Raw genomic sequence first — 121896 nt, 5'->3', positions numbered from 1 at the left:
GCGCCATTCTAGGTGCAGCAGGGTTATAGTGCTAAAGGGATCAGGCATAAATCCCTGTCGGTATGGAACTTACATTCTAGTGAGGAGAGATAATAGGCATATAATAAGAATTAAAAAGTACATTTTATAATATGATAGAAGGTGATAATTCTGTCCCCCAAAACAAAGAATTGGGATAGAGAGTGCATTTTCAATTTTAAATAGGGTGGTCAGGTTAGTTCTGAGGGAGATGATGCCACTTGTGAAGTGTCTTGAAGGAAGTGAGGGAACAAACCGTGGAGATTCTATTTTGGGGGTGGGTAGTTCCAGGCAGAGAGGAAAGCAAGCACAAACGCCCTTCCTGGCATAGTCTAGGAACACTGAGGAGGCCAGCGTGGCAGTAGCTAAGTGAATGAAGTGGAGAGAAGAAAGAGATGAAGTCCGAAGGGTGCAGTGTCCTTCTGGGCCATTAGATAGACTTAGGCTTTAGGTCTGACTGAGATAAGCAGCCTTTGCAGGGTTTTCAGCAGAGGACTGAGAGGAATTGCCTTCATGTTGGAAAAGGGTGAGTCTGGCTGCTCTGGTGAGCATAGCCTGCATAGGGGCAAAGGCAGAAACAGTAAGAGATGATGGGAGGCTACACCTGGGTGGTGATAAAAGTGAGATGGTGAGAAATAATTGAATTTCAAATTTACTTTGAAGGCACAGCCCGAAAGAATTTCCTGGTGGATTGGATTTTAAATGGAAAATTCTCAGGGATGACATCAGGGTTTTAGGCCTGAGGTGGAAGAATTCAGTTGAAATGGGGAGGAGCAGGGGGAAGAATTTCAGTTCTGTGTTGGACATGCTAGGTGTGAGATGCCTGGTAGACATCCAAGTTGTCTCTAGACGCCTGGAGTTCAGGGGAGAGGGCCTGGCTGCAGGTAGAATTTGAGTCATGAATCCCTAGACTGTGTACTTAGTGCTGTGAGACAGGATGAGCTCACCAAGGTAGTGAGTGTAGATAGAGAAGACAGATGGTCTACAGTCTGAACTCCGGGTACTTCAGTGCTGAGAGGCTGGTAGAGGAGAAGGAACCAGCAAAGGAAATTGAGATGGAGCAACCAGTGGAGTAGAGAGAAAACCTTGTAAGTGTGCCTACGGGGAGTCAAGTGTTTTTGGAGGAGAAATTGCTGATAGTTCAGGTAAGATGAGGACCGAGAGCTTTTCATTTAGCAGTTTAATCTGGACAAGAACATTTCCATGGGCATGGTAGAGGCTGGGGACCGACTGGAGTAGATTTAAGCGTAGACGGAGACAGCTTTTCTTAACAACTCTTCAAAGGAGTTTCGCTGTAGATAAGCAGTAAAAAGGGCCAGTAGTTGCAGGGAAAAGTGGAGTCAAGGTATATATAATGTTTTAAGATGAAAGAAATAACATGTTTGTAAGCTGATGGAAATGATCCAATAAAGAGGGGGAAACATGATGTGAAAGAGAGGAGATTTGATTGGGATATTTAACGTTGATAGGTGTGTGTTTCTGTAGGGTAAGGACCAGGAGGGGGAAAAAACAAAATTACGCTTTAAAACTCCATGTATTCCAAAGGTGAGGCTCTCCCTGAAATTAGCAGTTAGAGTTTTAGTTGCACATATGAGAAGTTTATTAAAGAACTCATTTATTGAGTGACTGCTGAGCCGCTCAAGGTACCAGGTACTTTGCATATATGATCCCCAAGCTTAAGTAACTTTCAACATCACTATCATAACTACATTACCGATGAAGTAATGCCGGGAGCTAAAATAACTTGCCCAAATCCACACTGCTCATACCTTATAGTTTGCACTTCATTGTGCCCTTTCTTGGGGTTGAGAGTTACTGAAGGGCCAATGTCCTTCAACTTGTCACCTCTGAGAGGTGAGACTGGCAAAGGGGTTCAATTTCCCCTTGCGGAATTCAACTGGGGGCCGCCCTGGGTGCGTTTGATTGCCTTTCACCCAAGCACCGGCTGGAGGACGTTCACAGGTGCATCGTTTTCATTGATTACGGCAACTCAGAAAAATAAATTGGAGATTATAGAAACTTTCAAGAGAAATGACTAAAAGGGAATCAGTATTTAAACGCATTAAAAACCTTCTTGACTCCAGCCCTTCGTTGAGGGCGTTCCTCGCCAATGATTTTGCAAAACTGCTTTTCTGACACATCGGGTAAACCTGCCCGCGGGGGATCTGTCAGGGGAGGAGTGGTCACCTGGAGTTTCCCACTAGAAACTTTACCGTCGGGTGAGAACATCATCTCATCACCCGAGGACGTGTGCCCTCTCGCCCTTCTTACAGCTCATTTAAAAAAGAAAAGAAAAAGAAACTCTGCCTCAAAAGTCAGCTGCGCTGCTGTGAACCGGCCTGGCGTCGGCTGATGGGGAGAACTACCAGACGCCCCCCGCAACAGTAACCCCCCCCAACTACAAACTGCCGGAGGATGAGTAACCGACTAGATACTCCTCGGTCTCCGCCGCGGTGGTGACCACAGCCGGGCTGGGGGCGCCCGACCGAGCGGCGCGGAGCCCACCACTGCGGCCCGAGGGGGGCCTCGCGGCGGGACGCGGCGCTCAGAGCGCGTCTTCCCTTCGTCCCCGCGGGGACCCGGCCGCCCCTGCGCCGCAGGTGAGGAGGGGTCGGCAGTCGGTCGCGAGGAGGAGACCGCGTCGGTTCCGCGCGCCCCGGCGGCTCCCTGGGGACGCTGCCTCCCCCGCCGCGGAGTTGGTTGCCGCCGGTTGCTCGGCCGAGGGTTGGTTGCCCAGTGGAGGCAGTGGCGGTCCCGGCCGAGTAGGGGCGCGCATACGGCGCGCGGCGAGTCCGGAGGGGCCGGCGGGCGTTCGACCGTGGCTGGAGCAGCGGCGGGACTAGAGCCCCGGGTTAAAGGGAGGGAGAACCGGCGGGGGTAAGGACCCGGCGAGAGGACGACCCGACCCGCAAAGAGCGGCTGCTGGGAGGAAAGATGAGACGGTGAGTGGGTACCGGGGGCGCAGGGTTTCTCTGCTTCTCTCGCAGGCAATCGGGACAAAAGCCCGGGGTCGCCGGGCCCCGGACTGCACAGATTTGGGGGTCTCCGAGCCCTGTTGTGCGTGATTCTGGCCGGCGGGCTGGACCTCCGATTGAGGGATCCTGTGGAGGGAGTGTCGGGATAGGGGAGACGGTCACCGCACTATTGTAGGGAACAGGCGGGATTTGGGAGTACCCGGGGGGATCATTTGCCGAGATCCCAGATTATCCAAGAAAGGAAGGACTCGGATCCCCAAGACCAAGCTGCATTGTCAGATTGGGCGGAAAAGCGAGGAGATCTGCGGCTGGATGGAGTCGGGTGCGGGATTCAGAGAGGACCCCTTTCCGCCCTCACCCCCCAAAATCCGGCCGCCTGCGCCAAGTCCTGGACGAGACAAACCCTTCTGGTTCCACTTTCCTTCAAGAGCGGGACAGCAGGGTTCGAATAGCCGAGACCCCCGGATCCAATTTTGGCCTTGGATCCCCCCAAAAGTTCATGGCATGGCCATCTCCCCATCCTTAGAAATAGCCACTGGAAGCCTCGGGAGCGTTTTAAAAACCCCTCTGTTCGCCGGCGTCCCGCACTAACGAGGCACGGTTGAACTGTTTGCTAGTACATTGTATATTAGCCCAAGCAATCATCACTTATTAAAGCCCTGAGGACTCGGTTGACTCCCGCCACGGCCAGGAAATTAAAAGGTTGACAGGCTGTCCCTCCCAGGGTTGGGGTTTCCTGTTTGAAAGAGCTTCGGAAATCAAACCTGCTCTGAGAGTTTACTCATCTACCTTTAATATGTAAAATAGGTAACGGCGCTTGTAGCTTTTTATGTCGGTAGACTTGCCCCGAGCTGAAAGTCTTTGGGGCTGGCCCTGCCCTCTTCCCTAGAAGTCTTTCTGCAGCTCTGAAGTAGCTCCCAGGAGTTCTAGAATGCACGACTGGGCAGAGCCAGGCGCTGCTGAGAGTGGAACTAGGGGAAGAAACATAAAATTGTAGAATCCTGTTAGTATAATTATTTGTCAGCCACATTTCCTTTCATTATATGGCTGTGTAGGTTACAGGTTTATTTTTTTAAGGTTTATGTTTTAAAGTTTCCTAGTTTGGCTTAATGTGGGCATTTGAGTTATAATGGCTCTGGGATTCTAACATTTATCTGCGTTCAGATGGGAGAGGTCTAAATGAGGTTCACAACTTCAGAGGGTTAAACTTTTGCCCTGAGAGCCCTTGAATTCTTAGTTCCTGGTAGGATAGCAACAGTCATTGGATTTAAGATAAATAAACCTTTAGAGTTGCCCACTATTTTAACAGAATGGCTATATCCCTGGTACCATTGCCCTCAATTGTGTAAATATTTGTTTGAATAAAGAGCTTAAGTTCTTTGGAAAGTAACAGTTGTGTCTATTCATGATTCCCTTTTCATATCCCCAGCTTGGTTATTTAAAAATTTTTTTTTGGTCTTATACATTTAGAGTGGAACTTTTAAACATTATATATACTTAAGAAACTCTGTAAAGTCTCCGAAAGGTTTATGTAACTGGCATTTCCTTTAATAGCCAGGGGGAATTGAGTTTTTGTTCTTGGTTGACTAGCACAGCCTTCACCTCTTGAGACCCGGAGGTTTGCAAATCCCAGCCTCTCTCACAAATGGAAAAATAAGATGTTTGGTTAAGAGTAGTCATCATTTCAGTCAATTTGCAGGCTTCGGTCTGTTTCATGCAGCTGGCAGTTGCTGTCCTTTTGGGGCTGAGGACCCACTGTAGGGGATGTCTCCTGGATCCTTTTTGCAGTGGGGGAGGAAAATAAGCTTAGGAAATTAGGATAGGGGCTTGCTGATGTCTATCTTACAGAATCCTGAGTGAAGCTGGAGCTTTTTAGCAACCTTTCCAGAAACTTTTTACTTTATTGGCCTTGCATGGGAGAGGGAAGAAAATGCCAAAGTGATTAAACAAACTGCTGGATTTCACTATTTTCTTCAAAGCCCTGCTTTGAAGTCTGGAAGGAAGGATTGGTTCTGGAGTGCACTGGAGAAGTTACTGTGGAAAACGTGATTCTTTTAAAAATACTTTTCAATAGCAGTTGAAGTTATGACTGTTAATTTTCAATCCTTAGAAGGGAGGCGGTGCTATGGATGACTTATAAAGACAGTGTGTTTTGCACATCTTCCAAGTAGACTACATGTGCTTTATAAATCTGACTGTGCAGATGTTAAGGTCTGGCAGTACTTTATTAACTGGGTAGATGTCACCCAGTTTCAAACAAAAACAAGTTCTAAATGATCTGCTGTATCTTAAAGCTCTATACACTGAAACAATGGTTCTTTAAGGCAGGGGAGGGGATATTGGCAACGTCTGGAGACATTTTGGTTGTCACAACGTCAGAGAAGGGGGTGCTCCTGGCATCTAGTGGGTAGAGAGAAGGGATGCCCTTAAATATCCTACAATGCACAGGGCATACAAAGACTTATCCAGCCCCAGACCCACTCAAGGGAGCATATGTTAACAAGATTAGGGGTCTTAATCTAATTTAGATCCTCAAGAAACTTTTCTACTGTGTTCTGGCTCAGCACAAAGAGAGCATGTCACAGAAGCCTTTTTGTCTGTGGCAGATTCTTTTGCACTTGTTGTTAAGTCTTAATATACTACAGAGGCGAAGGAACTTGCTGTGTTCATTGACTACTTTGAGTTGGCTTGTAATCACAGAAGTTTGGAGTGTTAGAGAAAAAGAGCCTCAAAGAACACTGAGTTCAACCCTTTCATTTTATTGATGTTAAAGCCAAGACACCCAGAGTTCAGTGGAGACTTGTAAGTCTCAAGTGTTCTGGTGACAGACACAGTTCTAGATACAATTCGAGATTAGTGAATTTAGAAATTGTTATTCAGGCAAACGTAATTTTAAAAAAGAAAGGGAAAAAAAAAGGACCTACCCCTTTGTGGAGAGAGTTTAGAGGTACCATCCCTAGCAGGATCTAAATGAACTCAGATGGGGGAGGGGTGGCATTAGCCCTGGTGACTGTGGAACACATGCTGGGTGCCTCAGCCACAAGAAGGGGATAATTCCATTGTGTGACCTGTGACTTCTCTTCTGATGCCTGCACCATCCTTCCCATGGCAAAGTGGGCAACAGATGGTTCCACAGGCAGAGCAGATGCTCCTTTTGAATCCAGGTACAAAACAGAACATTTGAGATTTTCTGTCCCTCCCTGCCTTATGGGTTGAGTAGAGTGCGTGAATGGATAGGGTTGCTTTGGACAGAAGGGAGAATGAGAGTCCTGCTGTGTGTAAAAGAGAAAAAGACACGGGGCATGTAGGGAAACAAGCAGGCTCTAGGGCAATTGTGGGGGAAATTCATCAGTTGACGGGTGGATAGCTAAATAAGTTCAGTTGAATAGAACTTTAGATTCAAAGTCTGAATTCAAGCTTGGCTGTTCTTTGGTGAGTAGGGCAAAATAATTCATGGGGTAAGAGGAATCTCAGAAATCCTCTTATGCTCCTTTGCCTCCAGCTTGCTTCCTTCCTTCTCTCTTCTTCCTTTCTCACAAACACTCTATCTCTTTTGAAGAGGAATATTGGCAAGGCCTGAGTCTGGCTAGGTAGGGACAGAACCTGCAAATCACATCTCCTTACTTGTTACAGAAGTTGCATGTTTTCTTACATCCCAGTCTCTACTGTTCCATCTGTTTTCCTAATAGGGAAGAAAATAATAGTATTATAAAATTATTGTTAATATCCTGGGAGAGCTTTATAAGCATGGTATCTGTAAAGGGCTCTGTTTATGGAAAGGAATTATCTCAATGAGTTTTGTTTTTCTTTTTTTAATTTTTATTGATAGAACAACGTACAAGCACATACATTCCTAACATGCAAACGTTTCATACGTGGTGTACAATCAGTGGCTCACAATATCATCACATAGTTGTATATTCATCACCATGATCATTTTTTTAGAACATTTGCATCCCTCTAGAAAAAGAAATAAAAAGAAAAAAAGAAAAACTCGTACATACCATAGCCCTTCCCCCCCCTCATTGACCACTAGTATTTCCATCTATACAATATATATTTTTTAAATTTTAACATGTTTCCCCTATTATTTACTTATTTTTAATCCGTATGTTTTACTCATCTATGCATATCATAGATAAAAGGAGCATCAGACATAAGGTTTTCATAATCACACAGTCACATTGTGAAAGCTGTATCATTATACAATCATCTTTAAGAAACATGGCTACTGGAATACATCTAAAGTTTCAGGCACATCCCTCTAGCCTTTATAGATTTAGATCCCCTTAATCTAAAAAGGGGATATCTATATAATATGTAAGAATAACCTTCGGGTTAACCTCTTGACTCTGAAATCTCTCAGCCACTGACACTTTATTTTGTCTCATTCCTCTCTTCCTCAATGAGTTTTTAATTTTTTTTTTTTTGTATACCATGTGGTGGGATCACATTTCATTCTTTTTCCATGTGAGTATCCCATTATTGCAGCATCATTTGCTGAATGTTTGTTTGTTTTTGGAAAGTGCATGGGCCAGGAATCATACCTGGGTCTCCCTCATGGCAGGAGAGAATTCTGCCACTGAACTTCAATGAGTTTTTGGTTATCAGAAAAGTTGTGCACACGTGGCCTGATCATTTATAAACACATGCATTCTCACATTTACGTCACAACAATTAGCCATTAGGCTCGTGATTATGGATTCTGGTTTTTCTGTGCCAAGTAGTCTTGCCATGGTAGTTATTTTATCTAATCCTCAAAGCTGGGAGGTTCTGCCAATTTAGAAGAATTTCAGCACGCCTTTCCTGGGAGAGGTCAGACCTCCGAATATTGTAGGTTCTTATCATTTTGTCAACTAGCCAATGGGTGCACCTCAACACCAAGTACATAGTAGTATATTTAGAATTGGCTCAAAAATGATGATTCTTTTAATGATTCTGCACCTGTATGTATGTCCTGCAATCAAGGACCATAGCAGCCTCTTCATTAAGACCTTTCTTCCCTCCATTCTTTTTTCCAAATACTGAGAAGACGTGAATTACTACTTTTAAATAACCATTGACTGGAAAAATTCATTGGGATTTGATTGATGTGACTGTTGTCTTTTGAAAGTGAATAAAACCGAAATAGATAGCTCAGATTTCCAGCCCCTTCAGAAATTTAGGAAAGCAGAATTTGTGTCCATGCCACCCAGGAAATTAACTTTCTAGGGGCTGATTTGCACACAAGCTATTTTCAGGATATTTAAGGATATTTCTTAGACATTAATGAAGAAAAGCTTGGTACTTCTCTCTTTGCTTTGAAGGTGAGACTGTTATCTATAACAGCCCGTGGTCAATAAGAGAAACCCATGTATAAAAACATTTTATTGAGATTCAGGGAAACCAGGGGTACAGAAGCTTGCTGTACAACAAAACAGATAAATAAGAGAGTAACAAGCCAAGTTATATGGAGAGGTTTTTGCAAGAGATAATTGTTTATTTAGAGCATATAGGCTTATTTTATTAGATAAACTCTTTTCCCTTACTTTACAAAACGAAAAAGTTTGCGTGTGGCAATATTTAATATTGTTACCTTAAGCAGGATCAGATTTTTCAAAGACCTGCTGCTAAGTCTAAAGTTCAGCGGAAACTCATGTTGACCATCTTAGAATGTTTTGATTGCATGATGCACATGACTTATCCAGATGGCAGTTTGCTAATGGAAGTAGCAGATGGTATAACCAAAAAGCCAAAAATTACTAGAATTCTCTAAGATTTGTCTCTCAACCTATATACTTTTGCTAAAACAAGGGCAGGTAAGAGCAAAGGAAAACAAGCTCCTGCATTCTTTTCACCAGTTCAGACCCAGCCTGAAGAGTGTTTCATAGCCAAGTGATAAGTGGAGGAGACTGGAAAATGATGTCTGGTGCCATGCTGTTTACATCATTGCAGAAGTAGGTTTTCAAAAACAGCCCAAGGTTTATTAAGGGGGTTGCAAGCCATGGGAATGCAGAACAAAATAGTTCTTATATATCATGCTAAATCAAATCCCTGAATATATATTGTATTACCATAACTCTTACTGGTCCTTTTTCCCATTATGTTATGCTGAAACAATTTACTATGCCTTTGGAATGTCATAGGCAGCAGTGCTGGTGAAATCTTTTCCCAATTAGGTAGCTACCACCTTATCACTAAAACATATTTCTGTTCTGTGGTCATTTCCATTTCCTGCATTATATAACTGGCACTCATGTGTTTTTCAACTAGTATCTTTGGGCGTCTAGAATGTTGGCACAGAAAGAACATCTAGTTCACCCTCACCATTTTAAATATGGGAAAAACTCTGCTAAAACAAGGTGTAGACATGCGAAATGGCTTGCTCCAGATTTTACTTCTGTTAGCTGGCAGAACCAGGGCTGGGACTGGTCTGCTGACTCATGTTCCTGGCAGCCTGACCAGTGTTCTTTGTACTAGGTTGGCTATTACAATTAAAATAACATCCTAAAGTAACTGTTTCCTTTATTAATCCTGTGAACCACAGTTATTTTTAAAAAAGCAAAACAGAATCAATTAAAATTAAATTCTGTTTACTCAGTTGTTAATGATCTCTGCTGTTTTGAATCTTTTCCCTTCTCATTCCTAGCAATAAATGGTCAAAAGGTTCATAGCAGGAACAAGAAAAGTTAAGTTTTATACACGCATTCTGCATAATCAACCATTCAATATTGAAGAAATGACTTCATTATTGTTTTGTTTTGGTACTTTATAGTATTTTTAAAACCCATCTACCCAGTTTTTGACTTAAAGGGATAAACATTGAAACCATAGAAGACATGGCTGACTTATTTTTGTTCCATCTCTCCTAATTCTACTTAAGCCCTGACTATCCCCAGTTCATAAACACTGGATAAGGGAGTGGGGAAACGAACAAGAGTTGGGTCTGGGGACTGTTGTTACTTTGGAAAAATCAAATATTCCTCTTAAGAGAGTATATTTTTATGAGCATAGAATGAGGGACAGGATAGTGGAAAGATCAGAGAATTTTGCTCCAATGGACTTTTTACAGCTTCCAGTTCAAGCCCATAGCTGTGGTTTCAGGGTCAAGAGCATTTTCACTCCATGTGATCTCCGGAGTCAACATTTTCTTAGCTTGAAATTAGCACTGAACTTAAAGGATCAGAAGAAAGATGGTTCTTCCTGGAGTGCCGCTCTACTTCAGGAAGGGAATCTAAAGTCAGGCTGCATACAGACGTTGAAGGACTTCAAGTTAGTTTTCTATTCTTCACTCTCTACTTCTCAGGCTTTGTCTTCACTGTGTGATCACGTAAGAGAGAACACTTCCAGGCTTACAGGGGACTTGTTCAGAATCTAAGTCCACAGGTGAAGTAGACCAATGTTTAGGCATAAGAAATACCTGGAAATATTTATTTTTTGGAGGGGATGGCATTAAAAATCCTTATTTTGAGTTAAAACTGTTGTAAGATTCTATAAAGAACCCTGTAAATATGGGTCTGTAATTTTTCACCAAAAGAACTTGTCCCACTTTCAGAAAAGCAGTCGCAAAGAATGTCAGTCTCTAGCATAAGTATATAAGGGAATAACCTGTGTGTGTATGTGTGTGTGCATGTGTGTTTTATAACTTTTGGACACTAAAATTACTTAGGAAATGGAAGATTTGGCAGTTTGTGTGAATACTGTTGCATTTCAACTTTCGGGAGAAATGGCTTTTATTTGGGCACATATAGTGGTGAAATTTAGATATCCCACCTAACATTATCTTGCAAATATTCTAAATATAATGGTCTGACTACTTGTAATCTTGACAGTTCATCTGCTTTCAAAGTTCTCCTCGGTACTTAAAAAATGTTTGCTTTTAGGGACTTTATTCAGTATGACCAAGGGTTAGTATTTCTTATTTAGATAGAAGCCATTGATATGACTTCATTCTTTTTTGAAAAATGAACTACTATAATTTTTTTAATATAGTCCCCATTTTTATTGTACATACAGAAACGCACCACATATTTTAAAAATGGGATGTACAATATCTAGTTTAATCAGCTGGTTTGTAAGTAAACATATTGTAAACATTTTCTCTTGTCGTCTACGAGAGTTAAAATAATTGCATAACCTGAAGAAAACAGTTTATTGACCAATCTTACTGGAGGAAATTTAGATATAATTTTTTCTCAAGGAGACTTTCTCCTTGTTGCAATGCCTTGGGAAAAGGGGGCATTCTTGTCTTATGTAACTTTCCAGAGTTGATAGAAAATTGCTCTTCAATTTAGCTTTCTAACTCGCTTCTCTACATCAATCTAAACAGCAAATAATTTCTTTTCCACTCTCTCTCCATTTGCTTCCTCTTTTCTTCCCTGGCTCTCTGGTACAAAGGCATCCTTCCATTTCTTTTAAAGATACTGTTTTAAAGTTTAATCGACTCTACTCAAAACTTTATCTTCTGTTCCACATTAGGATTAGACTTTAATAACCTGGAGACAGAACTGAATTGTTTGAAAGAAAATATTAACTCCTTATCATTAGTTAGCACTAATGATTTGAGAAACACAAGACAAAGGCACAATATAAATATGACCGACTGTTTTTTAAAAGTCTTTTGTGTGTAGGGGTTTGGGGAGAGGGCTGGGGTGGAATTAGGAAAGTAGCTGGTACTTTAAGGAAATATTATAGACTACTATGGAAATATACTCACTATTTCAAGGTAACTAACAAATGATCATCTTTCAGTTATGATATTAGAGTGGCAACTTCAGAGGCTGCCATGAAATTTTCACAGCATCTAATCTTGTTCCAGAGAAAGGTAAACATTGATTAATAATAACTTTGGGTAGAAAGGTAGAAGCCAGCCATCAAAAGAGTGGTTCATGCAGATGGCGCCAATTTGGAAGTCTTGGAAGTCATCAGGGGCTCATCCATCACATGGTCATCACAACCAGGTAGAAACATTTGGGAGAAGCAGTGAAGCCAGCCTTCTCAGCATTTGCACAGGAAACACTGGGGAGCCAGGTGCCATGGTGCATAGAGTCACAGTTCTCGTCTGGCTTCCCTGGGATGGCACCAACTGGAAATACTGATGACAAGTTTCAGGCTTCTCCTGGGACTGAGTGTCGCCACCTCTTAAGTCCAGGTCTCTCTGTAACGGATGTGCAAGTTCACCATGGCCCAGCGCTGGAAGGAAAACACTCCATCTTCCTGCCGTCCACAGCTCTCAATTTAAGGGGAAAAATGATAGCATGGCTTTAACTGACCCGGGCATTGCCAAAACACCCAAAGAAAAACACTACTTTCCCAAAGCGAAATGGGAATTTAAAGAGAGAAATATCCCGAAGAAGAAATGCGCTTTCTCCAGAAGGAATTAGAAGCCGGAATCAGGATGGCCAAGAGGCCAGGGCTTGAAACACTCTTGGGCTGTAATGAATGTTTTGAATGAATGAATGAATGAACTACTATAATTTGTAAGTCATGATTTGACTTTTATACATATTATTTTGCAAAGATCACAGCATACATCCTTTAATTTTTAAATATTTTTATTATGGAAATTTAAAGACACACACCAAAGTTCACAGAATATATAATGAAGTCCAACGTACCCATCATCCATCTTCAGAAATTATCTGTAGACACTAAAGTTGCTGCATCGGTAGCCGTTTCTTCCCCCTTGAAATACGAATTGTTATATAGCAAATGCCAGTATAGTATAGCATTTTTATGCATACATACTTTTAAATGTACCTCTAGGACACTAGGAATTTTTGATAAAAATATAACCATAATATTTTTTTTTTTTTTTTTTTTTTTTTAAAGGAAGGAAAGACAGAGAAGGAAGGAAGGATAGAAGGAGGGAAGGGAGGAAGAAAGGGAAACATCTTTAAACATTTTCTTGTTTTATTATATTTTGTTTGTTTGTTTGTTTTTTACATGGGCTGGGGCTGGGAATCGAACCGGGGTCCTCCGGCATGGCAGGCAAGCACTCTTGCCCGCTGAGCCACCGCGGCCCGCCCTAACCATAATATTTTAAATATATAATTAAATATCACTAAAACTATAACACAAAAGTAGCAATAATTATAATATCCTCTCTTTTTCAGGTAGTATTCAAATTCTCTGATTAACTCATGTTTTTTTAATAGTGGATTATTCAAAGCAGGATCCAAATAAGGTCTACACATTGCATTTAATTGGTATGTCTCCTGAATCTTTTCATCTAAAACAGCTCTTTCTTCCTCTTGTTTTTTCTTTTCCTAGTATTTTCTGGTTGAAAAAAAACCTGGTGATTTTTTTTCTGTAGACTTTCCCATTTCCTAGATTTAGATGATTGCACCTCTGGTGTTGTTTAACTTGTTCCTCTGTCGCTTGTATTTTCTATAATCCAGGACAGCATACATTTTTAGACTTTTTAAAATTTATATGTATTATATATTCAAATACCATGTAATCATCCAAAGCATACAATCAGTGGTTCACAATATCATCATATAACTGTGCATTTATCATCACGATCAAGTTTTTTCTTTTCTGTGAAAAATAGCATGTATCCAAAACAATAAATTTAAAGCACAACACAGCAATTAGTTATAGAAGAGATTTCAGAGTTTGGTATGAGTTACGATTCCACAGTTTTAGGTTTTTACTACTAACTGCTCCAAGGCACTGGAGACTAAAAGAAATATCAATATAATGATTCAATAATCATTCTTGTTTGCTAAACCCTGTTTTCTCTGTGTAACCTCCACCATCACCTTTGATCTTTCTCCCACTCTTTAGGGGTATTTGGGCTATGCTCATTCTGGCTTTTTCATGTTGGAAGGGGCTGTCAATAATATGGGACAGGGGAATGGAACTAGTTGATGTTCTGGAGAGGCTGGCCCCTCTGCATTTCAGGACTTATCTGGTCCAGGAACGTACCTGGAGGTTATAGGTTTCCGGAAAGTTACCCTAGTGCATAAAACCTTTGTAGAATCTTGTATAATGCCCCAGATATTCTTTAGGGTTGCAGGAATGATTGTGGTTGGGGTTTGGCAAGATATAGGTAGCAATGTCTAAGTGAGGCTGCGTAAGAGTGACCTCCAAAGTAGCTTTTCAACTCTATTTGAACTCTCTCAGTCACTGATACCTTGTTTATTACACTTCTTCCACCCCACCCCCCACCCCCACCCTGCCGTTTTGGTCAGAATGGCATTGTTGACCCCATGGTGTCAAGGCCGGGTTCATCCCTGAGAGTCATCTCCCATGCTGCCAGGGAGACTTTCACCCCTGGACGTCAGGGAGACAGCATACTTTTAATTTGAGAACTTTTTTTTGACGAATCACTATGTTGATCTTAATTTATAATATATGTAAATGTTTACTGAACTATTATTGTCTGTTCTTTAAATACTGAGAAAACTGCTTTAATCATAGTATAAACACAAATGTGAATCCAGTTGATAAAAGCCACGTCTTAATTATTTAGATAAAAGGTAGGACTTTTGCAAGTGGGGAGGAAATTTAATCACCCAAATATTCTTGAAGTTGCTTCTGTTTTCTATCTTCCCTCCCTTGTCTTACTCACTGGCTGAAGAGTTATCACAGCAGATAAATTCCTTGAGTAGTCTAAAGAATATTTAAAAGATCCCACAGTCTTACTCAATAGACAAGGACAAAATTCTTGTAAAAATCCCTATAACTGATGTTTTACTCTTTTCATTGAGTCCTCCTAAGTTTCTTAAGACTTCCTAAAATAAAACAATCTAGAATTCGTTAATGGTAACCTCTAATCACAAGAAATAGAACTTCTCCTTTAAATTATGGCGATTGCTGTTAGTTACTATTACTTTTAGGACCCTTCAACTATTATCTGGACTCCCTTTTTGGTAGCGCTTAGACTGGCAGACTGACTAAGGATATCAGAAGAGAACGGTAGGTAGCCTGGGGGTTGGACTCCTTTATTGTGATGGGGGAAGCTGAAACTCCTTGTGCTTTCTGTTCTCACTTCTTCCACCTTCATTAAGGATTCTCATTCTCCCAATCAGCCTCTACTCCCTTAAGGGGTCCCTTCTCCTCCCAGTAGCATCATCTGAAAATGTTGTTCTTTCCTTAATGGTCTACCTGACCTCTTCTTCTCATAGTCTTCAGAATGTAATAGAGTGAAGTCAAAAGAGAAAACAAAAGAAAACCAAGAAAAAAAGACACTGTCAGTCTCTTGAGACAGCACATCAACCTTCCAGTCTCCAGTGGCCTTGACCTGGTGAATACTGAGGATCCTGCAGTTTTGTTTGGGTTCTGAAGAAACTCCTCTGCTGTCACAAAGAGCCTACATGTGTTTTAGGCAGGTGTGGGCATGTGGACAGCATATGTCTGTCTGTCTGAGTGTGTGTGTGAATCTAAACACATTAGGACTTACCGCTCCTGTTGTAATAGGTTCAGTCTGCAAGAATAAACCAGACCTCCCTATTCAGCCTTTAACATATATTTCTTCCTGTGCAACTGCTTCTTTTGGATCCTTTTGAGAGATGAAAACATCTTCTTGGGACATTATCAACCCACCTACAAATTATGTGGATAATAATTATTTTGTTCAATTGTACAGATCTTTGAATGACAAGGAACTTAGGTACAAAGGAAAAGGAGTTGGAATGCATCTGCTGCTCTGTTTATTTGTAACAAGAACAATATTAGTACTATGTCTACTGACAAATGGAGTAGTTTTTTTTTTTTTTTTCTTCTCAGAACTGGGGTATGATATCTTGAGTGTGGAGGAAGAGTTTAAAGGAGCAGAGTTTAGGGAGCCAGGGTGAATGAGAGGGAGAAGAGGAAGTTCTGTGAGGATGGACACTGGGACAGTGGGAAGTCCAGGTTTAGGGAAGTTTGCAGAAGCTGTGGGTGGGAGGTAATACCTGAAGGAGAGAGGATCCAGGGATATTTGCAGGGAGCACATTATTTGCAGATAGATGTGGTGATATGTGGAGATGTAAGGGTTGTTTACAAGGACGGAGGAGGAAGAGGAGGATTTAGGGATGAAAGGAAATATTTGTGATGTAGGTGGGTATGTTTCCAGAAGGGGAGTTGAGGGGACTGGGGATGAATTGAAATGGGGAAAAGTAGGCTACTTTTAGATTTCTGAAATGATTACATCACTAGAGAAGGAAGTGGTTGTTCCTGAAGTTTCTAATTAGCTCCCTCCTAATCATATTTTAGTGTTGGGATTAGTGAAATAAAGGGAGTTTTTTGTGTTCATTGTTCTTCAGAGTAAAGCTTGAAATTTGAGATTGAAGTAGATTTCTCATTTTTTCCTTTTCAGTCCTCTAAAAGCTCCCCCTTTCAGCCCCCTCCTCCTGCTTTGGGTCACACAGATAGACGTCACAGAATCCATGTTAAGAATGGCACTGCTTCTGAGAGTCTGCTCCGGGCTAGTATCTGAATTTAATTATATGCCATCAGTACATCCTTTATTCATCATATTTCTGTGTTGTCAATAACAGTGCTGAAAGAGACCAGCCTGCGGGCCACCAGTGGTCTGGGAGAGCTTTGAACCAGGCATCAACCACTGTGTGCCACAGAACATGTGCCAAAGGTTTGCAACTCCACTCTAAGTGACCAAAAATAGACTCAAATTTTATGATTAAAGTAGAAATTTGACCTCTACCTTTCTGACTTCTTTTGAGAATATTTTTCCTAAATTTGTCTCTATAATGTACATCCCTTCCCCCTTTTCCAACAACAGGAAAATAATTTCCACCTTTCTATCACTTGCTTTTGTAGTTGCCCTTTGATTAAGTCCTGTGATATTTGGTGATCCAGACAGTGTCTGCCCATGGCAAAGTAAAATGACAAACAGGTCATGTGTTGTATAATTTAGGAATTCACCAAGCACACTTGGTATAAATTACCTGGAGAGAATTTAAGTCTCTCTTATCTGAAAAAACACAACAAAACAAAGATAACACTTCATTAAATTTTGTTTTTTTAAGTTTACTCTCTAGGTGTGTTTTCATTATCTTAAACCCAAGATCACCACAGCTCTGCTGGTCACAGTCAGGAAAATTGACTGTTGATGATTTATAGTTGAAATGGGATCAGTTTCACTCTGTTGTTATTTGGCATAAATGGAGCTGAAGAATTATGTTTTTAAACAAATGTCAGAATTATGTCAAAGAGAAAAGACTACCAAGCACCTTTCAAAAATGACCCTTGGGATTGGTCTCCTAAGTAATTTTCTTTTTTCATGAGGGGAAAAGTTCTGTGACTTTCTGTGGCATCTTTTACAGATTTCTTCAGTGCTTCTGGCATTTTCTCATTGACAATGAGACGATGTACATTTCAGGTGATAAAATAACAAGAGCATTGGCGAGATTAAATTTACGGATTGGAAAATAAACCCAAATGTTTCAACACACATGAACATCTTTCCTGTTTAGACTTCCCAGTGTTGGCTTTTCTCTCAGATGGGCACCAGATGTGTTTTTCCCTTCTCCTAGCCCATTTTGTGGGTAGGCGTGCAATGCATCTATCCATTAAGGCTCCGGGGACTATTTTGCTTCCACAATAGCATAATGCAGTGATGGTATAATTTCATTGAGACCTCTTTTTTGTTTACAAAAAATGTGCAGGAAACCCAAAATAAACACACTAGTGCCGATCAAGAAGACAGGCTGTAAATCCTGGAGTCTCCGCCTCCTCTTTTACACATGTTAACATGGGCCATTCTCCACTTCTCTCTGTCTTGTTTAGTACCTTTGTCAAACCTCTTACAGTGTTTCCTTCCAACTCCTACCATCCTCGCTTTTTCTCTGAACTCAGCTGTGGTCTCTCAATGCTCTGATCACATCACTCCCTCCCCATTACCTGGGGAATTAAACCCAAACTTTCCCACTGTGCTGTACCTTCTGCTGCTGCACTCCTTTCCCCCACCCCAATCCTCACTCAGATGACATTACTGGTTACTAGTCTACGTTTCTCTTTGTTTTTCCAATTTTTTGGCCTGCATGCATATGATTTCACCCAAAATTAAAAGAGTATTCTGGACGTGGGGAAGGGGAAAGATATCAACCATTATTAACACCTGTAGGGTCAGAAAAGACCATCTATATGGCTAAATTCTCTACATTTTGAGTTGCACTTGATTTGTGGAATTAAAAGATATAAAATTGAGCCAGGAATACATATGCATTCAGCTATGACAGGTAAACTATACTATAGGAAAAGGATATGAATTCCATATTTGTAAATTATGATAAGTTTTTAAACATACAACCTTTTGTGCATGCTTAACAAACTTGGTAAGGCTGAACTGAAAAGCTAGGGTATCAGATAGGAATATCTCTTTGTATTTTCTCCAGAATGTCCTTCAGTCTTAATCATTGGTAACTTTCCTCTACAAATAAGTATATGGTGGGGAAATGGTACATGGCAGTTTCTCGGGTGTATTATTTCCAAATTGTCCTGCTTATCTTTTTCTGCAGAGACTGTAAAGTTGGTACCTTTAAACCAATACTACTTTGGGATATTTTGGTATTGCATTTTGCTTGGCCCACCAAACTTCTTCCGTAACTACTTTTTTTAAATTTTTATGTGTGTGGGTAGAGGGAGACAAAGTGATGGCATCCAGTAGAGGAGATAGCAGGAAACCACAGTAGTCGTACTAGTAGCGTAGGAGTAGTAATAGTAGCAGTAAATAATAGTGGTAGTTGCAGTAGTGATAATGGTAGCAGTAGTGATTGTAGTTGGTGGTAGTAATCATAGGAGCAACAGTAGCAGTACTAGTAATAATGATCTCTAGTTTGGTTAGCCCAAATAAAGAGCGAGCAGAGCTTGGCAGTGTTTCATTCATGTGATGAAGTGGCATTTGCAACTACAAACAAATTCAAATATATTAAAATGATATCGATGTTAGCATTTAAAATGACAGCAATATCTTACATTTCTGAGTCCAGAATCAAAACTTTTAAGTATTGTTTTGGCATGAAATGTTCAACCCTTTGATTCAGTGCTTTTGTAGTAAATATTTAAAATGCAGAATTTGATTTTAACTGTTAGCTTTGACTTCTTTTTAATAACATCTGCTCTGGCTTGCTTTCCAGATTGTTGTCTCTGCACATTGTGAGAATACCTTTTCCCACTAATTTAGTTCTGTTACCCATTTTTTTATGGGTAAACATAAAAAATGTTTAGACTTCCCTACTAAATGGCATTGATTCTTTTCTTGTCCAATATACCATCTCACTTAAGGATTTTTGTTTTGTGTCCTCACCTAAAATATTGTAATACTTGGAGGATTGCTATCCAATTTAAACTACATTTTGAATAGACACACAGCTTGGACCCAGGAGGTTGTATCTTGGACCCAGGGTAGAGATAGAAAGGGATTTAGATAACTATGAGAGAAAAACACCTGATTACTAAATACAGCTCATCCTAGGAGAGTTGCATCCTTGAACTTTTAAGGACAGTGATATAGAAATAACTATAACCTTTTCCTATAATTAAAAAAAATCCTGTCAGAGACAGGATGTTTGCTGGATTACACCAGTGGCCTGACCTCAATTAGGCTTGGAATTTTATTTATATTCTCAGAATGACAAAATTTCAGGTGTGAAAGTAACTTTAAGCTACTATTGGTTAATACCCAACAGATGTCTGTTCCTTCTCTGGGATTTAGCTTCATTGTCACGTCTTTCTATCAAAACCTTCCCAGACTGCTGTCCCCACTGAGTCAGATGTCCCTCCCCATGCTCCTTCACTAGTTTCTCATTCCATCTTCTATTTAAGGCAAATATCACTCTGTATAGCAATCATTTGCCCATCTTTCCCTTTAGGCTCTGAGCTATGCTAAGACAGGAAGGGAAGTTTTTTGCCATATGCCTCCCACTGCTTAGCTCCAAGCCCAGCTCATGATGAGCGTCTTCATAGTAATGGACAACACAAAATCTCAGTGACTTGTGACAGTCTTGGGTTGGCAAGGAAACTGTTTCTGTTTGTCCTCCTTCTGGGATGTAAGCTATTAGGGATGCATGCTAGTCGGGGAAGGCAAGTGGTGAGTTGTACTCTGGTTCTTGAATCTTCAGCTTGAAATTGAATCACTTTCTCTCATATTTCATTGATCTAAACAAGGGATGTAGCCACACCTAACATCATGGGGCAAGGAAAAACAATTCCACTATGTGCCTGAAAGGAGTAGAACTGGAATTATTAATGAGCAGCACCAGCGCCTGGTAAATAAATGTCTGATATGTGGTAGGCATTTGATACATATTTAGTGAATGAAGTACCTAAAGTTACATAAAATGGTGTTTATAGTTTTTCCTATACAATAAACAGAACCACTTCAAATAAGGAAATATCCTCGTAGCTATGGTTTAAAAAGGAGCATCCTAATATTATAATCTCAGGTAGGTTCAGCAAATATCTGGACTCTTTTGGAACCACTTTGTTTGCTTTATTCATATTAGGGAAGATGTTATGTTTGATTTTGTGGATATTAAGATACGTAAGTATGAAATGGGCAAGTTTGCATAATTAATATTTCTGCCAAGTCATTTATAAGAATTGGAAAAAATGTAACCGTGTTTGAATATTTACATATTAAGTTAGTCTGATCTAGGAGTTCTTTAAAATAACCTATTTTGGAAGGGTTAAGATCTGGCTTGAAAACTGGATAAGATTTAAAGAAAAACGAGAGTCTAGTCTATATAAAAATATGTTGCTGTAGTTTTTAGACATTGGCTTTCATCCTGATTGTCAAAACAATCCAAATGAATTATATAAAATGTGGAAATAAAGAATGGTATGAAGAGAGGTGAATTTAAAAGCACTAGTGTTTTCACCATCCAGATAAAGCAACTGCTAAGTTTCTGATACAATCTCCATCTCTTGCTTTCATTGTTGTAGAATAGTTGTACAATAGAAGCAAGAGAAGATAATGGCTTGTACTAGGAAAGTAGCCATGGAAATGGTAAGAAATGATCAGATTTAAAATAGGTTTTAAGGATAACATTGATGCAACTTACTGTTGATGGATAAAATGAGGAAGGAGGTGCAGTTTGACAGAGGAGAGCAACCATGACAGCCAGGGTTTTTTCTTCGGCACTGTGTATGGCCCGTGTATATAAAAAATGCATTTGTATGTACATTTCTAAAAATGTACTAAGCATTATATGAATGTACATTTTCTATACTATATACCTCCAAACGTGATTTTAAATAGTTATATAATATTGCCTCAAATAGATGAACAATTAGGGTGTTTTCCCCCCATAATAATAACACAGTAATATCCTCAGGATCCACCTATTTCCTTGATTAAAAAATATTTAACTTGAGGAAACTGACCAAGGCATGCTTGTGACCTAATTATGCTGAAATTTCAATGTGATAGATAATCGGAGATGAATTTGGAAATGGAAGTGACCATGTTGGGGTCATCTTGGTTTTGGAAGTCCAAGTAGACATGCCAAGGAATGTCAACACAGGCTCATCCTGCTTTCCATACCAGAATTGGTAGTGGTAGACAGATGCTGAGGGGGTCATTTTTCTTAGGGGTAGAGAGGGCATGTCTCTAAGGAATGAAAGAGTTGGCAAGACCCATATGGCAGGACTCACTTCCAGCTGAACTCCAAATCTGATGGAGAAACTCAGGCTTTTTGTGAAGCACGTTTAAAATAATAATTATGACTTTAGCCATTAGGGCAGGCATTGGGTTAGAGGTGTCTCAGATCTCTTGTAACACATTATCACAAACTAGACATCTTAAAACAACAGGAATTTGTTGTCTCACAATTCTGGAAGCTAGAAGTCAACAGGGTCATGCTTCTCTGAAGTCATAGGGCTCTATTCTAGTTTGCTAGCTACCTTAATGCAATATACCAGAAATGGAATGGCTTTTAAGAAGGAGAATTTAATAAGTTGCTAGTTTACAGTTCTAAGGCTGAGAAAATGTTCCAATTAAAACATGTCTATAGAAATGTCCAATTTAAGGCATCCAGGGAAAGATACCTTGGTTCAAGAAGGCCAGTAATGTTCAACGTTTCTCTCTCAGCTGGAAGGGCACATGGCGAACATGGCATCATCTGCTAGCTTCCTCTACAGCTCCCTGGGAGGCATTTCCCTTCTTCATCTCCAAAACTCGCTGGCTGGTGGACTCTCTGCTTTGTGGTGCTGTGGTATTCTCTGCTCTCTCAGAACCTCCAGCTTTCTCCAAAATGTTTCTTGTTTTATAGGATTACAGTAATCAATACCCACCCTAATGGGCAGAGACATGTCTCCACCTAATCAAGCTTAACAACCACTCTTGATTGAATCACATCTCCAGGGAAATGATCTAATTACAGATGAATAGGGATTGGAAGAAATGGCTGGATTTATAAAATGGGAATAGGATTAAAATATGGCTTTTCTAATGTTCATACATCCTTTCAAACTAGCACAGGCTCTGATGCTGGCTAGCCAGCAATCCATGGTATTCTTTGGCTGTGGCATAACTCAATCTCTGCCTCTGCCACATATTGTCTTCTTAGTCACTCTGTGTGCAGATTTCCTTTTATGAGGACACCAGCCGTATTGAATTAGGGCCCACCCTAATCCATTTTGACCTCACCTTTGCTAATAACATCTTTGGAAATCCTTTTTCCAAATAAGGTTACATTCATGAAACCAGCGGCTATGATTTGAACATATCTTTTTGGGGGGACTCAATGCAATTCATGACAGTACTGGGGGGACTCAATGCAATCCATAACAGTCGAGAAACCAAGGCAGAGCTTGTTGGGAGAGGCTGCATCTGTATGCATTGATGAGTTGTCAGTCCATCGCCAGGATTTATTTCTTGGCCCTTCCTAGGGGATAGGAAGCAGCTCCTATTATTAAGCTGCCTGAATTTGCTCAGAAAGTCTGCCAGCCTGAGCAAGCAGGATGAAGGGTCTCAATCTGTAGCTGGAAGGAAGTATGGAAGACTGTGAATAAATTTTTTTTTTGGCAAGGTGGAGGTAATTAAAGTGTTTATTGTGGTACATGCAACATATATATAGCACAGAATTTTCCATCTAACCACTTTCAAGGATACAATTTTGCAGTGTTAATTTCATTCCCAATGTTGTGCTACCTTCAACACCATCCATTACAAAAATCACAACTTAATGTGATTGAACTTTTAAAACTTGAGTTCATTGAGTGTCTAATCCATAGTAACCCATGGAAATCAGAAGGGGGCAGAGTCTTAATTATGATAAAAATTCCTTAAACTTATGGTTTAGTTACAGAGACAACCATATTTTATGAAATTAGTTACTAACCATAAGTGATAATGTTTGTATATAGACCAGAGGTATAAAAACTTATGTCTGTGGTCCCTTGGCCTTAGAGGACAGTCTTAGAGGTGCTGAGTTCAGTGAGAATGTTTACATTGTGTTTTCACTTTGATAATCATGTTAAGAAATTTTTTTTACCAGTTAGAAAGATAAGCCTTCTCATCGCAGTGATAATTTGTTGTTAAAGGATGTTTTCATACACTTAAGCTTAAATTAATGCTGTTCAAACTAAGATCCTAAGATACATTCTTATGTGTGCATCATTTTTTTTTTTTTCGTTTTAAATTCAAATAGTGGAAGATTGTGTTGTGTTCTGAGCCTTGAAGAATGGTTTGGCTAGGTACAAAAGAAAAGGAGAAAGGTATTTCTGCTCGTGGAGATTTGGTGTCAAGCAAGATCGAGCATGGTAGATTTTAGGAAGCAGTGAATTTCAGCTTTTAAATAACTCTACCTGACCATGTGGCAGCAATTTGGAGAATACCCTTTCTTGCCATTATTACCTTCTTCTTTCTGGTGAATACATGAGCTTTCTTAAGTCTTTCTTTTGAAAAGGTAACTTCCGTAGTTCTCCTTTTAAAGAACCATCTTGTAACCCTCATGTCATTGATCAATGTCTCATAGAAACTTTTTTTTCTCTGCCTGAATGTGAACTTTGTTTCCTTGGGTCTTCATTTCTGAGCAACTAATGATTCTAGCAGAGGCATCTAAAGGAAGGTTCATTGCATCATCCCTTTGGGTGTTTGCTAGGTACTCAGGAAGCAGGTTGTCTGCCAAAGAGTAGAACACTAAAGGGTAGTTATCTTTTCTTAATGTACTAGTCTAATCCTGCACCTGTACTTGGTTAGGATTTGTTTCCCTGAAATATTGTTGATGACGTCTTGATTTATTTTCCTTTGTACAAAAAATGTTCAAGATCAGCACTTTTTTTTGCATGGGCAGGCACCGGGAATTAAACCCGGGTCTCCAGCCTGGCAGGCGAGAAGTTCTCCTGCTGAGCCACTGTGGCCCGCCCCAGATCAGCACTTTTTTATTCTTTAATTTGCAGTGCAGTTTTACTGCTGACAAGTGGTTGCTTTATAAAAATCTTTTTTGTTGAGTAAAAGTTTTTCTGTTTTTCTTTTACAGATTTCAACAAGATTATGGCAGAGCCCAGCCACAAGCAGAAGCAGTTAGATTTACAAAATGGTAGCCTAGAGGAAGGCTTTGTGGTAAATTCCCTTGAGAACGACCCCCAAGACATGATGGAGAGTGTAAGCCAGAAGAAATATTCTTCTAGTCTGAGATTTAAAGCCAATGGAGACTATTCTGGTTCCTATTTAACCCTCTCACAACCAGTGCCTGCTAAGAGGAGCCCTTCTCCTTTGGGAACCAGTGTCAGAAGTAGTCCCTGCTTGGGTAAAGTCCAGGGAAACAAGCAGCTCTCTTGTGATGGAACTGAAAAAAATATTTCCATGAAACCTCCCACTCCTTTACTCAGCGCTTCGCCCTCTGTTGGTGGATATCCACTTGGGAGAGCGGACTTTGAACATTATACTGGCAGGGACAGTGAAAGGTCCTTGAGGCTCTCAGAGAAGCCTCCCTACTCCAAATACAGCTCAAGGAATAAATCCCATGACAATGTTTACTTTCTTGGAGGGGTGGAAGGCCGAAAGGCCTCTGGCTCCCTCTTGGCCATGTGGAACGGGAGCTCCCTGAGTGATGCCGTCCCCTCTCCCATCAGCAGCTCAGGAGCAGCAAGCATGCCTTCAAGCCCAAAGCAAGCCAGGAAAATGAACATTCAGGACAACCTGACCCTTCAGCCCAAATTAGCCAGACACAAGGAGCTGACGCCTGAGAACACCAGTTTCAGAACCAGGAAGTATTCGGGCAGCAGTAGCCTGAGTCACATGGGGACCTATAGCCGATCACTTCCCAGGCTGTACAAAGCCACTGAGAACCAGCTGATGCCTCTCAGTTTGCCTCCAAGAAACTCTCTGGGCAATACAAGACGAACGAAACCGGGGGAAAAGGATCTACCTCATAGCATGATAGACAATGACAATTATCTTAATTTCTCTTCTTTGAGCTCTGGGGCTTTACTCTATAAAACCTCTGCATCTGAGGGCAGTCCGTATGTGAGTTCCACCCTCAGCGTCCCTGCCAGTCCTCGAGTGGCTCGGAAGATGCTTCTGGCCTCCACGTTCTCCTGTGCCTCTGATGACTTTGACAGGGTGCCATACTCAGGGACAAGCCCAAATCATTCCTTTCTTCCTGGTGACCCGGACAGAGTATTTGCAGGCAGGAGGAACTTCTCTTGTGGATCTGTAGAGTTTGATGATTCTGATCTGGAAAGCCTCAGACAGTCGTCAGGAACTCCCCAGCCTATTCTTCGGGAGCGAAAAAGCAGCATTAGCTCCATTTCTGGACGCGATGACCTGATGGATTATCACCGGCGACAGAGAGAGGAAAGACTCAGGGAGCAGGAGATGGAGCGTTTGGTAATCTTCTTCAGCTAACATGACCTCATTGTTTCGTTGAACAGCTTCTACAGGGCAGTCTAGGAGACATGCTCCAGGAATAAATGTGGCGGGTGTAGAATTTCCTTGCGTGCCAACCACTTCTGTCCTTAGTCTCTTCCTAGATTGCCTCCTGCTCTCCTCCTTCTTCCCACATCAATACTGTTAGTCACACATGGGTTTTTGGAAGGCCTACGTGTGTCCAGTGTGTCAGATTTAGTCATTCTACAGACTTCTTACAAGTATAGATTCTTGAGAAACCTAACAAAGGTAGTTGTGAATTTTACTGAATTTCTATACGTCTTACAAGCTTTTCTTTTAAGACTGTTAGGAAACACTGATGTGTATTATTTATAGGATCAGAGTGCATGTATGTGGCTATGATATATGTGGTCAGTGAAATCATGACTCATCAGCAATTAGGCAGTGAATTTTTCTGTCTAGCACATTGTCTGGAAAGTTGGAGAGTTACCTCAGTGCTACTCAACGTTCCCTCTACCCTGTTCGCACCCACATACCTTGCTCCTCTCAGCTGTGTTTCTTAGTGTACGTAGTGACTCCCAATTATGCTACTCACAAAATTTATTGGATTGTCTTTTTCTGCTTAGATTAATTTATGCTTATTGTGAGAGCATCCCTTGAGTGGAAGCATCCCTTGAGAGTCCCACACATGAGAATAAATCATTGTATTTTTCCATCAGAGGAGATTTGATTACTTGAATAATATAGGATGGTGGATGCCTGAGTACAATGAATACTTGCAGTTTGGCTACCTAATAATCAAAGCGTCAAGAGAATATTTTATAATGAATAAGAAATCTTAAATCATTCAGAAATGAGGAACTTTTTTAGTTCTTTTAAATATTCAAGGATATATCCTGGTTAAAACAAAGAAAAAACTTACTCATACTGAATCTCTGCTCTCTGGACAGATTACAAAGCAGAAGAAACTTTTACTATCTTTTGTAAACATAGAATGATTTCTGCTAGATCAATCTGTCATTCAATAGAGAGAGAACTTCATAGTTTTTCATTAATAGGTCATTTGTCATGTACCATTTAAAAAATATATTTTATGAATAAACCCAACAAATTTGTATAAACTTGCCAAATTTTTAAGAATTTATTATTAATTAATAGGCTATAGATAGTATAAACCAAAGCAAATGAAATTCCCTTTCTGCACATCTACAATTTCCTTCAACTTTCATTGTTCAATGTCCTTTCACATTCTGAAACAGACGCCTTAAGACAAAGTACTTAACTTAAGCTGACACATCATAGATCATAATTACTGTTGATATAAAAAAGTTTGTCACAATTGTTGTTCAATTATTCTCAATCTTAAACATTAAATGAAAGTAATCTTATCTTATCAACAAACTAATGCAAGAGATTTAAGAAGTTCAGATAAACTGGTCTCTTCATGATAAAAGAAATGCAGATCTTATTTAAGAAGGCATATAGCTGTTTTCGAAACCGAATTATTAAATACGTGATTTATATGAGGAATCACTTTGTGATTTTGGTGAAAAAGGGCTTTTTCTCAAGAGATAAGCACATTTAAAATATTAGAATTTCACTTTATTTTCTTGGAATTCTGAGAATGTTGGATTTGAGTTCATATTAGCTTCTATAAACCAATCAGAACAGAGCTGCTTTATTTGGATTTCCTCTTCAGTGATTTTATTCTCAGGTACAGAGACACATCACAGAAAGAGTTTGCAGCAAAAGTTTTACAATTTCATTTACAGGTCAAAAGTAAATACTGGAGCAAAAAAAATCTCATTTTTCCAGAGTTCAAAAGACTGGTCACCTTTCCATTTGGGCACAAAATATTTTCTTGGTTTTAGCCCTCAAAAGGCAAGCAGACAAACAACAAATAAAAGAAGCAACAGATAAAGCTGCTGTCATCTCTCAGCTGACTAAGACCAGATCCCAAATCTACCCGACATAGATGGCCAAATGGTCAGACCGTAAAACCAGATTTTCAATCACTGCTGCCACCAATGGGGAATAACTACCAGTTATGTGTAAACCAAAACCTATGTCAAGCTTAGCAAGGAATCAGAAACAGAAACAAAAACACAGTGTCAGGGACACTAAAACTGCAGCGAAATAGGGAGTCAGCGAAGGTAAAGTTCTACTGCCATTTAGAATTTACTCTGAAAGCCAAGATAAGATGTGCGTTGGCTTCCAGTCTGTAACCCATGATTCCTGGGCAATGCAGTTTAACTGGCTTTGCAAACCAGTTGTCCACTTACACATTTCAGTGGAAGTTCCACACTGTCAAAGCATAAATTTCAAAAAGTAAGCAAAACTCTTATACAAATATGGAATAAATAGATGCCAAAGATTTATTGAACTTGTTAATGAGGTAATCAAGCAGAATAAAGCTGGTTCATAAGCATAATTCTGTAGTATTATACATAGCTATGATTACACCAGTGTTTCATCTTTTTTTTTTACTTGTTCAATCTTTATTTGAAAACTCAAGATAGTTATGTTGAGTATTAAAGATTGAACCATAATTATGAACCTCCCAGGACCTATTAAATGAGGTATTATAATCCACTTTGCGTCTATGTGAAATGAACTCCAGCTGCTGTGCTATTTGTTTTTTTTTTTCTTACTTCTGTTTTGCTCTCAACTGCCAATTCTTGCTTTTGTCATGATGCCAGCCATATTGTATTTTTTTTTTTATGATTTTTGAATCCAGATGTCAAGCCTTGTGTAAAAATGTTCTAAACCAAGTGGCAGCTACAGGGGAGGCCCATGTGAAAGAAGTGTTGCACTTCAGTTCACAGACCTTGTGGCATCCATTTGTGCAGGTCAGGGGTCATTTTAACTCCCTAATTCTGAGCTTTGCTCCAAGTAGGGAATGTTAAAGGATTAGGGCTCTCTCGAGGTCTGGGATGTGAACCATTTGCAAATAAGATGTTCTAGAAGGTAAAGAAATCATTGTAAAGTAGACAGGATAATCTTTATTCATCTCATTTGACACTTGCCTCCCTCCTAGTAATGCAGATGTATCTTGGCCATCTAGTGCATCTTTTGGTCCAGAACAGCTACAGTTATTTTAAAACAAGAGAGTGATTTGGAAAATTTAAAGCAAACTCCGATGCTGTTAAGAGCATTCTTTTGTCTACCTTACTGAAAAACATCTATGTACTATTGCAGGGCACCACTGGGTTTACACAGATTGCTTGTGATCCAGTGTTTTCTTTCTGGCCATAACAGTTATCTGCGGTGCCTGGGTAAACAGCATTGTCACCACTGATAACTGCGGGGCTGTGCTTGATGCTCGTTTCTTAAATGTGTTGTAACGTGATGCCAGCTCTTGGGAGGCGCCATGGTTTTCTGAATTTTTCTTTTATAGCATACTCTACCATTATGCATTCCCTAAAGATAAGGCTGGCTTTCTTTCTGGGCACATATTAATACTTTCCATAGCAGTTATTGTTTGGTTAGGTGAAATGTCTGAGTCAGCAACTCCCTGCTGTTCAGAAGGTTTTTTGCTTTTATTGCTCCTCTGAAAGTCCTTTACAATTAAAGAATTTTAAGATGCAAGAGCTTGGATCTAGGTCTGTCCTGCTTGCCAAGTGTATCCAGTTCCTAACCAGATGACTGGAATATAGGAACATGATTTTGGAAAGAGTAAATGAATGTTTTTGATATCCATTCATGACATTCATTCTGGCTTGCTTTATTCTGTGGTTTCAGGCTGCACCCCTAGTTCTCAGACATCTCAAGTTTAAGTTTTGCCTCTAGTTCTATCACCTGGAACTATACAAAATGATTAGAATATCTCAGCATAAATGCGTTATTTTGTTTTCAGGGAGAGGGAAATGCCCCTCCATTTTTTTTCAATTCAAAATGGTGACTATGAATTATTTTTCTTTACTTGGAAAAGTTTGTAGCACCCTTTGTAAGAACTGGTGCTTTTCAGGCTCATTGTGGGTCCCACAGTCTCTAAAGCAAAGAGATCTATTATTTCTATAATTAAGTGGAAGAATAATTGAGTATACTTGTTTAAGGAGTTGATACTTCATAAAGGAAATTGATAAGATATTGTTTTCCAATGTCCTAAAGGTGGCAAGAAGCTGTTTTTAAAAACTGGGGCATGAACAGTTGGTATTATTCGTTTAGTTATTAAAAGAAAATGTTTGGAACCAAAGACTAGCAAGCATTATCAGATGAAAGTCACTTCAGCTGGAGAAGTATTTTCCTTCTCTACCTGCTTCTTGCTGCCACCATTTCCTAGTGACTCCCAACCCCAAAAAACAGCACAGGTATCAGACTTTTTTGGCTGTGCTGAGCCTTACTGTTACTGTTGTTTTATGGTTGCGAGCAAATTGGATAATGTTAAGAGAATGTCTGTTGTTGTTTAGCCATCATATTAGTCAATTTTTCTGAAGAAAGACGTCTTTGAAATGTACAGACAAGTGTTAAGTATTGAAAACTTTTGTTTTCTAGTCCGACTTGAAAGGAATCTCCTTCGTTATGTGGCTTTCCTCGTACCAATCCTGACTATACCTTTAATTTAAAAAAGAAAATAGCTGCACTAATGGGAAGTGAGCCAGTTGAATTATAAGTTGGGGTAAGAGGTTGGGTTTATTCACAGAATCAAAACCTGGTGGTTCAGAATTTTAAAAGGGATATTTGGAAATGATGTTATCTCTTCCTATATTCTGAGTTAGACTGGCCATTGTTACATTAACTGATTTAATCTTCAGATTGTACCCAAGCTTTACACTGATTTGTTTCTGAGGAGCCTTGCTTTTCTTAGCTCTAGTGTTGAAAATAATTCTCTGCCTTCTCTCACTTCATTGCCTTGCTATTAGATGGTTTATAGAATCTAGCTCCAAAATATAATGCAAGCCACAAATGTGAGCCACACAGATAATTTTAAATTTTCTGATACTCATGTTTAAAAAAAGGTGAAGTTAATTACATTAGTATATTGGCCAGCACAGGATTAGATTGACACTGTTATCTACTGCCTAAATAAATGATCAATTCTCTAAGTAAGCAGCCTTCCTCAGTTTCTAATAAAAGAAGAGTAGATCTAACTAGTGGGTAATATAAAGAAGAATGTCATCCAAGGTCAGATCACCTTGACTCATTAGAGAACAAAGCAAGAATTTTTTCTCTTTCTTAACCTGCAAATTGCTGGCATTTATGTAGATGTTTTGTAAATATTGAAGGGGTTCGTTGTTAGCAAATCAGGATTGCTCCCTGTCCCCAGCTGAAAGTAAAAACTGTTGTCACCTTTTTTCTTTCCATCAATTGGAGAAATAGATGAACAGAAGGGGAATGGCATTTAGCAATAATCTAATTTTTGATCTAATAATCCAACACAGAGCCTGTCTCAATACAATCCTATATTGCAACTACGGCAGCTGCTATGCATAGTCCTCTCTACTTGAGAGCAACCGCAGGTTCTTGCGATAGTGGCAGTACAAGCTATTGCCTCTTGATGGTGCCCCACATTTAAAAATCCTACTCAGAATTTGAGGGGAGTGTGGTCTGAAGATTCTCCAGCCAAATGCTGAAAGGTAGAAGGTAATACATTTCATGCAGAGCCCAGTATGCCACCATGTCAGGCATGGAAGTCTTATTCTTTTTTTGAATGATGAAATCAGTACATGGACATGTGTTATTAAGAAATGAGGCTTATAAATAAAATTCATAGAAATTATATACAAACTAGATGAAATTGAGATCATAGTTTATCAGTACTAAAGTAGATGGAATCAGGGCAACAAGGAGACTATTGAGTTTTGATAGTAAATGTGGTTCCCAGTATTTATCTTCACATTCCTTGGTATTGCTAAACTAAATGCACACTGTTTGCAGACTATTTATTGAGCTATGTTTATTTCTCATCAAATAATAGGCTTAGCAACTGTGCTGCCTATGTTTTTTTTTTTTTTTAGCAACAATAACAATAACTTTATATATGCACCAAACAGTATTATCTCTGGGATGACTTTCATTCTCTAGGTTTATTTGTCTGTTTTCATTACTATAGCATACATTTTCTGTTGTATGCAGAAAAATGATTCAGAATTTAAAAAGAAAAAAGAGACTCTTTATGACAATTAATGACACTGTTGCCCACAAGTACAATTTTCCCGATGTATGAAAGTAGGCCACTAAGACACACTCAATATGAGGTTTCCATACTGAGTATATATGGAAAGAAGGAAAATTTGAGTCATTTTGACACTTTTAGTTAGTTGAAAGATCATCTCATGAAATATTTTCTGATATTTACAAATCTTTTAATAAAATGATGTGCAACTTTTAAGTGAATTATACATTCTTTTTGGCATTAATAATACTATCAGTGATTTAATAAGAGAAAATTACATAACAGAACCTTATTAAAACCTAATTTGATAAATTCTGCAAAAAAATGTGGATGTTGCTAAAAAACTTAATGGAGAATTATGATTTCACTTGTACTGGCTAGTTTTTATCCTATGAATTTTTCTTTCCCAATTCTAGAAAAGCTGATGGGAATATTAGCTATGGTGAATATATATTTTTTAAGTTTGAGATTGATATTTTAGAAGATAAATCCAAAACAGTGTTACAACTGAAACACATTTGTAGTAACAAATTGTACTTTCAATGGGAGAATTCTGATGCAGACTTCTAGTGTGCAGGTTAAAACATATTAGATGGCTTTTTTTGAATTAAATTTTTAATTTTGAGATTATATGTGCTATAAAAAAATAATAGAGATCCCTTGTACTCTTTACCCAGTTTCCTCTGGTGATGACATCTTACAAAACTAATACAATATCACAACCAGGATATTGAGATTGATACAGTTAAGAAACAGAACAGTTATATCACTACAAGGATCCCTCATGCAGTCCCTTTATAGCCATACCCACTGCCCCCCTGTCCCAACCCTTTCCCCACCCCATGGAAACTATTAATCCCTTTCTCTAATTTTGTCATTTCCTGAAGGTTATATAAATGGGATTATACAATATGTACCCTGTTGAAATTGGCTTTTGCATTCAGTTTAATTCTCTGGAGATTCACTGAGGTTGTTGCATGTATCAATAGTTCCTTTTTATTGCATCTGCGGTCTGGATGTACCGTGGTTTGTTTAACCATTCGCTGTTGAAGGATGCCTGGATACTTTCCAGTGTTGGCCTATTAGAGTTAAAGCTGCTGTGGACATTCACATACAGATTTTTCTGTAACTGGAAGTTTTCATTTCTCTGGGATAAATGAAATAAATTCCCAGAGTGCAGTTGCTGGGTGGTATATAGTCGCTTTTCAGTTTTTTGCCAAACTGGTTTCCACAGTGGCTATACATTTTCCCTTCCCACCAGCAATGTATGAGTGATTCAGTTTTGCTGTATCCTCCCCAGCATTTGGTATTGTCATTTTTTTTTCTTGGCCTTTCTGGTACATGTGTAGCAATATCTTATTATGGTTTTAATTCACATTTCCCATATACTAATGATGTTGAACATCTTTTCATGTGTTTATTTACCATCTGTATATCCTTTTCACTGAAATGTTGTTCACATATTTTGCCCATTTTCTAATTTTTTAAAACTTTTCATTGGTTTTAAGAATTCTTTATGTATTGCATATGTACATATTAGATGTGTGTGTGTGTGTAAGTATATATATATTAGTCTTTTGTCAGATCTGTGGCTTTCTCCCAGTCTGCAGTTTGCTTTTTCATCCTATTCACAAGGTCTTTTGCAAAGGAAAAGTTTTCATTTTTAGTGAAGTCCAATTTATCATTTTTTTCTGTTGTAGATTATGCTTTTGGTGTCAAGGGTAAGAACTCCTGGCCCTGTCCTGATCCTGAAGATTTTCGGTTGTTTTTTTTCCTAAAGTTTTATGTTTTACATTTAAGTCTGTGGCTCATTTTACATTTTATGTTAATTTTTGTATAGGACATGAGAGTTAGATCAATATTCTTTTTTTTTTTTTGGCTTATGAATATTCAGTTGCTCTAGCACCATTTGTAGAAAAGACTGCCCTTCTTCCATTGAATTGCTTTTGTAGTTTTTTTCAAAAATCATTTGGGCATATTTGTGTAGCTGTGTGTCAGGATTCTCTATTCTATGGTGTTTTGCCAATACCCTACCATCCTCATTATTTTAAATATATACCTAAGTCTTGAAACTAGGTAGATTGATTCCCCCTACTTTGTTCCTTTTCAAAATTGTTTTAGCTATTTTAGTTTCTCTGCCTTCCCATATAAATTTTAGAATTTTCTTCTTTATATCTTCTGTAATTGTTTTAGTTTGTAAAATTGGCTGGAATGCAATATACCTAAAACAGAATGGCTTTATAAAGGGAAACTTGTTAAGTTGCAAGTTTACAGCTCTAAGGCCATGAAAATGTCCAAATTAAGGCAAAAAGGCCATAAAAATGTCCAAACTAAGGCACCCAGAGAAAGATACCTTGGTTCAAGGAGGCTGATAATGTTTGGGGTTTCTCTCTTAACTGGAAAGCCATGTGGCAACATCTGCTAGCTTTCTCTCAATGGCTTCCCCAGGGTTCTGTCCATTCTGTGACTCTTGGTTCTGGTGGCTCTGTAGCTTTTTCCAAAATGGTTCCCTTTTAAAGGACTCCAGTAAGCAACCCCACCTTGAATGGATGGAAACACATGTCCATGGAAACCGTCTAATCAAAAGTTACCACCCACAATTGGGTGGGTCACATCTCCATGGAAACAATCAGAAAGATCCCACCCAGAAATATTGGATGAGGATTAAAGGACATGGCTTTTCTGGGGTACATATAACTTCAAACCAGCACAGGGATTTTAATAGAATTATGTTAAATCTGTATATCAGTTCATGGAGAAATGACATATTTTATTAAGTCTTTCAGTCCATGAATATGGCATGGTCCTCCATTTATTTTGATCTTCTTTGATTTTTTTAATTGGCATTGTGTAGTTTTTAGCATACAAGTCCTGTACATGTTTTGTTAGATTTACACCTGGTTATTTCATTTTTTGAGCAATTTTAAGTAGTGTTGTATTAAGTTTGGTGTCCGTGTGTTCATCGCTAAATATGGAAATACAATTGATTTTTGTGTTTGTGTTGCATCCTGTCCCCACTTGGTTATTACCCAGTGGGGATGAAATTCCCACTCACAAATCAGTCTTCTCTGACACCTCGAGAGGGCCATGAGGAGAGTTGGGGTTTTTTTGTTATAGACTGGTGAGGGTAGAAGTCTAGGCTCCCCAGTGAGCCTTTGTTGTTGAGAATGTGGACGGTTCCACTGTTTATTCCATGGTGTTTGCCTGCAATAGAGCAGTTAGTGTCAAAAATTTATCTTTCTAGGCTGCCACTTTCCTGGCTCTTTAGTAAAGGGGGCAGGATTTGGGGGGGACTTTTTGTCAGTGCCCATTGGCATTTCAGGTTTATCAGAATAGCTCCAAGTCTGGGCTATACCAGGCCAGAAGAAATACCAGGGAGCTTACTACGACTTGTTCCTGGGAACCTTCAGTCCCTGTCTAATCTGCTTTCCTCTCTCTATGTTTCAGAATCTTCATAAGTTTGTTTTCTATGTAGTGTTCAGGGTTTTTAATTATACTCAGTGGGGGGGAATAGGAAAAAGTATATCTACTTCATCTTGCTAAGGTGGAAGTCAGTGAGAATAATTTTTAAGTTAGAACAGTCAAGAGCTTTGGTCTCTTGAAGTCTAATTGACTTTCAGGGGAGTGGGGGGAGGAAATAATTCTGTTGGACATGAAAATGTCCAGTTGAAGAAGTTTGATTTGGAAAAAAAAATTGATGTTTCACACTCAAAATTGCTAAGTCTATATACCTGACTCTGAGATTGTAACAACTTTTTTATTTTTAAAGACAAGACAGAATTTTGACATAACATATCTATTATATAGTATATTAAATGCTCTCCCATACATTCCCTTATTGAATTCTTCCAAGATCCCTGAGCTGGATGCTAATCTTATCATCGTGTTTTACAGACTAGGCAATATGGGCTTGAAAGGTTGAATTTGGAAAACAATTACCTGTTATAGATCTGCTACCTTGCAGAACATCCAATCTAAATCTCTGTTCTTTCTACTTAATCAAAGGAGACAGAGGTTCTGCTCTTAAAGACCAAGCATCTGTGGGAGGGGGGAGTCAATTTACTTCACAAATTGTTAAAACATAAGATTACAAGAGAGGCACTGAGCTTCCTTTTGAAGAGTCCTGGTATCTTTGTTTGAAAGCCTATTTCCAGTCACTTTACTCCTATTTTTCCTGGAAAGGTGTGAGGTGTTTTTTCTCAATGGGGGTCCAATCTGCATGAAGTCTGGTATACACTGCAAGAGGCCCAGAATGAGTGAGAGTGAAATGTCAAATATCGGCAGCTGCTTTGACATGGGGGTGGTGGTGGCTGAGCTGGGAAAGAGAGCAGGGAAGAAGGGTGGATCTACTGGGTGATGGAATAAAGATCATTTATTATTTATTTTTGTGGGGGGTGGGGGGTGGATGAGGACTGTTGAGTATCTTTTAAGACTGAAGGAAAAAGAGTGGACAGGGCGGCAGTAAGGGTGTGGAAGAAGGGATCATTGTTAGAACAAAGCTACAAGGCCCGTGGGAGGATATCCGGGTATAGTGTTGCGAGCCAGAGGACTTCCCCTTGAGAAGACTGAAGAGCTCTCCATAGATAACTGAGCTAAAGCTTAATTCTATTTATTGTGTCTCAGGTACCATTCTAAGTGCTTGAATATATTAACTTATTTAAGCCTCACAACAATCCTGTGAAGTGGCCACCATAGTATTGCCTCATTTACATATACAGTAACTGAGACACAGAGAAGCAAAGAGACTTTCAAGGCTACACAGGTAGTGAACACACCCCGCTGCAAGCCAAGCAGTGTGACTCCTGAGCTCATGCTCCACGTCACTAGGATACATTGAAAAAGGAGGCCTGGACAGATAAAGAAGGGAAGTTTGAGGACTTAAGCAGGGTGGCCTTGATCTTAGGCAGTATATTTTAGTGCATCCTAAAGATCAATGAGTGTTTTATGTTGCTGGTTAATTGCATATGTTTATGCTCCCCTAAGTATTCTCCCAGTAATCCTCCATTAATCATGGAGGGAGAATAGGTGTATTATAACACAAAGTCTCAACAGTCATCTGCATTTAAAAATGTTCATTGATCAATTAGTAGCTGTCAGCTTATTAACTTCTCTCCAAAAAACTTACATTTGCCCCCACAACAAATATATTACTCTTTCTTTAGTCAGTCCTGCCTCTTTCCAGTTCAGCCCCACCAGTAGGGGCACATATGCATATGCTGTTGAAACTAAGGGTGGCAGAATAAAAAGAAAATAAATAGATGCTCATAAAAGATTTTTAGATCTTTATGTTAACTTCACTAACATAAGCCTGAAGGTAGATTCCCCAGCTCGTCCATAAAAAAGAGTATTCTTAGAGATCAATTTGACTTTCATGAAAAGAATTTGTAAAACCAAACAATAACAACAAAACCCCTAAATAATACTAAGGCCGTATTTGGGTGAGCTTCCATTAATAGGATCCCCGAGTCCCTCATCTCCAAGTTTGGAGTCAGTCACCTGTCTGGACTTTAGAAGGGCTTCTGAGGGAAAAAAGAAAAAGCACTCTCTCAGAGATTTCAAACAGCATAGGCCTATTTCTCCCTGACACAGTCTGGCTGGCGTAGGCTGAAGGAGGCCTCTGTTCCACATTTCCTTGCTCAAGGATCTAGGCTGATGCAGCCAGCACCATCTGGAGCGTCACTGCCATGCCAAGCTGGGTGTGTGATAAGTCATATGCTGGCCGGTCATGCAGAAGGGACAGTCAGGGCTTCTCGCATTCCGTTGGCCAGCGCAAACCTGGTGGCCATTTCTAATCTGCGGATGGGCAGAAAAGTGTCGTCTTACCCTGTGCCCAGAAAGAGGAGAAGAGCCAATCTTAATAGCCCAGTTACTACCCCAAAGGGGTTATCTGTAAAAACAAATAGACCAACTATGGGCTATCATTAATCATTCAATTATAACTATGGGCTGTCATCAGTTGTAGCAAATGTACCACACTGATGCAAGGTGTTAATCATTGCATGGAACATGGAATTCTGTATTTTTTACATGACTATAAACCAACTAATTAAAAAAAAAACACTCATAAAAGATTTTTAGACACTTCTATTTTTGTTTCTGATACTCCTGCCTGAGACATCAGAATCTGTTCACAAACTCTTGGAAATTCTGCTTTTCTTCTCTCAGCTCCACCCCATCTCGGTCGGCCATCTACTTTTAGACCAAGGCCCTTGATGGTCACTAATGCACCTTAGGACTTTATTCCAAAAGTTTATCTGAGCTGTTAGGATCCCTTGAGCCCTGCTATAGAGGGGAAGAAGGCTGGCCCATTTCTATGCAGAGACCTCATCCCACTCGCCCCATCTCTCTGGCTGCATAATAGTTGTTGATCTGTGAGCATGCCTTGGTATTCTATAATCTATGCTTTTGCTTTGGTTATTCCTTTACAGAAAGGTCCTTTCTCACAAATTTGATGTTTGTTCTTGAGGATTCAATTGAATTTTGTTTTTTTTGTGTGTGTATAATTTTAATATATTGCTTCACCATATGTGAACCCACAGGTTTTCCACAAGCCTCTATTACCATTTTTTCTGTAATTGATGATGTATTTGTACCTCCTATAAAAGATTTGAGGATATTAGGCTATCTTTTTTTACCATCTGTATATCCTTTAGCATTTAGCAACTTAGTAGATCTTTGTTGAGCTGAAGGTTACAGAGACATTGAATCCCCCACGTAAACAGAAGAGAGTAGTAGAGTCATGCTTTTCAGTTACAACATGTTCTCTTAAAAAAAACTTTTACCTAAAGCATTTCTAGCCGTTAAAGGTTTTTTTATTTTATGTAATGAATGACCCTGCATATTCATTTATAACAAAAGGATTTTAACAAAGAAACCCCTGTATTTAAGTATCAGCAATCGGCTTTCTGTATAATTTTTTTTATTGGTGCAGTTATATGTATACCTCTGTGGCCTAGCCTGGCTGACACTGGGTTATTAGAGGAACATGTAGATTTTGGAGAAAAATGGGGTCCCTCTCTGAGGGCTGTGAAGCTGCAAAAATACATTTGTCTTAAAATGCAAGAAAGTGCTGAGGTCAGAAACATATACCTAGCCTACAACTTTTTTTTCTTTAAGCCGCTGAGGGAAAAAACTGCACACCATTCTCTTTAGGTATATTTTAAGATCTTGTGTTCCCTTCAAAGCTTCTTTTGATATATGTAGGGTATGGGGATGGAGGAAAGGGGAAAATGGGGAATATGAAAATATATTCAAAGTCATTTGATTCAAAGTAATCTACTTTACAAACCCTCAGCACCAATATTTTGGACCACTTTGAATGGTTGCTTTGAACTAGTGGCTTTTCAACAGAGTGAACAGTAGATTGCTGGTTTGTAAAGATGTGAAAGATTTGGAGATCCCAAAGAGAACTTTCAAAGAGGGCAGCCAACTCACTCAGTAGATTGCCAGGCAAAGCTTCAAAGGAAATTGAGTTTTGGGTAGGGGGCTGTATACCATTTGCCTGAGCCCATCCTCGTTTTGCTTGGTATTCCAGCATAATTATTAATGGTGTCCTCTGACTTCAAGAGTCTCCGTCTGGAATGGTCACTTTGGTTTTAGGTTAATGAGGGTGATGAAATGGGAAGGAACAAGCCTCCAGAATGAATAGGATTGGAGAGGAAATTATCATACGAGCGTAGTTTCCGTTCAGGGTTTTCCTTAAAAGGCTGCTTCTAGTGCTTTCTGAAATGCCTTGCAGACTTTCTTCTGACGTGCTTTTCATCATCCGTTTATTTTTCTTTGATGCAGTTATAGGACCAGTGTGTCTTAGCAACAGCCTGGATTTCTTTTAGATTTGTGGGCAGTGGTGTTGCATGTGTGTGGTGATCCAGGAATGGATGGATTGGCTGTGAATGAGGTGATAAGAGTAGAGAGAAACACATACCAGTAGAACCAACTTCCTGTGCACAAGCCTTTGAATACTGCGTTGCACTGTCTGAAATAGCATTCATTTTAAGCTGGGATCATTTATTCCCTGTGGAATTAAGCAACAGTACTGGCAGCAACAGAAACTATTTCAGGAAGGAGACGTGGGAGGAATTTTGCTATGTATTCCGGGCTGTGCAGAAATTGCCTTTCATGCTGGTGAAGGCTGCAATGTTTGTTAGAGCCCTCTTACATGGAAATCGACAACTTTTAGATAATCTTGAATGTAATTAATTTCAAGGCAACTGTGTGCACACCGTAATCTGTAAACATTAGTAAAGATTGAGTTTAGATGCTTCAATTTAACCCAAATTGCAGAAAAGGAATTTTTCTTTAGAGATTAGCCGGGAATAGAAATGCTGATGAGAAGGTAAAATATAACACCTTGTTCCGGTCCGTCTCTCACATATGACCCTGCAGATGGTCTTTCTCATATGCCGTTGTAGGGTTTTCTAGATTGTTGGGAAGTTTAAAATAAGTCAATTAATGCCATGCCGCTTTCCCCATCCCACCCCATAAAGCTGAGGTGGGTAGGGCTTGGCAGCCTGTGGCAGCCCTGGAGATAAATAAGCCCCGCGGTCCTGGCTGGACGGGTGTAGAAGATCCTGGAATGAGGTTGTGCAGCTATGAGTGCCTGCCCTGGGAAGAGGCCATGCGGACGGAACTGCAGCTGGAGCCCCGAAGTTCAGGCAGTGAAAGGGAGGTGGGGGCTTATAGGAACCAGCTTCAAAGTCCTTTTGAGCATATAATGCATTCTGGGGGATGGGGGAGTTGGTACTTACAACGGCAGATACGTCAAATGCACCTGAGAATGACATCTATCTTGTCATTTAATTGATTTATTTAAGAGAAACCAGGGAGATATTTTGGTCTGTTCCTATTTCACTTTTCTATTTGCTACTAATTCAACCAATAAAGAACTAACTGCTCTCTGCATTTTGTCTCTATAAATTAGCTGCGGGTAGAAATTGAAAGCTCAGCCCAGGCTGCTTAACTATTTTTTTTTTCTATTTTATTACTAATAAGCAGTTTGAAAAGTGTTTTTCTCTGGGGTGCTTTTGAATACTGTTCTTGATATGATAGATGTAATCAAAACATGTTTTTCCTTTGCCACTGGAGTTAATGTGGAGGGTGAAGTGAAGGGGTTGAGGGGCTCCTCCCCCAAACAATACCCTCTAGGCTTCATAAATTCTTCTAGAGTTTGATAAATTCTATCCCTCTGTTGTACGCAGAACACAATACATTTACTTCTAGTTAAAAATCATAAATATCTACCTGTTTTGTGTGAGAAGGCCACTGAAATGTCGGTTACACATCAAGGCCCTAATATATATATATATATATATTTTAAGTGAACTCTCATTTTATTTTCTAGCCAAATGAATTAGCAAAGGTTTAATGATCTCAGTTTGAGCTACACTGTTGACTTTCTATTTGGACAAGCTGTGAAATGCTCTTCATTTCAGGACAACATTCCTACTTTTTTCTAACTTTACTTCATCATGTGACAAATTATTGGAAGAGTGGAAGAGACCTTTACAGGGTGACCAAGCATAAAAGTGTTTTGAAATTTTTGAAGTTTTGCAAGAAAAAAAAAATGGAGGCACAGATGTACCTTTTAAATCAAAGTATTCTTTAAATGGTATTTTATATTTCTAACAATAAAATAATATTTCTATAGGAAATTAGAGAATTAATTTTTTAAGCACAAGTGTTAAGTCTAGAATAATGAAAGAGCTAGACATTGTTGACAGTTTATAGAGAGACGCTGGATAGAGAATTGAGATAAGAAAAAAATCAAAATAAATTTTGAAGTTTCTGGAGAATTGATACGCAAGGGAAGGCTGAGTACTGATAGGTGCTCGGTCAGTACTGGAATATACAAATAAAGGGGACAGCCAAAATTGAGTTGTGGAGAAGTCAGCATGGTTAGCTTGCTTGGGATTCATCTGGATCCTTAAATGCATCCATAAAAGATGATGGAAAATCATTACCAGCTGAGCATCTGTGGGTTTGTGTGTGCAATAAAATTGCCAATGGGCCCAGCCTCTTCAGTCTTTCTATTTGGAATTGTCACACACTCGCTGACCTTCCCCTCCTCCCTGTGTTCTAGGAGAGACAGCGTCTGGAAACCATCCTCAGTCTTTGTGCTGAATACACAAAGCCCGACAGTCGCTTATCCACTGGCACCACGGTGGCAGATGTGCAGAAAATCAATAAGGAGCTTGAGAAGCTGCAGCTCTCTGATGAGGAGTCTGTGTTTGAAGAAGTCCCAGTGAGCCCTGAAACAAGATACAGGTGCCACCAGAAAGGCTCTCTCCACGATGCGGACACACCAGGCTTCGGAGGCCTCAGTCAGAGCAGCGCCAGCTTCCTTTCCCCAAGGAGCATCAGAAACGATGAACTGTTCAGTGACCTCACCGCGGCTCCCCCACTACCTTCCTCTGCCTTTTTGAAAACTTCCAGCGAGTCCACTTATCTAAGTATGGCACCAAAGGTAATGCTGGCAGATTTATCTTTGATAAAATGAATTTGTCACTTTAGTTTTCTAAATTGTTTTCAGTGGAGCTTCGATTTAGAAGCTCATTAGCAGAACAAGGTACAGGGAATTAGGGTGTTCACCATAATATAACAACTTTTCACTATAAAAAACATAGCAGTACAAAAGGGTAGAAAGAGGGAAAAAAAGTAAGGTTTCTCTCCTTACTGCTCTCTCTTCTAGTTCTACACCTGAGAGATGAGCCCAGTTAACAGTGCTTCGTGTAGCTTTCTAATGTTTTCTGTGCATAAAGGACCATTTATTACAAGCTTAGGCATACATATACGCACCCACCCATGGTGTTCAGTGCTATTTTTGTCCCTTGCTAAATGTCTTAGGCAATTTTGCATATTAGCACACACAGTTCTACCTCATTGTTTTGTTTGTTTTGCATTTTATTGTTATTATTTTTTATTCGAGAAGTTGTAGGTTTATAAAAATATCATGCATAAAGCCTAGTTCCCGTATACCACCCTATTATTAACACCTTGCATTAGTGTAATATGTTTGTTACAATTCATAAGAGCATATTTTTATAATTGTGTTAATAACTATAGCCCATTCTTTACAATAAGTTCACTGTGTTGTGCATTCCTATGGTTTTGCTTTTTAATTATTTTAAGGTTTTTTTCAATTGTGAAATGTAACATATGTACAAAAAAGCAATAAATTTCCACGTACATTTTAACAAGTAGTTATAGAGCAAATTTTAAAGTTTGGTTTGGGCTACAGTTCCATGATTTTTCATTTTTCCTCTAGCTGGTCCAAGACACTGGAGACCAAAAGAAATATCAATATGATTCAGCAGTCATTTGTTAAATCCTATCTTCTCTGTACCTCATTTTTTTTTTGTATACTGTATGGTGGGGGTCACATTACATTCTTTTTCCATGTGACTATCCTGTTATTGTAGCACCATTTGTTGAATTTTTTGGAGAGGGTGGGGAACGGGAAGGCATATGGGCTGGGAATCGAACCCAGGACTCCTGCATGGCAGGCTAGGCAGGAAGTCTACCACTGAACTTCCTTTACATCCCCTCTACCTCATTGTTTTTAAAAGCTGAAGGCTGACTAGTATTCTGTTGTTTGGAAGTACCAATTAGGGTGTTTCCAGCTTTTAGCTAATTAAATTTATGCAGCAAATATTCTGGTATATATATATATATTTGCACAATTGTGCAAATCTTTTCGCAGGATCATTTACTAAATGTGAAATGGCTAGGTCAAATGGTGTGTATATGATTAATTTTAATAAAATTTTCCAAATTACACTCTCAAAATAGCATATATTTCCAGGGAACACTTTTACTAATGGTTTATGACGGTCCCATGTTTCCCGTACCCATGCCAACACTGGGAATTGCCGAATTTGATAGATGTTTTAAATTTTCTTTTCTTTAATTATGCACACATTTGGACATCTTCTCATGTTTTTAATAATTTGTATTTTTGACCTATTTGTTTTTATTATTCACCCATTTAAAATTTTTTTTTGTCTTATTTTAACTCAGCAGTAAAAGTTATGGTAAGGAAACTAGTATTTTATCACAAGTAAATTTTGCTTTGACATTATGATTTTTTTATTTTGGACACACAGGAGTATATATATTGTTGTATTATTATTTTGTCTTCTGGTTGTATATTATGATTATAACAGAAATTCCAAATTTGAGGATTTCTTTAAAGCGGGTCAAAGAAAATCTTTTCATACTATATCTTTCATGGGTTAAGATTTTTTTCTATGAAAATTGAAAACATATATTATTGCTCTACCTGTTTTTAAAAAGGACTTGAGGGAGCTTGGAATAAAAGATATACATTTTATAAGAACAAAATTAGAACACCAAAAAACATAGTAAATAGGAGGGAAAAAAGCAGGTATCATAATTATAGAGACTATTTAAGTAACTCTGATCATTATATTCAACTCTGAAATCTTGGCAATCATGGCCAAAGGACCAAAAAATAGAAACAGTCATTAATTTTTTGTTGAAAGAGGACACAACTGGTTCTTTAAGAGAAAGATGTTATGATACTAAATTCTGAAAGTAATTTATATCCTGGAACATTATTCAGAGTTTGGGAGTTTTGTTTATATGTTTGTTTAGCTATAGCCAGACTTTTACTGAATGCTCCTAGTCCAAAGTCCTTTTCTACCTGTTGAGTTATTCCATGGTATACGTCAAGGATGCAGGATTGTTAAATCCACATTCAACATCAATCCCCTCCTTTTTTTTTTTTTTTGCATGGGTAGGCACTGGGAATTGAACTCGAGTCTCCAGCATGGCAGGCAAGGATTCTGCCACTGAGCCAGGGTTGCACCGCCCAATCCTTTCCTTCTTTTAATGACCGTATTTACCTTACTAATTCTCAGTGGAAAGTAATTCTGAACAGAACATCTCTCTGTGGCCAGAAAGTTGCTTCTGTTAGAAATTAGGACCTGGGGAAAAAAAATCAAAATTGTTGGTATTCTTTCACTTCCTTTTCATCTTACATCTTTTTATTTTTCTCCTCCATGGAGATATATCAGCTTTTTGTGAAAACAGTGAGCTGTCGGCTTTAAGGACTGACTTTTGGGAGATAGGTTTCTTCCTGGAGAAGCTTGTGACAAGGAAGCTGTTGATGTGTAAATGAGCTGATCTTGGCAAATGGTTTTAGTTTCTCAAATATGAGTAAATAAGGCCTGTGAAGCTTAGAATAGCATCCATTGTTACAAGAGATGTAAAACTGTGGGTTCTTTTGAGAGCAAACATCAAGGTCCCCTCAGGTTACCTTATACCAGCCTTGACAGAGGGGAAGTGAGAGGAGGATGTTGGGTTCCAAGGAGTGAGTGTTTCATTTATTAATTTTTCAAAGATGGACTTTAGATACATAATACCCCATGTCAGGAGATAGAAGGCTCAAAAGAAAGAAAAGAAAAAAGCAGTCCTGGCCATTTGTTTTGGCTGCTCTTCTACTTGGAGTAATTCTGAGCACTGAATTATTTGCGTAACAAATTACAACGTTTATAACTAATCAAGTAGAGATAAATGGGGAAAGAAGAACATGGCAAAAAAAAAACACTCTAAGTTGACTTAAACAAATATTGTGACGCTATTTAGAAAATCTGGGATTTACTAGTCTAGAACTTGTTTTATCTAACCTTTAAAGAGGTAGATGCCCTTGGAAATTTACTAATTTTCATTACTCTTTGTGAACCTGGCCTCCTTCACGTTAGGTAAAACCTGACTTTAGGGTTCATCACCCTTCCCTTTTTGTGCAATCATTCTATCTACAATGGAAAGCCCCCACACCTATTCCTCCTTGCAAGAAGTCTCTAAGAAGAGATCTGCCAAAAAGGGACAGAAGAAGCGATCTGAAAAAAGGTGGAAAATGTCTGGTTCCCGCCCTCTCTTCCCTTTCTTTGTTTGGATCAGGTTACTTTAAAGATGACAATCTTCGGAATGCACAGACCTATGTAATCTGCTTATTCAAGCATGTTGCTATGACAGTGGAATCTTCTCATTACTATAAGAAAACCCCAGATAAATTAAAACAAAGGGCATATGTTTAAAATTTCAGCTTTCTCTGTCATCCAAACACTAAGGCTATTCAGCGGAGTCACACCCCAAGCTCTCTCTATTTGTTTTCTCCACTAGGTTAATACATGAAATTATAGTATCCATACTCCATCCTATCACAAACTATTCAGAGCTTAGCCTGCCTCTGGAAGATTCTTCCTTTTATAAACAACTAGGTGGCATTGATTGCTATGAACATCCTCTCAGGTTGTCTTTTATTAAGTGTACCTATTGTGATAAATTTTCTGAAGACTTCGGTTACACAGATACATATACTTTCCACTATTACCTGTCTTCATCCCCCATTTGCTTATAAAGTTATTGTTTTACAGATTGTACAGTGGTTTGTTTGTTGGTTTGTTGGTTTTGTAAGACTTTGCTTCCACTAGTGAGAGATATATTTTTAAACCACATTGGAAGTTGAAACCTAATATACAATGTCACCATTGACCCAACAGGATATTGGCCTTCATGAGTCTTTCCTGCTAGGATTATTCATCACTGATTTTGGAATGCCATTCACAGTTACAGGCATTCCACAAGGCCTAAAAGAGGCACCTAAGAATTAGGACAATGAGATACATTGTCTGTGAGGGAAAGGTCAACATTTGTTTCATTAGTCGATAAGATATTGGATTTAAGATGACAATGAAAAAGCTTAATGTCAGAGTTTGGAGGGCCTGCATACCTTTGTATTAGCCAACTTTAGATGCTGACTTCTGAGTCATCTAAGGGCAGCACAGTAGCATAAAATAAAAAATGCAACATGGCAGGTATCTTAAAATTAAAATGATCAGGATTGTTAAATAAAGGCAATGAATTTAATGAGGTGTGCTAATGGTTTCTGTAGTTAACTTGAATATTCTTTTCAGTGACTAGTAAGTAATCTTCAATAAGTAATTGGGCTACCATTTCGATTTCCACTTGTGAACTTGTAATAATTATTGACCACTCCAAATTATCTCTTTATCAAACAGTGATAAAAATAAATAAGCACTATGGCAATTCTGGCATCCCTTGAGTTTAAACCACCTGACTTTCAGAAAGACTGGCTTCTGCCAGGACATCCCCAAGATAACCAAATTTATATTCTTGAAAGAAGGAGATCATTTCTGAATCACTATATTCTCTTTTAAAACACTAGCCAGTTAAATTTTGCCTGTAAGTATGAACTACAATACTTCTTTCTTCCCTGGGCATTTCTCATAAATCTGTTCAGGGTTGTAAGTATGCCCTATGTCACTTAATTCCTTTCTCGTCTTTCCTGCTCTCGCAAAGGGACTAGTTTTTCCATGAAATAATTTTATGAATAGTGGCCAGTGTCCTGTTTCAGATTGCAAAAGCCCACATGGACTCATGAGTGATTTAAGCACTATATAAGAAGAAGGTCCTATAGAACAAAGACAGTAGTGTGTTAACACAAAAAGTAAAATATGCATCCACTTAAATGTGCAATTTTAAAATCACTTAGAGGATCACTGAAGTAATAAAGCCTGTGTTATTGTGGTTATTAACTTTGTGGATCATTTCAATGAGATGGGGGCCAAGTATGAAGTGCCTTAGCCCTAACATCTTTTGTTGGGAAGGAAATACATATGCGTGCCTGCTGATCTGCAGATAAACCTAATTTAGGGATCCAGTAGTATGGCTGAGATTCAAGACGCCCTTGTAGTGGGTATATTCTCTTGGAGAAGAGAGAGAATATGGAGATTGTAATGAAGGTAGCATTGTGTCCAAGCGGTCCTGAAGAAGATGTGAACCTAGATGTGAAGACTATCTAGGTTCTAATTTTTTTCTGTGCCCAACTTTTTCTATCGTCTTGGAAAAGTCATTTCAATCTTTATTGACTGCACTTTCCTTATCTCTATAACTTCCTCATCCTTTCAGCTTTAAACTAATAGGAATTTGTGAATTTAAGTTGGTTTGTGTGAACTAGCTTAAGAACCTAACTGCTGAGGGTGGCATTGTCCCCTTGACAAAATGCATTCAGAGTTCCAACTGAGTAATGCCAGGGATGCTTTTTGAATCCAGATGGGCTCTGAGGCTGGGGAATACTAGACCCGGCTAGTTTATAAGTTGGGAAATTCTGGAATTGAATTATTAATGACTGTTTTCTATGTTGATTAATCACAGACCCCAGAGAGCATAAGTGAAGAACAAAGGACTCAGGAGTTGGTCACAATGGAAGAAACCCGAATAGTAATTCTGAATAACCTTGAAGAACTTGAACAAAAAATTAAAGATATAAATGACCAGATGGATGAATCTTCCAGAGAGGTGAAAACCATGATTTCACTTTTACCCTTTTCCCTTTTCTTTCTTTCCTTTAGTTTAAAGGGCACAGGTTTTGCAAGGCTGTATATACAGCTGTCAGCATGAACAAACATTTGTTTGATGGGTATCATGAATAGTGTACACATGCCTTTTTTTAAAAAAAAATAGATGAGATAAACATATTAAGTTGTTTTAATGTAACTTGTTGTAATGTATGTTATATATAACTTTGTTTTAACTAGTATACACTTTCTGATTTGCCCAACAAGATCTGTCAGCTGAGATATGCTGTACTTAGGTTTCCAAGTTCAAATCCAACAAACATTTTCTGAGCATGCCTACTGTAAGTTAGGCACTGGACTGGCACTGCGAGGGGATTCACACATGAATCAAGTATAAATCCAGTGTCTTAGTTTGCCAGGGCTGCTGTAACAAAGTGCTACAGATGAGCCAGCCTCAGCGATAGGAATTTATTGTCTCACCTTAGTTTTGGAGGCGAGAAGTCCAAAATCAGGGTTGGCAGGACCATGCTTTCTCTTAAGTCGTAATGTTCTAAGGGTGGCCTGCCGGTAATCCATGACTCATTACATAACTCTGGCTGTTTCTCTCTCTCCCTCTCCCTGTGTCCTACTGTGCCAACATTTCCTCTGCTTGTCAGGACTCCAGTCATATTGGACTAAGGCCTCCCTGATTCAGTTTGGCCTCACATTAACTAATAACATCTTCAAAGATCCTGTTCGCAAGTGGGTTCACATCCACAGGACTGGGGTTAAGACTTGGACGTGATTGCGGGGGACATCTTGACATTTGGAAACTTATTCTATAATAACTGTATAAACTATATATAATTATAATAGGAGAAGGACAGTGGTGATTTTTATATTACCTCCATGGAGTAGGAGGAGCCAATAATTCTGCCTAGAGGGCTCTGAGTGTCTGTATTCACAGATGATCTAGATGGCCCCATCAGTGGTGAGAGGATTGCTTGCCTGCCATCCTACACACAGACCCTGAAGCCCCTCCTGCCTGCATTGCTAGGAATGCAGTGCTTACGTGCTGGGCTGCGTATAACTTTCACTTCCCTCACTCTCGGGACCAACAGACATGGCAGTTCCAAGATAGTTCATGCTAATAAGAGAAATATCATTGAGCAGTAAGTGGAAAAGGGGTTATAGTAGAAAAATGAAGTGATATGATAACTAGTGTTCTTAACAAATATATTCCGGGCTCTGCAGCTCTCTTATGTAGAATTCCTGAGCCTCACGTGGCTCCCTGGAATATTCTCTAGGCCTGCGATCTGGCCAAACCCTAGTACTTTCTGAAATTTGGAGCTGTTACAAATGTATCTCTAAAGAAGATAGGTGAGAATTTCTCTGAATGGGGAAATACTTCTGAGCTTTGTTTTCTGACTGTAGCTGGATATGGAATGTGCCCTCTTGGATGGAGAACAGAAATCTGAAACAACTGAACTTATGAAGGAGAAGGAGATTTTGGATCAACTAAACCGAAAAATAGCAGAACTGGAAAAGAACATTGTTGGTGAAAAGACCAAGGTAAAAGAAAATCATGTTTCAGTACAATTTTTATGGGCAAAGTGATGGTGCCATTTGATTGAATTTAAATATTGAATGTAATTACCAAGATTTTACATTTATATGCCATGTTCCTTGAGATAGTCATACTAACGAAAACTCATAAATATCAGATAATTTATCACAAGCAAAGGACTCTCAGATACTCAGCTGCTGAGACTGAGAGACAAGAGGTTGCTTAATATGTGAACTGATATTCATGGCAGCTTCTCGTACTTGAGATGAGTGAATTGCTTTTTACATTTAGCCTTTCTGCTCTTTTAATTCCACTGTGTTTTTAAATCACTTTTTAGTATACTGAATGTATACTAAATCATCTTTGCTTCTGGTGCCTTGTGGGGTGGCTTAAGCATATTCAGATATGATTGACTCATTCTTGTCATATTTCTATTTGTTAAAAAAGATGAATGGGGACCATTCATCTCACCTGTCTTTTCTCGTCATGTCTTTGCTGTGAGTGCACTGCTCTGAAAACGCATTGAAGTTTTCTGGGGGTCCCCACACACTGTCAAGTGAAAACTGCCTGTGAAACAAAGGTGACCCTTGTCTTGGAAAAGGTCTTGCTTACACATTTCAGGCCACAACCTGAATGTTAGCTGATGTCTGTTAGGGAAAGTATAAAAGTTACTTGTAGTCCTTAGAGTTCAGGGTGATAGTTGGGTTGTTTTTTTTTTTTTTTTTTTGGTCTGTTTATTTAGTTCTTTTTCTCCGGGATATACTATGCATTACTCCCTCTACCATTCTAAGTTAGTATAGTTGAAATAAACCTAAAACAAAATTCTAGTTTGGGAAAGAAAAAGCAAATGAGCTTTAACATATGATTCCCTGCTCATCATGTTCTCCACTAAGCTGAAAAAAGGGAAAAAAATAATAATTTCAAGTAAGTACTAGTGGTAATATGTGTGAAGAATTTCTGCTAAATGGGGCTTCCTTTTTAGGCTCTTCTTTGTTTGATACTTACAAATAAAAGCATTTGGTGTTGGTGCCAAAGAATGAGCTCTCAATGAGGTCAGAAATGGAAGTCAGGTTAAAAGCTTCACAGCAGTTTCTTGGTTGCTTGCTTGTCAAACTTAAGCTGCCCAGCCTTTTCGTATTAAATTTTACGTGTGTTAATTCTACCTCCAGACTTTGAAAGAGTGAAGAATCCTTTTGCACAGTAGGTGAAGTTTTCCTTAAAAGTTAAAAACCAAGCCAAAGAATTTACTTGTCTCATTTTGCAGTAGAGATGGATTTAGTTAACAGCTTATGTTTTCAAAGATTTGCATCAATGCAGCATGAAGTTTTTGTGGACGTTATCAAGTGTCTTATTTTGGTACTTATTAAGATTTTACTCTTTATATCATACTGCAAAACCCGTGGGACATTGGAATGGGATATCATATTCACTGTGAACCCTTTGCCTTCTTATTCCATGGTTTTCATGGATTCATCCATTATTCGAGTAACCTACCTATTCCAGAGCCTACAAACTCTACTTGTCTATTATTGACATTGTATTCTACCCCAAAACGTAGCAAACTGAATCAATGCTAAGTCTCACTTCCCAGGGAAAGTTGTGTTAGAGGTAGAGTTGAAACTCTAGGAACTTAGAAAGGAGCAGAGAGGCTACCTCCTTGTGTTGTTTTGGTGACTTTGGTGACAGAGATTGTGTTTAGCAGAAGGGCCTACAGAGGGCTTGAGTATAGGACCAGCTCTGCAGCTGCTCGGGGATTAGTTGGTATTGGAAGGTGGAATTATTGTCTGTCATCAAATGGTGTGAAAAATGGCAGAAACTGGTTTGGGTGAGGGACTCCAGGGGAGAATAAGGGAAGTGGAAAAGACTGGGGCTAGATATTATTGCCACATATTTTTGCCAACCAAACTCAAACAGAGACTCAGTGCTGCTTGGTGGCATTCCTGCTTTTCTTGAATATTATTCCACCATTTTATGCCACAACGATTTCATACTTTCACTCTATTCAAACCTCTGGCCCACTTTCCTCCTACTAGCTCTGAGATGACCTCACTACTTACTTCACTTAGAAATTAAAAGCACCAATTCTTCTCACAATGACTAAGGAATATTCTCTCTTCTCATCAAAGACAAGTCCCTTTGTGTATTCTCTGGGTGTCCTCTCAGTCTGCCTTTGCAGGGTCTTCAGTCCTTCCTTACTCCTACCCTCTGTCCCCAACTCCACTCATTCTACTTTACTTTTCCTTTCAGCATGCTAATATTATTATTAAAATAATTTATTATTTAAAATAAATACATAAATAGGCTGCCATCCAGCCACCATCATAGCCAAATGTTTCGAACACTGTTCTGAGTGCATTGTGTCAGTATTTCTCATTGCCAAATGAACCACCTCTCCTGTGCCAGGTGACTCAAGTTCCCACTGCTCCATCACATTTGCTCTTGTTAGGACTCTTGTCAAGACCCCCATGTTGCCTAACCCACTGGGGCTCTTCAGTCCTTAGCAGCCTTCAGTGTAGGGGGCGACTTTTATTCTTAGCATGTGCCCTGCCCCTTTTACCTCTGGGTACCACACTGTTCTGGTTTTCCTTTTCTCTCTTACTCATCTCTCAGATTGTCCCATCTCAGTTCCCATTGCTTATTCCTCTGCCTCTGTTGAACTAGTTATTGGAATATTTTTCTCTGATCTGTGCCCTCTTCTTTTTTTTTTAATTAATTTTTAAATTTTTTTAAAAAATGTAACAACAAACAAAAACAAACATTCTTAACTTATGATCATTCCATTCTACATATATAATCAGTAATTCACAATATCATCACACAGTTGCATATTCATCATCATGATCATTTCTTAGAACATTTGCATCAATTCAGAAAAAGAAATAAAAAGAAAACAGAAATAAATTCATACATACCATACCCCTTACCCCTCCCTTTCATTGATCCCTAGCATTTCAATCTAAATTTATTTTAACATTTGTTCCCCCTATTATTTATTTTTATTCTGTATGCTTTACTCATCTGTTGATAAGGTAGATAAAAGGAGCATCAGACACAAGGTTTTCACATTCACACAGTCACATTGTGAAAGCTATATCATTATACAACCATCTTCAAGAAACATGGCGACTGGAACACAAGTACCCTCTTCTTTTGTATCACATTGTTTTTTGGCCAAGGGTTCAAATTTTATATATATATATATATATATATATATATACTGGTGACTCTAAATTATGTCTCTAGTTCAGAACTCTTTTCTGAACTTCTGACTCATATCCTGTAGCCACTTGACATCTCTGCTCAGATATGTCACAGGTATTTCCAACTGAGCACGCCCATTACAGAACTCTGGTTTTATCCTTCCCCTTCCCACCCTCCCTCCCTGCCAAACCTCTTCTTCCACCTGTTTTCCCTATCCAGGAAACAGCTTCTCTATCCATTTACATGTTCAAACGAGAAATCTGGAAGTGAATCTTGGTGCTTCTTTCTCTACTACCCCACATCCAATCATTACCAAAACACTTCTCAATTTTGCACCTCTCTCTCTGCATCTCCACCGACAGCATTTTCTTCTCAACTAGCATCGTCTTTGATTTAGCCCCCTTTCTACTTGCTTCCCCTTCAACCCATTCTCTTCACAGGAAGCCAGGATGATTTCTTAAAAATATAAATATAAATGAGATCATGCCACCCTGGTTTCTGTTCCCCTGTACTTTAAATACAGTCTAAATTCCTTAATGCTTTTGTCACCTGCTACCTCTCCAACCTTTCTGTCACCACTCTCCCCTTCTTCACAGCACTCTCATGCTGGTTTCCTTCTGTTATTTTAAAGGCCCACCCTCTCTTCCCACTCAAGGTTCTTTGCAGATACTGTTGTCCCTGCCTGGATTTCCCTTCCCCTATCCTATGCCTAGTTTATTCTGTGTTTCAGGCTGAGATTTGGTGATGGTTCCTCCAAAAAACCATCTCAGAGCTTTCTAGTTTAGGTTTTGTTTTCCCTGTTATTCTTTTCACACTCTTCTCTGTCAAATTTTGTAACTTTGTTTGGGGTGCTTATTAGATAATTTATCTCCCTCTCTAGACTGTAAATGTACCAGGGCACTATTAGCCACTATCAATGCAGTCCAAAGTTGGAGGGAGAGTACTGCCTAGTGTGCTTTGGAAATATGGTCCTTGGGTCTCCTGTTTACAGCTAGTCCAGGCTGAGCTTCAGCAGAAACACTGAGCCAGACACCTGCCAAAGAGCTACGTGTGGCCAAGTTTCAGCAGCTGTGATGGTCTGCCCAAGTGCACATGCCAGCGTGCCTTTGACCACACTGCCAGTCAAGCCAGAGTGTAAGACAGAAGGAGGAAGTGGCCTTTGCCCTTTTGGATTGCATTTCCTTTTCAATACACCTGTTGCTGTTGTCACATGTGGAATGAGAAAACCTATCCCTGTTGGGAAAACTCAGATGTCAACGGCATATCCTGTAAGCCTGGCTCTGACTCTTTGGAGCCATGGGAAAAAAAGTTTAACACCATCTCAGAGTTCTAATTTGGTATGAAATTGTTAATGTTGTTTCTTTAGCTCCTCAGACCAGTCTTTGGTATTATTTATGATAACTAATTTGGGAACTATTGTACTATTTACATATTTAATGTAAATTAACCTATATATTTATTATGGATGATTACTATTATATGTTATCGTATAAAATATAAGCTACAGACATCATATATACAACATAAAATATAGACACTGTAGTCTATTATATATTTATTGAACTTTTTTTTATTGTGAAAAATAACATGTACAAAAAAGCAGTAAGTTTCAAAGCACGCCACAGCAATTATAGAACAGATTTCAGATTTTTATATGGGTTACAGTTCCACAATTTTAGGTTTTTCTTTCTGGCTGCTCCAAGACACTGTAGACTAAAAGAAATATCAATATAATGATTCAGGAGTCATACTCATTTGTTAAATCCCATCTTCTCTTTTATAATTCCACCTTCTCCTTTGATCTTTTTTTAAATTATTTTTTATGGATTCAGATTCACGTACCATGTAGTCATCCAAAGGGTACAGTCAGTGGTTCACAGTATTGTCATCTGGCTGTGCAGTCACCATCACAATTGACTCTTTTCTTTTTTGGTGAAACATAACATATATACAAAAAAAAAAACAATGAATTTCAAAGCACATTGCAACAATTAGTTGTAGAACAGATTTCAGAGTTAGTTATAGGTTACAGTTCCATCAGTTTAGGTTTTTACTTCTAGCTGCTCTAAGGTACTAGAGACTAAAAGAAGTATCAGTATAATGATTCGGCAGTCATACTCATTTGTTAAACCTTAACTTCTCTGTATAACGCCACCATTTATTGAACATTTTTGCAGTCTTTACCTGGGCTGACCTTTCACTGCCCTCAGGGGGACCACTGTCAGAAACATCACTGAGCCAGTTTCCATGTGACTCTGGAAATGTCACTGTCTGTTGTGTTCTCACTCCGTAGCTGTATGACAGAGTCACCATGGACATGCATAGACCCTTCACAAATGGGCGTATCTAAATTGAGTATAAACCCAGAGGGGATGTTTATTTAGTAGTGCAGTAAGTAAAGAGGCCCACTAAATTTCTTGGGATGAATGAAAAGAAAGAGGATTGTTTCCTCTGTCCTAGTAACTTGTTTTTGTTTAATGGGCTTGGTGATTGAGAGTGGGAAGCTGCTGGGACCACAGATCTCAGTGTGAGCAAAGGCCTGTTATAGAACTGGCTTCTCTGTCCCTCCTCCAAACCCCAACCCCACTCGTATGCCAAAGGCCAGTTTCAGGCTACTGCTGAGAAGAGGTATGTATGGGCGTGTATATTTGCTGGAGTAGGTTTTCTTTCTGTCTTCAACTTTCTCTGACTACGTTAACATTTTAGAAAAAATGGTCAGTTTCCTCTATTTTTGGATTATCTGTGTGTCATCTAGCATATAAAATCAAAAGTTAGTTGTAATGGAATGCAGTTGAATGGTTAAGGAAAAGCTCTGCTTGGTGATGAGGTTTTCTGTTTCCCAGGTGGTAATCATAAACTAAAATCACCCTTTTGTCTGCGTATAGATATTTTGTGTTTTCACACATAAATTGTGATGGCTTGTAGACATCCTGGAATGCCTATTTTTATAGCTAAATAATGTTTAAAGGGGAGAACTGAAACTTAAAGCACCCAGTGCCATACGATATATGTCTGGGTAAAATCTTAAAGTGCTTGACTTTGTGATTTTTCTACAATAATCATAAATCATTGTATATTCAATGGTTAAAATTTCCCCCCATTGTAACTTGCCAAATTACCTGCTACTTCCTCCATATCCTTCCTTCTGTTGAGAGCCAGGGGGAGACCCAGAGTTTGAGCCCGAGTTCCTCAGCAAGGTGCTAATGCCTCTGAGTGCAGAGCATTTGCCAAGCCGCAGTCAGGGTTCAGACGGGACCCAGACCTTCCCGTGCATCTCTCTTACATTTCAAAGTTAGCTTTCTGCCTAAAGGAAGTGGAAATTTATCATGGGGTTTGGGGATTAAATCAACAGGGTTCCCGAAATAGGGTTATTTTTTCTGATGGTTATTTGATTGCATAAAAACTTAAGTCTTCAGATTTTCTAATTTTTTTCTACACTAAACACCCTTCAGTTGTATGATTAAAATGTCAATGCCAAAGGAAAAAATCCTAAGAAAGGAAAATAAGGATATGCCTCTGTAGAGGCAGGCAGAGAATGGGCTCTTCACCATCACAATTTGCTGACACAGGTCCATGATATTTCCTTTTCAATTCAAAAGTCTGAAATGGACTGGGGGGAAAATCTCCTTTTGTAAGATTGGCACCAAAATGTAGTTCATGGCCAACCCTGACTTGAACTGATATTTATACTTAGTGTGAATATTTATAAGTTCAGCTGCAGAAATATTAATGTTGCAGAAATAGTAATTCAAGGCTGCTGCCCCAGACCTCACTGGATGTGTATAATGTATGATACATGTACTGTATTACCTCTATACAATTCAGAATATTCTGAAATCTGAAACACATCTGGTGTTAAGAATTTCTTATAAGGAATTGTGGACTTAAAATGTAGCCTCATCTGTGAACCCTTGCGGATGCCGGCCTCCCTATGAACTAACTTAGGGTTCAGGAACTGGAAGCAAAGGGATTCTCAGGGTGCATGGGGAGCACTTTGGATGGGCCTCTCATTAAAATGATGGTTTAGAAACTCTGAATTTTAGCCCCTCACTGCAACAATTCCACTTCTCCAGTGTTTTATGGAACATGGCCTAAGTGCCTAGTATATACTAGGTTCTGTGCTTAACAGTTTGGAAATTACGAAGATGGGCCTCAAATTGTAAGAAAAGCTTTATCAAGTTAATAGGGTGGCCAAATTTACCAATAAAAATATAGGATGCTAAGTTAAATTTGAATTTCAGATAAACAATAATTAATGTTTTCAGTATAATTATGTCTTGTAATATTTGAGACATATAGTAAAAATTGTTCATTGTTGACCCAAAATTCAGGTTTAACTGGGCATCCTGTATTTTTCTGGAAATCTTATAAGCTAATAAACTAAGTATCTTTTTAGGGTGATCTTGAGTATTCGCTTATTAATAGCATTGCATACTTAAATATACTAAAATAAGTTTTCATTAGTACTCAGGAATTTTCTGTGGAGTATAATATTCAGAAGACTTCAGGTTGGAAAGAACAGAGCAGTGAGAATGAAGTGAGATTCTTGGAATTCAAATAAAGCCAGCAAATAAAATTTTACTTCCTTCCTTCAAGAATACAGCTTAGAAGAGAGAAAACATGTTGCCATCTTCTCACCACAAGATTTGGCAAAATAAATGGTCCTATGATAAGCCTTGGATTTTTTAGACTGTTTTAGATCATTGGTGACATTTTTGTACCCATTCAAATTATTTACTGTAAACCTACAACCATTCCTGACCATTTGGATAATGAGAAAAGATTCATTTTTTTTATCTGAACTTTGAAATGCATTTTTTTCCTATGAATGCATATTGGATATTGGAATCTGTCACTGTACATTTTTTGCTTGATTTACTTGAGGCTTTTAGTTTGAATGTTAAAATTTTACAATTGGGCTATTCCTTGAAAGAGGGGCATTTTCAACCATGCCTAGGGTCAGGCATTTTGAGAACAACTTTTGGTGGTTCCTGTATTAATGTCCTACATCTTCATTAGAAAAAATCAAATTGTAGTTATTTGCCTTTGCCTTATAACAGAATGCTGGGTGGCTAATCAGTGGTTCTCCACTCTGGTTGCCTATTGGGATCACCTGGAGAGGTGTTTTTAAACTATCAATCCCTAGGCCTTAGGCTCTTGGACTTGTGACTAATTGGGGCCTGGGAAAATGTATTTAAAAGCTCCTCCAGGTTATTCTAATATGCAGTCCGGGTTAAGGTCTACAGAATTAATAGAACTGTGCTTTGTGAGGGCAGCCACCAAGTTTGCCCTTTTCCCGTCCCTACCTCTACTGAGCAGTGAGGACGTAGGGCACCTCGCATGTCCTGATAAATATTGACTGAGTGAGCTGAGTGAATGAACAACTCTTGAGAAGCGAAGATAGGCCCACTTTCATTTGCTGATTTCTACTTTAATTTGCTGATGAATCATTTCTCTTTGGCAGTCTCAAAATACACAAAACAGACAAACTCTGGCAATGAATTTGTAACCCAACTGAATTTGCTAGTACATCAAGAGAAGTCAGGTCAGTCAGTAAGAGAATAGTGCTAATGGAAGCAGCTCTGTTTCTAAGGAAGTCACATTTTGTTCTTTGTTTTATAACGTCTCCTGTACACCCTGGATTTTCCTGGAAGCTTCCAATTTGTTGTACTCTTATATTTTTGACAAATTGAAATTTATTAAAATGCATTTTAATCTATTCATTTCCTGAAGTTAGATTTACAAATCTTAAAAAAATAATAATCCCTGTCGCAGTTTGCAGTTTGGGAAATATCCCTGTGCCTATAGTAGTTGGAGTAGGTGAGTTTACCAGTTTAAATCTGGAGGGAGAGAACAGCACCAGGTTTTAATATTTTCCATGTAAAAAGCTAGGATCCCTAGCTTTGGGACTTGAACTCTCAAGTGCCCTCAAGCTTCTCCATCTATTTTATCTTCTCTGAAGAGGTGACACTTCCAACTTAACTACTTGTCTAGAGCTTACTTCCCTTTGAAAACTTCCTGGGCAGTAAGTAGAAGAGATGAATATTGATTTCTTTCTGGCTCACAGTTGGTCTCCTGGCTTCTTGGAGGGCTGATAGCGCCTCTGTAGTCCTCTGATTTATGACCCAACCCAGCTGCCATAGTCCTCCCTTCCTTTGCCCTAGAGCTGGCCCCACTCAGCTTCTGCTCTGAGACCCAAGCACGATCACCGTGTGATAAACCACAAAGAAGCTGCAGAAGGTTCTGATGGTGCCTGCTGGTATAATTCTTCTAGCTGCCCCCTTTTATGTAATTGTGAAACGCTTTGAGCACCTCAGAAGGAAGGCGCTATGTAAATATAAGGTATTTTTGCCCATTGCCTTTCCGTATTATTAAAGACTCTGTCAATGTTTTTTGTCAAGTATAACTTTAAAGTTTAGAGCTTCGCACATGTGTATTTAATTGGAATGAATAGCCTTTGTTTTATTTTTTTAACTTTCTGTTTTGAACTAGAATTGCTGCAAAGTCTGGTGATACAGTATCTAGAAATGCAACTCTTTTTAGATAAAATTCTTTTGCTATATAACTTGGACTTCTTTCATCCACAGAAAAAGTAAATACATTTCCATAGCCAAGACAATAGGCATTTTGTGTCACTGGTTTTATTAAGGAGAAAAAAGTTACTTGTTTTGAAACTGAAGACTAAATCTAACTTGTATTAGTATATTCAGTTTTTATCTGGGTTAACACTTATAGAATCATTTTAGATTCGTCTATGAAGTAGGAATGCTGTTTTTGTCTTCTTTCGCTCTCTGAAAGCAGAATTTATTGAAGTAAACCCCCTACATTTAATACCCATTTTGTCTTTATTCAACCAGAAAACCAAATTATAAAAATTTCACCACCCTTTGCTTGTAAAGAAATGAGGTAGAAGCAATCAGGATAGCATAGAAAGTAAAAGAAATCTGTTTAAGTTTTAATCCTGAGCTAAAGATGTTACATGTGTGTGAGAGAAGCAGAGAAGGCTCATAGTATTGAGATGAATATAGGAAAAGTATAGATTTAAATTATAGAAGTAAGTGAGGTTTCTTCAGCCTCTAGCAAGACATATTCCTCTCTGAAAATGTCAAGGTAGTTTGGGTTCTAATGGGATTTTAAGATTTGAATCTGTAGGGTTGCTCTGGAACCAGAAAAAGAAATTGACTGGCAGGTTGTTTATGTGAATAATTTTATTCTGTTGTCAACTTGATGACTTTTAGATGTAATCATTTTGAGAAAAAAATGCATTTGTAAATCTACCTAAACTTTTCTAAAATGCCCTTGAAATTTTTAAATTTCAACCAAAAATGGACACCCAAATGACCTTATATAGATAATGATTCAGATAATTTTGGATTTAAACCATAACATCTTTTGTAAAAATCTAAACATATATATTTACACAGGAAACCATGGCTGTTTGGGTAACGAAATTATAGTAAGTATGATTTTATAGGACTATTTCAGTGCTTAATCCTTGAACAAAAAAAAATCTTTCTGTGATATGCTTCATAGCCAGTTTTGTTTCTATCAGTTCCTCATAGTGTGAACAGAAGGAAAATAATATGATGATCATTTTACCTACTGAGGATCAACTCGTGATAGTGGCTCAAAGGGCTTAGTTGAAGTTGAGGTTGTACACAAGAAGAGAACCAGGTCCACATTTGCTTTCAGGATCCAGAGTATTACGAAGGGAGCCTAAGTCGGGCAGTCTGAATCTAAACCAATCGAAGTTTTATTTCTCAGTTTAAAAGGTGGCATTGCAAGACTGTGCAATCACTGCATTAAATATTTGCCTGTTATATCCTGGAGAACGTCCAGGATCACTTTGGATGTGTGATATGGGAGGAACCTAGTATTATTGTGTAGCTTCTCTTCTATTCTTTGATTTCTGGGTGTTCTCCTTTCCTTTTTTTTTTTTTTTAGGTATTTTTGTTTGTTCGTTTGTTTATTTTTACATGGGCAGGCACTGGGAATCAAACCCGGGTCTCTCGCATGGCAGGCAAGAACTCTGCCACTGAGCCACTATTGCTTTCCCTCTCATTTCCTTTTTTTCCACAGTTCACATTTTGATTTTTTTTTTAATGTCAGTCTTGTGACAAGTTTGTCTGTCCACAGTAAATGTCACACTTTTGCTAGATCTGAGCTGCCTAATTCACCTTCCTCTCACTTCTTTGTTAGTCTTTCAGAGCACTCTCCAACAATACCACTTTAATAACGTCTTTATAGCTGTCTCAGCCCCTGAATTAGATGATCTGACTGGAATCAGATTTTCTTATTGCGTAAGCTTTGAAGTTTGCCACACTTGTGCATTTAGAATTCCTCTAACCTGAGAACAAAATTCAGTGATTTCTGAGACATTCTTAACAAATGCCTTGAGGAAATTGGACTGTGGCAGTACTTGGAGTAAATGCCCCCTTTCCTTTTCTGGTTCTCTGACAAGTGACTATTTGCAAAGCCGTCTTACCAATTTTGGTTGCCATTTCTTTTGTTCTTTGTTGACTGACCAACATCCTACATGGCTTCCCTTGCTTTTGTAACACGCCGGCAGGAAGGAGGGAAGGAAGGAAGGGGGGATCATTGCCAAGTGAGACCACTTGTCTATATATCTGCTTATACCCTTTTATTCTAGCCACTAACAAGATATGTCTCTACATTCATAGAGTATCTACAGTTTGTTTGTTGCATTACCCCTGGAAAATGTTCACTAACGCCTGCTTGAGGTGTAAAGGTAATCTCTATTCTTCTATTTTCTGATTTCTGAACTTCAGGAGAAGGTAAAGCTTGATGCTGAAAGGGAAAAACTAGAGAGGCTCCAGGAGCTTTACTCGGAGCAGAAGACCCAGCTGGACAATTGTCCTGAGTCCATGAGGGAACAATTACAACAACAACTCAAGAGGGTCAGTAGCAAACAGGAATGCACCAATTTTTTTGTTTTTTTTTTGGTTTTTTTCCAATTACGTTCCACTTATCTATGCTTTACTACTTCACATAGCATAAATTTGCATAAGTTTTGGTCATTAGATACTTTTTAAATAGAAATATGCATGCTGACTGTGTATACTGTTCTATGCTAATCAGTTAAAAAAATTCCTTGTTAGAGTCCTTTATCTTATTTGTAATGCAGAAACATTTTCTGGAGTCATTCTTTGTAACGAAGGAGAGCTATTCTTAACTTGTAAGGACACTGAGATTGTACATTTAAATCAACTGATATTTTTCCTTGTATTCTCCCACATTGTGAGTACTATTTGTCCTTGAATGATTTGTTTTGTTTTGTTTTTGTTTTGGCTAGATTTTGTATTGTCCAAAAATTATCCCATTCTCTGATTTGCTTCCTGCCCTGGGCCCATCCATTCCGTGTGGTTTTTCTTGTGCTTTTTCTTTCTGTTTTGTAGTGACATTGAACTTCATTAGCCTGACCGCAACAGTCAAACACTGGAACACAAATGTAGGGCATTGTTAGTGCCCTCAAAACCTTCTCATACTAGCTTCATTATTTTTAAAAACTGAATGCAGCATAGATCTTCTGGTTTAACTTTATCAGATAGTTTGACGAGTCCATAACATCGGCAGTGTTCAACATACCTGTGCTTGTTATTCTTTGGAAATGAAGCTTCCTCAGCCATTTAGTACTTTATGGCTTCTTGTTGGACTGCTAAAGGAGTCGTGTAATAGTAATTTGTCCTAAGTGACTCATAGTTGGTGATGCCATGTGAGTAAAAAGAGGGCTAGTTTCATTTATGTTGTTATATCTGTACCTTCTTGGGAATGGGCTGAAATTGAAAAATCAGTTATGATGGGACATGTTTAAAATGCTTAATATGACCTTTAACACACACACACACAAATGATACCTCTGAGAACATCACTAGGTAATGAAAAATTACTGTTAAAACTGGCAGTGTATTGCAGAAATTGAAAGCATCTTAATAAAAGTATCAAATGCAAACATGTAAAACTGCAGCATAACTAACAGTTATTTCTTACTATGTTGAATTTAGAGAAAGCTTCAAAAATGTTTTTCCTTCCACTATTTTATTGTATAAAGCTGAACCAGCTGTAAGAATGCTTTCCCTGAAGACAGTAGTTCTCAGAAAATCTTGTGAAGAAAACTGACTGGAAAAAGAACAGTATTTGTAAAATTACTTCATTTTGTTATTTGCTTTTGTTTATGCCTGTTCACCAAAGAGATTGAGAAATGGATTTTTATATTTGTATATTGTTTTTCAACTCTCTTTACTGTTAAAGATTTTTACACAGACATCACAATTCTTTATTTAGAGTCAGCAGCATGGTTATGTATTTTGTTTTTCCCTTTCTCTAACTTTCTAGCTATTGTTTGTATTCTTTATAAATATAAAATGTGGTCTATTAATAATATGCACACAGGTTGATATAAATGATTACTGTTTGTTTAAATCTAGATTCTATAGGAAAACTCATAACTTTTTATATGTTCTAAGGATTTTGACCATAAAAGAGGAAAGGAAATGATGCAGTCAGTCTATTCCATTAATTTAAGCCAAAGACTGCTTCCCCTTTCTCTTGAAGTAGAGTGTGAAATTCTTATCATAAAATCCCTTTCCTAAGTCGAGATAACTCACTTGTGGTAGCTTCTGTTCCCCTGATATTAATAGGTCTACTGATTCTATTCTCTTGGAATGAGGACCACAGCAACTCTTCACCAATCCCCTTGGCATAATCAGTAAAGTGTTCTCTTATTTCATGATAAATCCATTCATACCTAGAACTTCCTTTGTTATTACAAGCTCATTTCACTTCAGACTTCAAACACTTCAGAATACCCCTTCATTATAATGCTTTCCCCAAGGCATTTAAACTTTTAAACTAGATTCAATTAAGCTGACTTTACTACAGCTAACTTTATTAGGTGGCAATTCACACAAAATAAAAAATAAATGACTAGAAAGAAAATCATTTTCTCAAACTGTGTTGTCATCTCCAGTGCTTAAGCTGCAATTCTAAAATGATTTTGTGCATCAAATATTATAAATTTATGCCTGGACTTCTTACCCCTAAATCATTGCTTTAGAGTCAGAATATAGTTGCCATCTGATGTTGATTTAAAGGTCTTTAGTTGATATGTGCCCACCAATAATGAGGGGAAGTTAAAAGAATCTCTCATTTGCTAGGATGCGGTCCACTATTAAGCAGAGGAGAAACCTAGCTGGGAAAGTATTCCATTTTTGATGGAATGGAATCAAATAAACCACTCAGCTGAGTGGTTTATTTTGGTCTTTAGATTAAAAAAAAATTCTACCAAGTGATAGGAACCGTTTTTCTATCCATTGCTTTTTAATTAGTTTGTAATTTAATCTTGGACAAGTCATTTGACCTCTGTGGGCTCGTGTCTTCATGTTTAAAATGAGGAGGTTTATTAGGTGATTTTCACTGTATTTTCCAAGTTCCAAAAGGATGCAGTTAAAGTGTTTGACTATAGAGGATAGGACAGAAAGGTAAGCAAACCCTAAGCCTGATTTAAGTTTGCTTTCAGAGTTGGCATTGAACTGTCACAAGATTATTATTGCATCCCTTCTGGTCAACAAATCTATTCTCCTTCTGTGTCCCAGGAAGGCAAAGAAAACATAAAAGATCTTTATGTAAGCATCTGCCATATAAATTCTCAGGAAAAGTTATTGCATGGATAAAAGGAATTGTGTTGAAATTTAATTTATTGCAGCTGTTCTATTTCCTTTCATGTTCTTTTAGTGAAGAAGTTCAGTTAAAATTTTCATTCAACTAGGCAGGCAGTTGGCTTTGAACTTCCGGTTTATATTATTTCATGCTCAAACTCTAAACTACTCCTGCCTCCAGATCCCATCCCAGGAATTCTCATTCTTATCTAAAATCCTTCATAAAGTTTCTTCCCTCCTCCCAAATAGTTTGTCTTTCAGAGTGTAGGTTTACATACATGTGTTCCAATGGTTTGGCTAGATCCTTACACCAGCAAAATTTGAGTGCTTAATTTAGCTTTAATTTTCAGCTTTCCTGCTTAGTGTGCTATTATTTTCATGCAGTGGTTTAAATATTTCCTACAAATAAATAGTGACTCTGTGACCTTCATACAGGGTTAGAATAGCACATGTTGCATATTAACCAGATGTGGAGTAAGCAGCTGGCTATCATGGTGTATGTGCTGTGAGCCATATGCCCACTTTGATTGAAAAGCAAAAAAAAAAAAAAAAAAAAAAAAAATAGGCTTATTAAGTTGTTGTTTCTTTCAATCTTGGTAAGCTTTAGCCACAAACCAAACCAACTGAAATGCCTTAAAATTTGCATATGTATGATGCCTGTATGAGTAAACATATCAGTTGACATTTTATTTCGAGACTGCAGATATTTTGCTTTGAGATCTACCCATAATACCTGAGTTATGTGTTAATTATTTAGTGACTAGATTGGGTCCAAATCTTTTAGACATTATAAACTTGAAATGTCTGATGAACTTGAAATATCAGTCAATAAATTGAAGCCGAGAACACATTCCATGTGGCCAATTAAAATGTAATAAGTGTTAAGAAATGCTGAATATGTTTTTCAAATTGTGCTTTTCCTGCTCTTAAGCTTTGAGAAGTCATGGTCTGCGTTGACATTCTGGTTGCTATAGTGTTGGTTGTAATTACGTGGTATCCAATAGCCCTTCTGTGAGTCATCCCCAGAATGATATATGTTCCAGAAGAAAGAAATATATTCCAATTGATTTAGAGGTTTAGCTTTCCACTTACATAAAAAACAGAGGGAGGGTGGAGTTAAATTGTGATGTATAAGTTAATTTATATGACAGTTATTTATGCAACTTTTAAAATATTTTAATTGAAAAAAGTAATTTCCTAGCCATTATGGAGATCTAGTACCCACATAACTCAGTTGCCTCTTCCTTTGGCTGTAGACTATTTATAAATTATATATATATATATATTTAAAAACCTCTGTGCATGCCACATTGACAGTTTTGTGAAAGGCTTCAAAAATAAGGGAGTGTTTTTAAAAAAGTGATTGGAGAATACTTTATGCAACATGAACTAATCACTGCACAGATAAAGATCCATGAGTGCAATGATTCCTTTGTTTAAGCATGTTGTAGGCTAGAGAATGCCTATTCTAGACCATCTGATTTTTAGCATTTCAAATCTTCCATAAATATCCTCAAGATAATTCACAGAGTAGTGATACTTAACCTTTTGAATCACCTTGAGATTGATGAAAGCTGAGGTTCTACTGTTTTCAATAAAATACAGAAAGACAAAAATTTGTAAAAAAATTTTAAGGGATCATAAAAGCCCCATTTAAGAATCCCAATCTTCAAATGTTTTTGATTCCTTATCCCTTCAATACAATTATTTGAGTTTTTTCTCTCTAGATAGATAGATAGATATAAACATGTACATATGCTACGTTACCTATATGTACATTAGAAAACATTTACTGAGAAACTGAAAAAGAAAAGGAAAAAGAAGATAGCCTTAATAGTTTCTCCTCACATCCCAGTAGGTTGTGCTGTGTGCCGTTTAGGATTCCTATAGCCCTTCTAGCGACTTCTGGTCTTTATGTATGCCAACCTTTGAATTTCGAATTTAATTTCTGTACTAACATCTCATTTCATTTTTACAAAAATGTAGAAAATAGTCTTCTCAAGAGTCTAAGTCACACATTTGGTCTAAAAATAACGTTTAGGACATTTATTGAATTCTTTTTATATTTCATGATCCATTTTAAAGCTACATAATAAATTTAAAGCAAGAATTTCTGTATTCACAGAGCAGTATAAAACTGATGGTGAAATAAATGCACACAACCTTCCCCCACCCAAGTCTACTCTTGTCAGACACTGCTTTGGGGTTTAGCTTTAAAACCGAGAAGGTCATCAGATCCCAACCCTGGTCAGTGCTATGAATTGGAGAGCTATTTTGGGGGTGTCTGCTGTTAATAGTCTTTTTTTCACATTGAGAAGGCTGCTGCCATTCTGGTGTGTCTTGTTTTCTTTCATTCTCTTTTCCTTAAAGGATGCAGACCTGTTAGATGTTGAGAGTAAACACTTTGAAGACCTGGAATTCCAGCAGCTCGAGCATGAGAGCCGTCTAGATGAGGAAAAAGAGAACCTGACACAACAGCTGCTGCGTGAAGTGGCTGAGTATCAACGGAACATTGTTACTAGAAAGGTAATTTTGTCAGGTGTCATTAAATTAAAAAAAAAATATATATATATATATACCCCTCATTATATGACAATAACGATCATTAATATGGTTTTGGCACTGTCTATATAACTTTGTATCTAAATATCTTTGTGTTTAACACATACCGCATTTGGCAGATTATGGAGCCTACCATATATATTGCCACAGTGTTCCAAACTATATAAATTGATGACAGTCATAGTAACCAAATGTCAAATAGAGATGCATTTAGGGATACTATAATGTTTTTCTTAATGTGAAAACCAAGACAAAGAAAATCAGAAATTGCTACATTTGCTTTACATTCCTTTTGCAATCATAGTGACTAGATTCAGATGAATTCTTTGAACAGTCTGTTTTGGAATTTCCTCTGTTTCCATTGCCCAGAGGTTATCAAAACTGGCTGATAGCTTATTACCATTAGAAATAGCTCAATGGAATACTGTGTAGACTATTGACTCCATTCAATCCCTAGGGTCCAGATGCACAGCCCGTAATTCAGCATTTGCTCCAGAATTTAGAATCACACCCCAGGGTTCTGTCCTAAACTATTAAAATTGAGGAGAGGAAAGAAGGAGAAAGCGACTTTCTAAACTTAGTTTAAATAAGAAATTCCATTGTTGTTGTTTTTCCATGAGGCTTCTCCAAATATGATGTCAGATTCATTCATAATATAAAATAAGATTTTCTGTTGACTTCCGGGTTCGTCAAAATAAGTTTTAGAATACTTGTACATACATGATTGGCCTTAAGTAAAGGAAAGTCTTGAGCTTGGCAGGTCAAAGAAAATGCCTCATGGTTTCTGGATAATAATCAGTGCTTACCCTCAGCTAAAATATAGTCACTGTTGTCCCAGTTGTAAATGCTTTTTCTCTCTTCCAGGGTAGACTGGCAAACTTTTGATTATCTAATGCATATCCACCTATAATTTCTTTTCCTCCAGGAAAAAATTTCTGCATTGAAAAAGCAAGCCAGTCATATTGTCCAGCAGGCTCAAAGGGAACAAGATCATTTTGTGAAAGAAAAGAATAATTTAATAATGATGCTGCAAAGAGTAAGTATTTCTCTCTTGGCACTGGTTGCAATAAAATGTAAATTCCAGTTAGGGGGAAGTTGTCCCCTTCAAATTAAATGCCTTTGTAATAGTGAATGCCTTTACAAGAAAGACTTACACATACATTTTTAATTTAATCATTCCTATTAATAAGCTAATGCTCTCTGAATGATTAACTGTAATTTAGAAAGGTAGGGTTTTTTTTGGTAATTATCTGATATTTGCATTTTAATTTTCTTACATATAAGAAGCACCCAAAATCTTGGCAACTGAACCAGAATGCAAGCATTACAAATAATTAAATGAATCAGCACAATTTTATTGATGCTGTGTGGGCAATATCAGTGATAAATAAGACAACTTTCTTTTTTTTTTTTTAACATGGGCAGGCTCTGGGAAGCAAACCCGGGTCTCTGGCATGGCAGGCAAAAACTTTGCCACTGAGCCACTGTTACTTGCCCTAAGGCAACTTTTTATAAGCACGTCTATTAAGACCTTAAATTAGTCAAACTTAAGAAAGCATGCAAGAAAAATACAGCTTAGGAGGTGGATCCTGTTTGCAAATCAGAACGCTATAGAAATGAACAAATTCTGCTTTCCAGAAGCTCTGTTATATCTAGATATCAGAGGGCAAATAAAAGCATACTTAAAGATGGTATTGGCAACAGTTCTTTTAAAAAAAGACAAAAATGGCATGACTCCACAGCACCAAACTCAAACTAGCAGTGATTTATAATATCAGGCTGAAAATTTTTCATAGAGCTGAATAACAGTTGAGTAACAGCTGAACTGAAACTATTTAAGCATTTAGAAAACAGCATGACTCCCTCTGTCATGCATTAGAGTTGATTCTCTCAAATACCATTTTAGTCTCAGTTAACTGTTAGATGGTTGGATGACAATTTAATGCTTTCACGAGGCCCTGGAGAACAGTGTTCACCATTGGAGGAGTATGTAGAACAGGAGTTCTCAACTGGGAGCAGTTTTGCCCCCGCAGGGAATATTGTGCAATGTCTAGAGACATTTGTGGTGGGGTGGGGTGCTACTAGCATCTAGTGGGTAGACACCAGGGATGCTGTTAAGCATCCTGCAAGGCACAGGACAGCTCCCACAATAAACTACTCTTCAACCTAAACTGTTAATATGTTGAGGATGATAATCCCTGCTCAGGAGGTAGCCAAACAGTCTTTTAGTTGCATGAACCTGAAAGATCCCATAACCCACCTGTGCCTCACTTTCCTCACTTCTCAAATAAGGGGAAACCATAGAACTTAACTCCAAGGGCTGTTGATAGGTTTGGGTGAGGTATTAATAAAAATAATAATCACTACTATCCGGTGAGCTTTCGCTATGCAGAAAACACTGTGCTGAGAGGTTTTTTTTTTAAATTCTATTTCTAAAAATGTTTTTATATTTACATTTTATATAAATGGAATCATACAATATATAGTACTTTGTGTCTGGTTTCTTTTACTTAGCATGAAGTTTTCTTTTTTTAATTATTGTAATTTTTTTTAAATAAGGTAGACTGTGGGTTTATAGAAAAGTCATGTAAAAAATTCATCATTGTCATATACTTGTCCTATTGTTGACATTTTTGCTATGATTGATGAAAGAATATGAAAATATTTTTGTTAACTATAGTCCATAGTTTACATTAGGTGTATTTTCCCCAATATTACCCTATTATTTACACCTTGTAATAGTGTCATATATTTGTTTTCATTCATGAAGGAATATTTTTATATTTCTACTACTAACCATAGTCCATCATTTACAACAGGTTATACATTTTATCTTCTGACTTTCCTTCTAATAACATATGTGACCCAAAACTCCCCCTTTTAACCACATTCACAATGTAATTCAGCACTGTTAATTATAATCAAATAATGAGCTACCATCACCACTATCAATTTCCAGACATTTACAATCAACCTAAATAGAAATCCTACACAAATTAAGCATCAAGACCCCATTCTTTACCCCCGTCCTATGCCCTTGTAACCTGTATTCTAAATTCTAACTCTCTGAGTTTGTATATTTTAATTAGTTCATATTACTGAGATCAGACAGAATTTGTCCTTTTGTATCTGACTTATTTCACTCAATGTAATATCCACAGGGTTCACCATGTAGTCACATGCGTCAAGACTTCATTCCTTCTTCCGGCTGAATAATATTCCACCATAGGTATATACCACATTTTGCTTATCCATTCATCTGTTGGTGGACACTTGGGTTGTTTCCATCTTTTGGAAATTGTGAATAATGCCACTATGAACATGTGTGTCCAAATGTACTTTCAGTTCTTCTGAGTGATATAACTTGCAGTGGGATTTCTGGACCATATGGCAATTCTAAGCTTCCTGAGGAATTGCCAAACTATGTTCCATAGCGCCGTTTTACATTCCCACCAGCAGTGAATGAATGTTCCTATTTCTCCACATCCTCTCCAACACTTGTTTTCTGTTTTTTTTTAATGGTGGATGTTCTCATAGGTAAGAAATGATATCTCATTGTGGTTTTTATTTGCGTTTCCCTAATAGCTGGGGATGTTAAGTATCTTTTCATATGCTTTTAGTCCTTTGTATTTCCTCTTTGGAAAAATGTTTATTCAGTAGGATTTCTTTATGTATTCTTTGGATATTAAACCCTTATCAGAAATGTGGTTTCCAAATATTTTATCCATTGAGGAGGCTGTCTTTTCTCTTTTTTTTTTTTTGACAAAGTCCTTTGAAGATCAAAAACTTTTAATTTTGAGGAGGATCTATTTATTATTTATTTATCTATCTATTTTTTCCTTTTGTTGCTTGGACTTTGGGTATATAGTTTATGAAGCTATTGCCTACTACAGGATCTTGTAGAAGCTTCCCTTTTCTTCTTGGAGTTTTATGGTCCTGGTGCCTAAATTTAGGATTTTGATCCATTTTGAGTTCGTTTTTGTATAAGGTGTGAAATTGGAGTCCAATTTCATTATTTTGCATACAAATATCCATTTTTCTTATTTGTGACAGAGACTGTTCGCTCCCAGTTGAGTAGACTTGGCAGCTCTATCAAGAAGTAGCCATAGAAGTGAGGGTCTATTTCTGTCTGAACTCCCAATTCAATTCCATTGGTCAGTATGTCTTTTGTTATGATAGTACCATGCTTTTTTGACCACTGAAGTTCTCCGATACTTTCAAGTTAAGAAGTGTGATTCTTCCAACTTCTTTCTTCTTTTCAAGATGTTTTGGCCATCTGGGGCCCCTTACCCTTCAAATAAATTTGATAATTGGCTGTTCCCTTTCTGAAAAATAGGCTGTTGGAATTTTTATTGGAATTACATTCAATCTGTAAATCAATTTGGGTAGAATTGACATCTTAATGATGTTTAGTCTTCCAGTCTATGAACATGGAATGCCCTTCCACTTATTTAGGTCTTCTTTGATGTCCTTTAGCAATACTATCTAGTTTTCTGTGTGCAAATACTTTAGATTCTTGGTTAAATTTATTCCTAGATATTTGATTTTTTGAAGTTGCTGTCATAAATGATATTTTTTCTTGATTTCCCCCTCAGATTGCTCTTTACTAATATATAGAAACACTACTGATTTTTTTGGGTGTCAATCATGTATCCTGCCACTTTGTTGAACTCATTTATTAGCTCTAGTAGCTTTGATGTAGATTTTTTTGGACTTTCTAGGTATAGGCTACATCATCTGAAAATAGTGAATGTTTTACTTCTTCCTTTACAAGTTGGATGCCTTTTATTTCTTTTTCTCGCCTAATTGCTCTAGCTAGAACAATGTTGAGTAAAAGTGGTGACAGCAGACACCCTTGTCTTTTTCCAGAACTTTAGAGTAAAAGCTTTCTGTCTTATACCATGAAGTACAGTGTTAGCTGTGAGTTTTTCATATATGCCCTTTATCATGTTACAGAACTTTTCTTTTATTTTTGTCTTTTTTTTTTTTTTTAACATGGGCAGGTACTGGGAATCAAACCCGGATCCTCGGGCATGGCAGGCAAGCATTCTTACCTGCTGAGCCACCATGGCCCACCCTATTTTTGTCTGTTTAAGTGTTTTTAGCAAGAAAGGAAATGGATAGAGGTGATGGTAGAACATTATTGTGAGAATAGTTGATGGTCCTGAAATGTGTGAGAGCATCTTTCCAACAAATTGTGCTGAGTCAATAAGGTAATTATAGACAAAAATGAACATCAACAGCATCCTCACACCATACATAAAAATTAATTCAAGATGGGTTACAGACTGAAACATAAAAATTAAAAGAATAAGGCATCCAAAAATAAGAACTCAGGTCCACTTTCATGGTCTTGAGGTAAGCAGACATTCCTTAAAGAAGGAATGACAAAAGAACTTGAATCCAAAAATATATTGAAAACTCCTACAATTCAATGATTATAAAAACCCGAGAAAGAAAAAAAAAATAGACGAAAGACTTGAATAGACACTTTACAACAGAAAATACATGAATGGCAAATAAGTAACATGAAAAAATATTCAACATCATTAGTCATCAGGGAATTACAAATTAAAACAATAATGTGACTCTACTTCTTACCAACTAAAATGACTAAAATTAAAAAGTGAAAATTCCATATGCAACTAGGTGATGATATTGTGAATTACTGATTATATATATTGATGTTTTATTTGGTTTATTTTTTTAATAAATAAATAAATAAATAAAAGTGAAAATTCCAAATGTTGACAAGGTTATGAAGCAACTGGAACTTTCATGTATTACTGATGTGAGTGTAAAATGGTACAACCAGTCCAGGGAAGTGTTTAGCAGTTTGTTTACTTTATAACATCAAACATACACTCATCCTATGACTAACAGTCCTCCTCCTGGATATTGGCAGGATAGAAATGAAAACATGTCTTCACAAAAATCATGTACAAGACTTTAAAACAGCTTTATTCACAATAACCAAAAAAAATTCTAAAAACAACTTAAATATCAAACAACAGGAGCATGGATAAAGAAATTGCATGGTGTGTTTATATAATACAATACAACTCAGCAATCAAAAGGAACTAACTATTCATATATGAAACATCATGGATGTGTTTCAGAAATACCATGTGGAGTGAAAGAAGGCAGGCAAAAGAGAGTACATGTTGTGTGATTCCATATATATAAAATTCAAAACCAGTTAAAACTAGTATAAGCCCATAGAAATTAGAAGAGTACTTACCCGTGAGGGTGGAACTTAACTAGAAGGACTCATGAGAAAACTTTCTGGGGTGATAGAACCGCTCTTTATCGGTTCATAGTTGAGGAGTTGTTCCATCTAAGTCATCAAATTGTATACATAAGAACTGTGCATTTCACTGTAGGTAAAAATCATACCACAGTGAGTAAAAATGTGACCCATACATATTTTTCATGAAGGTCAGTTAACACTGGGATAATTCAAGATGGGTTATAGACCTAAACATAAAAGCTAATTGTATAACTTTCTGGAAGGAAGTATGTCACTGGAGTGTGATATTTTGTCACCAGAAGGCCCATATTATGTGCTACTTAGGAGAGGTTTAAGAAAACAAATGCTTAAGAAAGTGTGCCAAGGATAAGGGCTGAGAGGAACTTTGAGGGCTCCTCCTTCCTTTCTTGACACAATCAGAGCAACAGCCCACCTGCCAACCCCCCCCCCCATTTTAACATACTGTTGCTTTATACAATTTCTCTCGAATAAAGGGTTATATAGCTAAATGTGTTCAAAAACAATTCACACATCATATCAGCTAAGATACAATTTGAAGTCTGAAATTTGTGTGTGTACATGAAATAGAAATGGGGAAGGACATGGGATTCTTCTGACAGTTGTCTCTCTTGCAGAATTCCTGGGCCCTAAACTGAGTCCAGGGTTGACTCTAAGCTTAATAGATTTTGTGTTCCTTCAGGAAAAGGAGAATCTTTGTAATTTGGAAAAGAAATATTCCAACCTTTCTGGGGAAAAAGGGTTTCCTGTCAGCCCTAATATTCTAAAAGAGGTAAGCTATGATTTTTACATGTCCACTCATATCTCTTAGAAATCATGAGATTTACTTCAATTTGATGTAATTACCTGAATAGTAAAAAAAAAATTAACATAAATGATTTATGAAAGCACTTAGTACTTTTATGGTTTGCCTGCTCTTCAAAATTTGTGCTTTGTAGATTTCAAGGATTACCTTTGCATCTAATGCAGATGCATATTTTGTATTGTCTGCTTTGTCTGGCAGTGACATTGGGAGTCTCAAAAAAAATTTATGCTCTAGACCAAGATCAGTCTTCAATTCATCTCTTTCCCTCCTCCAGTCTCCTTTTTTACTTCCTCCCCTCTCTTACTTTGCATCTATTTCTTCTGAGTCTTATAGAACATAAAGAGACAGCAAACATTTCAGAAAATAGTCTGGTTACTTTCTTTTCGATGTTGTTTTCTGAAATTTGTTTTCTAAACTGGAAATTCCTATTTATATTAAGGTATATAGATTCGTTATGCCGGAAACATCTATCTTTCCCCAATCCTTATCACCATTTTTTCCTGTATATTTTGTTATAGAGTTGCACTTGGTAAGCTGATTTGGAAAATTATAACCCTAAGAGAGAAAATAGTTTTCTACTTATTTTTTTCTACAAAGCTAAGAAAAAAAGCTTGCCTCTGCATTAAAATTTGCCTAGTAACAATAACAAAAAAAAAATCACCACTTTTATTTGTAAGTTACTTTTCAAAAGATCACAAAATTAGAAATTCCTACATAGAAAACATTTTTATGTAATTATATGAAATAAAATGCTCACGACAATAATAAATGACTGTATATGTCAGAAGCATTTTGTGAAATATTTCTATGAAAGCTTTATTAGACCGTTCAGTTTCATAGTTTCTCTCCGTAGTTCAGAAATCCATGCTAAAAAAAACTTTTTCCATACTCCTTTGTGGAAATATCTACCATTTCCATTTTAGAAGAGAATTTAAATGAGTTGATTTGGGCGGGCCATGGTGGCTCAGTGGGCAGAGATCTCGCCTGCCATGTTGGAGACCCGGGTTTGATTCCTACTGTCTGCCCATAAAAAAATAAAAAAATGATTAATAAATAAATAAATGAGTTGATTAGTATTACTTTAAAAAAAACTCATTAAAACAAGAAAAAAATCTTAAAGTTAATGTAAAATGTAAGCTCAGGAAAATTTTCCTGGCTGATTTACTGAAATATGTCTTTTTCCTCCTAAATAGGCTGATAGTAACTTTAAATCATTTATGTGATTTTAAAAGAAGGTAAATATTTTATAATTTGTATAATAGATTCACACATTTAGTTATTATATAAAATACATAAAAGCCATTCCACAGGCCAAAGCAATAATTTCCAGAGAAAATGTCTATCTATATACTACTAATATTTATTATTAAATTATGTGGTTTTCCACTGCAGTAAAATTGAAAGAGATGCTTTAAAAAAAAAACTTCATTTTTTAGAGCAGTTATAGGTTCACAGAAATATTATGCAGAAAGTTGTCATACACATTCTCTCCTCCCCCAACACGCACACATGCATTTTTCCCTATTAACAGTTTGCAGGTGTGTTACCACTGTTACAATTGATGAATCAATATTAATTAGAATTATATTATTAACTGAAATCCGCAGTATGTATTAGAGTTCCCTGTCTTTGCTGTATGGTTCTTTGGTTTGTTTGGTCTTTAATTTTTACTATGGTAACATGTACAACATAAGATTCCCATTTTAACCACTTTCAAATACACAATTCAGCAGTATTAATTACATTTACACTATTGTGCTACCATTAGCATCATCCATCACCCAGCTCTTCCAAACCCTTTTTAGATTTGCTTTATAAGAATTTTATTTAAAAGAACATCTTTAACCTCACTGGTCAGTTTCATTGGAAAATTTATTTTACTGTTGAAGTTGGGAGTTTGAGATCACTTTACTGGAAAAAATATATATTTAGAAGTTTAATTAACTTCTTCCATCTCTTATACACTCTTCTCAGGGGTAGAAAAAATAAATAACTTATTAAAGTAATAAAATATTTAATTTTCTACCCTGGACCCTATACGAAATAAAACTTCTCACATTTCTTTTCACCCTGTTCATGTTCTTACCTAGCTAGGTAAGGAAGAGTGGAAGTTACTCGCAAATTAGGAGCATGAAATGACTCAAGGTTAAGGTCATGCTAATGTGGCCCTGCTTTCAGCAGCGACATTGCAGGACAGAGAGGAAAGTGTCTGGTATCAAGTAATACTTCTCTCTTTGCAGTTTAATTACTGATGGGAAACATTTTTTTAAAATCTATTTTTAAAAACTAGGGAATCCAAATTCAGATTCATGTATCTAAACTCCTATGTCTATCTAAAATCTTTTTTTTTTTTAGCTGAGTTCTTTCTTATGTAGGTAGAATTTGCCTTGGATTCGGCTGTAGGAAAGCTAAATGGTACCTTGGGAAGGAGCCCTGGTGGGAGCAGGCGTCAGAAAATGAGATTGGATTAGATGGTCATTTATCCTGCACATAAGCGCCCATTAGGTGACAGGCTTGCATGTAGCACTGGAGAGATATAGGTGAGCAAGTAAAATTGGGACGATAGATGCAAAGTACCTCAGTTATAGAAATATTATGAAGGAGAAATGTTTGGATGAAGGTTTTTCAGAAGCAGGGAACTGACAGGTTCAGTGAACAAAGGACAGTTGTGGATGAAACGTGAATATCAGACAGTGACATACGTGTGCGTCAGTGAGGTGAGCAGCGGCCAGGTCTGATGATTCATGTTAAAGAATCAAGTTATTATTTTTTTTAATGTGCAATGGGCAGCCGTTAGGTGGTTTTAAGCAGGGAAGTGACATTATTTGATGTGCATTTTTTAAGATCACTTTCACTGCTGTATAACTCCTGGATTATAAAGGAGTAGGAAGGTACAGGGGTATCAGTGTGAAGGTTATGGCACTAGTATAGGTTGGGGATGCTGGTGGCTTGGATTGGAGCAGTGGAAGAAATATGGAGAGAATTGGTTGGATTAGGGCTCTATCTGGGGGTAGAGTTGACAGGTCTTGTTGACAGATTGAATATGTGGAGAATGTAAAGGGAGGAATCAGAAAACAAAGTAATTATTCCAGTTTGAGTCTCTTTTACTAAGATAGGGAAGACGGGGCAAAGAATAGGTTTAAGGAGGAAGATTTGGTGTTTGACTCTGGGCATCCATGAATGTTTTCATCTCCTAGTAGAAGAAAATCTTTCCTATTGTATTAATGTTCCCCATGATCTTTTTCTCTGTAAACTTCCTGGTGTCAAAAACACATTTGCCAAAAGTTCAGAGTTCTCACACACTCTCCCCCCCCATAGTTTTCCCTATTAGCATTTTGCATGTGTGGAACCTCTGTGACAATTGATGAAACAATACTGCTGCAGTAAACAAAAATGAAAAAAGACACATCTGATTTTTTTTTCAATTATTCTTTTGTCTCCAACTCTAATTTGTTGGGTAGCTTTGTGTTCACATTCCTGTACCAAGCAGACTTGTCTCACAAGATGTTTTATTCTCCCTTTTTCCTTCCTTCCTTTCTCCTTCCTTCCTTCCTTCTTCCCTCTTTCCCTTCATCCTACCTTCCCCCTTTCCCTCCCTTCCTTCTTTTCTTCATCCCTTCTTACCTTTTCCCTCCCTCCCTCCTTACCTACCTACTTACTTGTCTCTCTCTTTCTCTCCCCTCTCTCTCTTTTTTATTCTTTAAGGAGTGATGAATTTATGACCTGTTTTAAAACCTCCTATTTTGACGAATGGCACACATTTTTGAAACAATTGATTAGATTGTATGGTTAATGACTCACAAAAGGAATACTTTATTTTACTGAAATGTTTTCCAATCGACAGAGCAAAAGAATAACACAAAATCATTTCTTTTAATTCTAATTCATTAGCATAGATAAAATGAAATTTGATAACCAGGTTGATTACTTCCTTTGTTTAGTTTAATCTTATAAAGCTTTAAATAATGCCTTATTGCCTCTTTCCTAAGTACAAGACTATATTCAGGAGCATTTTGATACTTTGAGTTCATAACAATCAGCTCTAGCTTTCTCTACCTTGTCATAAATGTAAGTTCTCAGTAAAATTTTGATTTCCAGCTGGGGATCTTTACTTCATGAGCATAATGATATCTTGCCTTTCCTGGAGCCATTTTTAAAAAATTGATGGGCTGATAGAAAAACCCAAGTGTCAAACTTAACTCAATTTCATTTTAAAAGGAGAGATACTATTTTATACCTTTTATTCTTTTTTTTTGTACAGTTTTATTGGTGTGATAAAAATTGTGATCTGTCTATAAAATTACTTTGCATATAAAAATCTGCAAGTGCCTTTTCTACAAATATAAATTCAGGAATTTTTATTGTGCTAGATTTTGATTCATGGATGTTTTCTCTAAGCTAAAACCAGTACTGAATTATTGAATTTACAAGTTACTGGAAATTCTATCTTCCAGAGGTAGAGATGAGGTTTAGAAAATCTGCCTTCAACTGAAACACCCTAGAGTTTCTACCCCACCTTAGATGTGCATAAACATTTGTCTTTCACTTGATTGAGAGGACAGTGTCCTTTTTATTCTCATTTGGTTAAGATGGTCCCAAACTAGACTCCATTACAAATAAATTATTGTTTGATAAATGCTGTGTTAGTGCAAAAGCCAGGGGCCCTCAGTCCACCTTTACTCGTAAACTAATTTGTCAAGAAACAGAAGATTAGAGGATAATCACAGAACGAAGATTTGTAGAAAAGGCTCTTGAATTAGAGATTGAGTGATTGTGCTGTCAATCTTATATCTCGGATTGTTTCGTGTCTGATCATTTTAAATACATGTGCAATAACAGCCTCTTTCAGCCAACAGATGAATGTTGATACCTTTGGGGTATTTTAAAATCGAAGATTTGAGTTGTTTATTAATTAGTCACCTTGATTTCACTAGAAAATTATTTTTAATGTTTGGGATGCCACTTTTCAAGATTAAACGCTGCAAATCCATTTTATTCCCTCAATGAAACATTGGATAGTACCACAGATGTATGGCTTTGCCGATCTAAACTAACTCCATTGAACTGAGAACATTAATACTCTCTTGCATGCCTCAGCTTTTGCTTTCCTTGTGTTTAACTTCTGAATTCCTCCTTTTAGGGCTATATCAGTGTAAGTGAAATTAATGAGCCATGTGGGCAATCCACGACTCTATCCCCTTCCACTCAGTTCCCTGCTGATGCTGGCGCTGTTGTCACTGAGCCTGCCACAGCTGTGCTGGTGAGCCAGCCACAAAGCAAAGAGGTGTGTTGGCATGCCATTCATTCGTTCACTGCTTTCCTCGGGTCAAAGGTTAACCCACGGGTCACTGAAAATGAGGGTGTGTATGACAAATATAAGTCTCATTTGACCAGAGGGCCAGGGTGACACAGAGCTCGTAAAACATAGCAATTTGGGGTACTACTCTACAGTTAAAATTCTAGAAACCAGGAATATATGGTGCAGAGTGGAAATGAATTCAAATACTATGAGAAGTAAGTTCAAAGAGATAAACTTTATTTGAGTCTTCTAATTTGACTCCGTTTTCTTAGAATATCAAAAAGCCTTATAAAACTTGATTCAAATCAGCTTTCCAGTTTGATTGTTTCTATTTTGCTTTACGGTGTGGATTTTCAAAATGCCATGCTTTTAAAAAACATCCTGGAGAGGAGCAAATAATAGTAAATTAAAATACCTTCTAATAATCCAGGTTGCTTACAGTGTGGGATTTTTAACAAGAGACTGAGTTGAAAGATACTGGCCATCCTTTGTGACTTCTTGATAAAAATATAACGAAACAGAGCAGTCAGATTACCAACTTCATTTCTTTGTAAGTCTTATTCTTTTATTTCCTATGGACACATATGCACTTTTTCTTTCTCCTATAAAGCAAACATCACCTGTGTGTTCTGGATTTATGTTTCCTTCCACCTTTTCTTCTCATCCTATCATTGAACCTCCATCTGTCCCGTGGCCCGAAGTCATGGCTACGTCTGTTGACCCTTTTCCTTTAAATGATATACCTCCTCCTCTACCAGCAAAGAAACACAGAAGGCAGCAGCAGCCTGAGCAACAGGTAATCAGGAACCAGTGTTTCAAGTTTGGTAATTTTACCTTGACCAAGTTACTTTTGTGCAGTCTTTTCCTCAGGTATTTTTATAAAGTCATATTTCATACTCCATTACTGTACGCTTTTTTTTCTTCAAGGGCATTTAGTATATTCTAAGGATGTTGGAATTTTAATAAAATGTTTCAAATTTAATATTCCTTGCTGTTTGCTTTTCTTTTTTTTTTTTCTTAAAGGACATTTAATATGTTATAAGGATGTTAGAATTTTAATAAAATGTTGAGACCTTGTTTGTCCTCTGCCAGCTGTTTTTGTTTTGTTTTTGTTATATTGTATATATAATTTCTCTGAGCAAGCCAGTTAGTTGTTATCATCCCAGTCTTACAGGTAAGAATAATGAGGCATAGAGTCAGTCAAGTTATTTGTTCAAGGTCACAACACTGAAAAGTGACCAGACCTCTGCCAGCTTTTGATATGTTTGAATAAGTTTCACATTATTATTTTTTCTGTTTGTTTTCAACCAAAATGCTGTAATTTATCCCAGGTATTTTTGAAATAAGAATCTCTGTAAGATTTATGGTATAAGAGGTTACTGTGTCAACACAAAATATTTTTACTCTCTTCTGTTGAAACAATAGTAATCAAATTGCTATAAAATTGCTGCTATGTGTAAAATTTTGCTAAATGTTTTACAGATATCTCATTTTATCCTTTTAACAAGACTGCAAAATAAGAATGATCTTCACGCTGAAATTTAGGGAGTTGGGGGGGTGCAGTACAGTTTAGTAGTTTCTGCAAGGTCACAGTATAGGTAGTGCATATGGCCCATAGGACAATAATTTTAATATACTTTTAAATAAATAATTTATTCTGAATGTTTACTTCATTCAGTACATATTAATTCTTGACCATATATATATATATTTTTAAATCTGTTTAAAGACCCTTCCAACAATAATCACATTTGACTGTGATCCCATAAGATGCTAAGAGGCATTGTCACAAGACCCCTAATTTAGGTGAACCCTGCTTTCCTATGCCCAGCCCTTGTCTGTCTTGAAGTTACCTTTATTATCTCTTATCTTTTGCTGAAGGACTAGATCTACCCACTACTTTCAGGCCACAGCTACCTGAACTGACATTAAAGGGGATTGGTTTAAAGGAGTGTCAAATAAGTGATGTGTACAAAGGAGCAACAGGGAGAATGGAAGAACTAACTGTCTTCAATTTTAATGTTATGTTTATAACAACTTCATTCAGGTTAAAAGACATCTCTAGTAATAAAACAATCACAGTTTTCAAGCCTATGTTTTCTGCCAAACATTAGTTACACTATGTTTACAATGGGGCTTCTTTCCTATTGTGTTAAGCCACCATTATGGAAAACTGGAAGATTTTTAATTTCAGAATTTGTGAAATTCGATCACAGTGGGAACAAAATTGAAGTGTTCAGATGCCACTTTTCTTACTAAACTGACCACTAATCATCCAAACAGCAAAGAAGTATTGTAGTGTGGACAACCTGGGTTTGAATTCCAGCTCTGTCACCTTTTAGCTGCATGACGTTGGCCAAGTTATTTAAACTCTCTGTACCCAGACTCTTCCTCTGCAAAACTGGGATAATGATAATACCTGTTTCACAGGAGTATTATAAGAATTAAATGAGGTAATCTATATAAAGCAATTAATATCACACAACACATAGTAAGCTCCCAATAAATATTAGCTGATATGAAGAGATAACCATAAAGTTATAATGCAGTTCTCTTTCATGATCAGCAAAGTTTGAAGATTATTCATAAGTTTGGGTACAATGAATTTTCATGTATTTTGCAAGCTTCAACTTAGTGTAAAAATGACCAAATCTGAAAAGTCTTTAATTAGAAAAACACCTTACTATTGAAGACCTTTTTGGGGATGAAGAAAAATTTGGATAATTTCAAATTGGCAAAAATCTTGTTTTGGGAATCTGAAAAAAGTATGAAGTAGTCCACTGGAAGATTTTTTTTTAAATGTCAGAGATTACTATCAGGGCTTCTTGGCTAAGATCTTCTTAAATAAAATAGTAGTAGCCTAGAAGGATTCCTTATATGGAAACTTTATCTGAATATGAAGTGTGTTTATGCAACTGAATTTTTATTACAACTTTAAAACAACTTCCCTGTTTGTTCGTTCTATCTCTTCAACTTCTTCTTTCTTGTTCTCCTCACACTGGGATCTGTGCAGACAGACAAAGGGAGAAACTACTTACTTGCTTTATCCACTGGCCATCCCACCATCCACATGGCAACCATAAAATAATTTGTAAGTCGTCCTGAGGCCCCAGTGCAGCAGGTGCTTTGAAAGTGAAAGGTGGATTAAAAAAACAAGTAAACAAAGAAAACAGTGATAATTCTTTCAGTTTCTACATAGCTTATCAGATGGTAGCCCAAGTCTGTTAGTGGACACAGTATGCATTTAATTAAAAAAAAATCTGTTTTAATTCCAAAACCTCTTTGTAAATGCATATAATTTGTAATTTGTTCAGTGATCTGTTTCAATCAGTCAAGTTTGCTGTTTTGCTTTACATTTGCATTTAAAGCACTTTAGAAGTCTGGAAGAAAGGAAAAAACAGCATAAAGAAGGCCTCTATCTGAGTGACACTTTGCCTCGAAAGAAAACCACACCTTCCATATCCCCACATTTCAGCAGTGCTACTATGGGGAGAAGCACCGCCCCAAAGGTAGGATTTGCAGAGAGACTTGGGCATCACATTCAGTGAGTCTTCCTGTCTGATGTGCAGAGGCCCTTAGGATGGGAAATGATAAAATAACAACAGCAGCAACAACAAGCCATTTAATTTGCTGGTTGGGAAGAAGTCACAACTAAATTCCATTTTCTGCCCTCTTCAGAGGACATTTGGAGTTTACACCAGGGCCAGAGAACCCAGTTCAGGGTTTTTCCTACTATAGCACAGGCGGTGGATGGCATTCACACACATGGCAGTGTCCCATGGCTGCATCCCAGCTCAGGAAAGAAGATAGGATATAAACTTTGAGTTCCAGGAATAACGGTAGTAAATATTTATTGATTCATTTCTATGTATCTATGTACATTTCTGCGTATCCCTTAATGTGGATTATCTCATTTTGAAACCCAACAACACTATGCAATATAGATACAAATTATTATCCCCATTGTTGTACATACGGATAAAATGAGGTGTAAAGAAGCTCAACAGCTAGTCCCAGTGCCCTCAGCTGGGAAGTAGTGGAGCTGGAATCTGAACTCACACAGTCTATGCAGGAGCCTTCATTAAAGTTCTGCTGACATGCCCAAAGGGTCATTGCAGGAGATGGAGAGGGGAGTGGGAGGGAGGGTTCCAGGTAGGACAGACTTTTGGGCCCTTTACCAGCCTGTGGCCAGAGTAACTTTGTTTTCATCTATTTTGCCAAACAAAGGATGTTGATATTTTAAAAGACTGCTAAAACCAACAGGGCAGTTAGGTTTCCCCAATTTTCACCTAATAGATCGCCAGGGGTAAATGGAAATTGGTGCATTTGTAACAAGTACATCTCTTTCCTGCGCCTTTGCATGATGTGCATGCATTCTTGTCCCGCATCCGCCCCTCTGCTCCTTACGCATGAAGAACTCTTGGTCATTTGCTCAGTGGTTTCCGACAGTGTGTTCTGCCCAACTTTCCTCCCCGATGACTTGCTGCTGCTGGTTGAAGTGGTGTGATATAGAGACTGCAGAGGAGCAACCGTGGAGGGACAGCCACTGGCCTTTACCGCTGAGCATCAGCACATGGGAAGCAAAGAGCTACCTTCCTGTGCTCTATTCTTAGACAGAAGCTATGGAAAGGAGCATGTGGCCCTTTGCTGAAGGAGTTTTGGCCTGGAGTTTGCCTGAAATGTTTTCTCCTGGTTTCCATAGGCTCACTTGCCCCTAGGACAGAGCAACAGCTGTGGCAGTGTGCTCCCCCACTCGCTGGCAACCATGACCAAAGACTCCGAATCTCGCAGGATGCTCAGAGGTATGTGCCTTTAAAATCCAATGTCATGGTCTTTTGTTAGGCATTGGGATTCCTCATAGAGAAGGAGTGAGGCCAGAGTTGGGGATGGTTAGAGAAGGGATCTACCAAAGTCCTATGATTTATTCTCAATGTGTTTCTTTTGGGGAGGAATTTATATAATAAGGATATATACACATATCCTTATGTCATATGAAGGTAGCTTTTCCTACACATGTATATAATTGGTACATTTAAAACATACCTATTGTACCTTATAAATTCAATAGAACTTTCAAACCAGAAAGGCCCCTAGAGAATTGTTAACCTTCCCATTTCATTAGTAGAAAGAAAAGAGAGCCCACTGAGGTCCAGGGTGATTCCCAGGCCACTTACCCAAAATTGTGCACGACCTTGTGGCTGCATCACTGTGTCACTGGTCTCTGTGTTGAACCAGACACTAAAGAGTCATTGAGCTGATGCAGTAAAAAAATAAAATAAAAGCACTAGTGTGCCGGGCAAAATTCACTTAGACTCTTTCATGTAGACTTGAGATTTTGTACTCTGTGGTTGTTGGGTAGATTTTTACTCTTTTCAGTTATTTTATGCTTTTCAATGATACTTACATTTATAATAGAGTTATGTTTATAATAGAGTTCTCAGATTGTCTTTGTGGGACTAGGAGAAATTACCACAGTGCAGCTCCAGGAGTGAGCTTTCTTCTTGTCGTTGAGAGACTTAAATTTATTGTGATAATGTGCTAGTTTAGTTCAACAGCTTACATTGGCCCTAACGTTTGAGCAGGCATAGTGCTCGATGTCACAAATGCAAGTGAGTGTCATGATCCCTGCCCTTGAACTGTTTATAGTTTAGTGGGGAAGAAAGACACATAGAGGATTTCAATAAAATGTGGTGAAAATCAGGGAAGGTGGTATGCTCAGGACGTAAATGGGCACCCACACTCAGCCTCTGAGTGCCTCCCTGCATTGGGGGATTGAAACCCTTCCCTCCAAGTAGGCTGCAAATCCTTCTGACTGCTCAGTTTCTCTGCTAGTGGTGCCAGGGGAGAATCACTGGTTTTACCTCAGGAAAAAAAATATTTAAACATGAACAGAGTTTTAGTATATGAAGTATATATGTGTGTGTTTATTATATACACTTTGAAATATCTTATATGAAGATCTCCATTAGTGTATTTGATTGAATACTCTTTTTTCTTTGTCATAATGTCTTAATAAGTTAAAAATATGTCTGCTTTCATGATTTATAAATAATGAAGAGAAATGAGTCTGTATATTTTGGCTCTCATTTATTACTGTTCATTTGTGGGTCAAGCCTATCGTCTGTTGAAGCATTTTTCTTCACTGTGAACGGAACTTCTCTTGATATGTGTTTTTGCCACTGGCTGAGGATATCAAGGCCCATTCAGCATATTCACGTGCTTTATGTGTAACAGTGGGTTTGGGGAAACACCAAACGCTTGCGAAGGGAGGTGGGGTCGCAAATTGTACTCTAGGTTGAAAGTATTTTCTTAAGAATCAGGTCGGTTAACATTATTGCGTTAGAGGATTCTTGTGAAACAATAATGAAACTGAAGGAATGTTTGGTCTCTATTTTCCCCTTAATTATGGGAATCTCCATTTGCTAGGTTCAGAGAGGAAAACAGAGCAAATTCCCGTAGTCACCTTATAGATGTACCCTCTGCAAAATCTTCTCTCTTCAATCTGTTATTTGTGCTCCTGAGCCTCCCTGAGGAGGACACTCAGTGCTGCTCCCTCTCCTGTCTCTGAAGCACCTCTCAGGTGGCGCCCCTCTAAAAGGCTTTCTCGTGGTGCTGATGAGACACCTTCTGAGGAAACAGGAAAATATCTTGTATTTTGATCTGAGCAGATGTGCTGAGTGAGGCCAGCCTACCCTGCCTTGGTTCCTCCACCCAGAGGAGTTGGGGTTGGGACTGCAATTCTTAGAGCCACAGCAGGCCATTGGCTTCTGTTCCATAAAATTGGCAGCCTTTTCCACTAAGCCTGTACAGGTGGCCAAAACCAGGAAGGATGAGTCATAATTTCATTCAGAATTGTTTCACTAGTGCTTTGGCTTCATTAAAACAGCAAAATGCAAGTAAAATCCAATGATTTTGAAGAAAATTGGACCTAGCACATTTTCATTAACTCAAACTTAGTATACTTGATTGTTTTCTTGACTTACGCAATTAACTTACACTATCTTTTTGCTGCTATTCATAATGGATATGTCAAGGACAATGATGTAAGTATAAGCCTTCCTCAATCAGCACTGTATTAATAGAACTGACAACATGCATCATGCAAAGACTTTTAAAAGCCGAAGAACTCAACCCCTAGAGTTGTATTGGTTATTGGCTTTTGTACAACTTTTGAATTATTTCTTTGTAAGCTTTAGGATGAATGAAATCTTTGTCCTTGTGTCTTCTGTTAAATGCAGGAAAGTCCAAGAAAGGTATGACAACCTCTTTGTGTGGTGTTTTTGTTTCCAACAGATACTGAAAGATCATTGTCAAGTCATCTTTAAGAAATGGTCAGATTTTAAACAGTACAAGGGTGGAGTTTTAGTCTAATTATTACTCCCTTTACCTAATAGAGAAAAACTGTCGCACATTCCAGTAGAAACAAAATGCTGGGTGCAGCTGCTGTTCAATCACAGGCAGCTGCATGACCATCTTTGTTTTGTTTTTTTATTAGAAGGTCAGACTATACAGGAATGATGAGGTCTGTGGAAGCTTTGTTTTGTAAGAATCAGGATGTGTATCAAGAAAAGAGATGGCATTTTGATGTATGTAGGCTGAGAGTAAAGCACGTTGTTTTGGAAAGTGGGAAAGATTTAGGAGGCTCCTACTTATTCATTCCATTTAAGCCTATTTTATGAGGAAGACTTAGTAGAGAAGGTAAAGAACAGTTTAAATGACTGGCTTGAAAAGTAAGATGATCGTAACTTGGCTAGGTGGTAGAGATGGAGCGTGGTGAAGGACTTCTTAATGAAGTTTGACGGATTGTGTATCACATAATTGAATGGCATCCTAAAAAACTTTGGCTCTTAAAAACTATTGTTATTGTGTGTTTAGAATAAGGACTGTTTTAGAGACAGTAGTCTTGTTTGTATTTCCCCCCCCCCCAAAAAAAGCTATTTTTTTCCCCTGTAACAAACCTTTCTTTTTTTTACTAACTACATGCATGTATCGTGAGCTATTTGTTTTTCTTTTTAACTTCTTGAATTCTCTGTAAACTCAGATTTAATCTAATAATGTGGACATCAGACTTTGTTAATCTCCTACTATTGTTATTAACACTATCAATGATTGCATGTTGGGAATGTTGTAGATATTTCCTGTCCCCTTGTCATTCTTTTTGACCTTGTATCTTTTTCCCTTTCTCTGTCATTCCCTTCCTTCATTCCTGACTTGACTTCATCTTCTGGCTGGACTAATGATTAGGAAGAACGAATTTCTCAGCAGGTGAGCTATAATATGCTGAATTGTCAGAAATACTGGTTAGTTTTTTTTTTTTTCTTAAGCCAGATTATAATGTTAAGTTTCTCGTTTTCTGTAGTGAACCCTAGGTAACCATATATAACATTTATTTAGAATATACTAATGATCCTTAATATTATTATGTGGGAATATATCCTACAGTAGTTAACTCACAAAGGACTGTTTGGGTCCTATAGCTAGAATTCATAGAGACTGGCATTAAAAATAATTATAACAATAATAAGTGGAATTTGTACATCCAATATATTGGCTCTTCTGGGTGATGAAGAGAGCTGAGTTGGTGTTGGTTCCTTCCATGTGCTGTGTACAGTGACAAGCTTCGGATATTATCAGGATTCACTTTATAAATCTTATAAACTACTTCAACTGGCTATTTCTGTCTGGATAGGAAGGATTTAATACCTTTACAGGGCCATTTTTACTCCTCAATTTCTCTCTGACCGCTGATGTTATTTTTGCTACATTTTGTTTTTTTAAGGAGCCTCAGGGGGTAGGAAAGTCTCATTTTTCCCAATCCAGTTACTTTTCCCCACCCCAAACAGTGGATGCATTCCACTTCCTTATTTGCCAATAACATAGTTGAAATTTACAGACAAGGAAATGAATTTACTCAGGGACTCTTCATTGAGTGACATTCATGTGCTTAATCCAAGGGGGTTGGATTAATCCAAGGGGGTGCTGTGGTAAACAGGACAGAGGTGACCCACTCCCTGACAGAGTTTACACGTGAGCAGAGGCCAAAAGGCCAGATGACAGTTACTCTGGTGCTGCTTCACTGCCCCCAAAGTCCTTCTTCCAGGAATCCTAACAGGAATACCCTCTTTCGATCCCTGGCTTTTCTATTGTGTTTCCTTTGTTAAAAGTATTTATGCCTTTGGTTGGCCAAAGCCTGAATCCCCCCACACCAGCTCTTCTGTATTATGTTGGAGCAATTGCAGGGTCACAAAGGAGTGTCCCATGCCTTTAATTGTAATTGCAAGGGTAACTTGTGTCCTGGAATTGTTGAGCAGAGATAAAGCTAAGCAAGGTGACGCTTTTGTTCATTCTGATCAAGTCAAGTGTTGCCAGCTAGGAGAAGTGAATAGCCCCACAAGATGAACATTCCCACTCATGTTGGATCTGTGGGAAATAAAAATCTTATGTTGGGAAAGATATGCTCATGAGCAGCAGACTTTTCATTTAAGTGTCCATGAAAATGTAAGTTATTTATCCTATAGGTAACAAATAGTGAATTGGTCCGGGATGTTTACATTCACAGTCTTTAGCACATTACACAGTATATTTTACTGTAGCTGTCTCCTGTGTCCACATCTGAAAAGTAACTCACTTTGGCTTATTGTGAAGGTTGTAAGTTCATTTCTTATTCTGTGATTTTTTTGGGTGAAAAACATTCCTAAAAGATCTAAGGAGCAGGGCATATGGGTGCTTTAAGAGAAGATACTAGTTGCCTTACAGAGATCTTTTCCCTTAGGAAAACTGAGGGGAATATGGAGGTTACGGCACATGTCATGCCAGGGAGAAGATTCATGTATGTTTTAAATCGCATGGCTGACTTTTAGCATTTAGGGATTTGTTTTTCATACTAAAACAAGGAAATGTCTTCCATATAATTGGTGCCAATTTGGAAGTTTCTATACCATGAGCCTTTTGTTGAAGCATAAAGAAATATACGTGTGTGACCTTTTCAAATAATTTCTTTTTTTTTTTTTACTCCCACTCCTTTTCCTAATGAACAATTGGAAACCATTTAAAAGGAGCAATTAGTAATTCCAAAAGTTCAAGTATTAAAGGTAACTCTTTGAATAATGAATTATTTTGCCTTTCTTAAAAAGATGCAGGCACTATGCTTTTGAATGCACTGGCTTCATTTTTTATGCTTTAATGCTGATTAATGAGATTCTAAGATCTCATGGTGTGCTTTTATGTTTTGTGTCTTCCCTTAGCCAAGGAATATGTTGCTTTAAAGAAAAACTGCATATATATGAAATAGTAATGATGTTTTTATTAAGGGAGCTAATTTTCCTAGTAATACCTCAGGCAGAATTAATATATTTTCACTTAGATATCTTAAACTGCTGCAAATACTAATGGCATGAAAACTCTGCATGGGACTACAGTAATTTTACAGAAATTTTTGGAGTATAATGCTTTGTTAAAGCATCATTGATAGGACTTTTATTTTTAAATGAAATGTTTAAGCAACAGCAGAGGACACTGTTTGGATCATGTTTCTTTTTTTAATCCTCTTGTCTGCCTTTTGGCCACTTCATTACTAATTAACAGCCTCATTTAAAGGAAGGTACAAAACAAGAAAAAGATTTGAATTGTCCAACTGTAAATTCTTAATAGCTCTGGGAGTAAGTTTGATCACAGTCTGCAATACTGGTTAGAAAAAAAGTTTTTTAATGAATTGGAGAATGTGTTTATCAGTATGAGCCCTGCTTCCTCAGTATATGGTAAACAGAGAATTGAAAAGGAGCAAAATTCAGTTTATGATGTCCCTAAATCATCTACCAGAGAATGAATAAGCTATAGCAATAACACAAGGTAAAGCCAGTGACCTAATGTACCAGCTGATGAAGTATCAGGGTAAGGAAAAGACCTTAGTCTATGATGCTTTTGGTCCTATTGACAGTTCTATTTTCATATGGCTGACATTACCATCTAGCTGATGGTAGATTGTTAAGAAGGAAAAAAAAAGAGACCATATGTCTAGTAATTAGGAGCAGTATAACCTTTGGAAGGATTGTTGACCCTGAATGTTCTAAATAAGTAATTGGCAGACAAGGAAAATAGAGAAGTAAAAAGAGAATAAGAAAAACATGCAGTTTGGATCTTAGCCGGATAAAAGTATTAATGATGGTATAGGATACCAGTTTCTCAAATCCTATACTTAGAAGATTCTCCTCCTGCTTTATGGCTCAATTAAGTGTTCTTTAACTTTAAATACCATTTAAAAGGTGACAGCTCTAAAACCCTGATGGCAGTTATCACAAAAATTCATACTGCCTCCACATGAACCCAGCTATTTCTAGCAGCTTCGGGACCCTTATTTTTTAATCTTATTTATTTTTGCTGATGTATTATTCTCTATGATGTTAAGATGCAGGAATGGCATAGGAAAGTTTCAAGTGAGCCCACTGACAAAAAAGATCATTCACAAGACCACTTCTTTTCATCTCTGCTTACACTGAGCATGATGCTATTTCTTTGATCCTATTGGCTTTAAAACAAATGAGACCAAGGTCCAAGATTCATATGCAGATGTTTTTGGCTGCTGGTTTGAGTCTTTAAACTTGTAATATTCTAAGACTTAAAAATGAGGCCTATATATTTATATATATATATATATATTTCTGGCTCTTTCCTTAGGGTATAATCACCAACAGATGAGTGAAGGACAAAGGCAGAAACCCTCTGAATTTTACAACCGCACAGCGTCTGAATCAAATGTCTACTTGAATAGTTTCCGTTACCCTGATCACACCTACAAGGACCAGGCCTTTGATACTTTGAGTCTCGACAGCTCTGATAGCATGGAGACCAGCATTTCTGCTTGTTCACCTGACAATATCTCTAGGTAAGATTTATTCATGGGGAAATTCTCTGATTTGGAAAAGCATCTGCTGCTTTCCAAAAGTTAAGCCATCCTGTCTGGGGCAATATATATTTGTGTGTGTCCAAAAGGTTGAGATGAAAAGATTCTACAGTGCAAAAGAGAGTCCGTTGTCATGGTGGACTTTGAAACTAGTTTCTTTTTGTCTTGTGTGACTGAGCCAGTCACACATCATGGAGTAGCCCATTCTTTCCCTTTACCCATTTCCTTACACTTGAGCTCACATTTATACTGTGCTTCAGAATTGACTTTGCTTCTTTTGGTTGACTCCAACCTCCATGTGCTCTGCTTTTGATTAAATAATGACAGAATTTCCAACCCTAGAGTCAGAACCTTGGAGAACGTTTTACTGTTATGTTTTGATAAAAGGAAGACTATAGCTGTTGTGAGCATAAAGATTTTGTCGAGTTTTTAACCATTCACACTTGTGTCCCTGGTAGAAGCGAACAAAGGTGGCCTTATGGAATTAGGGCCAAAAGCACATCTAAAATATAGTTGTAATCATGGTACTTCTCCCCTTCAAAAGCTCGGATGATGCCCCATTACCTACAGAATAAAATTAAACCTCAGGGACTGACATTGTAGGTCCAGCCCAACTCTATCATTTTCTTCCTGATACATCTCAAAGAGCTTCTTGTTGTTTGAGAAGGTGATAAACTCTCAGATCTCTATGCCTTTGACCATACAGATCCTAGCCCTGAAATCATGTAGTTTGTCATTCATTCATTTCTATACTTAGGTGCCATTTCATTCCATGCATACTTATAGAATACTCTGCAGCCTGTGGTGGGCTGGAGCTGGTTCATACTGGTGGCAAGGGCAAATGTAACATCCGTGATGTCACATTGGTAGGTGGAAATTGGCTCTGGTAGGTGTATTTGCATCATGTACCTCAGCATATTCTACATGTTGGGGTGTTGTTGTTTCTCCCCCCCACCCCCAATGAGCTGGTTTACCAGCCAACCACTATTTATAATCAATTCCTCTTTCATTTGTCATTCATTCAACCAATACTTACCTAGCACTGAAAGTATCTGGACGATAAACTGTCTTTACCACCCCCAGTCCTACCACTCCTAACATCCTGGAGAAATTCCCATCCTTCAAGCTCAAATTTAAGTTAGAATCTCATGAAAACTTCTCCGTGCAGGGTCTCTTTCTTCTGTGTTGCCATAGCACGTGATTTTTTTGTTGTTGTTATAGAATTGATCACATTGTATTAAAACAACTTGCCTTCAATAATTAATTGGTGAATTCCTCAAAGTCAAGGAGGATATCTTTTGATTTCCACACCCAGTAGAAACCCTAGCATATAGTGCTGGCTGAGTAAATACCTCAGAATATAGTAAATGAACTTATTTTCATTTTGATGTTTTTTCTGTGTTTGATCTATTTCATTTGGCTGAAAATGAATTATGATTTCAACCCAAGAAACATCCAGTATTCTATAAATGTTAATCAAGCAGTGATGCCAACAGGCTGGGAATAGAAAGACATGTTCTGTGGGTTTGACCTGGTGGTGATTGTGCAGTCTTAAGCAGATCACAGAATTCTCTCATTCCTGATTTGCTAGTCTACAAGTGGAGGAATTGTTTCTTGAATAAAAGGGGATGATAGACTTTTAAATGTTTTGGAGCAGAAATGATCATTTTGCAAATATAATATCTTTCTTTAGAAAGGCCTGAAAAATTGGCTACCCCCTCCCAAATAGTAACAGACACAGACAGAAAGTAATCTCAGCAAGGTACACTTAGCTTTGGGTAGAATTTCATAAATGAAAAGAATGTCATAGATCCAAATATATATGGATATATATAGCCATGAAATTTGGGGGAGTAGAGGAGAAGTAAAAAAAGATAGATGCTGCATTTTATGATAGAGTGCATTGTAATTCTGGAATTAGTAGGTGGAAATATTTCAAATATTAATATTACCAGATACATCCTATCAGAGAAGGAAATGAGTTCCTAGGGAAAAACACTAAAGCAAAAAATAAAATCATCACATGGGAATAAAGAGGCAATCATTTAATGATATGAAATAAAAATGAATGGGTTTATTTAATGTTAGAAGGATTAATATTTCTTGTAATTCAATATTAGAAGGTGTTTATCAGGGTTTTTTCTTAATTTTTATGATTATTTTCAGTCGGACCCTTGTGTGTCTGACACAGTTGAGCATCAAATAATCTTTTGCACTGAAGGTGCTCAGGTCATAGCAGTTCCTAATGACGAGGTGTCAGAGCCCCGGGGGTGGGTGCCAGAGGAAATGTTCTCAGAGCTGAAAGTCTAGAACTCTGAGTGACTTATTCATAAATAGCAGTAGCCTGATCAATTAAATGTGATGCTTTTTAATAATGGAACACCTAAACAAGAAAGGGTCAATAACTCAACAACTATTATATAAAGGTAATAAATAATAATAAGAAAAGTTGACACTGAAGAGAACACCACATGCAACTATTTGGTTTTCCAGTGTTTCCTTCAAGAGGCCATCCTGTTTCTTTAGCACTTTGTACTTAGTGATCATTTTGAAACCCTCAGGTTACTCCCCCTTGCCTCCCCCCAAATTGTTAACATTTTATATGGAGATTCCTAAAGTGAACTCTTGATAGTTTGACCCTCTTTTTTCTTTCTATTTTTGAGTCATTTTTAGTAAGTAAATACATTTTATGCATTTTCCTTCCCTTTTTTTCCTACTCACTGCCTCTTTTGTCCCCCTACAAAAATTAGAGCATATAGCCCTCCAAATAATCACTCTCCAACCCTCCCCCTTCATATATATATTTTTTTTTTTAACATGGGCAGGCACCGGGAATCGAACCTGGGTCCTCTGGCATGGCAGGCAAGCGTCCTTGCCTGCTGAACCACCGTGGCCTGGCCTCCCCCTTCATATTTAATGGTGGTAAAAAACCACAGTATATAAGTGACTACAGAGAATTACCTAAATTAGCACTACATCAGTTATATCTACCAAGTTTTCAAAGTTCAGATCTTCAGCAGAGTTACTAGCAAAAATTAACTTATTTTTATTTGTTACCCACTTGCTTAAAAATAAAGTTTTAAAAGGTAGAATGTGAGAATTGAGCCTCTAAATATACTGTCTCAAGAGGACAGCACTGTGGCAGAGTGATCATTCCTGGAAAGCATCTATGTTTGGCTGTGATCATTCTCCATAGTTACTCACACAGAACTAACCCAGTGGTGCTACCAATCACAGATATCTAATTATCACAGTCAGAAGTTACTAATACTAGTTATTTGATTGTGCTATCAGATCTTCTAAATTGCAAAAAAAAATTGAAGCCAAGGAGAATGTACCTGTTCTATGTAAATAGGAGAGAAAGAAATGCATTTCTCTTCTATGCCACCATCTCCCTTCAGAATTTCATACTACACTAAGACAAGTTTGTATCCATCATTGGGCTGGAAAGTAATATGATAAACATTAGGAAAACAGATAATAAGGAGCTCATTTTTGGAATGTGCATTATGAAAAAGCATCTTCAATTGGTAACTCCTTGAAAACTGGTAGAAAGAGGAATAAAATAATTTTTAAAAAATTGTCTCTAAGGCTTAAAAAAATTATGTGTAATAACATACCCTGAAATTATACATGTATTAAAGAGGTAGTTCCATGCTGAAATTCTAGTCACATAAACTTGATCTCGGAGTTTATGATGTCACAAAAGCTATAATTATAGAAATATAAAATTATTCACAGTTGTGGGTAAATTTGCCCTTCATTTTTTGATGAGACATCATTTTTGTGACTACCAGAGTTATGTGAGTCAAACAGTGTTTTTGCTTTTTCAGCACCATTACTTACACTTTAAAGAAACAGAAAGCTTAGAAAACAGGTCTTGGGTCTTAGTAAACAGGGGATTGAGAGTCAATTCTGCAAAAAATCTCCATTCTGCTAAAATAATTGAATTGGCACGTAGAATGTGTACTCTAAATGTCACCTACAATGCTACATTATAATTACTTTGCTATTATTAACTTATGGGCCCTGATTTTGTTGCTCATACTTTGAGAAAATGTTATTGGGAAGTTGATCTCCCATTACGGCTTAAATGCCAGCAATAGGAAATAATAGAGAGTAGATATGGGGGAACAAACCATGGCTGCACTTGTTCAAAGAGATACTTTAATCAGAATTTCAGGTGCTTCTAATCACCTCATTTTAGGCAGTTAGTCAACATCCAGCATGTGCATTTTATTCTGGGAAGTTTTCTTAGAGAGAGATAGGTAAAGCAAATCAGAGTCATTTCAGAGGACAAGTGTAAACTGTTTAAGGGACAGGATGCCAGGGCACCGGGAAAATGTTGGGAAAATGTTAGACAAGAGAAGATTCATGTTCTTTTAATGTTCAAAGAGCTATTGAGTAGAGAAAGCTAGTTGAATGTTATAGGAAGCAAATAATTTGCTTAAGCTGAAAACAATGTTCAAAAGATCATATTAATTAAAAGTAAATATTCAGGGCCACTTAGTGGTTATCTGGGTACACTGAAAGCAGTTTTGGAAAAATTTTCTGTTTTTACAAACAATTTTGTTTTTCTCCAAGTTTTGTTTTGTTTTGTTTTTTGCATGACAGTGTTCTTGTCTATTTGTCTTCCTCTTTCTCTTTTTGCCTTTGTCTCTTAAGTGAATTTTCTAAAAGCAAATTGGTAAAAAAAAAAAAAAAAAAAGTTGTTTTCTATCACTAATTCAAATTTTGTACCATGTAAGTACTATATAAGTACTTAAAATCAAATTGATGTGGATTTCTTAACCATTGAGGGAAGTTTTGATTTCCTTTGTAAATATGGTTTTACCCAAGTTGCTTCACTATGAAAAAATCTTCAGATGATCAAAGAGTAAGAATATGCCTAAATAGAAAAAGGATGCAAAGCAAGGTGTCAACATGCTGTTGATTGCCCAGTTACACACTCCTATAGGCATTCTCACTGCTGTCACATCAGAGTGCCGAGATTTGTGCCTGCCTTTTGTCAGAAAGTTGAGTAGTTGAAGTAATGAAGAAAGTATTACTCCTCATGTCATTTGGATGGACTTCAGAAAGCAATGATAAATTTTGTGTGCTGCATGTAATGCATTATAAAGATTCTCTTTGGTGGCTTTAGGCTCTACCTTTGCATAGGAGACACCAAACCGAGTGGTATTTCATCTGTTAACATTTTTGCATGCCATGGTGTTGACAAACCTAAGCTCCTCCTTAGTTCTTATTGCAGTTACACTTGCTTGTCACTGCAGATGCAGTTCTGACAGCAAAATATTTCCTCAAATTCTGGTAATATAATGTCGTAGAGGAGCAAAAGGTTTGCTAAATAAAAGTGGCTTAAATGTCAAAGAAATATAAAAATCAACAGTAGCAAAAGTTTGGCTAAAGAGAATAAGTATATGCCCCTGGATAAAAATTAATTTTTTAAACAAAACAACTTTAAAAGTAGATATAGTACAGTATAGTAAAATAGGTGCCTAAAAGTTATAAAGGCATGAAGTGGTAAATGGCAACATGTACTTTCTGTCAAATTTTTTTGGACACTCCATTGGAACAAAAATTAAGACATTTAGGGAATATTGTCAAATAAGCAGATTGGGCATAATTGGCAGAAAATAAATTAGAAATATCATAAGATCAATTAAAAACACTGAAAAATTCTGGAAAAGTGAAAAAAAATGTTTGAGGCTGGATAAAAGCTTGAAAAGTTGCCCTGAGATATGTACCAAAGTTACCTATATATGAAAAACTAAGGACTGACAATATTTGTTTTCACCAAGTTATTTTCAACCAATTCATTTGGATTGGTTTCAGGAACATACTTAGGCCAGAAAATGAAAGCTATAGAAACATGGATTGTTTTAAGACATTTTTTTATTATTAAATATTACATATATGCAAAACAGCAGTAAATTTCAAAGTACATTGCAACAGGTAGTGGATTTCAAAAAAAGCAGATTTCAGTGTTTGGTATGGGTTGCATTCTACGATTTTAGGTTTTTCATTCTAGCTGCTCCAAGACACTGGAGACCAAAAGAAATATCAGTATAATGATTCAGCAATCATACTCATTTGTTAAATCCTATCATCTCTGTTAAAACTCTACCTTCTCCTTTGATCTTTCTCCCGATCTTTAGAGGTATTTGGGCTATGCCCATTCTAGGTTTTTCATGTTGGAAAGGGCTGTCAATAATATTGGATAGGGGGATGGAGCTAGTTCATATTCTTGAAAAGGCTGGGCCCTCTGGGTTTCAGGACTTGCTGAAAAGTGTAGGTTTCTGGAAAGTAATCACAGTACATGAAATGTTTTAGAATCTCAGATGGAGCCCTAGGTGTTCTTTAGTATTGACAGGAATGGTTTTGGTAGGAGGTTGGCAAAAATAGGTAAATAGCAGTATCTTGTTAAAGCGTGCATAAGAGAAGCCTCCCAGAATAGCCTCTTGATTCTAATTGAACTCTCTCAGCCACTGATACCTTATTTCTTACACCCCCTTTTGTTCAGGATGGCATTGTTGATCCCACAGTGCCAGGTCACTGGGATTCATATCCCACATTGCTGGGGAGACTTTTACCCATGGATGTCATGTCCCATATTGTGGGAAGAGTAATGATTTTCCATGTAGAGTTGGGCTTAGAGAGAGATGCCACGAGGAGGATGGATTTTAACTCGGTATAAGTATCAACATTCAAACATTGTTACCCAAACAAAGATGGAATGGACACATGATGGCTCAAGCACAGCTAGAGGGAAAATGGGATAAAATTCTTTATAGAAAGAATTAAGGGGAAAATGGGGGTTAGGCTATTGATGAGTTTTAGTCTCGTCCACCTAAGAGAAGGTCTAACTCAACAGATTCCACTTAATGGAATTCAAATAGTTTCCGAATCAGTTGGAGACATAAACATACATAGACTGTGAATATAATTGTGTTTCTCTTAGGCTCTGTCTATCAAACGGATGAAGTTTGGCCCTTTTCCACTCAGGAAATCAGATACTCTTAATGAAAGGATATAAGAATTCCTGTCTAAAGATTTTTATTTTTCTTGAATTTTTGCTGACTGAAGAGAATAGAACTCATCTTATATATCTTCCCCAGCAACTAATGAAAATAATGAGAAAAAGTTATGTTGTTCTCTTTCTCAGGAGAAAACACTGGGCTAAAAATGGGCTCCAGGAAACCCTGCAAAGTACAGCCTCCTAGTTAAGTTTCAAGGATCCACAAATCCTAAGACTTTGCCTCTTATGGATGGATGCATTTTATATTGGAGCTGGCAGTACTTGTTTTAAGATAAACTCTGTTAGTCCTGAGTTATTGTCATCATTAATCTCCTCAAAAGAAGAGCCTTTATCCCTAGGTTTGCAAGCAAGACCCCTAAGAATTTTATAATCAAGAGGGCCTTGCTTATTTTGCATTTTGAAATTAATCTGTCTAACAAACGTGAATCCCCTACTACATGCCAGGATTTGTGCTATAGGAAATACAGGCATGAAAGCCTCTCTGTCTTTAAAAAGATCAAGAAAAGGAGACAGGTACTTAAATTATGCAAATATATGTGCATAAGAAACAACATTGGTTCTGCCCATGGCTGAAACATCAAAGTAAACAAATTTTGGCAAAGGATGTATTTTCTCTTTCACAGAATAGCTTAATAAAATGTAAGCAAGTGAAAAGTACATGTTTATGTTTGTTGAACATTTCCAAGTTCTTTTTCTTTTAATTATTCCAACTGTTCTTACAGCTTTCATTCCCTTGGATTTTTCCCTTCACTTCTTTGTGTGCTATTTTTCCCAAGATGCATTTTTTTAATTCAATGTAACAATATACAAACACAAAAATTCTTACCACATGAATATTCCATTCTTGATATATAATCAATAACTCAAATATCATCACTTAATTGTATATTCATCATGATAATTTCTTAGAACATTTGCATCAATTCAGAAGAAGAAATAAAAAGAAAACAGAAAAATATTCATACATACTATACCCCTTGCCCCTCCCTTTCATTGATCACTAGCATTCCACTCTATTAAATTTATTTTAACATTTGTTCCCCCTATTGTTTATTTTTAATCCATATGTTTTACTCATCTGTCCATAAGATAGATAAAAGGAGCATCAGACACAAGGTTTTCACAATCACACAGTCACATTGGGAAAGCCATATCATTATATAATCATCTTTAAGAAACATGGCTACTGGAACAAAGCCCAACAGTTTCAGGCAGTTCCCTTTAGCCTCTCCACTACATCTTGACTAACAAGGTGATATCTATTTAATGTGTAAGAATAACCTCCAGGATAACCTCTCGACTCTGTTTGGAATCTCTCAGCCATTGACACTTTATTTTGTCTCATTTCTCTCTTCTCCCTTTTGGTCGAGAAGGTTTTCTCAATCCCTTGATGCTGAGTCCCATGCTGCTGTTATTTTGCTTGCTTATGTCTTAACTGGTGCTGGTTAGCATCACATACAGTTGTCAGAGCTGAACTGATGCTTCAGACCGATGACTGTTACAAAACATCCTTTAAATTGGATTCTGCCTTGCACCTCTGAACCTGTGTGTGTGCCTGTTATCAATCTGTAACGGTATCCTTGAAGGCTTTGTGTTGTATTCAGTGCCAGCACGTCAAATATTGCCAGAATAGAAGAAATGGAGAGACTTTTGAAACAGGCTCATGCAGAAAAGACAAGGCTGCTTGAATCCAGGGTAAGTTTAATATATTTATGCCAGAGGTTGTGATGTCGGGTGCTAGGAGCCTCCCATTTGAAATCAGGACATTCTAGTTTAGCCTTAACAAATAAGCTGTGTCATCTTGGAGTAGTTACCCACCCTTTCCTGACCTCTGTTTTCTTCTCTCAGCACTAAGGGTGTTGGATAGATGATTTCTAAGGCTTTTTTTTTCTGCACTACAATTTTCCATAATTTGAAATATATGTATCATGTATAGAATGAAGGGAAAGTTTTGTTTTATATTTTCCCTTGATGATTACATTGTATTCCTGTTAAGGTAAGTGGAGGAATGTCATGTCTTTATGCATTAGCCCTTCGGTGCCAGATTATGTTAACTGTACTATTGTAATAATAAAATCCCACATTATTGTGACTTTATTTCCATCCAGAATCCGAACTTCCTTAGGAATGCCCCCAAATGCCTTTGCATCCTGCCCAAAAGGGTCACTCCTTTCCTTTTCTAACTCCTCCACGTGCTTCCTCTGCAACCTCTGCCAGGAAGCTGTAGAGCAAAAAACAGGAATCGGAAGGACTGATAGGCTTCAGATAGAAGACAGCAACCAAAGAAAGGCTGAATCTTATGATCAGCCTTGGAGGATGATTTGTGAGGCTTTTTATTAAAAGTGGGAGAACAATGTTTATAAATATGAAATAACTGAATATATTTCACTAGCTAGATTTTTACCTAAAAAAAGAGTTTTTAAGTGTTAATAACTTAGTGGCTATGTTTCTGCAGATGATGATTTTGAAAGCTATGTGAGAGGTAGCTATGAGTTTTATTACGGTATTGTGTTAGTTTCCTAGGGTTGCCATCGCAAAGTACCACAAATTGGGTGGCGTATAACAACAGGAATTTATTCTCTCACTGTTCTGGAGGCTAGCAGTCTGAAATGGAGGCATTGACAGGGCCGTGCTCCCTCCACACCTTCTAGGGCAGGGACCTTGCTGGTCTTTTCCAACTCTTGGTGGCCTGAAGAGTCCCTTAGCTTGTGGCAACATAATTTCAGTCTCTGCCTCCATTTTCCCATAGCCTCCTTCCTCGAGTGTCTCATCTCCATTTCTAAATTTCCCACTTCTCTTAAGGTCACCAATCATACTGTATTTAGAACCCACCCGAAACAGTATGACCTCAGCCTAATTTTAATTGTACCTGCGGAGATCCCACTTCCAAATAAGGTCACAATCTGAGATTCTGGATGGGCATAAATTGTGAATGAATACTGTTCAACCCAGTACAGCTATATCTTATGAGAAACTTGACTATAGAGCAAGAATTGTCTAGGGAGTTTTTTTTTTTGGATTTTAGTTGAAATCATTCAAGGGATACCCATGTCTTAAAATAATCATTGTGTTGCATGATGAAACGTAGGAACGGGAAATGGAAGCCAAAAAACGAGCCCTGGAAGAAGAAAAACGACGCCGAGAACTCCTGGAAAAACGATTGCAAGAAGAAACCAGCCAGAGGCAGAAGTTAATTGAAAAGGAAGTAAAAATAAGGGAGAAACAAAGGGCACAGGTTGGTCCGTCAATCTGGATGGGTGGGAGTAGGGCGCCCCCTTGTGTCACAATGTGGGCATTGGCCGTCCTATGTCTGAGGATGCTTTTTCCTGAGGCGCTATTAGCTGTGATCATTTAACGGTTAGGAGAAAGATGTGTGCAAAATCCATACGAGTTCTTTTCAAAATTCTTAGAGGCGTCCTACCCAAAGGGTACTTTTCTCTAGTCCTACTGGAACATTTTGGTGGGAGAGGAACCTTTTCTTCCACTAATTCTCTGAAGTTGTTTTAAAAGGACAATATTTTTTTGAGCAGCTTTGAAAAAAGTACACCTAGGTTTTCTACTGAAAACCGATACAAGACCCAAACTCAAACCTTTGGTTGAGGAGAGGAAAAGAGGCTCTTTTAAACTATCTTTAAGAAGCAAACATTTCTAAAGAGGAGTGTTTTACCAGGTCAGTTTCTCAGAGGTGGTATTAGCGTTCTGTTTTGCTTTGCCCAGCCCACTTTTTTTGGTTGTCACCCACCCGTGCCCCCTGTGCCATACCAGTCCACCAGCACATGTTCAGAGATTTGAACTGTAACAGAATTCAGCAAGACCACCCGTGTTGCTTAACTGCCTCTCCTGGTCACTGTAGTCTGAGACACTATCCTTATTACTATAGCTGCTTCCATAATGTATGGTTTCTGAGGGACTAAAGTGAAGTTTTAAGTACCATGTAATTTAAAAGCTCAAATCAGTTTTACTGTGGGTTAGTAGACGTAAAGGTAAAAGGTATCATTTCCCTTGTCCTTCATAGTTGTCGGCAGTTTTATGTCTGACAATTAGTGAGTTTCTTTGAGACTTTGTGTACTTTGATGGATCATTAAGCCTAAGGAATCTGTCAGAGTCAAAGCACTAGAGAATTAAAGGTAAAATATTAAAGGAAAGATAGAAATTAAACTTGCTCATTTGTTTCACTGTGCCAAACTTTTACCAAGTTGTGATTAGCAATGGAGGTCAGATATGCCCATTTGGTATCTGAAGTCAAACCCAAAAGCACAGTTCTATTTTTATCCTGATCATGTTTTGCCTCCTAGTATGTGATTAGGTCATTTATCCACTGGGCAAAGGAGTGGGGTTACTTAATAGAATACAATTAAACCTCATTTTACAAGTAATACCCATGATATGCACTCCGTCTGAGCTTCTACTCCAGCCATAGGTAACCTATAAGATATCTAAGTACATCCCTGCAGCATCTAGGCCTGGTCAGCTCATTGCAGCCATTTTTTTCTTTCCTATGAGATGTGATTTTATTAACTGAGTTACAAAATGTTTCCACATACTTGTGATTGAAATGACCATATAATATCACTACAAAGATACTATAATATTACTACCTTAGGGGGTGCAAGGGTAGTTCAGTGGAAGAATTCTCACCTACCATGCGGGGGACCCCAGTCCATGCACTTCCAAAAGAACAAACAAGCAAAACAAACAAGAAAACCAAATAAATAAGCAAAAAATTCAACAAATGGTGCCACAATAACAGGATACTAAGATGGAAAAATAACGAAATATGTCCCTGCCATACAGCATACAAAAAAAAAAGATAAATATCTTGACTCATGGATTCATTTATATATTCATTTATTTATTCCATAAACAGCAATCCAACCTCTTGGTATTATAATAATCCATTAATTGTCTCCCCCAGTAGACTGAATTTCTTAGAAGTGGAGACTGCTGCCTGAGGGTGTATCACAGATCTGATTCATAATAGGCCTTCAGGGAAGGAAGGAACAAACAAATTTCTATCTCCCACTGTTACTGTGACTTAGCGCTTAGAAAAAGATTCACTCACTGTCTTTACCAGTAAAATTAAGGGATCGAATTAAAATAGCTTCACTCTTCCTTTCAGGTCATTACAGCAATTTAAAAGAAAAATTCTGCTTCTCACTTTATTTTAACTTCATATTTCAAAACATACATCTCTGCCTCCAATTTCTATCAGAAAGTATAAGTAAGCCAACATGTACAGCTTTGGGGGATCTTGTGGGGGGTCTACTTACTAAATAATGTCAAATCAGTCACATTATGTCTGGGATCATGTCAGAAGAACTATTCTGTTAATTGACTGACAACTCTATAGTGAAGACATCTTCGTCTATGGCAACAGCCCAGACAATTTTATGTTGCATTTCTCTATGTTTGTCAGGCACTGAGTGCCTCTTTTCAAACTTAAGTACCTGACATTTTTTCCATTTTGTCATCTGCCCATCACAAGGCATAGAATCAACTGGCCTGAGTTTATCCACTTATTTTTCCCCTATATGACAGCATCTCTCTAGAAATATTATCCTCTCTTAGACTCCACCTAAGTGCTTTTGTCTATCTTAAGCTCTCATAAGTGCATGAGCATTTTAAAGGAGCTTTTCAGTTCACTTCAGCCTCTGAACACCTGTGACCCAAAATACGACGAGCAGTCATGGATAAGGTGGGTTTTGCATTTTCCAGGCTCGCCCTTTGACGCGCTACCTGCCTGTCCGGAAGGAGGACTTCGACTTGCGCAGCCACGTCGAGACTGCTGGCCACAACGTTGACACCTGTTATCATGTTTCCATCACAGAGAAGACATGCCGGGGTTTCCTCATCAAAATGGGTGGAAAAATTAAAACTTGGAAAAAACGTTGGTTCGTTTTTGATCGGAATAAGCGCACATTCTCTTATTATGCAGGTGGGTGGTAAAAAATGTTAAGCGCTATATTCAAATCAGGAGCCCTCTGTTCATTGCAGATATATTGGTAAGTATAACAAAATTGATAGTATTATTCTGTAGATGTATATTATTTTATATTCAGATTATATGATTCAGGTTATATGGACATGATATGAATTTACTTTTTTTTTTTTCCGCATGGGCAGGCACCAGGAATCAAACCCGAGTCTCCGGCATGGCAGGCGAGAACTCTGCCTGCTGAGCCACTGTAGCCTGCCCTGAATTTACTTTTTTAGAAATAATAAAAAATATTTTTACTTTAAAAAATATGAATTTGTCTATTCTAGTTCTCAATAAATGCAAGTCCCATCAATATTAAGTGGAATTCATTTTTAAAATCAAAATGCTGCCTTTTAAACCACAAAGCCGGAAAAACAGTTTGATGTGGCTTGAATTGGGTATGTGGCCATAAATAAATACAAGTCACACGCAATTAAGCAGCCTTCGCTGATAGCCCTTTAACTATATTTTATAAACTGGAATGGTCTTTTAATTACAGAGAGCAAAGCGCACTGGTAAAATACTAATGAATAAGTAAGTAATTATTAGGTGACTGAAATATTTTTGAATTCTTTAAATGATAGATTATGAGAAATATACCCTAATGACTCATATAAATACAGGAATATTACTGCACCTGGCGTACTCATTAAGAAGCCTCTTATTTACTCTTAGATCACATATGAAGCAGGCCAGTTACTGGCCACTCTTCCACTGCTGGAGAAGAGTGGTGTATTCATTTCCTAGGGCTGTCATAACAAAAACCACAGGTTGGGTGGTTTAAAACAACAAACAGGTATTCTCTCACACTTCTGGAGGCTGGAAATATGAAATCAAGGTGTCAGCAGGGCTGTGTCCACTCCTAAGGCTTTAGGGGAATGTGCTTCCTTGCCTTTTTCTAGCTTCTGGAGGTTGCTGGCAATCTGTGGAGTTCCTTGATTTATAGATGTGTCTCTGTCATCACGTGGACTTCTCCCTATGTCTTCTGCACCTGTATCCAAATTTCCCTCTTCTTATAAGGACTCACCATTGGATTAGAGCCCAGTATTAAATCTAGTCTGCTCTTATCATTTTTGTTTGTTTGTTTTTGTTTTTGGCGTTCATAAAGGGAATTTGAGTTACAATTTACATTCTAAGGCCATGAATATGTCCAATCTAAGGCATCCAGAGAAAGATGCCTTGGCTTGAAGAAAGGTCAATGTCTGTCACATGGGAAGGCTTGAGGCTGATGTCCACTGATCTTTGTGGCCAATTTCTATTGCTTCCCACTTCTCATTCCAGTGGTTTCCTCTCTAAGTGTCTGTAAGTCTTCACTTATCTTCTCTGGGGCAAATCTCTGGGTTCTGGCTTGCCTAGCATCTCATGGAAAGGCACATGGCAATGTCTCCTGGGCTCTGCCCATGTCTAGGCATCTGCTCTCTCTGTTGGCACTCCAAGCACCTCCAAACATCCATGTGTCTGTCAGCTCTCTTAACTTATCTTGATTACATCTATGAAGACCCTGTTTCCAAATGGGTCACATTCATGGGTAATAGGGATTAGAACTTGAGCAGATCTTTTTGGGGAATGCAATCCTACCCATTCCACATGATTTCACACCAGAGGTTATAAAGAGGCCCTGCTGCAGGGTAATTGTATCAGCATTTATGAGCATTACCAGGAGTAGCTATGAAGTGCATCAACATAATAAGTATAAACTAATAGCCTAGTCATTTAATCTATCTCATGAAGTCAGGTTAGGTTTATGAAGAGAGGTGTGAGAAGCCAAGGAGTTTGTGGGAGAAAGCAAAGGCTGGCTATGGAGCCCGGGATTTGGGCGTGGGGCGGGGTGGGTGGTGGGTGCAGGGGGGTATGTGCCTTTCAGGTTGGGATTCGAGACTTGCTGGGTGAAGCTCCAGCTGTAGTCCTAGAGAGTGGCCTGTGCCAACTGGCCAGTCCTCCACTGGTTCCTTTCTTTGCCTTGGTAGGATTTTATAAAATTTTCAGTTCAAATAAGAGGGGAAATGCCTTTTTAACAAGAAATGCCAGTATAGTGTCTACAAAGTGCTTAAAGGAAACTACTCGGTGCTAGTGTCCACAGATACCTTTCCCCCAGAATTAAAAAAAAATAACTACAGATGAAACTTTTCTGCTATTCTTCCCCTGTGAGCTTTCTAATATTTGCATATTATATAACAGAACAGGGAAACCTATTTTGACAAATGCTGCCATTTGGCTCCATTTACAGCCATCATCTGCTTTGTCAGCTTCTGCCTCCTTTTCCCCTGACCCTTTCCCCAAACACCAACAAGCATAGCGATAGATCAATCCACAGGCAGTCATCCCTGAGTGCAGTTCAGGCTGGATTTGTGCCCATAAGTGAGGTGAGAGGCCATGCAGAGGGGAGGGAGCCGCAAGTGTGAGTGCTGGAAGCCCAAGTCCCAGGACTGTTATCTATGGCCCTGCCCTCTGTTCTTCACTCACTACCTATTGGCCGGGTAACTTTAGAAGAGTCACTAAAGAAAATTGAGGCTCAGGAAATATATCTGTGAGTGGATGGGATAATGCTGTTGCGATAGAATAAATAGCATGATCTCATCAATTTACAATAGCCATTTTGTTCTCTTAGCTTACAGTGGCTGAGAGACTTTTATTTTTCAATTTTTTTTCTCAAAAATTAAGGGCTATTCAAACAAGTTTTATTCTCACTTTCTGCATGCTTGAAATATTGGCAAGATTATTCTATTATCTCCAGATTTTTATTTTACATCTATATACTTTTTTAGGAATATAAGGTGTTACTTTGTATTCCCAAGAATAGTTGCAGGATCCTTACTGGCGTATATTTGAGAGTTACACTACACTTCTCTCTCAAAGAAACTGGTTGAAACTCATTGAACATGGTATTGATTAAGACCATGTTTCCCAAGGAAGACCAAAAATAAGCCCACAAAAAATAAGGTCTGTGGTCAAATAAATTAGCAAAATGCTGGGTTAAATGGAATTAAACAGATGTGTTTTCTGCTGACTTTGCTAGGGCCTTTATTTTCCAGACCAGCTTTTGTTTGTGGTTATTGAAAAAAATTAATAAAAAATGCAACATACTGCAAAAGTCTAATGAAAGTCTCTTTCCCATCACAAAAGTTCAGATGTTCTTTATTCATTTTTATTTATGTTTGAGTATGTATATGTATTCTGTTTTTTATATATATATATTTATATACATGTATATATATAGTTGAGACCAAATTATTCACTCTCCTCACACCTATTTTCACATAATAGTATTTCAAGGTTGTTGTTCTTTTTTCCTTATAAGCCTATACAGAGCCACCTCAATTGTGTCAGTGGCTATGAAGTGCACTGTCAATAACTGAATTGAATCATCCCCCATTAAAGCTCAGGAAGATCTCCTGCAGCCACATGCAAGAGAAACACTTTGCATTGTATCAGTGGTGTTCATACTTGGTGGTGTGACCTGAGAGTTGGTAGTTCTGGGTTATCTTTAGACGTCTGAGTTGCTGAAGAGCCTTAGATAAACACTTAGCCCCTGGGTTTGAAGCTGATAATTCAAAATTTTTTTCAATATAAAATGGGGTTAATGCACTAACCCAGGTGCTCTGAATTGATCTTTAATAATTTAAATACCAGGTAAATATTTTGATGATGATAATTATAATGAAAGTATAATTTTTCCTAACCATTGGTGGTAATAAGGTATCGAGCATTCATCTATCATTGCACACAAATCCTTGTGCATTTGCACATGCATGAGTCTATCTGATACACTAAATCTTTGTAAGTGGAATTGAAGAGTAAGAAGATTTGTACAGTTCTAATTTTATTAGTTTTACTAAATTGCCTTCCAAAAGGGGCTTTCTTATTTGCATTTCTACCAACAGGGCATGATGACCTTCCTTGCCTGCATCCTCATGCATACTTTTTAAATGCTTCCATATGTTTATGTGCATTATGATCCTTGCTGAGTTTGAATTGCAAAATATTTCAGGAACTAATTAGATCATGGAGTGGTGCCATTTGGTTGGTTGGTTGGTGTTCTAGTCTTTTGTCTTTGTTTTGTTCAATGTTTTGTTTTTATGGCAAATCTGATGAAATCTTTGGAAATCACTTGAGAAATGCTGCGTTGAAAGGGTATTAAAATAGTGACATGAGCTGCATTCCTAACATGAAAAAAAATCAATACAAGCATGCTGGGAAACAAATTTGATGAGAAAGAAATATAAGTTGAATGTTATTTTTAAATTAAAAATCAAAAAGCACACTTTTAAAAATTTCATTACCACAGGTCTGCATATTAATATCCATTATAAGGATGGTGCTTGGGTTTGCAGGGGAAAGCTTAGATTGTGCCATTAGTGTTTCTATTTGGTGTACTAACCTGGGAGCTAGTAGTTCTGGGTTATCTTTTGACCATTCGATTTTGCTGAAGATGTTAGGCAAAGTAGTTTCGTCCTTTTGGTTTGGGGCTAGGATTCTTTTTTCTTTTTTTTTTTCCCAAAATAAAATGTGGCTGCTCCAGTCTGCCAAAGCTGCCAGAATGCAACACACCAGAGATGGATTGACTTTTAATAAGAGGGAATTGATTTAGTTAAAACATATAGTTCTTCAGAGGAAAGGCAGCTAACATTCATCTAAGGTTCCTTCTTACACGGGAAGGCACGAGGGGATCTCTGGAGGCCTTCTCTCCAGGCTTCTGGGTTCCAGCAACTTTCCCTGGGGGTGATTCCTTTCTGCATCGCCAAAGGCCTGGGTTGAGCTGGGAGTGCTGAGATGAGGTATGCTGAGCTGCTTGGGCTTTGCTGTGTTGTGCGCTCTCATTTAAGCATCCAGCCAATTAAATCAAACATCACTCATTGCAGCAGGCTTGCCTCCTAGCTGACCGCAGATGTAATCAGCAGCAGATGAGGTTCACATGCCACTGGCTCATGTCCACAACAGAAACAGGCACCTTCACCTGGCCAAGTTGATACCTGACCCTAACTACCACAGTGGCTAATGGACTAATCTAGACTATCTGAATTAATCTTTGATAATTTAAATACTGGACAAATATTTTAATGATGACACTTATAATGAAATTATAACTTTTCCAGTCCATAACTGGTGAAAAAATATTTGTTTTAACATTGCTCTATCATTTCAGACAAGCATGAAGCTAAATTAAAAGGAGTAATATACTTTCAAGCCATTGAAGAAGTGTATTATGACCACCTCAAGAATGCTAATAAGGTAAACATTTTGAATGCATTATTAAGTTGGGAAAAAAAATGTTTGTTGAATTTTAAGCAGTTTGGATTGGTTGTTCCAGCAAAATGGATAGATATGAGTAGACTGGTGCTGGAAAAGTAAACATAGAAGAGCTGATATTTTTGTGGAAAAAAAAAGCATGGAGACGAGCCAATATTCTTCATCTGTGGGTTTGGGGAACCCTGCACAGTGACTCATTGCTAGGTTTTGGGGGGCATAAGTTGCTGTATAGTTTATGAGGACAGTCATGAGAGGGGATCTTAACAGGGCTAAGGATAGCAGCTATTTGATGGTGTGCCCTCGGAGGCCTTAAAAACTGGCCACCAAGAGGATTGGTGAGGGCTGTGTGGGACTTTCTTGTGCGGAAACATCAGGAAGTTGCCTGATCCTGAGACGGGCATTGGGGTGGGCGATAGAGGTTAAGCCAGAGCAAACGTAATGCTACACTGATTTCTCTAAATGGGTACTTTCAAGGGGAAGGTGGCCCTCGTAGACGTCTGTCATGTCATGTTCTATCAAGACGTTTGCTTTACCTTCTTTTCTTTTTTTGATTTTTAGAGTCCTAATCCATTACTCACGTTTAGCGTCAAGACGCATGACAGGGTCTATTATATGGTAGCCCCATCGCCGGAAGCCATGCGCATTTGGATGGATGTTATAGTTACTGGAGCGGAAGGCTACACTCACTTCTTGTTGTAGGGCTGTGACGGTGGTCCGCCTCAGGGCAGACTGCAGGAATCTCTTACGAGAATGGAGCCATATTCAATCCCAGATGGAAAGACGGAACAGACCCATCCCTTTTACTGTATCTACTTAGAAGTCCTTTCATACTAGCAAGAAGTCATTTGTAATGGAGGAAGAAGGGGTTTTTATTCAAGGCTTGATCTAAATATCAAAAGAAATGAAGCTTCTATGAGAAAGAACACTATTTTGATAAAGAGCATCACTCTAGGACATTTGTTTTACACTATTTTTTTTAATCAATTGCTAGTTTTGGTGAAACAAACTGAACAGTTTACAAAAGGCTGCATGTTCTTGGAAACATGAAATTATTTTAGCATCCAAATCATTAGCATATTATTGGTAATCAATTGGCTTTAAACATATTAGCATATTGCTAAAGGTTATTTTATAAATATAAGCAAGTAGGGCTTGAAGGGGAGTATATTTTAGGAGGAATATTTGCGTTAATTTTTGAAATACTGCACCAAAACTAAAACCAAAGACTTGATGTATCTTTTATATAACAGTATAGGAGTTTCAAGTGATGAACTGCATTTTCTACATTTTAAAATAGTAATTTGATGCCATCAAGTGCCCAGGAAGTTGACTTTGAAGCGTCACCTTTGGGGTAAACTAATGTACCTATATAGCAAACCACTTTATGTAACAGAAGAATGAACAAAAGCCATGCTTTAAGAAGAAGCAGGTTTAAACAACAGACAGGCTGTCACACCAGGCAATTTTAAATAAAGAGAATATTTGTGTTAGTAGCTTGTTTTGATGACAATTTCTCCATTCCTGTTGCTGTGAATGAAGGCAACCTGTGGCCGATTTTCCTTGGACCACATGATTTCTCTTCTATGAGCACAGCTGGTAATTGCAGTCTCACACCACACAACTATGAAATCAGAACTTCATTTTCACCAAAGAACAGACCAATTAAAATCCTTGTTTGCAGAAGTGGTGTAGTTCTATGAAAAGCCAAATGAAGTTCAACTGAACATTCTGTGTAATAGACTATTTTATTGTGTATTTCTTTATAGTTAGCTTTTGTTTTTTAGAATTAAATTAATTTTTGTTGAATAAAGTGACTTCAGGCAAGTCTCTTTTAAAATGGTTTTCCATTTGCCACTTACCCTGTTTTATCTTGTTGTTTGTGTCTATAAGTATGAATGTATTCTTTCCGGAAACATGGCAAATGAATAGAAGTAGAAAATAATGATGTTAATTATTGGTTGAGGTGAAATGGTTATAAGTGTCTCTCAATAAAATCTTTGTCAGTCCTGACTGGGTTCAATTTTTTTATTTTTAATCTGCAGTATGGTTTGAATATGTGTTGATAATAGTACAATGTTTGCAACTAGATGGACACATGGTTTTACTTTAACACTGAAAGACAAAATCACGATTGCAGAAGACATTTTTATGATTTGCTTTTTCAAATTACACTTAAATCTGTAATGTTCTAAGAGAGTGAAATGCAATTGCTAAAAGTTTGTTGGTTAATGTTAAAATTATAATATTTCTATACTGTACTTTCTTCAGAGGATTATAAAGTTGTCCTAATCAACTTTATATCTTGTATGATGTAGTAACCTTTAAATATGTGTGTTAAAATATGTTGCGTTTGGATTAAATTGATGGCCTAATTTCACATCTGAAAATAAACTCATCTCACATTTGTAAATTGCCTGTAGGTAACATGACAGAGGATGGACTAATCAGCAAAAATCAGTTGTAGATCCTACATAAAGTTCCTTGTTTACTGGTTTATAGTTTATAAACTGAAGTAATTAGAAGTATTTCTGGTCACACCCCTATTGTTTACAAAATGATATACTTCCCCCCACCCCAAAATCTGACATCTTATTCCTATCTTTTTGCACAGTTGCACTTATAATTGGGGGTTACAAGGATTGTTTCTACTTATCCATTTGATAGGAATGAAATCATGCATATGCAATATAAAGCTCTGTGGCTTTACTTAATGAGGATTTAATTTGTCTTTCTGAACGAAGGTAGCAGATTTCATAGAGAAGCTGGCTTCAACAATATGTTCTTTCTCCCCCTGGTATGTTAAGGAAGGCAAATTTGAAAGTAGGTACCTAAGGTGGAAACTGATTTGTTCACTTCAAGCCCATCACTGTCAGTAAAAGCGTCTTCACCACAATTTTTCCTAATATTTTAGACGGATGGTTGTGGATACAGAAAACGATTCATGGGTCTTCCTGCTTTTTTGTACAGTCCTTTTTCCCTTATGTGGCACATTAGACTTTTCATTTTGCTGCACGTAAAATGCGAGAAGACTTGAAAGAAAAACATAAATGGGGAGAAAGGGGAGAAGAATGAGTGGGAATATTTGCAATTACTCAAAAGCCACAAATAGTTGTTCTTATTGTTAAGATATAAAGGATGGTGAGGTGACATGCATTTGGTGTTACCTTAGCACTCTGGTCCCTATAGAATTCATTTATAAGAGGCCTCATCAAGAACAGACAAACTAGTTCAGCGTTTTTTGGAATATGGCCTCAAGTCAGTTGACTGCTCTTGCTATTTGTTTCTGGCATTACATCTCTCAAGGAGGCGATCTATTCAATCTTTTGCCATTATCAAACTTTTCATTGTGTTCTTATGGATGGGACTCCAAAGACATGCTGGCTTCTCTGTCTTCCACCTTTGTTTTTAGCTCTGGGGCAAATCAGTGCTCAAAATATATGATCAGGAGAGTAAGTGGTTTCACTCAAAGCATTATACCAGCCCACAATAACATGTAAGTAAAACCTAACTAGGTAAAGCCTTACCCATTGATGCCAAGATCCCCAAGAATAATTTAAAGGTTATAAGATCTGGAGTTCAGAAAGCCATCATAGTTTGTTCTAGCTAACTAGCTGCTGGAATGCAATATACCAGAAGTCTATTCATATCTTTTGCCAATTTTTAAATTGGGTTGTTGTTTTTTTGTTGTTGAGTTGTAGAATCTCTTTATATATTCTAGATATTAAACACTTATCTGATATATAGTTTCCAAACATTTTCTCCCAAAGCCTAGTTTCCTGGTTTGAAAGGATGTATGTCCTCTAGAAAAGCCATGTTTTAATCTAAATCCCATTTCGTAAAGGCAGAATAATCCCTATACAATACTGTTTGTTTGAATCTGTAATTAGATCATCTCCCTGGAGATGTAACCCAATCAAGAGTGGTTGTTAATCTGGATTAGGGGAAATGGGTCACCACCCACTGGAGTGGGTCTTGATTAGTTTCTGGAGTCCTATAATAGAGGGAACATTTTGGAGAATGAGAGATTCAGAGTGAGCAGTGCAGAATAACATAGCCACAAGAAACAGGGTCCACTAGCCAGTGACCTTTGGAGATGAAGAAGGAAAATGCCTCCCGGGGAGCATCATGGAACAGGAAGCCAGGAGAGGAAGCTAGTAGATGATGCCATGTTCGCCATATGCCCTTCCAGATGAGAGAGAAACCCTGACCATGTTCACCATATGCCTTTCCAGATGAGAGAGAAACCCCGAACTTCATTGGTCTTCTTGAACCGAGGTATTTTTCCCTGGATGCCTTTGATTGGACATTTCTATAGATTTGTTTTAATTGGAACATTTTCTCGGCCTTAGAACTGTAAACTAGCAAGTCATTAAATTCCCCTTTTTAAAAGCCATTCCATTTCTGGTATATTGCATTCTAGCAGCTAGCAAACTAGGACACTTAGGTTACCTTTTTACTTTCTTGACAAATCTTTGATGCATAAACATGTTTAATTTTGAGGAAATTCGATTTATCTGTTTCTTTTTCATTGTTCATGCTTTGGATGTAACATCTAGGAAACTACCTCTGATCACAAGATTTATAAGATGTTTCCCTACATTTTCTTCCAAAAGGTTTATGGTCTTACCTCTAATGTTTATGTCTTTGATCCACTTTGAATCAATTTTTGTATAGGGTGTGGGATATGGGTCCACTTTAACTCTTTTGCATATGGATATCCAATTCTCTAAACACCATTTATTGAAGAGGCTGCTCTGTCCTTGTTGGGTGAGCTTGACTGCTTTATCAAAGATCAATTGTCTGTAGATGAGAAAGTCTATTTCTGAACACTCAATTTTATTCCATTTGTCAGTATTTCTATCTTTATGCCAGTACCATGCTGTTATGACTTCTGTAGCTTTTTAATGTGCTTTAAAGTCAGTCAGTGTGAGATGTCTCACTTCATTTTTCCTTCTCAAGATATTTTTAGCTCTTCAAGGCACCCTGCCCTTCCAAATAAATTTGGTTATTGATTTTTCTATTTCTGCAAAGTAAGTTGTTGGGATTTTAATTGGTATTGCATTGAACCTATAAACTCGATATATGGATGGGTATAATATATAATTGGTTAGAATTGACATCTTAACTATCTTTAGTCTTCCAATCCATGAACACAGTATGCTGTTCCATTTACTTAGGGCTCCCATGATTTCTTATAGTAATTTCATGTAGCTTTCTGCATATAGGTCTTTTGTGTCCTTAGTTAAATTTGTTCCTAAATATTTTATTCTTTTGGTTGCTATTGTAAATGGAATTTTTTTTCTTGATTTCTTCCTCAGATTGCTCCTTACTGGTATATTGAAATACTACTGAGTTTTTGGTGTTGATCTTGTACCCTGCCACTTTGCTGTACTCATTTATTAGCTCTAGTAGCTTTGCTGTCAATTTTTTTGGATTTTCAACATATGATATTATATTATCTGCAAACAGTGAGAGTTTTACTTCATTTTTGGCTTTTAGTTCTTTTTCTTGTCTAATTGCTTTGGCTAGAATTTCCAGCACAATGTTAAATAACAATGGTGATGGTGGGTATCCTTGTCTTTGTTCATGATCTTAAAGGGAAAGTTTTCAGTCTTTCCCCATTGAGGATGATGTTAGCTGTGGGTTTTTCATATATTCCCTTTATCATGTTGAGGAAGTGCCCTTCTATTCCTGTCCTTTGAAGTGTTTTCATCAAGAAAGGCTGTTGAATTTTATCAAATGCCTTTTCTGCATCAATCGAGGTGATTATGTGGTTTTTCTGCTTTGATTTATGGATATGGTGTATTATATTAATTGATTTTCTTATGTTGAACCATCCTTGCATACCTGGAATAAATCCCACTTGGTCATGATGCATTTTGAAGTCTCCTACTATTGTAAGGGTGACCTACTTCTCCTTTTAGTGTTGTCAGTGTTTGCCTCATGCATTTTGGGGCAGTTTGGTTTGATGCATATTTATGATTCTTATGTCTTCTTGAGGCATTATTCCTTTTATTAATACATAGTATCTTTCTTTGTCTTTTTTAATTGTTTTACATTTGAAGTCTAATTTGTTGGATTTTAGTATAGCTACCCCCACTCTTTTCTGGTTGTTGTTTGTGTGAAATATCTTTTTCCAACCTTTCACTTTCAATCTCTTTTTATCCTTGGGTCTAAAGTGAGTCTCTTGCAGACAGCATATAGATGGGTCCTGCTTTTAAATCCATTCTGCCAGTCTATGTCTTTGGATTAGGGAGTTTAATCCACTAACATTTAATGTTATTACTGTAAAGGCAGAATTTTCTTCTATCATTTTGTCTTTTGAATTTTATATGTCATATTTTATTTTTCTTCTCTTTTTACCTTTACTGATAGTGTTCATTTCTACACTTTTCTCCAGACTTCTCTCTCCTGACTTTTCCAATCTGCCTGTAGTGCCCCCTTCAGTATTTCTTGTAGAGCTGGTCTCTTACACACAAACTCTCTCCATGACTAGTCATCTGAAAATATTTTAAACTCCCCCTCTTTTTTATTTTTTTGAAGAGAAAGCAGTTTATCTTACAGTGAGTAAGCATTTCAAATTTACATTTATATAAAGGTGCATGTAAGTGTCTACAAAGTCTGGACAGAATTCAATGTAAATTTATAAGCTGGAAGAAAGAAAAAAACTTCTCTTATCTCCTTGAGAGATAAATTGGTGAGACCTGGTGATTAGCTCCCGTACCTCGTGATCAACCCTTGAGTTCATTCCAGAGGTAATTGTATGTGGATCCCAGAAGAGGTAGAAGGCCCAAGTCCCTACATTGTAAAATAAAAAGGTCAGGTCTTTTATTGGTCCTATTATGTTTTCAAGGAGAAGTGCTAAGGGGGCAGGTTGCCTCTCTCCTTCTTTAAAAAATTTTTTTTATTGTATAGTATAACATATATACAAAGCAAAGAAAGAAAAAAGCAGTAGTTTTTAGAGCACTCTTTAACAAATAGTTTCAGAACAGCTCCCAGAGTTTGTCATGGCTACTATACCATCATCTCAGAATTTTCCTTCTAGCTGCTCCAGAACATTGGAGGCTAGAAGGAATAAATATTATTTTATTCATTACAATCAACATTTTTTTTTCTTTTTAGTGAAAAATAATGTATATACAAAAAAAGCAATAAATTTCAAAGCACATTGCCACAATTAGTTGTAGAACAAATTTCAGAGTTTCGTATGGCTTACATTTCCACAACTTTAGGTTTTTATTTCTAACTGCTCTAAGATATTGAAGACTGAAAGAAGTATCAATATATAATTCAGCAATCTAACACATTTGTTAAAACCTACCTTCTCTGTATAATTCTACCATCACCTTTGATCTTTCTCCCATTCTTTAGGGGTATTTGGGCTATACCTATACTAACTTTTTCATGTTGGAAGGGGCTGTCAGTAATATAGAGCAGAGAGATAGAACTATCCGATGTTCTGGAGAGGTTGGATTCTTTAGGTTTCAGGGCTTCTCTGGTCCAGGGACACATCTGGAGGTTGCAGGTTTCTAGAAAGTTACCCTAGTGCATGACACATTTATAGAATCTTATATATTGCCCTAGGTGTTCTTTAGGGCTGGCTGGAATGGTTTTGGTTGGGGTCTGGCAAGTTATAATAGGTAGCAATGTCTAACTGGAGCTTGCGTGAGAGTGATCTCCAGAGTAGCCTCTCGACTCTGTTTGAGTTCTCTCATACACTGATATCTTAATTGTTACACTTCTTTTCCCCCTTTTGGTCATGATGGCATTGTTGATCCCACAGTTCCAGGGCCATAGTCACCCTTGGGGTCATCTCCCATGCTGCCAGGGAGATATTCACCCCTGGATGTCATGTCTCATAAAGGGGGAAGGGCAATGATTGCACTTGCAGAGCTGGGCTTAGAGAGAGTGAGGCCACATCTGTGCAACAAAAGTGGTCCTCCAGAAGTAACTCTTAGGTATACCAATAGGTAGGCTAAGTTTTTCTGCTACATACATAAGCTTAATAAGACCAGCCTCAAGATTAAGGTCTTGGCCTATTGATTTGGGTTTTCCTAATGTTTGACACAGTATTAGGGGGTTCCCTAGTGGTAAACTTTAATAGTCTTCCATTCCTCAAGGGACTTTACCAATAATTTTGATTATCTGCTTAATATATTCTAGGATATATTCAGGCATTACATTAGGCTATACAGGATTAAAGACCCTCATTCTTATTCTTGGCTTCCTGTGTTTTGATTGAATGAGCTGTCCAGATAGAGTAAGATTCACCCTTATATTTTTTTAACTTTTTTTATTAATTAAAAAAAATTAACAACAAACAAAACATTAAGATATCATTCCATTCTACATATACAATCAGTAATTCTTAATATCATCACATAGTTGCATATTCATCATTTCTTAGAACATTTGCATCAATTTAGAAAAAGAAATAAAAAGACAACAGAAAAACAAATAAAACGATAATAGAAAAAAAAAGATTATACATACCATACCCCTTACCCTTTGCTTTCATTTACTACTAGCATTTCAAACTAAATTTATTTTAACATTTGTTCCCCCTATTATTTATTTTTATTCCATATGTTCTACTCTTCTGTTGATATAGTAGCTAAAAGGAGCATCAGACATAAGGTTTTCACATTCACAGAGTCTCATTGTGAAAGCTATATCATTGTTCAATTATCATCAAGAAACATGGCTACTGGAACACAGCTCTACATTTTCAGGCAGTTCCCTCCAGTCTCTCCACTACATCTTGAACAACAAGGTAATATATATTTAATGCATAAGAATAACCTCCAGGATAACCTCTCGACTCTGTTTGGAATCTCTCAGCCATTGACCCTTAGTCTCATTTCACTCTTCCCCCTTTGGTCGAGAAGGTTCTCTCAATCCCTTGATGCTAATTCTCAGCTCATTCTAGGGTTTTTCTCAGTCCCTTGATGCTGAGTCTCAGCTCATTCCAGGATTTCTGTCCCATGTTGCCAGGAAGGTCCACACCCCTGGAAGTTATGTCCCACTCAGAGAAGGGGAGGGTTCACCCTTATTTTTTAATACAATTTTGCTGTGTATAGAATTCTTGGTTGGCAGATTTTCTCTTTTAGAATCTTAAATGTATTATACCACTGCCTTCTTACCTCCATGGTTTCTGCTGAGCAATCCATAGTCTTATTCAGCTTTTCTTGTATGTGATAGATTCTTTTTCTCTTGCTGCTTTCAGAATTTTTCTTTGTCTTTGACATTTGACAATCTGATTAGTCTGTATTTTGGACTAAATCTCTTTGGGTCTATTCTGTTTGGGGTATGCTGCACTTCTTGAATGTTTAATTTTATATCTTTCATAAGAGATGAGAAATTTTCAGTGATTATTTACTCTATTAATCCTTCAGCCCTTTTCTTCTTCCCTTCTTCTTTTAGGACTCCCATAACATGTATATTTGTGTCCTTCACATAGTCATTCAATTCCCTGAAACCCTGCTCATATTTTTCCATTATTTTCCCTATCTGTTCCTTTGTGTGTAGACTTTCAGATATCATATCCTCTAATTCACTAATCCTTTCTTCTGCCTCTTCAGATCTGTTCTTTTAGTTCTTCATTGTTTTTCATCTCTTCTGTTGTGACTTACATGCTCATAAGTTCTGCAATTTACTTTTTTAGACTTTCAATTTCTTCTTTATGTTCACCCAATGTTTTCTTTGTATCCTTCATCTTTTTAGCCATATCTTCCCTCAACTCATTGATTTGATTTTTGCACATCCATTCGAACATCCTTAATTAGTTGTTTCAACTCCTGTATCTTATTTGAAATGTTGGTTTTTTTTCCTTTGACTGGCCATATCTTTGATTTTCTTAGTATGACTCATCACATTTCACTGGTGCCTGTGCACTTGCTTTCCTTAATTAGTTATTCAGATGGTTGTTTTCATTCTTTTACCTATGTTTTTCTTGTTGGTTGGCTTTGTTCTCTATCTGTTCTTTGGCATTCAGTTCAATTTATTTGACCTCTAGCATAGCTTTTGTTTAACAGATCAAGAATTTTCAGCTTTTTTTTTTCTGGTTCTTGCCTTGCCTATATGGAACTTTTAAAAAAATATTTTTTATTGACAAATCTTAACATACAAACATAAAAACATTCTTAACATGCAAACATTCCATACATGGTGTACAATCAATAGCTCACAATATCCTCACATAGTTGTGTGTTCATCACTATGATCATTTTTTAGAACATTTGCATCATTCCAGAAAAAGAAAGAAAAAAGAAAAAGGAAAAAACTCATACATACCACATCCTTTAACTCTCCCTGTCATTGACTATTAGTATTTCCGTCTACCCAATTTCTTTTTAGTGAAAAATAATGTATATACAAAAAAAGCAATAAATTTCTGGAATAGTAAAATAAAATAATATATAAAATAAAAATAAGAAATCCCTTTCAGAGTCAGTCCCTGGCCCCCAAGGTTCCAGTGCTCTGAGAGCAGCTGACTTCAAAATCCTCCATCTTTATGTTAATCATATTATATTAATTTATTCTATTGCACATTATCTTTTTTTTCCTGTTAGTCCTGCCTCCTCTCTGCCAGGATTAAAACCACAATTGGAGCTTGGCTGAGCTAACTTTTCTTGCTGCCAGTAGAAACTACTTAAAAAGGTGCCCTTTAGGATATTATCTCCACTCACCTGACTAGTTACTTTGTCTCTTAACTAAAAGACAACTAAAAAAAGTCTCCATTGTTGTTATTATTGTTATTTTCCATCAGCCCCACCCTTTCCTGCTGGGAAATAAACTCCTGGTTCCTTCAGTGCTTACTCCAAGTTTATCTACGCTCAGGGCCCGTTTTCAGCCTTCCAAATTTATTAACTAATTCTGCAATTAGAGCTTGGTTGAGCTACCTTCCTTGCTCCTAGTAGACTCTATTCCTTTTTCCGTCAGGGAACCAGACTTCCATGACCATGGTGGAGAGGCACAGCCTTTGTGGCTTGTGAAACTTACAGTTCTGTGTGGCATCTCAGCCATCCCACCCATTCCAGCCTGATGTACACTGTATGTCCAGTCACTGAAGTCCCTCCATACAGTTTCTGGCTATTTACTAGCTTCCCTGGAGGACAAACTAAATTCTACATCTCACTATGCCATCATCTTGCCTGCCCCAGTTTAAACCCCTATTATTAACACCTTGAATTGATGTAGTGCATTTGTTACTTGTTCTATTTTTTTAAATGCTCTGTTCAGTACCTTCCCTGGTAAGTTAAATGGGCTCCTGGCCAATTTGGCCCTTGGGGTCATGTGGCTCCTGAAGCAAAACTAAAGACCTTTGTCACCACACTTTCCTACCTACTATCTTCTAATAAGTGCTATGTGTTTCTAATTTCTCTCATTCCCAATTTTTTTGTTTGTTAAAATTTTTTTATATTGTAGATGATGGTTCTAAGATGGTGGCTTAGTGAAGTGTGGAATTTAGTTCATCCTCCAGAGCAGCTAGTAAATAGCCAGGTACAGTACAGAACAACTACTGGGGTCACATCAGTGACCAGACCCACAGCATACACCATGGGCAAGTTGGACAAGCTCCAAATCCACCTAGAACTGTAAAACTACAAGGCTTCTCAGGCTCCAAATGCCCCAGGCAAGGGTGAAATTAAGCTTGTCTGAGAGACAAAAAAGACTGGTCAGGTGAAAGGAATTAATTCCCTGGAGGGAATTAATCATTCGTTAAGAAGCTCCAAAAAAAGAAAAGTCCAGGACCAGAGGGGTTCACATGTGAGTTCTACCAAGCATTCGAGAAAGAATTAGTACAAATCCTGCTGAAACTCTTCAAAAAATTGAAGATGGGAGGCTACCTAACTCATTCTATGAAGGTAACATCACCCTCCTACCAAAGCCAGACAAAGATTCAACATCCTTTCTCGATGAAAACACTTCAAAGAATAGGAATAGAAGGGAACTTCCTCAACATGATAAGAGGAATATATGAAAAATCCACAGCTAACATCATCCTCAATGGGAAAAGATTGAAAGTTTTCCACCTAAGATCAAGAACAACACAAAGATGTCCACTGTCACCATTGTTTTTCAACATTATGTTGGAAGTTCTAGCTAGAACAATTAGACAAGAAAAGAAATACAAAGCATCAAAATTGGAAAGAATGAAGTAAAACGCTC

The 121896-nt window shown here is 37.6% G+C and overlaps 1 protein-coding gene across 11 annotated transcripts; it reads left to right on the top strand.

The window, feature by feature from the left end:
* The first annotated feature begins 369 nt into the window (after positions 1-369).
* Positions 370-111731, top strand: PHLDB2 (pleckstrin homology like domain family B member 2). 11 transcript variants are annotated; one of them, XM_077118424.1, is made up of 21 exons: positions 371-544; positions 24404-25755; positions 41949-42332; positions 48068-48211; positions 49624-49761; positions 61747-61875; positions 67003-67158; positions 68120-68230; positions 74145-74234; positions 79408-79551; positions 80177-80362; positions 82935-83075; positions 84269-84368; positions 87811-87831; positions 89622-89657; positions 91240-91447; positions 100106-100196; positions 101590-101736; positions 104217-104436; positions 109622-109707; positions 110284-111731. In XM_077118424.1, the coding sequence occupies exons 1-21, from the start codon at positions 532-534 to the stop codon at positions 110422-110424; spliced, it is 4038 nt and encodes a 1345-aa protein (XP_076974539.1). In that variant the 5' UTR covers positions 371-531; the 3' UTR covers positions 110425-111731. The 11 variants fall into 11 exon arrangements, with proteins under 11 accessions (XP_076974543.1, XP_076974539.1, XP_076974544.1 ...); XM_077118426.1 differs by lacking the exon at positions 371-544 and adding an exon at positions 2788-2960; XM_077118428.1 differs by lacking the exon at positions 61747-61875 and having other exon boundaries at positions 370-544.
* The last annotated feature ends 10165 nt before the right edge of the window (positions 111732-121896 follow it).

Source organism: Tamandua tetradactyla, chromosome 10, assembly GCF_023851605.1.
Source record: "Tamandua tetradactyla isolate mTamTet1 chromosome 10, mTamTet1.pri, whole genome shotgun sequence".
NCBI classification, from domain to species: domain Eukaryota; kingdom Metazoa; phylum Chordata; class Mammalia; order Pilosa; family Myrmecophagidae; genus Tamandua; species Tamandua tetradactyla.
This window is presented reverse-complemented; position numbering and strand designations above follow the sequence as displayed.

Bases quoted from the DNA above. Each gene is read 5' to 3' on its own strand.
- PHLDB2 (XM_077118424.1), top strand. The intron at 67,159-68,119 runs GTAATTTTGTCA...CTTTTCCTCCAG, and splicing joins GGAACATTGTTACTAGAAAG to GAAAAAATTTCTGCATTGAA. The intron at 101,737-104,216 runs GTTGGTCCGTCA...TGCATTTTCCAG, and splicing joins GGGAGAAACAAAGGGCACAG to GCTCGCCCTTTGACGCGCTA.